Below are 144,179 nucleotides of genomic sequence, written 5' to 3'. Positions count from 1 at the left end.
GTGCTTTCTCACACTGCCGTCACCTGCTGCCAAACTCCACTGTGAAGTTGGCTGAACTCAGCACTGCTTTTCATTTCTTCCTTCAGGTTTGTCGTCGCGTTAGCGCTGACTCGGAGGAGCCCACCAATATATTAACTGCACACAAGTGATTACTTCCAACCGCAATCACCAGAATCAAACACTGGCACGCGTTCACACACAGACGCACGCACACACACGCAGTTGAACCCACAATAAGTTAGAGATCCAGTTAAAAGATCACCACAGCTGCACGCCCAGCAGCTGACAGCTGGAGCGTTGTGTGATAGAGAGTGTGTTTGTCAGTGTGTGTGTGTGTGTGCACATGATAAGCTGTGAGTGATTATCATTGTTGTTGTATCGCAGTTTATCACACAGCAGGAGAACAGTTACACTCACCTGGCCATGTTTTCCCTGGAAGCATCATCATTCTGATACGCACATGCACGCACGCACACACACACACACACACACACACACACACACACACACACACAGGCACAAAACTTAATCTAATCTGTGTGTTTTCTCTCTGCTGCAATAATACAGCGGCCTAATTGGCTCTGACAACTCGGCCAACTCAATTCCAGCCAGTCTCGTCCAGAATTCCTCTCTATGTCTCTAATTAGGTCCAATCAGCCGGAGTGATATTTATCGATTCACCTCATCCCTCTTTCTCTCTCACACACACCAACAAACACACACACACACACACACAGTCTATCTCTCCTTCACACCAGCCTCCCTTCAGTCTTCCTGCATTGCTTTCTGAAGGAGACTGAGGAGACTCTCTTTGGATAATTTTAGTATGAGTAAAATAATCATGATTGATGCAGGTGCCTTTCGCTTCCTTCAAAGCTTTAAATAGATAAACCCCCCCTCTCCCCCTCCCTCACACCCCAACACACACACACACATACACACACACAGAGAAAAGAATCAAGAAGCTAATTAGCGTGTGAGGATGAGCGAGGAGAGAGGCCTTATCGAGCCGTTATCAGTTCGCCTGCCCCATAGCTTTAACCATCATATTAGATATCTTAATCGTTCATTCTGACAGGGGCGTCAGGGACAAACTTTCTCATTTTCCCAGCCAACTGATGTGCTCTGCCCCCCCCCCCCCTTCTTCTGGTTCCTCACTTGTTTTTTTTCTCCTTTTCTCTTTTCCGATAGACACAGCCGTCAGCTACGTGTCAGGAATGCTTGATACTTTAATTCATCTAAACAACCTTTTAGCCTCGCTCCGAATGCGATGCTATGTTTGAGAATCTGAGCAAAGTCGGCGCTCGTGTCATTTTGGGCAACCTGACGTGCCAGCCTCGCTGCTGAAGACACGTCTGCAATGACATTGGAGCTGACGGTTGTTTCTCTGAGTCTGTGACGGGATGGCGGTCGGATACGGGCGACAGGAAAGTGCAGGAGAGAAAATTAACTGCACATACACTGTGTAAAAATGTGCATCACAGTCCCAGGATGTCCAGGTTGATCTGGTATGACCAGTAGATTATGGAGGCCAGGGGGAATCACACATTTTAGGCATTTTTTAACATTCATTATGGGGAGGAATGTTGAAGATATGAACCCACCAGACGAAAGGAGATCATTTCAGTAGATCTCAGTCAGGTGGAAAGTAACACAGAGCACATGAGAAAGATCAGAGGTGCTCTTGTTTGGGTTCTTTTTCTTTCTCGTGATTTACTCTGCCAGAGGGGCTAATTTCTGTTAGACGTAATATGTGGATCAGTTGATTCTCCATTTAGTATCTTATTTAATATTTATTTATCTCGTTCAGATGAAATAGAAGCTAATCAATCTTTTAAAAGTTGAACTGAGTTCTTTTGTTTTGTTGGATTGCTCAGTTATTTTCTTAAAATATAATACATAATACATTTTATTAGAAACACAACACATATCCCCAGGCAGTGATTTATTTATTGTTAAATAAATAAATTATTTATTATTGTTTTAAAGCAGCAATGAACAGTGACTCACTTTTATTAGACCTCAAATCACAAGTACATTAAGATTTATTGAAGGGCACAACCTTTTTAAAATGTTTTAATGGTAATTTCTATTCTTGTTGGAACAGACCATTGATGTAATGTTGTAATTAAGATATTATTTAGTTTATTTATTATTTTCTGCTGGCCATGCTGCAAAAACAGTTTAAAGCTGCACAAATCAATATTTTATATAATAAATGAATCAGATGTGTTAATTGTTTAACTGTGCAGTCCCCCTCAGTTTCACGGGACGTTTTAGCATCTTTCAGCTCATTGTTTTGGTTTCACAGCCCTCAGCTCCGCTGTTTTGGTTGGTTCTCACTGCTCTCTTCAACATCACTCCAAGCTCCAGCAGGCAGCTGCTTCCCACTACAAAGCTGGCTTTTATCTACAGGGAGCAGAGCACCTGAAGAGCCAGAATGTTTCCTCAGAAGTCGGTTTAATCAGAATCAAAAGAAAGACAAATATTAGACTTTAGCATTTGTCAGGTGACCAGAAACACAATTTTGATTTAGTGCTTGGCCATGTCATAACGAAATGTCTGATGTGTGTGATTTTGACTCAGAAGTCTGTCTCCAAGTAGCCACCCCCCCAAAACAACTAAAAAACATTTGCGTAGCTTCCAGCCACCAGTCATATGGTCATTTGCAGTGTGGCAGGACGAGATGAAACTTGAAAGAAAAATGACATTTACTTAATCAGACTGATGTGAAATTGATTAGGCCACCTGCAAACCTCCTTCTAATTTGGCAGTCCAACATGACAGGGACTTGAATAAGCAGAATCCAACCTTTGAGTCAGTCTGCTCACTTGCTCCTTTGTGCTGAGGTGAGTGAGAAGAAGTGCTCGCTGAGGCTTTCTGACCTCCACATAACCCCGATTTAAGACAGAGTGATGCTCTCTGATCTCTGCAGCTCTACCCAAGCCTCCTTCTCCCTATCTGTGTCAGTGTCTCCCCCCCTTCTCTCCCCCTCTTGACTGTTTTGTGCAGTGTGTGTACAGGCTGGCTGTTTGTGTACCTGCAATCTGACAGACGCTGCTTTGATCAGGTCCGAGCCCCGGGGGCAACACACCGCTGGCCCTCCTCTCTGGTTGTCTGTGCGCAGACACAAATACACACACACACAAACACACACACACGCACACACTCGTTCGTGTGCACATCACAGAGGCAGCGTGAGATGATGAGAGAGAGATATGGAGAGAAAGAGGGTGAGAGTGAAGTCTTTGATGTGCTCAACATTTTCTGTGTTCATGTTTCAAACAGGAGCCATCAGAAACGCACCAGAATGTAAGGGGAGAGGCTCAGAAAAGATTGGATGACGGCTGATTGACCCTTCAAACCTGGCCAATCTTAACAGGGGCTGATGGGAAGAAAGACAGGGGCGGGCGCGTCATTTCATTTCCTCTCGACTTCGAGACCCGGCCCCTGCTCGCCCCTCCGACTGACAGACTGGCTCTTAAAGTGAGCACCCTGCTACAGTGATTAGCAGTTTTCAGTTACCCTGCCAGTGTGTGTGTGCGTGTGTGTGTATGTGTGTGTGTGTGTGTGATGTGACAGGGAAGGGCGCTTGTGCTTGGAGAGATTTTAAAGTGCCGAAATTGGCTGCTCAGATGCCCCGGCTCTGACCCCTCTCTAGTGAGCCAACAAGCAGATGGCATTCAAGTAGTCAGACCGCGGGTGGATGGAGCGGAGGTGGAAGGCGTGGTCGGCACAATGAAGTGGCGGGTTACCTCACTTCTCCTTTCGAATCCTTTTAGGACAGGCGTGGAGGGCCGCGTTAAGTGATTTTTATTTGGGCGATTAAACTGTCTTTTCAGTGAGCCAGCTGAATTCCGCCCCCTGCTGCGCCACAGACACGATTACGGAGGTTACGGATGTCACTTTTCTCTCCACGGATCATCTCCCACCATCATCTTGAATATCCGCTCATCATCCCTTCATCATACTCTATCCATCGCATCAGCCCTGAGTTGCAGACGTGTCATTTATTCCCCCTCCCGACGCCTCACTGGTGTAAAAATGATTTTGTGTCCAGGTAAATGTTTCATGTTGGAGACACGGATCTCGTTGGGGAAATTAAGTCTCCGTGGACATTTTTTCCTGGCTGCTGAAACACTTGAAAGGTCCAATCAGAAATAATGATCCCCAGTGCTGTATTAAGCACACATGACGGTGATTGGGTGCTATCTATCTGCCGTGAGCCAATGCTTCCTCCCAGGTTGCAGGTTATTAACTGACAACATGAGGTGATGAGAAATGAAATATAGCAATAGCTTCCACACTGGATCTAGGTCAGGCTAGATCTAGACAAGGTAGAACGTTCTGGTACGAGATGGGCTGTGGTGCTGGAGGGGTTGGGGTGGGGGGGGGGCCCAGAGAATGTGAGATTTTATTTATTTAAATTTATCCTGCTCAGTAAGCCACTCGCAGCCCGAAGCCAGATGGGACTGAGCCAGTGCATTCTGCAGAGAAAAGCAGGTGTCTCTACTGTATTACTGTGCTGAAATAACACACTCAGACACTCACAATTACACCCCATTTGGTGTGCTGCTGACCATTAGAAATGTATGGAGGAGGGGTACATTAAAACAGCCAAGCTTTTCCAGCTGTAATACTACGACTGATAACATGACATTGTCTCTACTGACCTTCTGGCCACTGGTCAAATCAGCTATTGTTCTGCTGGGGTCTGTATTCACTCCCCACTCTGTCAGACAGTTAAAAACAGCCATGCAGGTTAGAGTCCCTCCCAGAGAGAAGACACATGCATCACAGCATAGCAAGGCTAAGAGGCTACACTCATGCTTAGAGGCTCTGTGATGCTGTACCATAGTGTCATCTATCTACCTATCATGTCAGTGCAAACCTGCTGATGTTTAGGAAGCATAATGCTCACCTTGCCAACTAGTTTGCATGCTAACATTTGCTAATTAGCACAGAAGATGCAATGGTGGAAGAAGTATGTCACCATCACGGCACTGCAAACCCTCCGTGAGAATTTCGGGGCCATTGTTATGATTTTAGAAATATTGAGTCCCCTGTGTCACACGTACCGTGTAAGACATTATTTGTAGCTTTTACATCTTGGGCTAAATGCTGTCTTCTGCACAATCATCTCTCACAGGACATGTCTCAGACCATCCTGGTCCTGCATGTACATGTACTTAGCTTGTATACTTTTACTTATTTGTTCTAAGGTATAAAGAAGGAAAAGGAAAGGGGACAGAGAGATGTGACCCAGGTACAGCTGGTTGTTACGATACCTGGGTTGCATCCATCTGCCACATTCAGGCCTGGTGCATCACATGAGTGAAGAGTGAGAGAGAGAAAGAAACACTCACAGTAAGTGAAGCATTACATGAAAATACATGAAGTTGCCCCAGTTAAAGATAAAATCATTTCTAAAACACTGACCAAACGTATTTGGTTGATATAATTTAAGTCATAAGTTACTGTATGCATTCTGAATCAGATTTATTTTGTAATAGACATAAGATAACTCCATGCTGCACATGCAGACACAAGCGGTTTCCTTTTGCTGATGAATTTATTAAATTCATAGTGAAAACTAAAATAAAAACAAATGCATAATTAACATCAATATACAATACAAATGAAAATAAATCAATAAACGGACATCGAAACAAAACATACCTTGTTGGCTGTGTGCAACAGGAATTAAAGCACTGACACTGGGTCCTTGTCCAAGCACAAAATAAGGTCCACAATCTTCAAAAACTTAAACTGTGTGTTTAACTTCCATCAGTCTCTTCTTCTTCATTTTCTTCTCTCTCAGTCACACAACCCAACCAAGTACAGCGCCACCCATGGTGAGTGTTATATAACAGGCAATATAACAATACATGCCATAAAAACACAGACGAACGTAAATAAGGTGCAAACACCCACTGTGGCAGTTACACATACTTTCATATCAGTTGCTTTTGTCTCCATGGAGGTCAGAGTGCATTTTCCTGATTCAACTGGAGGCATAAACAATTAGTTTTGTTTGCAAAACACGATGTTCAGAAAGACTTCTCTATAGATTTAAACCTTGTCATTGATTCATAAGAAGCAGTGGAATAGGTATAGAGAAAAGGGAGGCTGACACAACCAAAACCATAAACGTATTAATAACGTAAATTTACATTTTACCGCAAAATAGAAAATGGGTGTGACAAAAAAACAAACAACAGGGAAGAGTATTTCACATGTTGTTTGACTGTTACTGTTGAACATGATGAATTTGATATATCACAGTATGTTATTCTTAAGATAAGGTTAAGAGACCGTCGTGAAACTAAGCTCACTGAATTATTCATATCACAAATCAAAATGTAGCAGTTTCAATCATTGCTGAAAAGTTAGTACAGGCTAAATCCTGCAAACTCCCTCTTGTAAATAAACTGAATAATGAAGTTAGAATAACCAAAGTCCACCTCTCTGTTCTGCCCTCTGTCTCCTTCCTGTGCAACTTGTTTTCCTCTGTTGTTTCTCATTCTTGACTGTGAGGCACTGTGGGAACTTAAACAGACAAAGTCATCGTTGTGTTATTATTCAAATCTACCATCATAGTTCCCTAAAGATAACACAATAACCTGCGCAAATTGATGTACTCGTTTCGGTGCGTGATCCCATGGCAGCAGAGAGGCAGCTTTCCTGTATAATTAGGACAATATTTATTGATGTGCTATACAGCTCAGTCTCTGTAATCTGCTGTGATCTTGAGGTGCATATGCTCCATCACAGATTTCGACGATTACAGAGCCGGGTGATTCACGCTGCCGACTCTGTGTTGGTTGACAGCATCCCTTCAGGTGGTCCAGACTTCATTACAGACAGGGAGTCCATCTGCAAACAGCAAAAGTCCCTTCATATTGCACTCACACGTGGCATGCGTTTGCCAAGATGAGGCCGGAGACTGAAACGTTAGAAGAAATATGTGGCTGCACAAAGATTATCTCTGTCTACAAGATGCATGTAAATGTTCCAATTTTCTCTTTCTGTGATTCAGGGTTCACAGCTGAAATAGAGGCTGTTGGCCTTTTGAGCCTTTGGAAAAATATGAAACAGCTGTGAGTCTGTAACTGCCCATTGCTCTCTTGTTGCAGACCTAAATAGAGACTGCAATTAACCTAAGTGGGAAAAAAAAATGTCTTTACTTTAAATCATGTAAATGAGCAAGACCATGAAATAGAGGCTTGTAGATTTCCCTCACCACATCTGGCTGCGAGTCGCCAGCCAAGGAACGTCACGTTGCTTTTGGGGGTCAGAGGTCAAGTTATTGAAGTGGAAATCAATGGCGGATTCCCAGGTGGCCTTAAGAGGACTAGAAAGGAAAGGTACATTTCAAACAAATAAATAGCATTTTCAAGGTGCCCTCCCCACTTCACAGCTGTGCATTGATCTCGCCAGTTTAACCCAGAGGAGGAGGCAGAGTATGGGAGAAGCAAGGAGAGCCTCGCTCTGACTTGCTCTCTTTTATGTGATTGCTACTTTTTCACCTTGCTGCTGACATGCATTGGTGCCAGTGAGGCTGGGACTGGGACTGTGTCCAGATTTACAGGCGGCTAGGCAAGGATAATCGACTTCACACACAGGCTGGGAGAGTGGACACTTTCATATAGTCACGTCTAACAAGTCTTTGAACAATTATTTTTTTAAGTTCAATTAGTGGGGACAACTTTCTGATGAAAACTGAAAGGCAGCAGGGTTTTAAAATGTATCCACACAGGAGGCCTCAAAGGAAATGCATTTTTAGTCTCAGTCCCAGGACGTCAGATGCTGTTGTGTCACATCCCTCGGCATCTCGTCCAGACGCAGAAGGTACCCTTCAGCATCTGCATGAGACACGTGCTTTAAACTAGGTGCTATGCAAACCCATCACAATCAGAGCAACTGCACAACAAGACGTATGTAGTATGCAAAGTGAGAAGGTCTGCTATAATTAAAATAATTTGGAGCTTATTCAACTCAAAAATGTAAGTTCAGCTGCTGCCTTATGCTACAGTTAAGTTAGTTTGAATAATCAGACCAAAGACTTCTTTTAGGTCTTTGTATTTGTGAATGCATTTGATAAGTTCACTGAACTTGAGAAGACACGTTCAGTAATGAGTATTGAGGTGACTAACACTGACTAACTCTATTCATCCACCATTATTTCAAGTCTTCAGCACTTTGCAAGTTATAAGAACTCATATTTATAAGTTCTGAAATGGTTTTAAAATATTTTTTTTTAGGTTTAACCAAAACATAATCAAAGTGCTGTTTGTAGCAGGAAGGTTTATACGTCGCACACAAAAAGTAAAGCGTAACTTGCAATGATGTAGTGGCCTGAAGGTGCATAAAATTTGAACATGAAGTTATAATTATCAGAATGTTAAGTCAAATTCAGTTGACATCACAGATGCTCTGAATTTTGTGTTTTTGTTGTCCTTTAGATAGCCTACATTTTATACGAACTTTTTCAATTTTCGTAATGGAGATTTATGTCAGCCCAAAAAGAAGGCTAACCGCAGACCAAACCGAGTTTTGATGGGTTTATCCTTGACTACATCCCTGATTAAAAAGTGATGTGTTTGGCAGTGATCCCATGCAACACCCCTGCATCAACCCCTCCATATGCATCTGGGTGTCGCTTTCTCTCGGATTGTTTCCCGTGAGCCGATCTGTGATGTGTGGTGTTATCTCCCCAGGATACGTGCATAGATCAGTTTAATACCAGGCCGCCGACCCAGGAGACCTCTCTTTGGAGAGAGATCTCCTCTCCTGCTCGGCCTCGGACAGATAAATATCAGGGGGAACAAAGAACCTGCCTCTCATATCCTCTCTGTCTCCAATGGACGCAGCGCGTCCCAGTCCTTCCAAATTGTTTTTTTGTGGCAATCTGTGCCCTTGGCTGCAGAAAGGGGTTTTGTGTGGATTGACATGATTATGGCTATTGGTAGCCCTAAACACTGGCTCCAGCCAAGGTGAATGACAGGCCCTCCGCTTGTCCCCTGTTCACATGAAAGACACCACCCCCAGTGCCCCCAACCAACTTCAGCTATAGCAAAGAGGAGGAGGGTGCAGAGGCCCAGCAGTACGGTGAAACAGATATTGGTTTGGCAGCAGAAGGGTACAGTTTTATTCTTCTCAGGAAGTGCATGTTCAACTTTAGCAAGCAGCTAAGTCACATTTAAAGACATTTCAAATCCCTGATGAAAAATCATTCCTATCAGGGTCGAGAGCCTGGACACGATTCAACTTGCATGGCGTAAAGACTGGACAGCTATAGACAGCTATAGTCAACTCTGTAAAGAACCAGTTCCAAAAAAATACATTTTTACGTTTCATTCATCAGAAATCAGAAAAGACTTTATTGCCATGTAAGTGAAGAGGTTTCACATTACTAGGAATTTGTCTTGGTGATTGGTGCATACATAGAACGTAACAAGTAACATATAATTGAAGAATAAAATAAAAATAAAATAGAATAAGGTAACACAAAATAAAATAAGTAAAATAAATATTTTTCTGGAGGTAGTCCAAAAGTGAGGTAGTGCAGGGTGGAGTATAGTGCAAGTGGGTGAGGTAAACAATATGGACTAAAAAAGCCAATATATGCTATGTAAGTTGGACAGCTGTAGCTGGTTTTTAACTTTGGACACTTTGGCTGGCTAGCTGTCCACCAGTACAGGTTTCACACCAATTAACATTCCAGCTAAGCTAAACTGCTACACTATTACATCTCCCTTGTTAACACACATGAGACTCATTGATCTTTTGGAGTCCTTGAAACAGAGTAAATAAGTATATTCCCAACATGTTGATCTATCTCTTCAAATAGCCCAGTAATGTGCTAATCAAAGACCATTTCTGTTTTCCATCTGGAAATACCACAGCTTGAGTTTGCCTGCTTTAATGACAGCTGGTCTCAATGTCAGTTGTGGGTTACAGGTGAAATTCAGAACTTTTATTGGATTTGATTCCCTGAATTCATCTGACCCTGCAGCTGATCTTGTCCCTGCACTGTGTTTCATTACAGCAAAGGTTCAGGCCAACATATTGGAAAAATATCAGCCTGTTATTGAAACTTGGATATCATCCAGTCACATCACAGGTGTCATCTGATGGAGGTCCCCCCCACGACCACAGCTGGTCACAACCTTTTTTAGTTTTTGTAATTATGTTTCTACCAGGTGTCTGACCGCAGAAATTAATCCAGTGTGGGAAGAGTAAGGTTCTTCTTCAGTGTGCAAAACCCAGTCATCGTCACACACTCTGTAGCCAAGTCCTATTAAAGGGCCCTTTGAATTTCAGTGTGGTATGTTTTTTAATTCTTCAGAACAGTGAATTCTTATTAGCAGGATTTGTTAGTTGTTGTTTGTATGCACAACATTCAAAGGTGCAGTAAGTGATTCTGGAGAAAGATACGTCAGTTGGATAGCCAGAATCACTGACTCCCAAAAGCATCTCAAACACAGCCAAAATATAATAATATATAGAAAAAGAAAATACATGCAGACAATCACATAATTCTAAATGGTCATAAGTGATGATTCGGAGAGAAAATTCTACATACTGTACCCTTAAACACAAACTAAATTTTGGGTTTCCATCTCCAACCCTAAAAGGTGATACAAGAGTCAACTGACAGTTAAAACAGTTGATAGTTGAGAGCTGAATGTTGAACAGTGGCCTTCAAAACAAACTCTACGCAGTCAGCTCATCACATTTCCTTTATTTTAAAAAGAGTGAATGCAAGAAGATGAATGTTAAGCAGCCTTCCAGAGGTTGAACAAATAAATTAAATTTGACACTTAGAATTAAGTGAGCTCGGAAGCTCGATGCAACGACAGCAGTACTGCAGCAGTGTAGGTGTGTGACAGACACACAGTATTGGGTTATGAGTCTCTGTAGGGCTGTTAAGACAAGTGTAATGTGCCATTAGAAGAGGCCTTAGTTATACGCTACCCCAAGAGATGAAGCAACCACAAAATCAAACAAATGTGTTAAGGTATCACACCACTGTCCTGAAATAAACAAAAAGGTCATGATTTGTATTTGCAGAGCTAAAAACCAAAAAAACAAAGTTTAAGTCTGACCCCAAACCCTCTGCTTAGAAAAATTCTGGCCCTCAAATGTATTTGATGACTCCAGCTTTTTGCTGCACTCAGAAGTGCACCACTTGTGAGTTTCAGAAACTATCACAAGAGTTCAGTGAGGCCGAGCTGCACCTCCACAGAGGTCAGTCGTCCATTCTCTCACCCTCCAGCCTTTTTCTACTGGTCACGGTCCAGAAGCCCCCTGCAGTACCTACCCAAATCCCAATTCAGCCCCTGGTTCCTCCCCAGTCCTGTCTGCAATGAGGTATGGATCTCCTGGTGCTGTAATGTTATGCTACAATATGGCAGAGAGCTGGATGAACTCCCCATCAACCCCGTGTGTGTGTGCGTGTATATGTGTGTGTCTACCTTGCTGCGGTGCTTTCAGGGGTGTCTGCCTGCCTTCGCCTCATCTCCGTCCCCTCGCTCTGAGGAGACTTTGAATTAGTCTAATTATCATCGCCTGTGTCACGGAAACATGAGGAGGAAGGTGTTGTCCCCAGGAGGCCTTCTTAGATTTAACACTGTGTGTGTGTGTGTGTGTGTGTGCGTGCGTGTGTGTTTATGATAATGCGTGTGCGCCAGAGTATCTTTTATGAATTGCCACAGCTGTGTTAGACAGCTGCTGGAGGGGCTGCATTCAGCGAGGACGCCTCCCCTTTGGTTGCTGCTGAAAACATGCCCCCTCTTCCCATACACAAACAATTACAGGCGCAGTCTACTGCACACACGCAGGGCTTCTCATAATTACAGAGTTCAGCGCTTACATTTAAGAATATATGCAAATTCGTTCTGATCACCCTCGAGAACAGTTTGAGAAGATGATGGCAACCGGCGCTTGAGTGCATTCAAGTTTATGTGTACGCGTGTGTGTGTGTGTTTCGTTGCTGATATTGTGAGGAACATTTCATCTTTAGCTTTGGGACAAAGTTCTGACAGAAACCGCAGAGAGTGCAGCGGTGAAAAATCCTCCTTCCCTTGTAGCGGTTGTGTGACATTAGCTGTGGGCAACTGTGGCTGCTGCGCGTCAACACCAAAGCAGTTTATATTTTTTTCTCTCCCCGGTGTGATGGTGCAGACTCAGCAGCTTGCTCTGTCATCTCACGGCCTACGAAAAGTTCATAATGTTCACCGCTCACAGTACCCCCACTGCGCGCGCTGGACTTCGTGTGAAGGATGGAAGAGATGAGTTTCGTCCCCGTGGCGGAGTTTTGCGGCGCTCTCGGGCCTTGTGCTGGTGCTGAAGTGGCTCGGCTGGCAGATGCATCAAAGCCCCCGTTTGTGGCCTCGGGGTTCAGGAGATAACACAGTGGGTGAGGGGCTGATGACAAGGGCTTCTCATGCGTACGTGTGATCCAGCACTTTTTAATCCAAGAAAGAATGAGGTGAAGTAATTTCTGAGATGTGCAAATGCAGCATCCCAGGCGTTGTCATAACATGAAAATGTACAGTATGAAATATGTGAGTAACACTAACGTTTTCGTGAGTTTTCAGGCATCTTCCTGTTGTTCTAAAACTGGCTTTTCCATCATATGTCACATAATTACTGCGTTATTGAGAGTGTTGCGTGTTGATGTGGCCTGCAGCAACATGAAACAGCTCGTATCCACTGAGCAGGGAAATCATCAGTAACATTAACAGTGAATAAGAGAAGAAAGTTCAAGAGCAGTGAGACAGACATGAATAGTTAAAAGCTGCTTTTTGTTATTGGAGGTCAAAATTCAAACACAGGTTTCTGTCAAACTTAATTTGTACCATCCAGAAGTACTTTATGCCAAAGTTTCCTTCTAAGAATGTTTCCTTTAAGAACTGAATGTTTGAATGAACACAAAAAGCTGTAAAATACAACATGTATTAACTATCAACACATCCTGCAGGAGTGGAGCAACAATCATTTGAGGTCATGTTTCTCGGTATGTAAGTCCAGTGTTACCCCTCCTTCTATTTATACTCTCCAATTCTAAAAATATCGCACTCCTCAGGAGCTAAATGATCCAACATGTTCAGTGCAGGCAGGTGGTGCACGTGGGTTTATAAAGATTTATTTATTTGCTGAGTGAAGTTTTTTTTCAGACCAGAACCATGAGAGGCTAAAAGGCTCAGAAGAGCAAAGCTGGTGATTATCTGAGAGTTTGTCACTCTGAGTGACCTGTGTAAATATTATATAAATAATAGTGATTAGCACGGCTTTAATGACAAGACTTCACCTTATTAAACGTGGGCAGGAAGCCCGTAGTGCACGATGAGCTGGATTATGTTATTATTGAAGTCACATTTTAGGGTTTGCGTCCTTCACAAACCATAAAGACTAAAGAATTACACAAAACCTGAAAGTCCTGCCTTAATGAGACAGTTTAGACCAAACCTGTGGTGCATTCAGGTGGCCTCCGTCAAGTGAAATAATTTCACCCGGCAGCTGCCTTTAAATGCTCAACACTTGAGGGTGGGATCCAGACTCTGAACACAGCATATGTTCACATATGTTCACAACAGCTAACTCGACAAATATGTTTAAAACAGCTTTTCTGTTTTCTGTAGAGTTTTCTGACATATCATCTGTGTTCCTGCATCCATTCTAAATCCCATCAGCCTGTGATCACATTCTGTTTTCTCAGAGGATTACTGTTTTATAAGCTTCTGCCAGCCTTCTTCTACATTGTTCAACTTGTCGACTGCGTAGAATCCTTTCACTTGTTTTGACAGTTTCTGGGTGCGTTCATGATTTGTGTGGCTTCAGTTCAACCCCATTTTAACCTCAGCTTTAAACCTGGCAAGAGGATTTTTTTTATAGCAGGCTGCTATTGTACTGATTGTCATGTTATTTAAACATGTCCTGATGGGGAGGGGGTGACTTCTTCCCTGCTGCATTTCTCCACCCAAAACCCATTTTGATGCCCTAATGATTTCCTCCATTGCAATAGTGAATGCTAGAGGGGAGATGTGCACCCTGCCATGATACCAATTTCCAGGTGCTGTCATGCTGTGGTGAACTACGTGGCCGTGAAGCATACCTGTATGTTTTGGACAGAGACTTAAACTACATTTTCATTCTAAGGAAATCATCTGGCTGGCTGGATTTTGTGAACCAAAAGTGTTTTAAAGGTCCAGATATTAAAATCCAAATCTCTCTTCTGTTTCTTCTGTTGAAATTCTTCTTCTGTTGAAAGTTCACAAAAGCGCAACTTCGTTTTCTCAAATACGTGATTCAAGACACTGAAATACAGCTCTGTTTTGGCATGAAAATGTCCACATTAGTGCCACCCGCCTAAAGTCTCCAACCTTGTCATGTGACTGACTGGCTGGTCATACAATGTGGATATGGTGGTTGTTTTTAATTGGCTGGGCAGAGTGTTGTTATTCATAGTAAGAAATGGTCTCCTAAATGCAAACTGTTTAATGCAATGTTTTGTGCTTTATTTTGCATTAACATCACCAGAGTGTATCACTTTATTTTACTTCCATCTGTAAAAGTATTTCTTTCCTTTTTTTTGGTCAGAATTCAGCTGACCATTTTGGACAGGCCTGAACTCCCATAACACAGAAAATTCAGAAAAAGTCAGTAATTATTGTTTCCACATCTGTCTTAATACAAATATGTGGACATTTTGCTTAGTAGTCCAGTATTAATGTGATTTCACAAACATGGTATATAACAGACAAACAGCACATTTTTTCCTCCCTAGAGATGGAAACTCTGAAAAGAAAAAGTGATTGGTAGAAAGGTATTATTTTTCTTTGAATGATGGCTGCAAATCAGAGTTTTGCCCCCAGTGGAATGTGTTTACTTTGAACGAAGCCCGACTACCCAGCTTCATTCAGTGAGGGAAATGAATCGGCTCAGAGTTTGATAGAAGCAGACAGATTTTTTTTTTCTTAAATGCTCGTATGAGCAGCAGTTGGATTTTATCAACTTAGAGCTTTATTAGAAGCTTAGTTTGAAGCATTTCCAACACGGGTGTCCTCAGCTGGGGCTCACATCAGCTCCAAGTCATGGAATATGATTCTGTAAGAAACAACGAGCCGACTGGCACAGAGCAGCCGAAAAGCACTGTTTTAATCTCCAGTCGAGATGCTGAACTACAACCCATACAAACTGTGATATCTTTGATCAGTTACCAGTAACCTGAGGAAAGTATTACAAGGGAGACACACTGGGAATTCAAGTTAATTGCAGTGTAACAGTGAAATAATGACATGCATGATTGTTTCATCCTGGTTACAGGGGGAAAACACTAAATCTAAAGCAGACAAACTGTGACTGGTGCAGTTAGTTTGGATGTGCACTTATTAAGGGCTGTATTTAAATAAAATGTGCACCTATTAGAAGAAATTAATTCAAAAATCAAACTGCAGAAAACACTTGCTTTTCGCAGGTTAAGCAGGTCATCCTGTCCCCGATTCAGGGATCAGGCAGTTATTTTTCTTCACACGAGAAAACATTCTGCCAGTGGGGTAATTAGATAATTCTCCCTCACGTAGAGCTTTTACACTGTGAAAACAGGCATTGTGCGCACAGCTCCTATTTGCATTTATAGACACCGTGTTAATTTCACAATTTGTCAGGCCACCAGGCTTAATGATGGCAATTCAGAAGATGTCACATCAGAAATCTCAAGCTGTATGCGTGCAACATATAGTGAGCCTTATGCCGTACCACCCGACGTGCCCATATGTCTGTTCCATCACGCTGTCTGCTGGTGAGAGGAGGGAGGGGAATTGGGAAAACTCAGGCAGGAGGTGAGATGAGATCTGGAAGCTGCATGTCCACGTTGACAGTGTCCCCCCCACCCACCCCTCTCTGGTCTCACACTGTCTATTGTTTGAGTGGCAATATACTCAATTTGGTCCACTTTACTTATGTTTCACACAGACATACACACAGACGCCACTCCCACCCACGCGCCGACGCTGGCACACGCACATACAGATGAGGCCGAGTCTCCTTTGCCTGCCTGCTCTCAAAGCCCTTGGCGCTGCTTGTTTACCCTTCACTGTGACAGCTGTGCGTGTGTGTGTGTATGTGTATGTGTGTGTGTATGTCGATCTGAGGAAGGAGATATTGCGTGTCAAGTGCTCTCCAGGGCTAAACTATCATTTCTGAGTGTTATCACACCATCCTACTTCCCAGGGGCTGGCTGTCTTTCTCTCTGTCTCTCTCACTCTCACTATAATACACACTCTCACTCATTCTCTCTCTCTCTTCCACACACACACACACACACACACACACACACACACACACACACACACACAGGAGGAGCTCCAGACAGTGTTAGCCCAGTGAGGCGTGCAATCAGAGAAGAGAGAAGCGACTGGAGTAACTTGACCAGTTGGTGAGCTCTCTCTCTCTCTCTCTCTCTCTCTCTCGCTCTCACACACACAGACTCACACACACACACACATACAGACACACATGTGAACACACTTTTTTCAGACTGGCAAATCAGTCATGCAATGCTTCCATTCAGACGCACAGCGCTGCAGGACCTTTCTGACCTGCAACTCGCACACACAGTACAAGTTCAACTGTCAGACCACTGAAGCCTATGGGCCACTAATGTATAGTGTTCACAGCATACATATAACCAGGATGATGAGGGGTTTCATACTCCAGTGCATCTCGGAGAACTCGGCAACATTTTAGTTCAAGTTCTGAAGGCAGACGCTGATGCTTTTTAAAAATTTGCATCTCATTTTGCACTGTTGTGCATTTCGTCACCCTTACTAGTAAGATCAGCAACACCACGAGTGAAGACGGAAGTTTTACAGAGTTGTTTTGAAGCCTGTCCAGGAAGGAAGTTGGGTTGGATGAATGGGTTAAGAAAAATGCCTACAGAAAATTTCCAACACTGGTTTCTTTTATCCATGACCACAATCTTTTCCCTAATTTAACCAAGTGTTGACTGACTGGGTAGATCACAGCTGTGGTTCCCATGTGTAGCAAAATCTAACAAAAATAGTCCTGAAAATAATCTGTGTGTAGTCATATCAATTATACCAACATTTCACTGCAGTCTCAATGTGTGACATGAAAAAGATTCATCATCTAGAGAGTAATATTTCTCTCTCTCTCTCTCTCTCATTGTCTCTTGTTATGATCATTATCAAAAGCAAACTTCTTGTGATGCCACCGTCACGCAGCCTGCGTGGCCCAGGTGTTAACTAGACAAGGCAGATTTTCCCACAGTTCACATATTTACCTTCAATATGTAATGTTTAGTGTAGTTCTGCTGATGCTGCAGCAGTTCCAACGCAGCAGGACCTCCATCAAACAGTAGAAGTATAGTCATGATTAAATTCTTTGTTGACTGGACAAGCCTCTTTAATGGCGATTCAATAATTGTCCTGTGAGACATAATAATGATTGAAAAATGGTGTCATAACCATTGAGGCCATTTTTAATCCAGTTTGACTCTTTCATTCCTGGGCTTTTCAGTGAGGACATAAAGGAACGAGTGGCCCTCTGGACCCTCCTGGTCCCACCATGTGATTGGTTAACAGTCAACGGCAAGCATGAAGCTGATGTCAACAGACGAAGGAGAAGAAAAAGCATCGCTGATTAACATTACGTTATCAGCACAGCAGTCCGCCCATTGTTCTGTGGTAAGAAGGTCTAATCCTGCTCTTAGCAGTCTGGAGCAGAGATGGAGGCTTTTGTGTTTTTCTATCCTGCTGGGTTTCTGGGCTTGATGAGTTTGGCCTTCGCATGTCTGCAACTTTCCTTTTCACTGACAGTGACTCATCTGTGGCATGCAGGATTGGAGGGATGCAAACACACAAACACACACACACACATACACGTGCCTGGACCCAGACACCCTTATGAAATCACCGTCTCAACAGATAAAGTCATGGCGAATGTGGAGTCCCGTCTGAAAGACAGAGTAGCTCTTTGTGGAAAACAACCAGGCATTCTGCTCGGCCTCGAACTGCCGCTGAGAAGCACAGATGCCACTGTTTGTCCAGGGATTGTACATGTCTCTGTGTGTGCGTGTGTGTTTGTTTGCAAGTGCTTGGGAGTGCGGCAGATGCCTCTGTTTGAGATGTCCTTGAAATGTGTCCCTGACCGCCAATTAGCACTGCCTTCTTTGCCCGCCGCAATGCCGCCCCAATTAGCATCAAACCAATACCTGTTACGACCCGCCATGAACCGCCATGAGCCGCCGCCACACCTCTGCTCCGCCACTTAAGGCACCCAGACCCCGGGTCATCATTGTTAAATGGCTGTCACCGGGCATTTAATTATACTGCCGCTACAGCTAATGGAATGGCTGCTGCTTGTATTTGCAGGAAATAAAGTGGAATGTTTTAATTCTTTTGCTTATTTCAGGGAGGGTGGGGTGGGGGGCACTTCAGGTCTCCTTCCATTCATTTGTGAGTTTATCCCCCCAACGGCGTCACCCCACACTGCACTATGATGCATCTTCTCTAAAGACTCTCTCTGGCTGTGCCTCCAATGCTAACTGGTACTTTGAGCCATTCATTTCCAGACCAAAAAACATCCCATACTGAAAGTTAATTGTTTGCATTTGCACCAGCTTGAACACCAGCTTGAGTTGTTTGTCCTAAAGCTATAAATTAAAACATTATAAAAATCAATAGAAAAAGATGACCAAAAATTACAAAAATTGGCTTGTAATAAGACAGATGTTTCCTGTAACATATGATTAATAAACCCAGATTTCAAAGTCAGAGTTTAATGTTATTGGTCACAGCTTCTTTTTCTTTTTGTTTGTTTTTCAGCAATGAGAAGAAAGAATCGATATGAAAATCTAAAAATAAACTTTCGCTCTCTGGGTTTTTAATTAATCCTGACAATTAAAACAGTCCTCATTTGTTTTGAATTAATAACAACAAAGTGTTCCCAGTCACTCTACTGCTGTACTGCCTGGATCTGTGAGTATCTAGAGCTCATGTGAATGTGCTAACTTGTACTACACACACACGCACACACACACACACACACACACACACACACACACACACACACACGCACACACTCCACCCCCTCTGTATAAGGGAATATATTTCATTCATGAACATTCTACTCCTTTCTGCGCTGGTCAAAAGCATGCCCCAGTCACGGAATGAGTCATGCGCACGCACACACATACACACACATACACACACACACACACACACACACACACACACACACACACACACACTTACACTAGCATTTGAATGCATGCATTTTTAATTTATGAATAGATGAAAGGCTGAGGAAGTAGCAGAGAAAGTTGTCGTAGAGGAAAAGGTGTAGACGTGATCATCCATCTGTCAGGAAGGGTGTGTGTGTGTGCGCATGTGTGTGTGTTTGTGTGTGTATGTCTGAATTGTTCATTAACCCTGTGTCACCCCTGAGGCGGGCTTCCATGTCATGATGTCAGGGGCAGACAGACACACTCACACACACACACTCACACACATCTGGGATTGCGTGCAGCACTCTTTAACCCAGCATCAACCCAGATTAGACTGGTATCCATGTCGTGTCAGATGGTTGAAACTACTCACACACACGACACACAAACACACACACACACTCAAAAAGTTTTGATGCGTACGGTGACGTTTAAGCTGAAACAGACATTCAGAGGGAAGTTCAGAGTAGACGTAAAAACCAGTGAGAAATGAAAAAATATCCCAAATAAACATAAAAGTTTCCACGCAGGACGCGAGGGCTCACTGATTGGTTGATGTGATACTTGGTTTCTACATATAGTAGCTGTTTAGCTTTACTTTAATTTTTTTAATTTTAATTTTGCCTGTGAGATTTCAGTTCCCGCTAGTTTTACTTCATGGCTGTAGTTTTGATTTGATCTCCCCATTGAATCAGACAGCCAGAGCAAAGCTGGAGACGACTTCAGAAAACCACAAGCCACAGAAACACAGAAATAATTGCTCCCAGCCATCATTAGCCTAAATGAGGCTGGCACATTGATGAGCAGAGCAGCACCTGCAGCCTCAGTCCTCCATGTGCGCAGGATGAGTTCAGGCACAGTGCAGGTGAGTCACCTTCTGGCAGAACTCAGAGCCCTGAACACAACTGCTGTAGTTATGCATGCAAAAGGATGAGGAAAAAGAAAAAGCTCAAATGCTGATTCTTATAATATGAGTGAGCGAAATGCCACAGGCGGCCGTGTAGACAGCTGGATTGAATCACATCTGTCAGATGTACGACTGAAAGGCAGAGCAGAAAGGCCACCTGTAGACTCAACGTGACACCAAACTGCTCCTGACGATTTTAAGCAAAACTTCCTCCTGCTGGTGTAAACAAGGTGGACGAAAGCAGTGAGACTGAAAACACATCAGTTTGGGGCCGGAAAGATAAAAACCAAACAACACTAAAATGTGTAGAGCTGAGGGGAAAGTGCAGAAAGTCCCGTGTGGCTTCATCCCTTTTCAGCTGGTCATTTGATCCTTTGGTCACCCTTTGGCCACCTTAACATTTTCTCTATATGTCATATGCTCAGCCACCAGCAGTGGCAGTTGTGAGCAGATGTTCAAGACACAGCGCAGGCTACTAGCCACCAGCGGTCTCATTGCTAAACAGCCGGTATCGGCCTTCAAAGGCCCGCGTGGGTTGAACTCTAGTGTTCAGCTGTGTTGTTCGAGGAAGGCAGGAATCCTGCTGATGTTGGTCATTTTTATTTTGGGAGCGATTAGTCTCTCCATTTGCATATTGGTAGCGCGTGATCTCCCTGGCACTCGCTCATTCATCCATATGCAATACATCTGGAGAGGAATAATTTTCCTTCTCTGGCTTCAGGCTGTTAGAAAAAAAACCACAACACCTCAAGAATGGTGTGGCGCTTGTGTTTAATGTATGAATTATATGCATGAAGCTATTTTTTTTTTTTTACAGTTGATTTGAATTCCAAATTATCTGAAGGATATGAAAGGATTGGGTCAACAAGGTCTGTGCTTTAGAAAAGGAGAGGCTTTAATGTGTTTCTTACTGATCTCCTGGGCTTCCGTGGGGAAGAGAAGGTTAAAAAACACGCGTGATCAAACAGATCATGTGATCAACAGATGACTTGAATGCCTGCCACAGTTTATTGCCTGAAAGATGAGACAAAGTGGAGCACAAGTTTAGAAAAGTATGTGTAGAACTGTGTCTGCCTCATGCTGGCTTGACCCAGTACACTATATGGACAAAAGTATGGGGACACCTGACCATTACACCAACAGGGACTTTAATGACATCTCATTCTAAACAGCAGCTTTGCAGCTCTAACAGCTTCCACTCTTCCAGGAAGGCTTTCCATGATAATTTCCATATCATGCCTAACTTATATATTAGTTACCTTTCTCACCTGGAGGTGGAGGAGTCGGTGGTGCTGCGAGACCACTTTGACCAACCAACAAGACATTCAACATGTGTTTGCGGTGACAAAAGGCAATATTTTCAAGGGGACGTCTGTAGAGTTTTCAGTTGTGCTTGGGGGCAACAGAACCAGGTACAACGTGGTGCAACCGAGTGCTTTTGTGCCTCAAAACCAGGACACAAACATGTCAGGAATGGTTGTCTTGGCTGATGCAGAAAAGGGCTGAACCCCGATGCAGAGTCAAAAAGGGCAGGCAGGCGAGGCAGAGGTCCAAACAATGGTCTTAACTTATTTAAACAAAAAAACAAAACAGACTCACACTTACTGCGACTAGGGATCTATGATAAACTGTGGCAAAAAACCCCTGGCATGGCATGGCATGGCATGGCAAGACAAGGCAAAAACAGATCCTGGCATGAAACAAAAGACATTCAAAAGTAACGCTCAGACACATGTGACTGGGAACACGAGGACTAAATAGACAAGACAATGAGACACAGGTGACACACATTAGGAGGGAGAAAGCAATCAAGAAAACCAAAAGCAAAGCTACATGAAAACAGGGCACACAGGGGAAGAGACGCTTTCAAAATAAAACAGGACATGACATAACCCTTGAACATAAAACATGGAAACACATGACGAGACAAACATGAAACATGGCACATGGACTGAAATCAAAAGACAAAGCATAACAAAAACACCAGGCATGACTAAGCACAGTGTTGTCGCAACATTAAATCGATAACTGAAATACAGTTTTAACATGTCAAGTGTAGTTTGGGTCTTTGGGTTTAATCCCTGCTTAGCAGAAATGAACCGCACCAGCACTCAGGTTGCTCATGTCAGCTGCTAAAACCCTTCGAAATCCCCCACACTGGACCTTTCAAATGAAACAGCAGTGACTGAGTTCCTGTTTGCCTGCCTTACACTAATGATCTTTGTTTTTCATACTTCAGAATGACGGTCTGAAAATGTGTCAGCGTCAAACTGCTGAAGAGGATAAAAACAGAGGGAACAATAAGCTCTATAACTGTCAGCTTGTGTTTGAAAATGCGAGTCAATCAATGTGAGTGTGAAGCAATAACGACGTCAGTCTAATGGATCAAAAACGAACCAAAGCCACTGCTGGATAACAGTGTTTCAGTGTTCACCCCTCTAATAACTATTTACACAGAGGAGGCCATTTTCTGTTATTCCCCTCAAATCACCCGAGTCTGTACGAGTTTATTGATGTAGTGTATCGTCTCCATGCCGGTGCTCGGTGTGTGTGTGTGTGTGTGTGTGTGTACTGCTCCACTTGGCGTGTTCCCTCTCCTCTCAGACGGCAGCAGGGGTGCAGTCACACGCTGTGAACACAAACCGTTGGCAGCAGGATCTCTGGTTAAACTGGAACATTCCACACACTGCCACGCTAGACAAACATGCAAAACACACACACACACACACACACGCTACAGAGACACGCTGATGCACATTCAGACACTCGAACACCTGCAAACTTGCATGCGAGCTTGCATACGTGACACGTGTTAAATGCTGACACAGGCGCACTCCTTCACTTGGCACCAAGTCTTCTTCTTCTGTGGTTGTTTGTTAGGATAATATTTACACCATCAACCTGCCTCCATGAAGTTTACTTTGTGTTTTCTCCTTTATTTCTCTTCATGCTGAATTTGTGTGAGTGTGTGTGTGGGTATTTTTATACATGCTGCGTGTTTTCTGGTTTCAGTGCTCGCCCACAGGGAAAACCTTTATCTTTGGTGGCAGTATGTCCTGCTTTTATTCGAGCCTTTCATCGGATTCCAGCACTTTTCTGCCATCGTCTACGGTCTGTACTCAGTCAAACTTCTTCCTCTTTTGTAGATGCAGTAATTCGCATTAGGCATATCACAAATAATTTATAAAATGATCTCACATCTGTTTAATTTGATTTAATTTAAAATGTATGTGAAAAAAAAACCTCTTAAAAAAAACCTCAAATCACTTATCTTTCAAGACAAGTTTTAAGTAAAAGTAGAAGCTTAAAAGGCCAGACTAAATAGAATTTTACAGTAGAATATCTTTTTGGTAATTTTACTGTAAGAAGCCTAAAAAGGACATCTAAAAAACCCAAATACAAACTAAATTCTAATTTACATCTAAGTTCTGCCCCATCAGTTAGACAGAGTAAAATATCTGTGACATAAATGTTGTGGTATTGATATGCAACATCAGGTTTTCAGTAGTGAAATATAGCACACACTGTATAGCCAAAAGTATTGGGACACCTGACCATCACACCAACAGGGACTTTAATGACATCTCATTCTAAACACACAGACAGCTTTGCAGCTCTAACAGCTTCCACTCTTCTGTGAAGGCTTTCCACAACATGTTGGAGTGTTTCTCCATAACACAGTAGAGCATTTGTGAGGTCACACACTGATGTTGGACCAAAAGGCCTGGCTCACAATCCAGTTCATCCCAAAGGTGTTGGATGGGGTTGAGGTCAGGGCTCTGTGTGGGCCAGTCAAGTTCTTCCACACCAAACTCATCCAACCATGTCTTTATGGAGCTTTGCTTTGTGCACTGGGGCACAGTCATGCTGGAATAGAAAAGGGCCTTCAACAAACTGTTGCCACAAAGTTGGAAGCATAGCATTGTCCAAAATGTCTTGGTATGCTGAAGCATTAAGATTTCCCTTCACTGGAAGTCAGGGGCCGAGAACAAACCCTGAGAAACAGCCACCGTGCAAAAACTTTTGTCTATATAGTGTGTCCGCCACACAATGCATAGACTTCCTTGACATAAGTTCAACCCTTTTATTTCTTCACATTCTGCTGTTAATGAGAATTCACTGTAGGTAATGTTGCAGATCAAAAAGCAGGACTGCTTCATAACAATACTGGATTTTTATGTGATTTTCTGCCTTTTTGTACAGTCTATGGTTGGTACATTTTTCATTTCAGCAAAATACCAAACATAGTATCCTCTGGAGAATTCTTTGTCTTTCTGTCACGTCAGGCAGTGAATACAGAGAGTTTTCAGTTTTGTTGTAATTCATTCTTTTATTAATTCTCAGTATTATGTAGTATTAATTCCAGTAGTGACACAAGGAAATCCGTAACAGATAATCTTGTTATTTAAGCACCATACCACACCTGAATCCAGTAATAAAGAGATGTGTCCCAATACTTTTGTCTATACAGTGTGTGTCACAGTCAGGACTAAAATGTTTCAGAGAACACCAACGCTGGCAGCAGCACAATACTCCACCTGGTAAAAAAGAGCAGCAACACATGTTATTTTCCGCTGCTCGGCACATGCTGTCCGTCTGTTCCAAAACACACTCTTTTGCTGGGATGATTATGATGCACCACGTGGGTGCACTTGGATCCACTCCGGTATCAGACTCATTGATGTGGGAAGAAACACAACGGGATCCAACTGAGTCCTGATTCGTGTCTCATTTCTGAGAAACTGTGCGAACGTGTGAGGTCCAGACGACTAATCTAAAGACCACAGACAAACGACATTCTAATGCACCTTCAGTAATGTCCTCACAGTCAAGCATGTTGTGGTGAAAGATGTTTGCAGACAGAACCTCAGCAGTCGTTAAACATTACATTTTTATTTAACAGAAATATTTATATGATTGTTGTGTGTAATAAGGATAATTTCTACAGCTTTTCTAGTTTTTACATACATAACCCATTGTCTGATTGCTCTGCGAATCCTCCACACCACATAGCAAATCAGTTTGTTTTACTCCACTCCGGTGTCAAATATGAAACATGCCATTCATCACAATTCTGACCTAGAAATTCTCATAAACTCATGTTCGTATTCATTAGCTTCACGCATCCTTGCTGAGATCTTGTATTTCACATTTGCATTCATTTCTCCTTCTCTGAACTCTCGCTCTATCCTCTCCTCACATTTCCTGTTTTTCCCCCCATTGGATAGAGTTAGTTTAGTCAGGGCGACATGCCTTTGGCGCTGCTTGAAAATCAGGTTTCTCAGTAAGCCTTGAAAAGTTGAATCTGGGGGCAGAATGTGTGTGTGTGTGTGTGTGTGTGTGTGGACTTTTTATTTTGGAGGTTCTTGGCAGAGAGAACCAGTTTAATGCCAGTAGCCTCCGAATAGCCGTTTAACATGTTCCTCACGGTCAACCATGAAGTACTCACGTCAAATAGAATCAAAGGTATGTAAAATAATAAACAAGCTGTCCTTGCTGTGTTTAGCAGCTTCAAAAAAGTGAATCATCAGGAACATAATAGAGATCCCTTGAATGGGAGGATGCACAGATCTCATGCGTCATATTCATCACGCGTCATCTTTAACTGCAATAACGCTGAATCACCATCGTTTAAAAGGGAAATTCAGACAAAGTACCTCTTCATCTTCGCACAGAAGGTGCGACCATTCAGATTTCACCCTCTAGCAGTTCAAACCAATAAATGCTGTTATCAGCTCCCCCACGTGCAGCCGTTTAAATCTCTGCTGAGTTAAGATGACTGCAAGCGCTGGCAGTCGCAGATGACACATGGAGAAATGACAGACAAGAGCACGCCGTCTTCTCAGTCCATCACCCAGCTTTTCATTGCAATATTACGTCCCGGTTTATTGCATCGATTTTTGTTGCAGCTTAATCTTTCTGCCCGGTTGTGCCAACTTTTCACGTTGTTTTGAAGGCGTCCACAGCGTCTTGTGTGCTTTCTACAATCCCCAAAGCAATCCCCTGTAACCTTTCCCCAAAATGCAAAAGAAAGGTTGCATCAGTGAAACTCTCTGGGCGTTAATATTCTCTCCATCTCACCTCAGTGCCAGTATTTGCTGGATATTTTTGCTGTTCATTTAGTAAAACAACTTTGAAAGTCACCTCTTGTCTTTTTATTTTCCTCTCTTATTTTCCTTCCGTTGGCTTTGGGCATCTGAACTTCTCATCACACTAAGTGTGCTGTCAAGTTGGATTAGTCCATGAAGTTTAACTTGTGGGTATTTTTTTTATTACAGGAAAGGCACTCTAGGCTTACGTCTGACAAATAAACCTTGCTGAGTTGCAAGTTCAAAGTTTATCCATTTATTTTCTGCAGGCCGTTCACCCCCCAAACCCCCCCTCGTCCCATGATTTCTCCTGAGTCTAAAGTTTTCTGCTGCAGCTTAACGATACATGTGTGGCATCATCAATGGCAAGGCAGCAGAGAAGGAAGGGTGAGGAAAGAGTGGGGTGACTGGGAGGTCGGATCCTGCCTGTGCCTCGAAGGGGGGGATTTTTCTGGGAAGGAAAGAGAAAATGAGCAGGAAACCGAGGCAAAAAAACAGGGGACTGGTTGTTTGACAAAATTAAGGGGATTTTGTGAACTTGCCGGGTCCAAAGCATTTGAATTAAGTTCTCTTCTTTCTTTGTTTTGGCGGACAGCGAATCCAAGCTAATGCTGTGCGATTTCTGAATCTTCAGACCTTCTCCAGGCATCTCGGTTTGGACCAAAGTGGTGGACGGGCAGACCAACATTTCTCTTCCCACAGGTGATGTGCTTTACACTGTAGTTCAGTTTAAATGATATCACAATCTCACGACTACAGTGAAATCATGAGGGATTGCTGAACTGTTTGTGTCGCTGTCTCCATCAAACACCGTGAATGCTAACAGGTTGAACTCTTATCGCGTGGAAGTAAAGCTTTCTGTGTCATGCAAGAGCTTCTAGGTGTGCACCAGAGTAGACCCAGTGCTTGACAAAGAGCTCAGAAAAACACAGTACAAAAAATTTGAGCCTGGCAAACCCAGATGTCTACTTTAATGTGTGTGTTTCCTTTTTGTCAGCCCGCCCTTGTACCCAGCTTTAGTTTTCCCTCCACTTCCTGTTATCGCTTCCTAACTTTTCCTTTGCTTTCTCTTTCTCTGTGACTCGGCTCCTATCTCCTCACCTCCAACCACATTTGTCTCCTTCCTCCCCGGCTCTGATTCAACGCCGTCCCCTTGGCTGTGTCGCAGGAAGACTAGTTTATCATAATCATTATCAGCATGTTAATTCCAGAGCCTTATCTTCCTAAATAAAGTGTGTGGTTTTTGTCTCTTTATGCTGACATCCTCAGGCTGCACTTGAATGTAGCTTATTTCTATCTTGCTGCACTTAGAATTGAAATGAACTGGTTTTCGGGGACTAGCACTAGCGTAGCTTGCATCAGCTCCGTGCAAGCTAATAGGGGTATCAGCAGTTGCCTGCATCGGAGAACATCAAAGCGAGCAATTCCCTCTGAACGCAGAATCCGAGTGCACACAGCGGGCACGCGTGCAAAAACACACACTCAGGCTCGTGCACAGACGGGTGCATGCAGCGGGCATGAGGGAAAGGGTAGCTTCTTGTTTTCACGCAGCATTTCCATATATGTTAATCGCATTCTTCTTATTGTGCAGAAACAGCCGGTGGTGTGATGGAAGTGATGAGCTGTCCTGGCTGCAGGGAAGAGGACAGACTCGCTTAGAAACAGTCTGTGTACTTTTTTTTTTTTTTTTTTTGCAGGCGTTGATTTAGCTCCAAACACACACACAAACAAACTGTACACACTGAACACACATACACACAATTGATTTCCCGCCATTGTTAGGGCTGATATGAATGATGTGTTTGATGTGGAGCACGTTGAGGCGAATCATTGATGTTTCTGCTAACACCACATGATTACCTTGTGAACGGCTTCATTTGATGGCGCTTCTGAAAAACCTGCATGGGAACTGGGTCATGAAATTTCAGACGTTCAAACAATCATACTCCAAAGCCAGATGAATGGGGTTTATTTGGAACAAGCACACCTAACTGATGTACTATCACGTGTGACTGGAGCAATCTCTGCTCCTTTATCTGCACACTGCCGTGACAAACAACACACATTAGGGCTATCAAAGTGCTGTAATCGTGTTTGTGAAAGAGCCTTTTTTTTCGCCCATTTGTTGTTTAATTTGATTTGCTCGGTGAGTGGCCACGGAGTGCTGCTCATTATCATCTGAATAATTCATAATGAATTATGTTTGTTATTTCTGCTTGGTTATCAAATCTCTTTGATGTCATGAAACAAATGGATTGACCACATAGAGGTTAATGTCTTTTACACATATCATTTTCTGCTGGTAGTGACCCAGTCTCACTATCATTTCAACATAAAGAATTTAAATCAGTGTTGTAGAAACACGACTTTCGAAAAATGGGGACAAGTGCTTACAGACTGGCACACAGAAGTGATTATTTTCAAATAGGAACACTGGAGGGTTTGTTCCAACGGGAAATCAGTACGGCCAGTTGTTGGACCTTGGAATCTTGAAAGTGGATTTTGTCCTGGTTCAATAACTGTGACTATTTCCTGGATACTGGGAGTCTTCGTTTATTTTGTGGACTGACCACCATATTTGGGTACAACATTCAGCATCTGCAAAATAATAGAGAGCTGTGCATGTATCATCAGGGCCAAAACATCACGATTGTTGTGCCGGTTACCAATTTGATTTCCGCATGATGACTGATTGCATCAAATTGGACCAAATCTTAGCCAGTCTGGGCGCCGACGTTAGGGAGGTAGAATGTGATGTTGGAGAAGTTTCATGTTTTTGTCTTCTTTGTCTTCAGCCCCTGCATGGCATCATCACGAGGTTTTTAAACACGTTTGTTATTTCAGGCTGTATAATCAGGACCGCTGGCATCTTGTGTGCGAGAGGAGACGTAATGATAAAACAAAATTACAAAGTGCAGTGTGCTGTTGGTGAGAGAGAGCAGCTATTATCACATGCAGTTCAACAGATTTTGATGAAAATCTCTCTGTGCACAGCTTATAGCCTGGATGAACCTCATCTCTTCATCCACTATCTCATCCCAATTGAGCCATTTCCCTGTTTTCCCGTAATGTATTATAAATTAGTAAGTCATGTCTGAAATGTGTGAGAATCCATGTTCTTCCAGGATTTGGTGGCGGCCTATCCACACAACTCTAATTACAGCCTACAGTAGCTGCTGCTGTACCTAGCGTGGGTATTGGTGGAAATTATGTGTGGGGTGTCAGGTCTTTGCAGACTACAGTGAAGCTTAAGTGTCTTCTCAACTCAAAGCTTGCTTAGTTGCCTTAATTATATGTTGTAGGTTGTGCTGCTGTTCTAAGGAGTTGAGTTTAAAGGGGAAACCTGGGTCACCTCGAAACCCTGACTAATGAAATGGGTCACAGGTGGCTCTTTTTACAGAACTGCTACTCCAACTGAGCTGTTTGGGCATCTGATCAAGATGTCAGCCGGCTGTCTCCCTGTGAAGGTACTCCAGAGTGATTGAGAGGAGAACCCAAACAAGCTGGAGGGGTCAGACTGTGCACTCAGGCTGACCTGCAGACGCCTCAGGATCCCTCAGAAGGTGCTGGAGGCTGTGACTGTGGAGACGCTAGGACTTCACTAACTGGTGTGCTGTCACTGAAACTTGGATAAATGCTCAGTTGTACCAGGGAGCAGGCAGAAGGAGGCTGGATAAATGTTTTTAGATTACAAATGAGCAGTTTCTGAGCAGCTGAAGAATCTGGAAAAGCAACAATGACATATCATCACCTTATAAAATTCACACACCGCATGGACGCATTAGAATTCATTCGCTGAGTCATGTCTCTGGCCACCTGACAAATCGAAGACCAATATTTACTCAGCTTTTAGCTCTGGTTGTTTGGGGAAAATATTGGCTGATTGTCTGTCTGCTGCAGGTAGCGTATCAGGAGTCAATCAGAGATTTTTTGGCTGAAAACTGCTGCCTGCTGTGCTTTGAAATAACGCAGATTAGAGCCATCAGGCTGAACCATCACAGTAAAGTTTGAGCTATTATTAATTCATATTTTCTAATTAGCGCATTCCTTAATTTCGCACAAATGTTCTGCTTTTATTTGGTGAATATGTTAGCAGTGAAAGTGCCCCTCTCAAGTGTGCTAACGATCTTTTGAAGAGTGCAGATCTTCTTCCTTGTTACTGCTACATGATAAAAACCCAAACAACTCAGCAGGCTCCTCTTTTTTTTATTTTTTATTTTTAACTGATTTAAAAATTAGGCCACCCTCCCTGGGATGGTCAAGAGTTTATTCCCTGTGTTAGGGATTCTGTTTCTTCTCTTTTATTGATTATCTACATTGACTGATGTGCATCAAAGTTCAATCTAAGGCTAATACTGTTAAAGCAAAAATAAATACTGTACATAAACCAAGAGAAATAGATAGATAGATGGTGAAATAGATATACATAGATACAGAGAAATCGATAAAGAATGTGACTTGAATTTTATAATGATTGTCATTGTTTTTCTATTGCAGGCAGACAAATGTAAAAATATGAAATATGCGGTCTGCAGAATGCTAAATGTCATGTACTTATTATACTGTCATGGATGGACAGGTGCTTTTAGAGAGAATTGCTGTAAGTAAAACCATTTTCAAATTCAAACTGATATTTATCCACTTTAGCAACAGGAGTCAAACATGTCCGACATGTATGATGACAATCTTTATGTCAGTTTAATGACTTAATGATTGTTAAAAGGTGCTCGGTAATTGAGACGGTGTTTCAGCTCGAGCTCAACAACATGTGTTGTTTATGCTGTGACAGAAATACTGTCCAGCAGCGGAGTCTGATTAAAATCTTTATGTCAACATAATGACTTAATGCAATTCATTCTGAACAAACAACATGAATAATTGGACTTGGGCAGCTTTAAATCTGTTACCATGTGGCAAACATTTACACAGTGATTACTATTCATTCATCGGCACACATGAGCTATTTGGTAAACACTTATGCTGACACTTAGAGCCTTCAGACGAGCACAATGCAGGACAAAGTGAGTATTAAGTGTGAAGAAAAGCTGTCGTGGCTGTGAAGAACAGATTCAACAGATTCAACACATTCCTTTGTCTCCTTCTGTGTTGAAAAAATAAATCAATAAATAACACCATGACCTCACTGCATCCACATCACTGTGGCAGCAACAGAATCCAAAGGACTCAGCACTATGTTGATACTTAAGTATCTTCTGAATTTATGTATTTATATTTATTTTGTCGGTCTCTGTGTACCTCATGAATTATATATGGCCTATTTACAGTCATGAATATGTGCATAATATAATAATGTTTACTCAAAATGGTGCATAGAAAACTTATTTTGTCTGCTGTGACGATTACTGAGATCGTGGCATATCCTGTCATATGATGTCAAGTTAAACCAAAGAAATTACATTTAATTATTTTCTTTTCTGTGACAGTTAATTAATAACTGTATAATAATAGTAATGCATGCATTTGTACTTTCCAGTTTCTTTTATTCTCTCTGTATATTCACTTTTTTTCCATGTTTACTTTTTCCATGTTTTACTTCTACTCTTTTCTTGTCTGTTCTTTCAAATTACTGTTTATTATTGATTTTTATTTTACTTATTTATTTCAAATGAATGGAAAGGTTAATTACTGTTTTGTGCGTTCATAAATCTGCATTAAATTATCACAAAATAAAAATATAAAATGTTCTCACTCTTATTATTGTTTGAACTGCTTCATGAAAAAAAAAAATCACACCTGTCCGCCTTAAAATGAATTTTTTTGACACGGTGAGTGTATTGCTGGGTTTAATTGACCTCCACTGCTGCAGCAATGACACGTCCCCTGTTTGACGTATTTGTCAGACGCATGCTTAAAAAAACCTTATTGGAAAGCTGCTTTTACATCACAAGGAGATCTGCTTTCTCCTGGATGATTCTAGTCCTCGAATCATTTTGGTCTTAACTACTAATCAATTAAGGAATCCACATTCACAAGAAATCTGTCTGTGGTTACAGACACCAAAGTGCATGCAAACGCACTGACTGGTAATTTGACCCAGAATAAACCCCAGAATGAGGGGGAATCCCACTTTCTCTGGCTCACATCCAGAAGTCATTTATTTTCCAGAGGAGGATGCACAGAATGCACTGCGCATAATTTTATGCTTCTATGTTACTGCTTTTTCTTTCTTTTTTAAAGTCAGTGTGGCCTCACACTGAACTGTGTGAGCTTTAGGCTTATTCAACAGTTTGCTTTTGAATACTGAGCATTCCCTTCCTCCCATACAGCGTCTAAATCACATTTTGTGCAACAATGGCAGGTCAGTCCAATAAAAGCAAGCTGGTGATGATCTTGCACACCTTTTTTGCCATTCTGTCAGATAAAGTGTACTAAAATAGAAGAGCTGAAAGATATTATGTGTTTTGTTTAGGGAAAAGTCCCCTCACAGGAGTGTAAAGATTAGAAAAAACAAAACTAACGCTGTCTGTATCATCAGGCAGAGCGAACTGACAGGTAAACCCCAGTGACTGCTTCTTGATGAAATATACTGGTGGAATTACAACATGGCATGATATACACATGCATTGTTCCAAGTTTGTTCACAAAAACTTCATTATGACTGTGCAGAGATTTACACAGATTTGAAAGCTGGTTAATGATTTTGTATTGTGGCCATTATACGATAGAAACAAACTTCAAATGCTTGAGCGTTCAAATCCATCTGCATTGTCTTCCACTCCCTCATGATGTGGACCTGCTGTGAGGCGATAAGAAATGCCAGAACCACTCTTGTCGTGATCAGCTTTGTCCTAGCTGCACAGTAAGCCGTGGGACATCCGGGGGACACAAGGACACGGACACAGCCAAGGCTTGGAGGGCGTCTGATTGCACATACAAAGTGCTATCAGCTCAGTGAAGTCAATCAGGGGACAGTGTAGATGGTCGTTAGCGATGGGCGGAACTTGGCATCGTCATGGGGACAGGGCTGTGGCTGATAATTGGGCGTGGGACTCGGTGGCAACAAAGCAACACGGCCTTAGTAATGAGATTAATGATGTTGTGTTAGGTCTTGTTTCACCAAGGAGAGGATTATCTCCTAACAGCCCTCCTAAGGTGAAGGAAAGGACAATTACTCAGACACAGATTCATCAGGCCCATTCTCTATTCAGGCCGAGCTCGAAATGATGTTTCAGAGCTGGGTCAGGTCTCATTCCCACAGAAAAAAAAGCAATTTAGTCAAAAACACAGCAATGAGCATTAAGGAAGTCAAAGTCAATTGTTTTCAACCTGAGTGTTGCAGAGTGAGAGTTATGGTGCTGCAAAGTTCAGATTGACTCCTGATCAAACACCTCAGGGTGAATATAAATATGCTTCTTGTATGTTATCAACCAAACCGAGTAATGATGGTCTTCTTTGTCAGAGATGAATCCTAGATGAAATTTCTTGAGCTCTGCCCTCTCTGATCACAGGAAAAAATATTCATTACAAATGATCTTTGGACCATGTGAGGCGTTTGCTTCAGTGATGCACCACTTCTCAAGCAAATCTCTCTCTGTGGGCTGTCAGATTCATTCAGGACCACATGCTGATTTCTTTCATGTTTGTCCAGATGGATCTATAGAAAATCCCATGCACGGGCGATGAGTGCTTCAGCAGGTGAATGAAGTTTATTTTAGTAAGTGGTAAATGAATATTATTATTCACAGCTGACTTTTGGGCAGAGTTGCAGTCTCAGCTCAGAACATATCAAGTGCTAAAGCCCTGCCACTGGTTTAAGCTGGCTTCCCTTCTACATATCTAGTTCTGATTGTTGTGCAGAAGGAACCCCAATCATACAATTATCAGTGAAACCAGATGGAATCAGGTAACTAAATTTCAGACAGTTCTTGAAATCTTAAACTAAACTGTGGCTATGGAAACATAGATATGCGACTATCATTCGACTGTTAACACTCTTACTGATATTCAGTATCAACTGTGTGCAATAAAGTACTATAAACTTTATGCATCTAGATTTGCATATCAAGGAAGAGTGGGCTTGTTGGAGGTTAGTTAGTCTAGTTTGTAGCTCTCCATGTTGTGTCACCATAACACCTTTAACATTTTCATTTGCTCCATTGTGAGCATATAAAATGAAGCGGTGCAGCTTTAAACCAACATAAAACAATAATCATTCTGCTCGCATTCAACAACCATGAGGATTAGAATTTGCATACATTGAGAACCAAAAGCTAGTGGAACTGAAGTATGGTCGCACATCATCTCTGCTGTATTAGACATGGTCGGAAAATCACTGTTGCAGTCACACACAGACAAACGTTCCTTTATTGTGTATTTATGGACAGTTTGCACATTTATCATTAGCAACAAGGATGATTCATCAACTGTAATAAAACCTCTCGGAGCTGTATTATTTGGAAAACAAATGAGTAGTATGAATAAATAATGAAATGTGAATAAATCCGGTTGTTGTTTTTTGTTTTTTCTTCCTTCCAGTGACTGAACTTGCTGTATACATTATAAATCAATTCATCTAGCAAAAACATATCCTAACTTTATAAAATATGGGTTTTCAGTTCAAGTCCAGTGTGAAAAAAAACCTAGTGAAATGCCACTATGATACATATTCAAGAAATATAATGAGGTTCTTCTCTAATAAAAACTGACATCAATCATCTAGAGGAAAACCTACCGAGGTGCACAAGAAAAAGACATTCTCTTGATGGCACGGAGGGGATTATAAATTAGGGCTGATTATGTACTTTTGAGAGCATTTAGATATAAACATTCTACTTACATGTTCTTCACCTTTTCATCAACACTGAGGCAAACAGTGTAATCACATTTAATCAGAAGTAACACTTTATTTTACAGTCTGTGTAGCTTATGTGTACTATATTTCCAGCATTCACACTAAAGATGTGTTCAGATATGCACTCTGGGGTACAGAATTATTGCACTAAATGGCACTAGTGCTGATGTTGATCCCAAAACATCCACTGAATTAAACAGGCTTCTGTACCATTCGTGTTCAGAAATGCCACGACAGTGAGAGGGCTTTCAGGTGTAACACACCCCCCCAGCAAAATATTACTCAAAAGATGTTAAAAACAACCACGTGGGTATAGTTGAGTATTGACTCAATATATGTCTAATTTTGGTTGAAAGCTAAAAATATGTCTATTATACTGTATTTATATTGGCTTAATACCATAGGAATAGTTTTAATATAGGAATTTTAAGGATACTATAGAAATTGTGATAATTAATATTCAAGGGAAATTTTCAAGAAATATAAAAGTGTTGTAAAAATTTAGCATTTTGGGCTACTTTATTTTGATAAGAATTCATGGCAGCCATGTTGTAGGCCTTGGACAATCACTGTAACCAGGTGCTGTTTAGTGCTGAAACATAACTTTACAGAAATATTTAGTGCCGCCTTCTTTTACTGATGTTTTCTTCACAAAAATGTCTGACTGATATTTTTTGTTTTGATATTTAACAGCAGTTAGCTAACAAATCAAAATCTGCTCAGCTAAATGGCATGTCTCATGTTGCACGCCTAGCTTGCACACTAGATATTGTAGTAGAAGCTACAGTTAGCATCTAGTTGTCGGCTAACATTAATGGCAGCTGCTTTGCTTTCGTGAGGTAGCTGCCAGTCACTTAACTAACAAAAAGATCAAAAACCAAATGTTAACTGATGTCTGTTTAGGCCATCATAGATTTCAAATACATTTCTGATAAACAGGATCTTCCAAATGCTGAAAGTAATGAAGGAAAAGCATGTAGCCTGACATGCCTCGAAAATAAGTTGAATATATTAAAGAATACATTTGAAATAGATTTTTTTAAAGCAGTTTAAAACATATGTAAACTAGAGAGATAGAAAGGAGTCTGAGAAATGAATCTTAACTTAGGGTCCACTTTCTGGAGATTTCAACCCCAACCACATCATAATTCTTCACCAGCTCTTTAAGTTTGCTGGTTTGATTTGCCGTTAGTTACTCTAAGTGTGGAACTTAGAAAAGCACTTGTACATACTAAGTGGCAATAAGTTAACTAAATAAGTCAACCATTACAACTGTAGTTAAGATCAATTTATCAAACTACTATTGCCAAGATCAACAACAAACTTTCACACTCCAAACTAAAATTGGTTTTAACTGCATTTAAAATATATTTGCTGCACATTTAAACCTTATTTGAAATGTATTTTAAATAACCAATGCTTTTGAACTAAATTTGAAATGGGAGGTATATATATATATATATATATATATATATATATATATAAACATATACAAACATAATGAAAACGCTGTCTTTAACACAATATTTAAAACTGCCGATATTATTTTGTATGCACATGTAAACACATAGTGCATGTAGTTTACATATATTTCCTTTTCAGTTTACTGTCACAGTGACAAGAACTGGGACATTTAATGGGTGAGCTACTTATAATACTAATGAATGTTAGATTATTCTTTTTGGGATTTTACACTGTATAGTTAGTATTTATTTATGTCATATTTCCAAACAGCTAATTCTCTAACAGACCAACATTGTGGCTACAGTCCTGGCTGAGAGGAGATTTGTGACACGACTGCAAAGCCTTCCCAACACAGAGAGATTGTAGAATAAAGTGCACCAGAATCATACACATCTTCCAAGTACAGTAGTTGTGCGCCATGCAGCTTCAAACTGGACAGAGGGCTCCTGGGCTCTCCTGGGGTCATTCATCATGGTTGGACGGCGGAGAAATGTGCCTGTTGTTGGTATTAATAGCCTGGGGTGAAGTAGGTCTTCTCCGCTGTGGAGACGATCTGGCAACTCGGGTGAGCCCTATCTCATTTTACTCCTCTTTATCTGACTCGAGATTCATTCTAGGCCTCATTCTCCGCAAGCTGTTACTGCAGCGAGTGTCATCAAAACATCTGACAACACCACGCCTCTCCACCTCCACCCTCTACTTCACTCTATGTACTCTTGCTATCGCCCCGTTCATATTTCTCTGATAAATTCATGATTGATAAATTATCTTCTCTTTGTAGACAATAAAATTAAAATAATTTGTGGTAATTAAGGCAGTCTTTCCCTTTATAAACAAGACATTTAAACTCAGAAAATGTAACTGGATAGGAAATAAAAATGAAAGGTCAGACTTGTCCCAAAGAAGTCATGTTTACTTGTTCCATAGTTAAACTCTTTCACATTTTGTTCTTCAATTTCTTGAGGAAAAAGTCTTGTATAGTCTTGTCTCCCACATGTTTTCTTCTCCCTTTTATCAGATCGGAGTCCCTTTTAGACCTTAAAGAAGCCAGGGTTTCTAGATTTCAGCAGAAAGAAATCTCGATGTTGGAGTTATACGTGCACAGATGGCACACTCTTGTTCAGGACTTGTGCCCTCATCAGCTGGACGCTGGTCATGATCTTCTTCTGGTGGCCCATCAGTGTCACCCCGAGCCTCTGGATGTCCCTGCACACACAAACACAAACTGAAGTTTATTTTGGTTATAAAACAAAAAATAAAACAACAAGGTTTAGTGATGCATGATGGAACAATGATATTTGTCAGGACATAAATTACCTTCTCAGATAATGTTTAGAATTATCACTTTAGTCTGCAGCCCCCCTCGACATCGAGAACTTTATAGTGAGTTTCAGTCGACTGTTAAGCTATGTGGGCCACAACTAAACCGTTTTGGCTCACTTTTGCTGTTCTGATAGCATCATTTGCAGTCACCAGTTGCGCGCTCTGATGCGGTACATAACAAGGACGCTGAGATTGCCAAGAAAGAGTGGTCTCGGACTTGGTTTTTATGGTGGCAGATATGTGATTTTAGCAGGCTTTAGTCAAAGCCTAATTTACTATTACATCCATCTGCTAATTGCAAAATCTGTTCAAAAAGTGATTAAGTGATGTTGTAAATGGTCTGTAAAAACATGCATACAGTTGTGCAAATCATTGGATAATCATGCAACACATGCATTTCAGTGCGGGCATCTTTCTTGATTAATAGATCAGAAGTTGTTAAAACTGCTTTGCTTGTATCCTCCTCTGTGTTCTTTGTCAGTTTATTAAGATCATTAAAATGTGTGTGACAGTAATAAGCCCAAAATGAACATTGCACTGTTCCATGTCCACCTGCCAGTCATTATATGTTATGAACATGTGGTTGATTTGCACTCTATTAATACTAATGATGCTTGTAGCCAGTTCTTTTACACCTGTCATTCTGTATAACTTCATGTTTACTCTTTCATGTGGCCATTTGTAAAGACGTCAGTGTGAACAGGAACAATAATGCAATCATTTTCTCCCTTGATCTGGGCAAATTAACTGAACTACGGGTGTCAAAGCACCCTTAGTGAAGGAGAAATTCAGACTGGTGAGTATGACATTATTCTGTTGTTCAGCAGGTAAGCAGGTAATTCCACCCACAGCACATCCATTTTTTCCTTCTATCTGGCTTTTATTTCTCAGTGGCCAGCACAAATGACTACATTACTTGCTAGTATTTAAGATCCTGCCTCACAATTTGCTGCAAGAGAACGAGAATAGTTTTCACATTAGTGGAGAAGATGTGATCATGTGTGTGATAATAGTCTTGAAGGACGGATTTGAAGGCAATGGAAATAGAAATAGAAATAGAAACGATCCTGACCCCTTGCTCTTATATAAAGGCAACATGGGAGGGTTTATTGTGTTTGTGACTGGGCTCAGAAGAAGACGTCAATTAGATGGAACCGTGGATGTGGTAATTATCTAAGAAAATGAGTCCAGAAACACGACAGCCAGTCAAACTGATTTTATCTCTGTTTTCTGTTTTTACTTGGCGCAGTTCCATAGCGATCAAAGTGTGCTGAAGCTACAACTCCTCAGCTTGCAAGTTCTTTAAGCTCCCAGTGTCCATCTACTGCCAACGGCTAACAGCTCACCATCGCCTGTGAGTTATCACTCTGCATCATGGTCAGTACTTACCCTTGGTTCATGCCTATGACGTGTCCCAGAGTGTGGTACCCCCCTGCTGCAAAGTGTTCCTTGTAGCGACTCATCTTTATGGTGTCCAGCCACTCGTTTACTGAGTTACAGCTACTGAAGTCTGGGATAGCTCTCTCCATCAGCGGAGGACTGCTTAAACTGTGACCGCGAGAAAGACAGATGGCCACAGATAGACAGAGAGAGAGTGAGAGAGAGAGGAAGATGAATGGGAAGACAAAAAGATTAGTTATAGGAAGGCCAAAAAGGAGAAAAGAGTCAAAAAGTGAGTGAGAGAAGGAGCAACCGGGGGAAAGGGCGGCTTTGAAATTCGCTGGTAGCTGAGGCAGAAAATCAATAGCAGTTAAAATGATAGAGAAGCGGTGACTGCTGTGGTTGCAGGATGGCTGCTTTGGGTAGATTAATACAGGGAGCAATCCTCCGTCTCCCCTCTCTCTTCCTCCTCCTGGTACCTCTCTCGCCTCACGCACAGACGGACAGACAGTGCCATGCACCACTGACTCCGCAGGACCTGGGATCTGAACAGAGCAATTTACACGGGTCCAGCTTCAGCTCGGGTGTCCTCTCAAACTGCTCCCAGATTCACCATGGATCAATGTCAATATCACAGCCAGGCTCTTACTTAACACGCGACGCGTCTATCAGAGATGAGCTTATCGGAAAACGAACACGACCGCTTGCTTCATCTGCCAGAGAACTTTGAGGGAAACTTCAGGCTGCAACTTTATCCCACTGCGCTCATGTTTGATAGCAGCTGGATGAGATTGGATTTACGCTGCCTCCTGCACCAGAACAGTTACTTAGTAGCCTAACAGTCTGTCACTGTATATTGTCCAGCAGACCATCTTCTTAGCCCCTCACAGATGGTGTCTTGCTTTGATTTGCAGCTTAATCTGCTAATCACATGAACCAATATTTGATTAAATGTTGGCGAACTGTCATGCCAAATTAAATCAAAAGACTTCTCGGCATGGGACACAATGCACCCGGGGTTTCACTGTAAAAATGAAGCCATTCTGCGGCCCACCCACCTGCAGAGTGTGTCCATGGACTTCAGGTTCTCTGGGTTGCGGATTAGCTTGTCAAGAACGGTGACTATCTGGCAAAAGCGTGGCCTCTCGTTGCGATCCTTCTGCCAGCAGTCGAGCATGAGGGTGTGCAGAGCAGCAGGGCAGCCCATAGGAGCAGGCAGCCTGTAGCCCTCTTCCACAGATTTGATCACCTGCACATGTACCGCAAAATATGGATGAGAAACTACAGTTCCTGCTCTGGAGTTACACTGAGGGTCAGACATGGTCAACAAGTAGCACTCACATCTCTGTTGGTGAGATTCCAGTATGGTCGCTCTCCGTAAGACATCACCTCCCACATGACCACTCCGTAGCTCCACACATCACTGGAGGAGGAGAACTTCCTGTAGGCGATGGCCTCAGGGGCCGTCCAGCGGATAGGAATTTTTCCGCCCTGTCAGGAACATAAAGAAGTTTGACCGAGGTGTATCAGGCTCTCTGAGACAGGTTTAGAAGACTTGTGGTTAGAGAATCAAATTCATGATCCACAGTTTATGGTCTGACTGTATTCTATTATTTTCTTATCACTGTCAACACATCCCGTAACAAAAACAAAATCATTCAGTAGTTTTCACACACATTGCAGTTCATTTTGACTTAACACCAGATCCTGCAGATTCAAATACTCACTCGAGCGGTGAATGTTAATCCACTGTTGAAAATAGCCCCCAACAAATTACCAGTTTTCTCTCTTTTGAGAAAGGTGTGCTCAAAACTACTACTGTTCACTACAAACTGTTTTCACACCTTCAGACTGTCACAGGTCGCAAGCTTTGGCCTTTTTCTGGAATTTGTTGACAGTAAGAGAAATGCAATAAACAAAGCTGCTGGTATCGTTTCAGTCCAAGTGGGGAGGGTGAAAAAGACAACTCCTCAGACTCATCATTTACCTGGGAGGTAATCCTCAGAAAGACACTTCAACCATGACTGTTCAAATATAACTCTGGGCAGTTTTATTTTATTTTATTTCAACATGGGATCGTATGTGCGTGTCGAATGTGCGAATGCACTCTGAGGCTGTTTAATCAGTTGTGCAAGAAACATTCAGATCCTTAACTCAAAGCTACACAAACTGATATTTTTATACCAACAAGGGATTAAACAACTGTGTGGTGTGAAAGCCTTCGCTCGTAGTGTTGAACCCACAAGTTCCCCTCATCCCTACGAACCATCTTTTGTCTCATGACTTTTATGTGGTCAAATCACAAGTAAAATACAAGTAAAAGTGCAGAAGTATTGACAGCAAAATGTAGTTAAAATAACACACTGATGTTGACCAGTACCATTCATAGTCTTACTATGGACAGTATATTATTGTTCTAATGTGGTAAACAGCATGATGCAGCTGATGAGTGTGGCTAATTTTGATTTCATAGACTGTTGAGTGGATTAATCTGCAACAATGAAACTAATTAAGAGGATGTTATGCAGTAAATAGTAAATAATAAACACATGGCGTCGTGCTAAACATTAACGGTTGAAGACTTCCTGTCTTTAACTGTGACGCAGGATCGCGACACTTTCAGGTTCCTCAAAGTGACTTTGCTGTCACATTCTATAGATTAGGCAGTTTTATTCATTGCTTTCACATTTCCAGGCAGTGATGTGATCAGTATTGATTTTCATCCATTAATTCGAGATGTGTTGTAATGATGCTAAAGCATCTGTAATATCAGATATTCTCCCCTTCAGAATGTCTGAGTGGTGCTGCACGTAATCACCTTGCTGTCTGTAATCTGACTGTCGTGCTTTAATAGACTGCAACAGACAAGATGTGTCAAATGCTGATTTCCATCTGTGTGCACTGTGAGGTGATAACAACAGACTCTGGATGCAGTTGCTTTGGCCTTGCTTTTGGTTTTTCCTTTGTAATGTAGGATGTTTATTGCATGTATGTTTCTTTCTCTCTCTCTTTCATCCTCTCTGTCCTGTCTACCTCTTCTTCCCCCCCTTCACCCAGCAGACTATCAGCAGGATGGTTCTCCCATGTGAGCCGGGTCCTGCTCAAGGTTTCTTCCTGTTAGAAGGGAGTTTTTCCTTGCCACTGTCTGCTTGCTCGGGGGTTCAGGCTCTGGGTTTCTGTAAAGCACCTAGAGACAATTTTGATGGTACATATAAGGTGCTATATAAATAAAACTGAATTGAATTGAACTGAATTGGTTAAGACTTAATAAATTTGTTCCCATCAGGCTGCAGGTTTAATACTGGGCCGTACTCCACTGGAGCACTTACAGAGATGGTTTTACTTTGCTGTTGTTTTCATGTGACTTCACTTGTGTTTTTATTGCTTTCATGGAGTTCCACTTGTCTTGATGCCTGCCACTTTATTGGCAGGATTTTAGTTCAACTGTTTTCTTATTTAAAGGCTTTATAAGAATAACAAATATATTCTTACTTGCCCGTTAAATTCACAAAGTATGAAGATATGATGTGCCCGAATAGGATCTTATGACATTAATAACATTCATTTTGGAGCTTTCATCCATACAGGCAGCCCAAAGTCAGGATATGTCAGCCTCAGCTGCTTAAGGTTTTACTATTTTTATTGTCATTTGTGAGTCCCCCTATTTTTGACGTGCATTACTGAATCACTGAAGAGCCTCTTGAAGATCTAAATGGAGCCCATTGTGATCATTTTGATATAAGTTAGCTGTACATACATTACATAGACAAAGGTACTGGGACATCTGACTATTACACCACATTCTTAAACACATAGATATTAATATGGAGTTGCCCCCCTCTTTGCAGCTCTAACAGCTTCCACTCTTCTGTGAAGGCTTTCCACAACATGTGTTTCTGTGGGAATTTTCACCCATTCATGCAGTAGAACATTTGTGAGGTCAGACACTGATGTTGGACCAAAAGGCCTGGCTCACAATCTCTGTTCCAGTTCATCCCAAAGGTGTTGGATGGGGTTGAGGTCAGGGCTCTGTGTGGGCCAGTCAAGTTCTTCCACACCAAACTCATCCAACCATGTCTTTATGGAGCTTTGCTTTGTGCACTGGGGCACAGTCATGCTGGAATAGAAAAGGGCCTTCAACTTGCCACAAAGGTGGAAGCATAGCATTGTCCAAAATGTCTTGGTATGCTGAAGCGTTAAGATTTCCCTTCACTGGAAGTCAGGGGCTGAGCCCAAACCTTGAGAAACAGCCCCATAAAGAAGTGTGTCTGGATACTTTTGTCTATATAGTGTACAACATCTTTACAAGCAGAAACATTAATTCTTTTCAGGTTTGTGCATATTTTAAACTGTTTGTTGTTTCAGTCTCATTAGTCATGATTTTCCCTCACTGAGACTCTTAAAGGGCTGTACTTGTGTGTGTGTGAATGTGTGTGTGTGCGTGTGTGCTGTATCAATGCTTGCCTCAATGTGAAAACTCACACTGGTGGTGTATGCAGCGTCGGGGTCATCCTCCAGTACTCGGGACAGGCCGAAGTCAGACACCTTACACACCAGGTTGCTGTTGACCAGGATGTTGCGTGCAGCCAGGTCTCTGTGGATGTAGCCCAGGTCAGACAGGTAGGTCATACCGGCTGCAATGCCACGCAGCAACCCCACCAGCTGGATGATGGTGAACTGGCCATCGTGTCTCTACGGGAAGGCAGGGAAGAAAAGGAAAAGAAGGATCAGGAAGGAGAGAGTCAAAGAGTTTTAAGGACAGATCAAAAAAAAATGTGATGGTATAGCAGCAGAGAAGATGAAAAGACTGATAATAGACAAGATTTCAATCAAGATAGAGAAGAGAGTAAAGATAAGAGAATAAAACATGACAGGGATTTGCTTTCAAGTAATAATCCACAGTGTTTCCATATAAGCAAATACCGGAGCTGTTTGACATTGTCAGTGTAATACAATGTTTAACTTATATCTCATTAAAACTTTCACATTTGCTGTTCTAAACCGCTGGGGCCTTTCTATTGGCAGCAATACTCTGATGCACAGGAAGTGATGTCACTCTTCCGAGGAAGACATACATCACAAAATTTGGAGATCATTGCATTTTACATTCCTTCTCCATAATGTGCTGAGAAAATTATCCCACCTCAGACCTTTTGTCAAATCAAATTGAATGCATTTATCTTAAATCAAAGCTTTTTAAAAGTTGCTAGTTTTCACTGGAGATGGACGATGAACAAGAGCCGTCACGGCGTAACACAGAAGCAAAAAAAAAACCAAAACAAAAAAAAACCCGCCTCATTAGCAGACAACAGAAAAAACTCTCAACAGTGAAGAAAAAAAAATGAGGTAAAATTAAAAGCAAACAGGAACCTTTGCTGCTTAAATCCCCTTCAACCCAACGTGTGAATACCAACCCTGAGGAAGGAGTCCAGAGAGCCGTTCTCCATGTACTCTGTGATGATCATCACCGGTTTGCCTGAGGAAGCAGACAGGAAGCTTTTGAACTTTTCCTTTGTTAAACTGCAGATACACAGCATGTTTACAACTTGTGCTCAGTTACGCGCATGTTGAACCTTTTGGTGAGGTTTCCATAGCTGTGTGCCAGTTCCACGCTACATGCTAAATCTTAGCAGGGTTTCAGGTGTACTCAAAAGGTCGTTGTGGTGAGTTAAAAGCCATACAAACAAAAACACTTCTGAATGTGTTGTTGCTGCTGCCTCAGCTGCAGAACATTCAAATAAATTCTGAACAGCAGAGAGACATCTCCACATAAAACAAAAGACATTAATATTAAATCTTCAGAAAGTCATTTTTCTTTCTCTCTGTGAAGTTTAATGGACGGTGGCATTCAGTAGTCTCACATATTGTAATCATTTCTTGTGAGTATAAAACAAGTATATGAGATGACTTAACGAGGCATTCACACTCAGCTTGGCTCGGTAAAAGAGAGAAACTTGACTTCAGAAAGTGTGCAGTTGTACTTTTTTTCTGTTTAGTAAGGAAATTGGGTGTAAGAATATTAACATTTTGTGAGTTTGTTTTAAATGCTTAGAGAGTTTCTGAAACTCGCCAAACTTGATGCTTGTATAAATCTCCCAGCTGAAGCTGGTGGGGGGTGTTAGCTGGTTAGCATGCTAACTACAGCAAATATCTAATGTTGTAAACTAAACTTTGCACCAAACTGCACCTTATATGGTTAGGATAAAAATCGAGCAAAGACACATTTATACTCTAGCACAAGCTGTCAGTCATGTTTTAAAGGCAGCTGCATAATATAACTATTACCAGACTCATTTAGGTGCTTTTACTCTTTTACCCTGCCAAGTAAAAATGACTGCAGTTTAAATAAATGTCCCTTTACGAGGCAGGTGTTTGAAGAGGCATTTTCCTTTAAACTCTTCGGGCCAAGTCCACCACAGAATAACTATGAGCCAACAAAATGTGAATAGTTAGCATAAGTTAGCAGTCAACAACAACAAACAGCTGCCTGTAGCCTGCCTGGCATTACACATTACACAGCAAGTGAAGCTTATGACATGCATGTAACATAAAATTGCCTTTTCACTGTTAATTATCTTGCTCAGTAACAATCCAGATTTTCTGTCATGACTATTACTTTGCAGTCAATAATCTTAAAACAGTGAGATATATTTTTAGCATCAGCGTACTGTGGGTTACCACTCCCTCCAGGCGGATGACGTTGGGGTGGTCAAACTGGGCCATGATGGACGCCTCGGCCAGGAAGTCCCTCTTCTGTTTCTCTGTGTATCCTGCCTTCAGGGTCTTCAGGGCCACTGGGATGTCTCTCTTCCCGGGGAGTCTCATGCGTCCATAACACACCTCTCCAAACTCCCCTAAACACATACAATCCAGCAGGAGTTACATTCAACCTTGAATTTTAATGCACTGTATTCACTGGATGCGCCACCACCTCCCCTTCAGCAATGGTTATAAACGAGAATGTGTTAATTTTCTTGGTTAGATAAGAAAAACACTTATAGGTTCTACATATCACGCATGTGCAAAACTGGACGTAAGCTAATAATTACCAGCTTCTTTCTCATTAATTCTTATCTTGTGCGATTGCTGTTATTTGTCTCCCTCAGTTCTGTATTTTATATTTCTCCATGTGCGTGTGCGGTCGTCCTATCTGGCACGGCGTATTGTGGCGCTGACACAGTGTTAGTATTCCCTGTCTGTCTGAGGAGCTTTGATTGACAGCCCCACGCAACGCTCTGATTCCGCTCTGCCATCCTCCTCTCTGCTGCACACCACAGCCTTTACACTGGCCAATGATTTTAAGTTAGCTCAGCCAATGATTCTCACCCTGTGTGTGTGTGTGTGTGTGTGTCTGCTTGTGTGTGAGCAAACGCAAGTTCATGGTTTTACCTGAACCAATGATTTTCTCTATTTTGATCCTGGAAGCTTCAATTTCTCGGGCAAACTCGTGGACCGCCTGGCAGGGGTCCTCGTATGTGTGCGGGTCGATATAGAACCTCGCGTCAGGGAATGACACTAAGATAAACAACATTAGCATTTGGTCACATACCGGAGAATGAGAGCAACATCACATCTGAGCCCCTGTCACCGGTGTGTGGAGGGAAAACTTGATGAAAGGGAAGAAATGACTCGCGGAGAGAAGCAGACGGACGGAGGGAGAGAATTATTCAGCATGCAGGGAATGAGGCCCGTGTGCCCCCGTAATCACTCAGAGCGTGATGACAATTGTTTGCTCTAAGGATGAACTTTATTACACAGGGATGAAAATGCGGCCTCTTTGAGGAATGTGATCTAATCTGTTATTGGTAATAATTGAGGAATGGGCCAAACATACCGTGACCGTTCTGGTAATGCATCTTCTCCTCGTCCGAGTCCTGGAAAGCTTTGCTGTAGCCACAGTGTCTACAGCAGTACAAACACACACAAAGTACAAGCACACGCGCAGACAGTCATCCAAACACAGACACACGCACACACACACACACACATAAACATACGGCGGGATGAATACGGGACAACAGTGAAACATTTGTACTATCAAACTCTAACCACAGCTCATAATTAATAAATCAATAACTGTTCATAATGAATAATTAAAGCCATTCATCACTTAGCGATGCTCAGTTATTTATAAAGTACAACCAGTCAACCTGCTCTCCCTGGTAATTAGGTTTTCCACTGGCAACAACACAGAAAGGGGAAGAGGTCAAGGAACAGAAACGTTTCAAGGGAAAAAAGAAAAAGAAATTTTTACAGAATAATAGTAACATTTTTTGTGTATATTCTGGAAACATAAAAAATTTAACACCTTGTTCACACATACAGATTAGAAAGTGATATTATTGTGGTCTTGCAGTATGTTTATAATGTAAAATACAACAGTGGCAGATGAGTTAGCATGACTGACTGGCCTTTATGGAGGGACGTGGCATAAAAACAGCTCTGTGCTTCAGTCTCCAGTGGGTATCAAAACGAGGGCCGGTGGCCACAGACCCCCCGTCCCCCCACCCCCTCCTGTGTCTGTCTGTGCTGCTGGACACTTTTTGAGTCTTGGTGACAACACACATGTTGAGGCTCAGCTCCACAATGTCCTGTCACTTCACCAGTGTTTGAGTCTGTATATGTGAACACGGCTTCTTTAAACTGTTTGGATTTCACTCTGTACGGCCTTTGCTGTCGCCTTTCATCTCCTTAGGGAATATATCAGTCAGTGAAATAATGAAGTTCTTAGTCAGTTTCAACTTCACGTCTAAAAAGCACCTTTTTTCTTTAAAACCTGCACAGGGTGGTGAGACATCCACTCTGACAGTCCTTAAGAACGCTGTCCTTCCTACTTAATTCATTGACTCGCTCCAACTGCCAGTGATTGGCTGCCAACAACAAAGTAAAAACCAAGTGCTGCAGGTGACAGGGGTGCTGCCGCATGCAAATTTACCAGGTTTGGGCAAATTGTCTTACAAAGTGAAGAGAGTGAGACATAAAAGTCATCCACAAGTATCCAAGCTGGTGTGCATCATCACTACCACAGTATTTTATTGTCTTATATTTTATTGCATCCCACTCCTATATTTTAACCTCTGCATTATCTTATGTCTGTGTATTTTACACGTGTAACCTTCTTTTTACACACATTGTTTGGGCATTGTTGGAGGGAGCCTGAGAATTTCACTGCTGATGTGACTCGTGATGTGCCTACGATGATGAAACTTACACTGTCTCGAGTCACAGCTGGACACTAGACACAGCCAGAAATATTAAAATGTCATTTAGTCAGTACAGTAGACTCATTTGAGGTGATCGATCATTAATTAATCTTCGCTGCTATTAGACCTTTTCTATTTCTATTAGACATCATGATTCAGGTTTAAACAGGAAACTGACCCTGGTGGCTTCTGTCATAAGGACTTGTTGGCGCCTCCTCATTTGTGTAATAGTAAGTTGGCCAGGGGCCCATCTCCCCCGTTGTTAGTGTATTCCTTAAATGGGAGCCTTTTAAATACTAAAGCGCCATCAGTGAAGACATTCTTTTTCCATCGTCCATCTTAGTAGCATTAAATATAATGGACTTTGCCGTCATCACCGCATGATTTAGCCTGGATAGCATCTCTAAATCCTCCAATGATATTTTTTTTTCTCCTCAAACAGAATGGATATGAAAAACTTAATATGCACTGAACTATGAATTAATTAAGTGCAATGAAATTAATTATTCGGTGCAGCACTACAGAGATGTAAGTTGAAGACATCAAAAGGGAGGAGGGGGGGGGTGGGGGGCTGATAGGATAAGTGGGAACATTTGGCTTGCAAGCGACTGGACATGAATCAACATAATTAAATCCAGAATGAGGTGGAAATTACAAGTTAGGAAATTAGCTAAATAAGACAGCGAGAAAACAGGGAGGGTTGAAGAGATGAGAGAAGCTAAGGCATTAGCTTTCAAAACTCCTCTCTGCTCGTTGTCCTTATTACTGATAGAAAAGCATACTGATTATTTGGGCCCTGCGGCATTTTGAACATTTCAACATGACAAAGGAGATAAAAGGTATTTTAGCTTCTCAAACACAGGCTTCAATGAGATCCTTCTCCATTTCTTTATAACATTTGAGGTTTCCCTTTAGGAGAATTTCACTCCGACTACAACTTTACTGTCATTTTTACTTGCAGCTTACTTGCAGATACTACACGAGGAAAAAAAGCAGGCAGAAATACAACGCACACTGGGATTTGATCACAAGCAACATTACACAGAGAGAGGCACAGTAAGAGTAGTGTAAGAAAGTGTTCCACACACAGCAGCGATGGGTAGTGTGGTAAAGTGTAGCCTTGCCGTTTCCTGCAGATGATGATGGCCAGAAAGGTGACCAGGCAGGACAGCAGGGCCATGCAGATCCAAATGATGGTCATGGTGTTGTAGCGCAGAGGAGCTGAAAACACAAACAAACTAAGTGTGTTAGCTGCCGAAAAGATGCCACCGACTGTCTGCAGTTTACACACACACTGACAGATGCTGGCAAACACAGAAGGCAGGTACAGTGTTGTTGGTCAAACAAGATATAGAAGAATGCGGAGCTTCATTAAAGAGCTCAGCAGCTTCTAATTACCTTCTGTTTGCATTTTGGAAGTTTGTCCGTGGCATTACAGGTAGGAAATATTCAGCTACTGTGGTCATGTGTTTTGAAAGCCTGGCTGTTGACCTTTAAGTACACAGTTTTACAGACCTACATGGACATACTGTATGACACAAAACATTATAAGGCAAACAAAAGGTTATTACTTCAGGCTCAGTGTTGCTGTGTGGGACAAATTGAAATTTGACCTCACGGTGGCGCTAGATTAAAAAGTCAGGGGATCAGCACTGAGAGACCACATAATTGTTTGCAGTTGGGTGGTGGACACGACAAAAAAGGCTACTCAGTCTGTTTTTCATAAAGTTTAGGACTTATTGATTACTCAGCACGTAGGCTGGTGGAGCCTGAGCAGCCCTCTTGTTTTAAGAGACTGAAAATGCATCAGTATGAAGCGGAGGAGATTCGGGGTCCAGTGAGCAGCAGAATGAAGGGAGACTATTAGTCAATAAAACAGCACTGGGACTCCAACCAGGCAGGAGGTTCAGCTTGGCAGACCGAGTGTCTGCTCTGCACGTTATCTGCCAAATCCCCTATTAGGAAAGAAAAATGCTTGAAGAAATGTGTGTGTGTGTGTGTGTGTTGTTTTTTTTTTCTTTTAGTAATTCCTAACTTTCAGTGTTGTACTTGCCTCAGGTGGACAGACTCTTGAAGTGTTTTACCCCACCCAGCTCTGTGCACAGCTGTTTGAAGCTGGGACAGGCTGCAGTTTTGCTGACCCTCTAACAATGCACAGATCAGTGGAACAGGCGGGTGGACTGAGGCAGTTACTGGCCTCACCGACAACCTGCTTTAACCCAGGACCATACAGTCTGGCCTGGCTTTGAGAAATCCTCTGTGCCAAATCTTTTAACTCAGCAAACTGTTGGTTTATTCTTTATGCTTTTCCCACTGTGTTAAACAACATATAACTGCTAAAGGGTTCCTGTTGCTGAGGGCCGGCAGGAGGTGATGCAGCATAGCCTGTTTCTGTTTCTCTGTCTCTCTGAACGTCATGCACACACACACACACACACCTGCTTTCCCAGTCTGGATCTCCACGTTCTGGCTGAAGCGTCCGCAGCCTGCTGACGTTCTGGCTCGGACCTGAAAGATGTATTTGGTGCCCGGCTTCAGCCCTGACACTCGGGCGCTGGTATTTTTAGACTTTAGCGTGGAGTAACTGTGCTCTTCATTATCCTGTGAGAGAAAAAGTCACATTTAAATATTAGGTTTGAGGAAATTGGCATACTGGTCACCTTATGAGCTCACTGTGTCTCCCCATGCAAACATGAGCTCTGCCGCTGCATATGACAGTGGACTATAATAAAGACAGTTGAGCATACAGAAGTTACAGAGCATTCAGTGAGAGCAGCATTCACGGCTTCATCTTTCTGATCATCTAATTAACTTTCTTTTAGCCATTATTAGATGGGAAACATCTACTATCTACTAAGCAATCTGCTATCTTAATCTCTGTCTGTCTGCTGTTTGGTGCTGAGCAGGTAGTGTGCAGTGTTTTTTAAATATTAAACAATAACAGAAAACAACAGATGAGATAGGGTAGGGGTTAAGGTTAAGGTTAAGTCAGACAGTCGTGAGCTGGACTTCAAAGATCCACGAATCGAAGTGGACCTACAGATTCAGGTGTTAATTCTCTGTAGGTGCGAACACCAGAGACATTTAAAAATATTGACTGTAGCTGCTTTAAAGGAGCAATTTGTATAATATGGCCTGAATTTGGAGGTAGTTACAAAAATATGGCAAATATAAAGTGGTATTAATAGCATTGTCCAAAATGTCTTGGCACGCTGAAGCACTAAGATTTCCCCTCACTGGAAGTCAGGGGCCGAGTCCAAACCCTGAGAGACAGCCACCGTGCAAAAACTTATAGATTTATAGAGTGATATAGATAGTGTATAGATTATACACTCTATATAGTGTGCCCGCCACACAATGCATAGGCTTCCTTGACATAAGTTCAACCCTTTTATTTCTTCATATTCTGCTGTTAATGAGAATTCACTGTAGGTAATGTTGCAGATCAAAAAGCAGGACTGCTTCATAACAATACTGGATTTTTATGTGATTTTCTGCCTTTTTGTACAGTCTATGGTTGGTACATTTTTCATTTCAGCAAAATACCAAACATAGTATCCTCTGGAGAATTAAAATGTTGTCTTTGTGTCACGTCAGGCAGTGAATACAGAGAGTTTTCAGTTTTGTTGTAACTCATTCTTTTATTAATTTTCAATGTTATGCAATATTAATTCCAGTAGTGGCACAAGGAAATATTGTTATTTTATTATAAACAATTTCTTGCCACACTTCCCAGTCCACTCCTAGTCATTTTAATCTCTGGTGGCCAATTAGCTTAATAAAAAAAACAAACATTGAAAGGGATCCCTGTGCGTCTCCAAAAACAGGATTTCATTTTTGTGTTATAACTATAGGGTTGTCTTATTGTGATTTAAAATGATTTCACATTTAGATACTGATCCAAATTACTATTATTATTTTATTATTTTTTTTTATTTTGGAAGTAAAAGTAGTTAATATGCTTTTTATCCTTATTTTTGTTAACCATTAATAGGTTATTTATAATGATCCTGTCTGCCAAAATACTTTGGTGTAAAGATATTTTCAAAACCAAATTATTTCAGGGCTGAGCCATTCGTCTCAGGAAAACAGCAGCAGGTGGAAAACAGAAGATCATGGCAGATATTAAAATTATCATAAATCAAGACAACCTGGTCTGTCAGTCAAATGTAACTGGCAGGTAATTACCTCAGACATGTTTTGTCTGTCGGCCTGAATAATCACAGGTTGACTCTGAAGAAAGTTTGTCTTATTTTCATGTTTCCTTTCACATAACAGCTTCATTTAAGATACATCAGTTGTTACAATTCTCAAGCTTATTACGTCTATCTGCCAAGTTTTTTTCTGTACGTTTTTTTTTTATATCCATAGTCATTAGAAAGGGATGCCTTTATTGTTTTGAGGGAACCTTTTATTGTGGAAGGCTCGACTAATAATAAAGTTCATCTTCTTCATCGTTGCCATCCTCACCTTGTTCTCATTCGCCTGCTGCAGCATCTTTGCAAACTTAATTCAGAGCTACTTTAAAAGTGTGGAGGTAAAATAAGTTCAGGAATAATAAGAGGTGCAAGGAGCATCCAAACAGTAGAATATGTGAATCATTCATGTGTCCTCAGAAAGGATAAGAGCCTAATTATGACGAAGCGCTGGGTTCAGAAATAAGAGCCTTTTTTTGTCTTCATTACCATCCCCAGCGAGGGTGCTGCTGCTGCTGCAGCGGCCCCCACCTTCGCAGTGACTCATTGTTGTTTTTTACAGTAGTATAGGAGCCTTAAGAAAGCACATTGCTGACTTGTCCACTTGAAATCCCCCACAGGCGTCTCGCCCTGAGCGAGGCCAGATTAAGACACCAGCGCTAGAGACGAGCTAATCCTTCAGCACTCCCCACACCATCCTGCTTGTTTGGCTATGAGACTGCCTGTTCCCAGGCTGATCCCTCTGCAATTAGCTGATTCCTATCATCTCACACACACACATACATCGGCTCACCCAAACACACATGCATGTGCACGCTCACGGCAATTAGCTCGTTGTGAGGCTTATGCGCCCGCCAGCCGCTTGCTGTCACTGTCACTTTTGCTAAGTTGGAATCTACACCGTCTCATCCTCCTTCTTGCTCTTCCTCTCTCGACCCCCATTTCCTTTCAATTAGCTGAGCTGCCAGCGGGATCTTTCTCTTGGATTAAGTTATCCAGAGTCTATCTAACCACCACTCCTCTGCATTCACAATATCTTGGCTCAGCTTAGTCGCAGCCCTTTGAAGACGATGAGCTTACGCAGGTAGAGCGCAGACTGTGACATTTTTGTTCCTCTCATAGGTGCCTAAATAGTTTCATTTCGGTTGTTTTTCTTTAGAGAATAAAGAGAATATGTTGACACAACCCTGAAACAAATGACTGCAGTGTTTGGTTTATTTGCTTTTCAAGTGCAGTTCTTGAGTTGTACAGATGTAGGAGTTGTTAGCTGAGTACCTTCTCATAGTATTTGATGTCGTACTCCAGGATTACGCCATTGGGCTGGTTGGGTTCGTGCCACAGCAGAGTCACGCTGTTCTGACTGGTGTTCTCCTGGCGGATGGCTAACACTTCAGACGGGGCTGAACAGGACAGAGGAGAGGTTTTGTTAGTTCAAGATGTACTTCCTCATTGACCATCATATACAATCAGGCAATGAGACCTGCAGTAAGTCCAATTTACAACAGGAGCCGCTGGATTTCACACTCAGACAGAATGATGAAAAGAGTTATTGTACGGTAAAGCAGCCTTGGCAGCTACTTTATGAAGTCTTTGCTAACTGCAGATCATTCTGACAGATGTGACTGCATTGTGGTTTCACTCCCATCAAATCCTCAAACCTCAATCAGTGCACGGTTACAAATGATCTGTCACCACTTTTGTTAATATTTGGTTACGCTGGGGCATTAAAATTTGGTTTAGGTAAGGGACAAGTAGCAGATATGACTCAAAGTCAGTACCCCTGTCCCCTGTCCATGAGATCAGCACTTATGGTGACATAGAAATCCCCCACACGAAACTCTAAAATCAAAGGCGTTTTTATGATCTCACACATGTCTGAAAAGATAAAATGTTTCCAATGTTTCCATCTAATATTTCCAGACAGTAAACCAACTACCACCATGGCAATGGATTTAGTAGACGTTCCCACGAAGAAGGAGAACAGAGAAAAGCAGTGCATTTAAAGCTTGTTTTCAGGTTGGGAAAACATTTTATAGTCTGAACTGACAGAAGTCCTTTGTGAGATCATGATAATAAATCTGAATGCAACCAGGTAGAAAAAAATTATGTTTTGACTTTACCCCTGTGGTTTGCTTAAGGGACGCTATGTGGCCGAAATCAGGGAGCTGCAAATGAGATCACAGACAGGGCTAAGCTGGTGTTGTTCACCTGCTGTAGGATGATGACCACAATGAGGACTGGCAGCAGCAGGAACAAAAGTATTCTTTTTTTTTCAACTTTCAAAAGTTGTAAAATGTTCAACTTGAGTGGAGGTAAGACTTAATAAGTGTCAACCAATCAGTGACAGGGAACTGATTACTGAAACGCTAATCTGAGTGCGGATAAACTCTGTATCATAAAGAGTCCATATGGAGCGCGGAAGTGTTAGAGTTAATGCCACAACCTGCATCTCATTATCAGCACAAAATGTTGCTGAGAAGACACATTTCTCTCAAAGATTGTTATTTTGGCAATTTTTTAAAAGTTTGACAGTAAGAGCGAGACAGCATGATGTGAAGAAAAAGACGTGTGATGATGGGCCCAAGCTGCTTTAAAACTGCAACCAGCATGGCCTGAGGGCAAACTTTACTCTTTACTTTGTCATGTCTCTTCTTGTGGCTAATTTACAGTGAATGTTTCAAGGTCAGGTTTGAACCCAGGACATCTTTGCTACATGGCAGGAAAAGCAGTGATCACATCCTTTATTATTTAACCTTTGTCCTATCTCGTATCTGTAGGCACCAGGACATGTAACCTGGACAAGAAACTTATAAGAACCCATACTTTGCCGGGTTCAGACTGTTTGCACGACAACATATTTGTTGTATATTTTGTTCTCTATTTTGTTGAGTTGTGTTACATTTTTCCAAATGTTCAGACAGTTTAATCACTGTGTGTATTATTTGGTCACCTGGTGCTATCAGAGAGTCAGAGTCCACGAAAGTGTTTAGAAAATACATACTGTGCATTTAAAGGATAAAACTGCAGATGTTCTCCTTTTTAAGTGCTGTTCAGACGGACAACAATGCAACAAGTGGTTGCGGTAATGACTTTCTTTCATGTTTACATTTAATGACTTTTGAACATTAATATCATTAAATGAACTGAAAGGGCCACATTAGGAGGTTGACAAATTGAAGCAGTAAATGAGACCAACACCAGCCTCAGGATTTTGTTCTTCAAGAGAAAATGATTAAGTTATTGACTGGGATTCTCCAGTATTAAGTACTAATAAAATGGCTCACTACTGAGTACGTTATATGAATTTGAAAATATTACAACTACTTGTTCACTGAAACTAGCTGTCCACTGTGGCTGTGGCTGACAGCAAGGTCGTGGTCCAGACAGCTAAACGGTGAATGGAAACTCACTATGAAGCTCAGCACTGCTGAGAGGAGCTGCAGATTCAGCTGATAACTCTGTGCAGGTCTGTCACTACCGCCACAATGTCAGATTGTTTTCAAATTGTCATTTGACATATTTATAGTCACTTTAAACTAGAATGTACTCGGCATGTTCTGATTTAGAATAATGTAGAATCAGTATAAATCCAGTATGTGAAAGCACACTTACTTGCGGTGCGTAGCAACACACATTTCCTGCTCTGCCGATGCTCCCATAAACAAATTTTTGATTTCCATCTACCTGAGACTAACTGGAACAGTGCAATACAAGTTGTATTTCCAGGAACAGAATAAACAAAAGCAGAGCCCAGGACAGATACACATTAAGTCAGGGTTCCATGCTGGAGAAGGTCTGTACCAAAGCCCTCATTATGAGAAACTGCATGTCATTGCTCCGAACCCTACCTGCCTGGTTCGTTGTGATGTTGACCACAGTGTAAGGCGAGGGCTCGTTGCTCAGGTGACTCACTGCATTCGCAGCCTGGATGCGGAAGGAGTAGTTTGTATGAGCCACCAGGTTGAGCACAGTGACCCAGGGCTCCGTCAGTCCGGTTTGGCGGGGAATGAATCGAATTGCTGCAGTGCCCAAACGCTCCACCATCCCTCCTCCGCCGGCGCTGATACTTGCCCCCGCCTTCCCTCCACCAGCGCCTCCTGGGTGGGAGTCGCAGTTCTCGCAGGGCCCTCCTTCCCCTGAGCATTTCTGACACAGCACACTGTACTGCAGGTCGCTGCGACCTCCGGTATCCAGAGGGCGATCCCACTCTAAATTCACGGACGTCCCGTTGACTGAGGAGATGACATTTACTGGCGCAGATGGAGGGCCTGGAGAAAAGAAAGACGGAGGCTTGAGTTCATTGACAGGTTTGATCACCGTTTGAAAAAGTAAATTGGATTTCTGAGATACAGATAAGTTCGGCACATCATTCCTTAGCTGCTGTGTGCGAGTGTGTTCTTGCCTATGGGATCTTATGAACTGTGTGTTTGCGCTTACGGGAGCATGGAGCTGCCGGTGGGTCATCTGGTGCTCGATAGTAGTTGGAGTCGCAGGGGCAGGAGAGGGCAGCTCTGGTCTCTGAGTGGCTGTGTTGAGGACATTTACCACACAGGCCATCGCCCGCCACCGGCTTATAGAAACCCACCTCACAGGCTGCATACAGAAAGAGAGAGAGAGAGAGAGAGAGAGAGAGAGAGAATAAATAGAGTAAATAGAGAGCTTGCAGGGAAGGGCTCTGCACTCCCATAATCACTCAGACCATGATAAAATTGAGAGAGAGTGCAGCCAGAAAGGCATGAATCACACTTCTGTGGCTAGCTGTGCATATCAACGCAGCTTCAACTTTTTGAAAACTGTGTCATATCCTCCAAAGCATTCATTTTAGGACATAACACCCACCCCGCCCCCGCCTCCTCCAAATCTATGTATAATTACAGGCCTTGTAACCGTAGAGACCGCAGAGCAGGGGAGATGAAAGTCATACTTCTTTCTGCTCAGATTTGGGCTGAAAAGGCTCTGCACTGTTGATACTCCCAGTGAGACCCTCAGAATCCAGACCGTGTTTCAACCTTATTCAGCTCCTCTGATACATATTCACTTTTAACTCTGCACTGATTAATAATGGAGGGGGCTCTGATAAATATATTCTCTTTCCAAGCAGTTAATAGGCTTCTGCTATGGTAAATGGGGCAGGGGAAAACCTTGCAAACACTCAGAAAGCAGCAGCAGCAGACGCCGACGTGCTCGTACACACTCTTCATCACAGGGTAATTTATGCCCCCCCCCAACACACACACACACACACAGTATGCTGGATGTTGGTTCACAGATGCAATGTTTTTCTAACCTTTGCTTGTTAAGTTTGGAAGAGACCATTTTAGGTGCTTAGACTTCAAAGGTGCTGAAAGAAGCATGAAATTGGATAACCAACATGAGTGAAATTATAACAAAGTGGGTAGTTTGAATATATTCTGGATTAACAGCTGAGACACTTTTAGATGCATTTGAAAGGAAATAAAACCTTCCCATGCTTGTACCTGAAAAGTACACATGATGCAACGCAGAAACACACTCACAGACACGCAGCCTGTGAGTGCAATTCAGCCATGCGATTATTAGATTTTATGACATCCTTCATAACGGTGGGATGAATATGAAAGGCTGAAGATTTTGCAGCCGTTATATTTTCAGCTAATTGTTCATTAGAACACCCACTGGTTACTAACCTCACAAAGAGTGTTTTTTTTCCAGAGAAAATACGACTTTTTGAATCAAAACCTCCACTGAATGATGCACATGATCCCTCAGTGGGCTCCCCCCCACAAACACCACAAGTGTTCAGCCAGGGTGCCAGCAGTGGTGGAAAACAGTCCATATAGCCCATAAAATAAGGATTTGACAGACATATACAACAGAAATACAAATGAAAATGGAAAAGAAAAAAACCCCAATGTGCACAGATAAAAGCGCTGCATTCTTTGCCTCCAAAATTAAAATAAATAAAGCAAACATTTGAATTTCTTTCCAGGATTCAGTAGACCTATTTTTATCAGACACCATGGGGAGAAAAGAAAAGGAGAATTATCTGCTCCTCTGTGCAAACCAAAGTCAAAACAGAAAACTGTGGTTTAAAAAAAAGTGACCCTGAAATATCACATTTTTAAAGTGTACTTTGTATTTATAAAACACAAAGGTGGTATGACTTTGATGCTTTTTTTTCCTTTTGAATAGATAGGGTCAACACAGAAAAAACCGTCCAGGACGCCTGAAGATCTCTGAGCATAATGTTTAATTATTTAAGACTCTGAAGAACATTCGAAAGGTTTTGACACCTTTTTTGTATCACACCTCTCCTGACTTTTGTGTCACAGCTTTTCTTTATCATGTAACAAAACCAGAAGCCACCACGAGCTAAGAAATATAACATCACACCAGTGGATGGAAATGGACTGCGTTTAGATTGCGTAAGTTGCCATTAATTCTTAACAAGGGAGGGTTTTTTTTTTTTCTTAATAGTTCTTTTTTAACAAAAAAACACACTGTGTGCTAATATATTATTTGTTGCAGAGTGTTTTTACACCTTGTAAAATTTGTCTGGCGGGCTTCTTATAATGCTAGATTCTATCCAGTACGTCTAGTTATCTTCAGAGCCACATGCTAAAGCTTCAGTATCTACTGTTAGCAACGTGGTGTCAAATTGGTGTGAAGTCTTAATCTTTAAGCAACATTAAGGAAGTTGATTTGCATTGCATTAACAGGGACTGCAGCTGTGGCATTTAAAGCTGTGAAAATTATAACTGAGAATTAACTTTGCTTCTCAGAGTGTGCAACACATCACATAAACACACCCACACACACACCTGCACTAGCACTGATAATGTATAACACGGAGCAGATGCTCAGATATGTATACACACACACACACTACAGTATGTGTATGACTATAGATAAACAGACTGGGGGGGAGGGGCAATAGTGCTGTTTTCTTTCACTGTCAGGGCCCCTGCAGGAGTCAGAAACTATTTCCACTTGCGATATTTATCCCAGACTGTTTTCTCTTCCTCCTTTTTTTTTATCACATTAATCCCTTCATCCCTTGATGTTTTTTTGTGAAGCTCCTGAGTTGAAAAGCAGGTCACGATAAACATCGGAACAGCTCGTTCATCAAGGAGAGAAGGCGGCGAGCTCTTTGAAGTCTCTGACAGATTCACCAGGAGTTACACACACTCATGCACACACACTTGCAAAGGTTATGATAATGCAAACACGCGCACACACTCACATGGTGGTGTCTGATGCAGCCACGGTAACCGCATGCAACATGAATTTATCAACACAGGTGAATATGCGAAGGCAGAGTGGAGGCCGTCTGTGTCATGACCAGCTGTGATAACCTTTCACTGCAGATGTGCAACTCGTCTGACGCTCCGGATAGACGACCAATCACACTATTCTGTAAATGGGAAAATATTATCATTTTAATCCAAAGATTAGTGTAAGAGACAGAGATCAGAAGACTCTAGGCTGCTTCCTAACAAACCGTACAACGCACATCAAACCAGTGGTTGGATCGTTTAATGTCAATAAGTGATGTTACTATTTGAGACTTGAGGGAAAATCAATCACCATAACACTTAATTCACTCCTGCAGCGCTGTAACCTGCTCTGAATGCACATTCTTGAGTTATGCTGCTGCACAAGCATTTCAGTAGCCAGGAGTTTTAATTCACCCACACTGACAGTGAGCTTCAGTGATGCAACTCTTTGCCTGCGTATCGTCTGTACGAGCCGCTGCTACGCCTCAATATTACTTTAATATTAATGTGTTGGTTGTGAGGTTGACGGGGGGCATGTTTAGATCCTGCTCGAAGCTGATGCAACACATCAGCACTGATGTCGCTCACTGTTTTATAAAATATTACAATAAAGCAAAATGTTAAAGAAAATGGAAGGAAATAGAAAAAATAATGAAAGACGCTTTTGAGCTGCAATATGGCAAGTGTAGGACCAAAGCACTCTGCTGCTTCTCTTTTCACTCTCATTTGGCTTAAAGTGACTGCCTCTCTGTGGAGATGGTGAAGTCACTGGGCAGTTGGAGAAAGGTTTTGCGTGAGGAAATATGGCAAAAAGTTTAAAAGTAAATCCCACCCTCAAACAAAGTTTCGTTCAAAGTTTCATTTTTGTTGAACAACATGCAACAGAGCGACACAGTGAATAATTAACAATTTAAAAACTCTATGACCATCTGCAGCAAACTTTCACGGACTTTCACAACATTATTTTTTATATTTTTTGATTGAAATTTACTGTATAATAACATTAATAAAACTGATGAGCAGAAAACTGCTCAGGTGAAAGGAACCAATATGGTCCAAAATGCAGAAACTGTGATGGAAACAAAAGCAGAAGGGAGTCGTGGTCTGAGGAGACACGTACGTCTCTGCTCATTCACACTCCTTCAGGTAAACTGTTTACAAAATCAGATATGTTGGTAAATGTGTGTGTCTTTGCAAGTGTGTTTGGCTGTTTGTGTGTTGCCCGCCGTGTCAGTACCTGTCAGCGTAGCGCACTCACTACAGGAGAATTTGCATTACAATGAATCTTAATAGCCGTGTGTGGCATTGTGTGCTGACCTTGATTTATTCCCTGTATAAGTGGGTAAATAAATACATTGGAAAAAAGGGGGAGCTGGAGAAAACACATCATCGTCCCATGCGTGAGGAGACTGAGGGAGGAGCGGGAGGAACAGGGAGCGGCGGAGGGCGGCGGCGGAGTGGAACGAGGTCTTCGTTGCAGCCCGGGTTGGTTGGCTGCTGAAAACTCACATTGAGTGTTCAGCGTTGGCTCTGAGCCCGCGCTGCTGCACAGGTACATTTTAGTGAATCTAGAAAGCTACAGAATAATGAAACAATGAATGTGGTTCTTAATTAATTAATTGCCGAAAGTCCTCTAAAATAGTAAAAGACAGAAGGAGCAAAGCAGGAGGAGTAGATATCGGTTAGATTATATTAAAGATGCTTTCACTTGTACCACAACGAAGGCTCACAAGCTGAAATGCATTATCATGTCGTCGCATGATGGTTGTATGCCTGTCAACTACGCTGTTTGACTCCATTTGTTATTTCTTAATGGCTTTCCGGTGGAGGTTGTGCTTTTTGGTCCATTTTGTTTTACTTACCTTCAGGCTGACTGGGAAAACAAAATCTCAACAAGTCGCTTTGTTCATGACTCTTGCCAACCCTTAGGAAACGTCCACAATACAAGCCCATTGGCTCATATTTGACTCAGATCAGTATTTTTATGGCCGTGTGAACAACACAAATGCCATGGAATCTGACCTTTTCAACTCTTATTTGGGCCACTTTCATATGTGCCTCTAAATCAGATACTGATTCATGCCAATGTGACGACGGTGTGAACAGTCAGATCAGAATTCACGTGGGTTTTCTTCCACCGGCGGGAGGGAACAAGGCCATTTTTTTCCTTGAAAAGCAGACGGCTGTCAAAACCCCACTGTCACCACAGCAAATAATTCAAGAAACAAATGCGTCACTATTTCATTACTTATGACAATGGACTGTCGTGCCAGTGAAATTGTCTGTTCTTCTGTTTTCTGTGCTGCTGGGGTTAATGTGGGTCACATTTGAGATGAATGAGAGCAGTCAAGGCAAAAAGACCAGATCTGAAAAGCTGCAAAAAGTTTCTTGCTTTTCTTTTCGAATCTTTAGAATATTTGTTGAAGTGCATTTGGTCATGCGAGTCCCAGAAGACAACTGCCTTCAGAGATGAACCTTCTGAATTTAAAAATGTTTTAAATGTGAGAGCAACAGAAAACAATGTCAACAGGCCTAAACTTTGTATTGTTGCTAAAACTACAATTGCAAATTAGAAAATTATTTAAAATTAATTGCAAATTATTCTTTCACTTCATTTACCATCCCATGACATGTTTTTTTTTTTTTAAGACTCTCACTTTCTCTGGGCATGTCAACTACAGTACAGTTTAAGAGGGGTTAAGATGAAGTCAAATAAATAACTTGGCTCTCCTCTGAGTTAATGTTATGGTTAGCCAACTGAAAGATGGAAGATTTAAAATGTCCTCATAAAGACAAATCAAACAGAAAGGAAGATCTGTGAAGGCACACAAAAGCCTGACGTGTTGCTCGACCACCTGAGATCCAGAAATCCACAACGCCAAGGCTACGGCTTCATAAATAAAACACTACAGCACTGACCACCGACTCTGACTGCTAAGTCCTGAGGTCCAAGATGAACACAAATCCTAAACAAAACCTGTGGAACAACTGTCCATGTAATATTAAAGAATTTGTTGCCTCTCGGTGTGGAACTGGCTGTAAAGCAGGGGCTCCAGACTGATGTAAGAGCAGACAGCAACACTGAGCAGGCGAAAAAATAATAACAGATGTGTCCAAGGCCGAGACGAGCCACAACACGCACGAACCCAGGCCAAGTACAAGATAATAGAAAAATATCTCAAGACAGGACTTAAGACCAAACTTGAGATCTACAGCCCTGGCTGTCAGACACAATACGTGATGTTTCAATTTTCTCTCTCTGTTCGTGGCTGATATTGCAACTTGTGTCTTTGCGCCAATTCATTTCACCTTTTATACGCCATTCACTGCCATTTTTTACTTACTTAACGGTGGTTCATATAGAATTTTCCATCAACTGGATACAGGCTATGCTGCATCAGTCGGTAACAGTGAGAGGAAATGCAAGGTTTTATTGATAATTAAATAAACATTTAATTTTGTTTTGTTTTAAACTTTTCTGTCAACAAGACTGGATTTAAAACTTCAATGTGCGCTTGAAGAACATATCCAGTGCTCACGTCCTAGACCTCGCGCAGCACGACCTTGTAAAGAAGTGATCGCAGTCCAAAATCCAGCGACAGACTTAGCCAAAGGCTCCTTCGCTGTTTCCCTGGGGAGCACATGAAGCCGCTAACGAGCCGCTGAAGCTGTCCGAGTGATGGATGAACGTGTCGGTGAGATCAGCCGCGGAAATGGGACACTCGTCAGCCACACTGTCCTTTATCTTACATCGCCACTGCAGATACTAACTGCTGAATTGTCACTCTGCCTCAACCCACTTGTACACTTTAAATGAAGGTGTCCCCTTCCAATCTGAGGTAAGCCCGGTTTACTCAGCGTCCAGGTGAGCGGAGATTGATGACCTTGGGGACAGGTTAGGGACTCTTTAAAGAGGATAGATAGGTGGCCTCTGCTTGTTTGTGTTGGGGTCAGAGGATAGCACAGAAAGAAACTGCAATCATTATAAGGAAATAAAAAAGGTTTTCTGAACGTTTTTTTTTCTTTTGCATATAAAAGTGTTTAATGGATCTGTGGGTAAAAAGGACAAGGCCATGATCAGACTGGTATTAACATCATCACGACATGAAAGCTGAACTGTATTATCATCTTTGTGTTATGCAACCTTCTTCATATTTCACACAAAATAAAACATGTTCCTGCTCTCCTATTTAATATCATAATGGATCCAACAAGCAAATGATTTAAAATTAGTGTATTGTACGTGATCTGCAGTTTCATTCTGTACATTTCCAATCTGACAGAGAGGACGAATTGATGGAGTGAGGTGTGATGACAGCTGTAAGAATGAGACTACACAGAGATGGGACAAGAGAAGAAAAACTTAAAGGACACCCACATATATATAAATATATATTTCTAATTCCAAAACATCAGGAACATGGCCGTCTGACACGACATAATGAGAAAATCTGTGTCAACATGAGACAAACAGACTGTCGGACAGATAGACATTGCAACATGACTTAATGCCCACAAAATCACAAAAGTATTGAATAATAATAATAATAATAATAATAATAATAGTAATGAAGTCTTTCAGCCTCCCACCCTCTGAGTGGGCAGTCCGTGGAGACGTTTGACTGACAGCTGAGCAGGCAGGGTCATGGAGAAATAAAATAAGTAAGTCTGCTGCTTACAAGCCAAGGACAGACAGCATTATGTGAACAGCAGTGTTGAAAAACAGGAAAGAAGGCCATAGCCAACACTGTCTTTATTTCATTGTATGTAATAACAGAGACTGGGGATAATTAACTTCCATATGTGTCAAACATTAGATAGCCCATGTTACGTATGTCCGTGACTTCCATAATGCAGCATGAGTTCAAAAACAAAGCAACTTACATTTGGTTACACAAAGGGGCTCCTACAGGGCAGCCATTAACCCAACTGACCTGACTGACTTTTTATGTTCCTACGCTACACAGGCGTCTCCAGAAGTGACGTAAGATGACATAAGATGACGTAAGGACGGCGTCACATTTTGAAGCGACGGGCTGCTGACCATATTAAACATGTCGGCAGTGACAACGACCTGAAAGAACCAGACATTTTCCTCACGAGTTTGTATAACACACTGCTTCAATGACAGCTCTCTTCACTCCGTGTCTGCCAACGCGCCATAGCAACTCTGTAAGGTGATGTCAATGGTGTATTCGAAGAGTGGCTATTTAGAAGAGTGAATCTTTTGTTTGTATTTCATAGATGCAGAGTATTAATGGTATATAGATAGCTTGTATTTCATGGTACAGATACTCCAGTTGTCAGAATTTGTCTGCCTGTTGAAGAAACTAAGACCAATAACAAGTAGGCCGTTGATATCTTCAGTATGTATACGTTCCTGCCTCTCCTCGCCGCCCTGTTGGCCTCCCTGCTGGGTTCAAATCAATTCCATCAATGAAGCCGTCACAAAGGGAACATTACCGTTGTGTTTTCCTGTGAAAAAGGCCTGGTAATTACAAATCAAACGAGACAAATACATCCCGGTTAATGAGCGTTAAACGGATGTTAATTATCCGATTGAATGGCTGTCACCATTAAAATGTGTCTGATGGAGGGAGTGGGAGGAGGCGCTGGGGGTGAGGGGAGGAGGGGGGGAGGAGAGCGGGGAGAGGGTCGAGGGGAAGGGTAAAAAAAACACGAGCGTTTTGAAAGGCGTATTAGCAGCAGATTGAGAAGATCAGACAGTGTGAAGCGGGCGTGTCGGAAATGGAAGCGAGAGGGGAAAGGCGTGGGGCGAGGCAGCGGGGGAGGGAGGAGACAGGGCGAGGGGGGGAGGGGGGTGTGGGAGGCAAAACTTTTCTCTTTCTCCGACATTAGCAATCGCTGCGACGCATCAGAGGGGAAATTAATCAACTGTTTTTGATTATTTATATATTTGAAAAGGACAAAGTGTGTGGGAAGAGAGCTGCTGCAGAGGCAGGAGTCACACTGTGCTAATATGGTCACAGCCGGTCTGCCAGGCAGCTCCAGTCACAACATATCCGTCTCAGAAAGATCAAAAAAAAAAACAAGATAAATAAAAAAAGAAGAAGTTCAGACACTCAACATTCAAAACTAGGTACAAGGCCTCTCTGAATCAAGCAGCTCAGAAAACAAGGAGGAAGTCTACATTTGGATTAAGAAGTACACAAAGAACAACTTTGGAGGGATGAATGACAAAAACGCTGCTCAAACAATAAGCCCTCACAGGATTATACAAAAAATCAAAGCTTCTCTCAGCATGCAGATCACCCAGACAAAATAAAAAGATGAAGCGTCTAGACGCAGAGCCGAGCACATTTAGACAAATCTCAATCGAACACCTTGAATGGTCTGATTAACCTGTGATATCTGGAATTGTAGCCTGCAATTTTGCCAAATTATACACACTCTTCGTCGCTTTGTTTGTTGGGGTCAAACAGATACGTTTCATTTTGTTGCCGACGCAGGACTGTGATAAACCTCAGCGTACTTGAGGGTGACTAACACCCAACAACAAACACGGCTCATCTGCGAGCTATTGTCAAGACTTTATTAAATAATGCTGGTTAAAAACATCACCATAGCATTAATACCAAAAGGATTTTATTTTGATAAAAACCTTTTTTTTTTTGTTTTCCATCGACGCTTTTGGCCGCAAAGAGAAAACAATGCTGCACTGGTTCACGTTTTCATTTCCATTACTGGCAGAAACAGCCACAGTGTGATGTTACATGAGCTGCTGTAATCCTGCCGCAACAAGTCCTTAACACGAAACAGCACTTTGGTTGAGTTTAGGCGCAAAAACTACAAGGTTAGACTGAGGAAAAGTTCACTGACTTGTGTCTTCTTTTACGTGGGATACAAACTCTGAAGTCATGTGTGTTACCCACCAAACAACCCTGACCTTCACTCCTCTTGGGACCTTCTCACTATGTTAGGCGCATGTCGAGGGATGTGCCTGTAAGGCGATATTGGGGCCCTTAAAGAAACGCCTTCGAGTGGGTAACCCCGTTGCAATGGAGACGCAGATCCCTGACACAATTAAAACCGAGTCAAGCTGAGCCAACACGTGAACAGAAAAAACTCACAGGTGCCTTCAGCTAATTTATGGTCCCTGCTTCCCCAGGAAACTGTTGATCAAAGCCAGAGAGTTGTATGTATTGTCATCTTTAATCCTGGCAAATTTTACCTGAACATAAACAGACAAAGTGTAGCATTTCCAAGATAAAGTGTTTGACTTATTCATTGTCTCGCAAATGAGAGTCAATTAAATGTTCAACTGACATTTTACCAGACCGCATAAGAGCATCTGTTGGTTTTCAATAAGGAAATGACAGACAACTTAACAATACTTCTACAGTCTCGATTTCACTTATCAGAGCATTCAACTGACATTGATGGAAGAGTGAAATTTTGTCTCCCTACCAAGCGTGTCGCAACTGCTCCCCCACTTTTAAATGCCAGCATCATTGCAATTCACGACACACACATACACACGCATACATTCGACCATCCACATCCATACAGAGTCCGCTCCCTTCAGTGGAGGCCTGGGAGAAGGAGAAGTAAATGACAGCGCCCTGTGTGCACATCAGTTTAACTCAACAAGAAGTCAGGGCAGAAAATCATTTGGAGAAGTCCCGCAGTCCCTTCAGACGGGGGCTGCCAGCTTCTCAGTGATCTGCTATCATGTTGCCTGTCTCTTTACTGTCAGCACTAATAGCTCTCAGAAACTGGACCAGGACATGGGTGGCTACTACAGGCCAAAGGTGGCACACACTCAATCAATAATTCACCCAGCAGCTCTCTGCCTTTTGTGTGCGTCTGTTTCCATTCCTGAATTAAGCATTCATATGGGCTGCACATAAGAGGATTTGCTTGTAAGAGTGTGTCTTTGTGTGGCTGGTAACATGGGTATGCAAGCATGTGCATGTGTGTGTGTGTGTGTGTGTGTGTGTGTGTGGGCAAAGTTGCTTTGTGTATTGATGTGTAGCCCTTTGCACCTGCTGTGGAGATAGGGCTTTGGCCAATCACGACAGAGATTGGAGAGAAGTTTGAGTGACACAACAGTGCTGTGTCTGGCTGAGATATGATTCATCCTGTTATCTCTCTCTCTCTCTCTCTCTCTCTCTCACACACACACACACACAGACGGTTTAACACATGTTTAATAATACCATCTCTTCTCATCCACTGTTTCTGTATCCACAGTCTTTTCATTGCACCATTTCCTCTTCTCCTCTTTCCTTTCCTCCCCACATCCTCTCCTCTCTCCTTTCTTTCCTTACCTCTTCTTTTTCCTCCTCTCCTCTGCTTTTCCCTTCACTTTCCTCCCTTTCTTCTCAACTTTCTTCTCCTTTTGCCTCTCCTCTCCCCCCACACTGACCAATCAAAATCCTCGGTCATCCACTAACTGGGACCAACCACACACACAAAAAGACTAATTAGTTTTGGCACAGCAACAACAAATCCCTGATCACTGATGCTCACAAACTCTAACAAACAGATGTACACTGCTTACACATTTAATGAGTCCTCCACACTTTAGACACACACACACACACACACATTCACACATTTGAGCATTAACACACAAGTTCCCAACGCCTCGACTCCCAACAGGCAGCATGGGGCCGCAGCAGCTGTGATAGCTGTTGTTTTGTGCTATTGTAAAATTTTTGTTTAGCCACATCAGCATGGATGACATGGCTCAGTGGTGTGTTTGTTTGTGTGTGTGTGTGTGTGTGTGTGTGTGTGTGTACAGTATGAACATTTATTTATCAGCTTGCAGGGAAACCTTCCAGCGTTATCATGTAGTTGAATATCCTAATTTAGCTTATTGAGACATTTCAATTAGCCGCTTGCCATGCCCTGTAACTCGCCGGGCTGTATTTGTCTGAAGGATCATTTTACAAATTGGATTTTATTTGCATAGTTCCGGCTATTATTTGTATCGCTTATGATAAAATTACTGTCGACAAAATAATTGCTGAGACCTGGAAGCATGGCAACATGGCTTCAAAAAAGTCCAACAGGGTGAACTTCCATTAGCAGCAGGAGTTTTTTTTTGTTTTTGTTTTTTTATGAAAATAAAGGTAAGGCCCTTTCCTTTTCTTTAAAAGATCCACCCAGTATAAAAAACTGCAAAGTACAAGTGACATTTATTGTTAATAAGCTTTTAGCTACATTTTTCTTATAGGTTAAGTATACAACGTTCTGTACCACAGACGAATGCATTCAATAATGCTGGAAGGAAAAAAAGAATCTGCATCACACGTACAAGTCAGATCAAACTGTAAAATTAGGCAGCACTGATCACATATAAATGAATGTTGTGTTATTGCATTGCCTATTTTGCACTTAAAATGTTTTCAGAAGCGTTTTTCAGTGTAGCTTTAACAGAAGATGTTTTTTTTACCAGGCTGCCATGTTGAAAATGGATACGAGGAGGACATGCAAACAAGTAACAGAGAAGCTCAGACACACAGCGAGGAAGTGTGACGCCATCACTCCTCAGCTCTATCTTTACAGAGGAAAAAGTAGTTTGGTGCCATTTTACTATTCAGTATATCACACATTAAGCCTTTTGCTCAGATCAGTAGAGACTGGCATGTTTGGGATGACTCTGCTGCCTATAAAGCTGTTATTGGTTGTCTCCCACCAATGGACGCCTGACATGAGAAAGCATCTGAGCGGCGATTCAGAGGTCTGAAAACCCCGTCACTAGCCAGCTGTGCGGAGATCAAGAAGCTGAGACGATGATAGACTGATGTTTCCATCTACTAACGAATTGATAAGCTCAAGTTAAGAGTAGAAAATAAAATGCCTACAAAGCTAAACAGTTTACAGCCAACACTTTGGGTAGCACTTCCTTACTTTGCTCAGTCCAGAGTTATCATAACCAACAGAAATGCTGGCCAAAACTACAAAACAAGACCCAAGTTGTAGTAAAATATAATTTAATATTGACAAACCTCCGAGGACTCAGACGTGAGTTTGTGTCACTCAGAGTTTGTGTGAATGGCTGTGCCTTCACGCCGGGCAGCCTTCCCGCCCCGAGGCGATGAGCGTGGGAGTGTTTCTGGAGCCTCGGTGTCATTTGCCTCCACACAGCAACATTGTTGTTGATCAGCAGTTGTTTACAAACCGCCAGGAGGATGGAACTAATTTGATCACTTCGTATTCCCTCGTCTCTGCCTCTCTGGAGACGGTTTCAATTTCAGCTCCTCGTACGTCCTCGATAGCAGGCTGCCACAAGTTGATTCTGACAGCAATTATGAATATCGTGTTCCACTCAAGTGGTCGTGAGCCGGGGAATAATGAAGTTCTCACCGAATCATCTGTTCCCCAAATCACTTAACTGCATCTTCATTAGGAACTTTGCAGCCTTGAGGAAATCGTAGTGGTGCTCGGCCGAAAGAAGCAGCAGCTACACGCACGCTCGGTACGTCGTAAAATACTAACGTGGTTTCACCTTAAAGTCCACGAATGAAATCACACCAGTTATAAGCACAGCGGGCTGCAAAGGGTGTTTCATGATGGTCCGCAATGTTTAAGAGGATTTAAAAAAATGTTTAAACTTTGAAATCAACGTTTCCATTTTGACAGAGCATTTGACAAGTCATGGGTGGTCTTTCTCCTCATCTCACCAACCGATAGTTTGGACATCCATGTCAGCTGCTTTCACCTCACACACACGTCACCCTTCAACGTTCAGCTGAGCTTGTTGTGCTTGAATTTCGTTCACAGCTTGACTGACGGCTGCTCTCACCTCTCGCTCTTCAACCGCTCGGGTTTACGTGCAAGCAGACAATTAAACTGCTTCCTGTGCTGTGAACCTGCACCAAACATTTCAACGGCTTTCAGTTGTAGCTCTGCATATTTTAACAGTTTCAACGTTTATCCTGCAACAGCAGCATAATTAAAAATTAAAATTAAAAGACTGGATAAAATGTGCCTTGAAAATGAAAAAATAATTGGAAATTTTCCAGAAGATTTTCAGCTGTTGCCAAGAGGAAAATTACATCTTTTCAAGGGTGTACAAGATTGATTGTATCCACGATTCAATGAGAATAACGATACTGGACTGATAATCACTGATCACACCGTATTTAAAGAAGCCATTATGGGGGTCTGACCACTTTTCCACAATGTCTGGTGTTTTCCAGACCTGACGGACCGCGGGCCAATGAGGCTGCTTCACCCTGTCAGAGAGGGCCATGCGCAGCTCTGTCTCTGGAGTTTCAATGACCTGTGTGTGTGTGTGTGTGTGTGTGTGCCTTCACCTCTGTAGATGCGCTTCATGTGTGTAAAGTGGAAAATACCAAAAGTGAGAAGGAGTGACAGCAGGGAGGACGAAGGTGCTGACGGGCTGTAGGAAGGACAAAGCCCTCAGCTGCTGTGTGTGTGTGTGTGTGTGTGTGTGTGATGAAATAAATATATAATCGCAGAATATTAAATCCTCCTGGTCGCCCGCTGCTGTCTTCCTCTGATATTTCTCTACAGCGCCACATTGACAGATAATGATCACATTATGTGGCCGATGGTCACACCTTTTCTCTGCTGACGCCCGACCTCGCTCATTTTACTTTGTTTCATAATCTCTGTCTCTCTGTCTTTGTATTTTTGATTCTTTCCTCCTCACGTCTCCCTTTAAGGCTTTCTCTCTCCCACCCTTTCCTATCACACCCTCCTCCTCCTCCTCCGCCCTCTGACTGTCAGGGAGGAGAGTTTGCAAGCAGCAGAGTCAAAGAGGCTCTGAACAATCCCACAATCCCTCAGTTATCGGAGGAGCCAGTGATTGTTTTCTGGTTAAGAGGGAGAAGGAGAAAATGACATGACCTGCCACACTTTGATAACATGTCATTTTAAGGCTAACAATAAGCAACAGGAACGCCCCCCCCCACACACCCACACACACAGTGTCAGATCAGCAGATTTTGATTATGATCTAAGTATGATGGAAATATTTTAATGTGTCTTAAAGGGATGTTTACAAGAGAACTACAATTTAAATTGAAAATCAGTTGTTTGAGGTTTAGAGTTTTCCTAATGTAATCATCACAGCTCACCGCACATCATTTAGATCTTTTGTTTTTTTTTGCCTTTGTTTTTCCCTTATATTTCAGGATATCTAAATGAGAAAAATATACTTACTAATGACTTCATCTACGCCGTCCAGCAGAGCTGCCACAACTAGTCGATTAACCATCGGCTGATCTAAAAAGAATTATTGCCAGCTATTTTGAAAATTAATGAATTGTTTCAGTTGTTTTCCAGACAAGTATCTTAAATGTTTGCTGGTTACGGTGTTTTAAATGTGCTGCTTTTTTGTTGTTTGTGACAGTAAATGATGAGTCTTTGGGTTTTACACTGTTGACAAAAAAAGACACCATTCTGTGAGACAGATACTTTTTTAAACAACCAATTAAACAATTAATTATGAAAATTAATCCATAATGACAGCAACTGTCAACTCTGTGCCATTCAAAAATGTCAGATACTATATTCAAAGTATTATGAAGCGTGAGATGATCCTTCCATAATCAGCTGTCAGCAAAAATAAATGATCTCTCTTTTATTCTCTGACTGACAGAGGAATTTCTTAAATCTCAATATTTGCTCCGGTCGTGATTTTATCTGAACAAAGAAAATGTTCATATGGGAAGATTGTTCATAATAAACATGTAAGCTTATCAGAACTGTTGAACAGAACAAAAACCTGTACAACAGGTTGGACCAAACCAGTTCGGTTAAAATCAGCCTCGGAAAATGACTTGTATTCCAGAGGAAAAAATAAGCAGCGAGCAGGTTAGTTGTTATGCATGAGCAGTAGTTTCATTAGTGCCTGGCTTTTTGTTTTTGTGTCTAAAAGCGTACAGTTTTATCGTGCCATACGAGTTTGGATGTTGATGATGGAAACATTTGTGTAGTCTTGTCGGTCAGTTGGTGCATACTGGCAGCAAGCTGGTTAGCACAGATGCCTCACAGCCAGGAGGTCGTTGGTTTGACTTCTGGCCTTTCGGGGTTGAATTTGCATGCTCTCCTTGTGCTTGTTTCCTCTGATTTCCCCCATCATCAAAACATGTATATTATGTTAATTATCCTGTGAGGCCCTGATCAAGGCACTGGCTCTGGAGTCGGTCCATATGGTGGCTGCCCGCTGCCCGCTGCTCCTCAAGGGTTAAACACACAGAGGTTTCACTGGGCTGTGCAGACGTCGACGGTAGGTGAAAAATAAAGAATCTTCTTTTCATGTTTTGCAGCCAAACATTGTCTAAACCCACTGTTACTCCGTTTTAAAGGAGCTGAAAACCCATTCCTTATACTGATCAATCGTATCTTACAATTAGAGTTATCTCACGAGAGATTTTCTTTTCTTATCTTTTCTCGCTGATTTTTAAGTGGGCGGAGCTTAGCGGAAAAACCTCATGTCATGTATTTTCTTGCACTAATTACGATTCAATATGATGATGAATATAAGAGATTTGAAACCAAGCTTTCAGGGGTTTTGTGTGGAGTAGTTCTGTTTGATGGAAAGGTGCTTTTAGGCTTGAATAAATGTCTCAGTGTTAACTTGCAGCTCCAATGAAGACGTGATACTGAATAAATGTGATACTGTCACCTTAAAAGCAGCTCTGAGGGAAATAATGTTGATGTTGTTTGAGTTCCAGTGAATGTGTGAATTTCTATTGTTGTAGCTGTTTTTTCTTTTTCTTTTACTACAAACTCAAACATAAATCACACGAAGCCATCAGAGGCACAGTGCAGAGTAGGCTGTTCAGGACAGGATGTGGTCCACTGACTGAGCACAGGAGTGACCTAACCCACATGTGTGGGTATGTAGCATCCCCACCGCCCTCCTCTGTGTGCGTGTGCGCGCACGTGTGTGTGTGCGTGTGAGTCAGGCTCGGCTGGGTCGGCTGAACTAAGTAGATGTGACCAGCCTAAGTGTGTGTGTCTCATATCAGTGTGTCCTCGATCGCTCTCACTGTATGGGGCACTTTAGTCCATTCTTCACTGGCACCGGGAGGCAGACACACACACACTGAGACACACGCACACACCTGCACACATGTGCACACACAGACTCAATGTTTTGATGTAAACTCGAGTGGACGAGGGGTCCGGTCAACCACTCCCCCAGTCTTTCTCCCTCTAACCTCCTCTCTTTTTTCCTTCGTCTTTCATTGCTTCCCTCCCAGTGACACTTTTAACGGCATGTCACGCAATCCTGCACTCACACACTCACACACACACACACACACACACACACAACATGCCGTGATCGCAGCCAAAGCTCTGTGCCTTTGTCATGGGAGAACCACTTAAGCATGCTCATATACGCACACACACACACACATATTCACGCACATTCATGTCTGACTTCTTTCTCCACACACACACACACACACAAACAAGTCTTCACCACTTAAGCCATCTTCCTTTCACCATCTCGTGCCCTCCCCGCCTCTCTGTGTCTTGTCTAGTCTCGTGTGTGCGTGACTGTGGCTGGCTTTTGGCGGGGGTGAATTAGCACGACGACCCAGTTTGGTGCCAGAAGAGACAAGACGTCAGTGGAGGATATATTGAAAAGCTCTTTTTTCCTCGCATCCCTCCTCTGCAAATCCACTTTCTGCTCCGGCTGCCGTGATGTAATGGTAAATAAAATAAGTGGTAAAAACATCACCTCCAGCTGAGGATTATCATACAGAAAATTAACTCTATTTTCTGATGCTTTTATGTTCCTCCTTTAAAAGATCATATCTCCATAACCTCAGACAACTTACACCAGCGTGTTACATTCAAATCAGTCTTAAAATGTGGATAAATTCAGCTCCATAAACAAAACGTGACTCAAGGTGATTTCACCTTCCACTCTTTTCTCTGCTTACTTTAAGGACGCTGCTGGGCATTTGTGCTTATGCTAATTGCCTGCAGCTAATTACGGAAAGTATGCAAGTTGCCTTTTGATCTGGACCCTCCCCCCCCACCTCACACACACACACACACACACACACACACACACACACACTCACATATGCTCATACACATTTTGACAAGGAGCTCTCACTGTTTTGAACCAAGAGGGTGTTTGCTGCTGGCCTCAGATTGGTAAGACAAAACAGAGATATGTGTGTGTGTGTGTGTGTGTGTGTGCACATGTGTGTAAGTGAGGGAGAGGGGAGAAGGGGTGATGCAAGCGAACTGGTGTTGCGTGTCTCGTTCGGCTCGTTTAGCTGACAAACTGCTTTTAGCGTTTAATTATCCATCGCTCTGTGATTAATAGGTTTTAATTACTGTAACCCGTGGCAACCTGAAATATGCACAGGTCTCTGCATGAGCTCAGCCTATCAAAACCCCGTGAAAAAATCAAAAAGGACAAAAACAAACAGAATGTGTTTTTTCAAAAAAGGAAAAACAAGTTTGCATCTCGGCCGTCTCGCTTATTATTCATCATGACTGGCTGAATGAGAAAAGAAGCTTCAGCCCAGACAGACACACGGCTCCTTTTTCACTATTTACCTACTTGAGAAAAGTGTTAAACCTCAGATAAAGCTTTTGACCAGACCTTGAACTTCTTCTTTTTTTCCACAGCCAGAGCTTCAAACAGACTTTCTGATTCACTGAAAAGATTAGAACCTTTTCAGATTCATGTGTTGCTTCGAAGGCTTTTTACATTCGAGACATTTCTGCAGATGGTCTGAGCTTAGATGTTTCATAAATAAACGGGTAACTCTGATGCTTCCACACAAATCATAATATGCATAACGTGCATAAATTAGCAAGGAAAAAACACACCTGAATGTGCATTAATTTCCACTGGTATGAAAGAAAACATGTTATGGAAAAAATCGGCCTAAAATCTCAAGATTGAAAACATCATCATCATCATCATCATCTCGCCATCCACCAACTGGACGCTCACTCTGAAATCCCCTCACAGCATCCAGTGTTTGATTCGCTTCACTACTTCATTGACAGATCCCACGCGCCCAACTTGACATGAGCTTTTAAATTCAAGGGAAAGTCAAATGTACTGTGACTGGTCCTTCTGTTCTCACCACAAACACCAAAACTTTCTCATCTTGCTGTGCTTCTTCAATCTGCATCAGTCAGAGTGACACCACAGCCTACAGAAACCGAACCAAACCGGCAAACACAGCACAGTTTCTTTGAACGCGAATGGCGTGAAAACACCCGGAGTCAACTTACCCACACACGATTCTCTGTGCTCTTCGAATCCGGCAGAGCACACACACCTCCCGATGGGCACCAGCCACTCCCCCTCAGCACTGCAGTACATCTTGGGCGTGTCCCTCTCCTCTGCGTGATCCACACACTGACCCCTGACCTCCACCAGAGAGGACGAGTCGGCGCCCGTCACCACGTCGGTGAAGACCGCCAGGTTACGGCTCACACCCACGCAGCGTTTGTAGTACACCCGCACAGAGGTGAGGGCGATGCAGGCGCCGTTGTCCTGGAAGGCCAGGTAGAAGCCTCGTCTGCTCAGGGGGCCCACACCTCGCACCTGGAAGGAGAGGAGGAGGAGGAGGAGGGTTTAATGCTTCCATCTCACACATCATCTTGTCAACAATATGTTTCTGGCAGTGAAATATGTCAGTCTGTGTGTTCATGTTTCCCCTTGTTTTGCACTCCCTTCACTGTGGCTGGAACAGCATCAAGTTGGATGAAGCACCAGGCTGGTCAAAGACACACAGATGTGTCCCGTCACAAAGACAGGACAGACACAAACTAACCATCAGGTGGTAATTAGCTTTTTGCACTTGTTTGCTAAGATGTTGGCTCCAGCCAAATCAGTTTGCAACAAGGTGAGTGAACAATGCAGTCCAGTTTTGGTACTTGAAATTGCACTTGTGCCCAGTTGGAGGAAAATGGAAAATGGTGCCTAAATGTGGTGGTTGCCAACACACTGGGATTCCAATTTTTGTTTCTTTCTCTCTTTTCACATTGACTTCATCATGTTTCACATATTTTTATAAGAGCAGCCTGTTCTCACCCAGTGGAGTATGAGTAACACCCAATGTCATTTCACTTGTTACCACAAAGCCTATTTTGTTTCTCATGTGTCATTCAATGATGTAAAGGAGTTTAAAGAGAAAATGGGCTGGGGTGGAAGGGTCAAACTGATCATCTTGAGATGAAATGTTGTTGAATGTTGAGTAGCTCTACTGTAATGATTCACTTTAGCTATAATGATTCAGTTTGAGGTCACTCTGACTTCAAGATCTGTCCTGTTTGTAATCAGATTCCACAAGAGGCAAAATATACCCAACCTGATCTTTGGTCAGGCTTTCCTTTGTATTACTAGAATACCATTTATCATGCCTCATAGGATGGATTTTGTATCCTAAATGTGAAAGAGAAGAGCATGCTGATGTAGAGAAATCACAGATGTCGTAGGTCTTTTAGCGCTTTTGAGCCATGCACAAACAGCATTGTGGCTGCTCAATTAAGGGCTTTGTTTACAAAATGACTTGATGGATTGAATAGATTTCTCACCATCAAAAAGATCCACCATCACATCAGCTCTGTGTGCTAATTAGACAGCTAATTATGAATTTCACAGATCTTTCTGGGCTATTGTAGGGATATTTTGGTTGCAGTTTGATGACTTATTTGTTGTGTAATCACAATCCACATTTAAGTTTCCTCAGGCGTTTCTTTCCCTGCACTGTCTAATACAACTAACTTTAAACACTGTGAATGTGCAGCACAGGTCAGGAGAGGATCACATCTGACTTGAATTGAATTCAGTGTAAAGACCATTCATGGATCTGATTTACAAGAAGCACTCATATGCTCCGGTCCTTGCAGGGACCGGAGGGAAAAAAGAAAAAAATATGGTGAGATAAGGTCAAATAAAACATATATGCAAGATAAAATAAGTTAATGTCAGCCTTAAAGATATATGAAATGTCATCTACAATCATATTATTTTGAAATGAACATAGCAGGCGGGTAAAAATGCTGTATGACAATAATTTGAAGTCAAACTGAATGCAAAATTAACATCCATGTTATCCCAGCACGTAGAATTTCTATTAAAAAGCCGACCCTCCAGACGCAGGAGTTGCTACACTGTAAAGGTATGCGTGGTAGGGATGAGGTGACACAGTCTGTGTGGACACCTGCAGCTGAGACCTTCTGTTCGGTTTGTGGTTGGCTGGGATTTTCTGCACTGATTGGGTTCAGTGCAACACAGATAAACTAAAGGCTTCAAGTAGCAGCTCAAAGTCACAGACAGCCGATGCTTTAACTAACTAACTGGATTACGAGAAGTTTCTACAGATTCTCTCCAGCTTCAGCTGAACAACTGAAAAATGTGTGTGTAAGAACTTGACAGCATTTTAGGAATAAGTGCAGCATTACGTTATGTAAACACAACAATACATCACAAATTGCTTTACTTGGCGCATATTTCACAGCCTGTGTGTGTGTGTGTGAGAGAGAGAGCAAGGTATTACTTAAAAAAAAGGATGAGGTTGGAGATATTCTATATTTCTTCACTATTCTATATTTAATTACTGACAACAAATCTCATGAACAGACCAAACCCACACTGAATGTATCCTACAGGTCTGGTAAGTCAGAAACACATCAGTGGGCCACATTGTTGCACTGGGTTGATGTTCCTTCATTTGGACGAACACACACACACACACACACACACACACACCAAGGTTTTTTTCACCTCAGTCTGACTTACACTGTCCTGCTGTTTTAAACACTCACCGGTGCACCAAGTGTGTATTAATCACAGCTAAAAATGGCCCTAAAAGATGCTTTTTTCTCCTGCTTGAGGAACTCGTGCCTCTTCAAAACATGACTATTCTGTTGTAGTAATCGATTGCGCTGCAGTGCCGATGTAGTCACAGTTTCTGTTTCTGTTTTTCTGATTTACAAGAACCACTTATCCAGGCTACTTCACACTCAATACATTCTTGGGTCTTCAGCAATACACCCCCCGAAGTGTGAAGTCGATTAGATGAACGGTCGTCAAGAATATTGAAGGACACAGAAAGATTTCTTCTTTTAGAGTTAGATGTTTGCTAAAAAAACAACAACCCACAATTCCCATGTATTTTTGGAAATTACTGAGCACTTCTCAAAAATGAAGCCTTTTTAAGCAACTTTTAAAGATTTACTTGTTCAGCAGGGAACTAGTGGGCTCGGGGTTCAGTACCACAGCCAGTGTGTGGAAGTCAGAACGTACTGAGAGATTGACTTGTGTGTGGTTTTTAGTCTTTTCCTGGGATCGGTTGACAATGAAAAACAGGAAACATGCTTCATCTCCCTTCATTCCCCTTGATAGCATTAAAAACAGAGTAGATAGTATTTAAACTACAGCTGTAACAATATAGTCTGTGTGGTACTGCGGTTGTCTTGTAAATTTAGTGGTAGCATACAGTATCTTTCCAACTGTAGAGTTAAACTAAATGTTTGGTACTGCAGTTGAACCAATCAAGTACTGAAGACAGCAGCCACAGTGAAGCAGTATGTATTTGACAACTTCCTGTCACAGTATTCGCCCCTTGGCACAGCGGTAGGAACAAAACAGGAAAGGATCAAAGTAAAGAGTAAAAACCACAACATAATTTAGCTTTTTGTGCTTCCTATAGATAACTCAGGATTAATGTGTAACAAGTTTAGAGACATTGCGCAATGAACTATAGTGTGTGTCATCTGTTTGTAATGATGTAAGGTATCAATAAAAGAGTAGCTCCACCATCCAGTATCAAATTTGAAGCTGTTATCAATATCAAAGTATTTCCCATGATACTGAGCCGGGTCCTGCTGTTTGTTTCCTTTGCAGATCTGCAGAAGCGAGCACACAACAGCCTGAGTGATGAGACTGCAAGAGGCTCTCTAAGGGCTGGGATGCTTCCAACTTGTCTTGAACTCCTGTGGAGGTGTACGTGCTAAGAATCGGAATAAACCCACAATCCAAAGTGGCATATTGCTTCAGAGAGCCTGGACTGACATTTAGCTGTTATGTCAGTCAGTATTTAGGACATTGTTTCATGTTGTTGCTCATACCTCAGTGTTGAGTTTAAGTCTGCGGACTCCCAGGTCCACCCCTGTGAAGCTCTCATCTGCAGCGATGGTGTCAATCTTAATGAACTGGTTCTCCCGTATGGTCGAACCCACCGCTCTGTCAGACTCGTAGTAATACAGGTTGAAGGTTTCCTGTAGAACAAAAAAGGCAGTATGAGTACTGCATGTGTGTCCGGTGCGTCACAAAATGAGCCGTGCAATATTACCCAGTTTGCTGTCCGTATTATCGCTATTAAGAAAGTAAAGTGTAAATGCAATATAGAAACAATTCAGATCGAATGAAATCTCCTCTTGTGGTGCTTTGAGACACGTTCATGTCATACGTTAAAATGGTTTACATCCATCTGACTCTCCAAGAAACATATACTCCATAGTAAACCAATGCAAGCCATACCTGTCTCTGAACTGGTTTACAGTTAGTTGTAGGCTAGCTAGCTGAAATGGACAATGGACAAAATGTTCATACTAAACAGGTGCTGTTATTGTTTCCTCTGATGTTTTTCTTTTTAGCTTCATCTTCTCACTCAGAACTGCCATCAAGGTCAGTTACTGCTGTTTGTATTATTAATGTTTGAAACCTGTTGGCTTCATACTGAACATGAAAACCTTGATGAAAGCATCAGAGACGTGTTTCCTGCCTAAACCTGCACCATGTGCAGTACATGCTATTGTTTGGTCTGTTCATAAACTTCACAGACATATGTAACGTCGAAAGTAAGTTAAAATACATGCAAAACTCCACTTTGATATGTTTGTGTCAGCTTTAAAAACTTTTCTTTGATCAGTTTCACATCCACATTCCCCAACAGATCTGCCAGGTCTGTATTTGGACATAAATACCACCACACACTTTAACTGAGTTACATTAAGTGCATTTAAGAGCTCCATTTTACAGCTTTGTGTTGTGCTCCCACACTTTTCCTCCATCTATTCTCTGTCTGTCTGTTACCTTGCAGGTGCCCAGCACTCCAGGCATGCTGTTGCAGTCTCTCAGGGTGAACTTGACCTCGATGTAGATCCTCCTCGCTCCCTCTCGGGGGATCCAGACCGTCCTCAGCCAGTTGTTCTGGCTGGGGCTCATCACGTTACAGACCTAATTCAGAATAAGTGTTAACATCAGCAGCTCCAGCAGCAAGATATATCAGCAGCAAAAACAAACACCACAGTCCATAAAGGAGCTGTGTGTGGCTTATCTTCTCCTCATAATTATTAAAGATTTCATCCCTGTGTGGTGCTCTGTTTGTTTGGAAGAGCAGAGCAGCTGGTAGCAGCTCTTCATAATGAGTAAAATGTATTCAGATGAAGATGACCCTGCTTGCACTGTTAGGCAATTTAACATATTTTTAACTAAACTCAACTGGAAAGTGCATTGAAGGCGGTCGACTCTAACAGTCCAGTTCATTTAATGTGAAAGTTAGAATGATCCACACGCTGCTTTAGGGTTTTAGAAGTGAAGTTACATGTCCTGTCCACATGGCTGTGTCTTCACAAGGATGGCTGTGATTAGCAGCTTTCATTGGCCATACTGACTGTATCTCTTTGTTTTGAGGCTGATTCAAGTTGTTTCTTTTCTTTCTTTCTTTTTTTTTGGTTTTGTGGCTCAAACAAATGTGAACGTAACCACTAAATTATCCATGAATCAATAGTGTTAATGGGGAAAGCTTAGAAGTCACATTTATCTTCATGTTGCTGACTTCATGCTGATTAATCAACCAATTAATTGTTTGGTCTGCTAAATGTAAAATAGTAAAATGGTCATAGTTTTCCAAAGCCAAAGATGAAATCTAGTCTTCAAATCGCTTATTTTATTAAATTAGTGACCACACAAAGAAAAAGTAACATTTGAGAATGAGAGCGTGATTTACACCTGAGCCCTAAACGGCAAATGTGGTGATGCACTTTATGCCATAAAATTCAAAAGATTTGAATTTATGTTGAGGAAAAAAAGCCAATTTTACTGGGACCAAAGAGATATATTCCATTGAAGTTCTCATAATTAATTCTAAACATTGAACCTCACCACATGCTGAGAACATTACACACCTGGTACGTATGGATAGGACTGAAGTATTCATCCATCTCATTAATGGCATCCCACTGTGCGGAGGGAAAGAAAAAGAAAAGAGAGAAACATTCTTGGGTCAGTCACATGTTCACACATCTCCACGTTCTTCAGATTCATATGCAGCAAATCATCTTGCTGCCGTCTGTATTTCCCACACGTTCGTCTTGTGCCTGCGTGTCTCCCCTAACCACATCGGAAGATTATTAGCTTTGACTTCAAATGAAACATGTGACGACTCCTGTCACACAGCCGGCAGTGATGCTGGTGTGGCAGGTGTACGATACGCTATATTTGAATTTCTCCGAGGACAAACAATATGGTTTGAAAATTTCCAGATGATCGGCGGAGATTTTAGACCTCATTTATGTGTATGACTGAGTTGGAGCGAAGCACACAAACACAAACTGTGCAGAATGTGCTTTTGTGTGAGGTTAAAGATCCCCTTTCTCATTCACTCTCTGTTATTCTTCGTCTGAACGCTTCAGGATAAGATCTCAGTTAACACTGGTAAACTGGAGTAATGCTGGTTTTTAATATGCTGATGGATTCCGTTCTACTAGCAATCATGTGTTCTACCTTTCAGAAATTCCCTTAATGTAATTTCAACAGGACACATTTTCTTTTAATGAGATGCCCCTCATGTGTGATTAGATTTACATTGTTTACTGAATGCCGGCGGCGGCCAATAATAGAATTAGGCGGAAGAACATTAAGTGAAATGTGTCGGTATTTCTAAACGTGTTAATGAGTTAATGTGTTACACCTCCGTGCACCTTCTACTGTACATCCAGCACTGCGAGGAAACTCAGTCACAGGAAGCAGTCTGCTCTGTTCCTCCTCTGAGAGTAATGAGGAGATATGAGCTGTGCCCAAACACCTTTATCTACAGCAGGGTGGAAAAATAAATCCAGAAAATGCAGAAGATTTAACATAGAGGGGCAAGCAGAAAGATAACATTCAAAACTCTGATTTGTTTGAATGCATCAGTGTGTATGTAAACAGGGACGCTTTTGACTGTAAGGCGATGTGCAGATCTGAGCACAAACAAGGTATTTACACACACATGCATTTGCATTTCATCTCTCACAGACACATTTGAAACATTACACTGAGTCGTCACTTTTAAGCATCAGATATCCTGAATAAACACACAAATCTGTCGATGTGAATGTCTTTAGGTGGATTTGAGTCCTGATCAATATAAGAACAAATACATTTTGTTCACAACCCTCTTAATTCTGAAAGATGAAAACCGTTTTAGAATTTCAACAAACTGTCTCTGTGTTTGCGCATGTGTTTTTGGTCAAGCTAGCCGTGTGACGTATGGCAACATCAGGCTGTCGCTCTGTCCACCACTTTGGTCCAGACTGAACACAAAGTGGTGAACTGAACATCTCAGCAACTACTGGATGAACAGCCATGAAATCTGGACATTTGGGACACCATGAAAGCTCACCTTGTGGAGCACGAACCATGTATCAAGGCTGAATCCTTACTGACTTTGGTGATCCCCTGACTTGTCCTTTAGCACCATAAATATTTACATTTGTAGTTTTAAATAAAAAGTTTAATCGACTGTTGGATTGAGTGTTCAATCTTGCTGATATGGCTAATAGTCAAAATGGACCAAAATTATCAGAATAACAACCAGGTCAAAACAGTGTAATTTCCCTTTAAACACATGTTGAAGTTAAAAGTTGTAGCTCTAATTCTCAACAGCTAACAGAAATGCTTTACTTTTTTGAGTTATGGTTTTCAATGTGGCTGCAAATGCAGTTGCACAGTCATATGGTACATTCAAAGTAACCCTCCACAGATCCGTCACAGAGGAAAGAAGGATGTTCTGTCAACTGCTTTATTCATGACAACATGGAGACTCAATTGCAGGGTGTCACAAGTTCATGCAAAAAGCTTAACCCAAACCTCTGGGACTCAGTGGGCTTTTGAGAGCAGTTTTCCCATGATATTGCAGTGTTCGATTCTACCACACAAACTGAAGGTCAGGTGCAGCTCCGTAAGATTGGAGGCAGCAGCTGGTTGTATGTATGTGATATGAGTGATTTTTATATTCCTAAAGATGATTATTGACTCTTAACAATCTTAACGCTAAAGCGAACACAAATGTTTCCTTCTTATCCTCCCCAGTGATCCCTCACGGTGTCACATGCCACCTCACATAATCTCCACAGGAATTACATTTTATTGAAGGGACAAAAGATCTGATTTGCTCGCAGAGGACGACGGCTGAGCCTGTGAAAATAATGTGTAGCGTCTGCTTTCTTGATATTTTTTTTTTTTCCTCTGAGAAAATAATCAGATTGAGTTCTAACAGAAGCTTTGCGCGTTACAAACTGCAGGTGGTATTTGAAGATGTGGGTCTAATTAAAGATACTACTGACCTTCATCGTTGGGATCCAGTGTTTTATAGACCTTGACCCAAACTAGGCACCATAGCAGCTGAATTATGTTTTGCCCACACTAAGTGAGCCCCACCAGTGATGATTGCCCCAAAAATCACTTTTACTGAGCTTTAGAAGACCTATTTAACGATATGCAACACTTTTACAAATCATAGCAGGCTGCACCACATCAGCACACAGTCCTAAGGGAACATTATCTATATCTTGGCCATATCGTATATTCAATAAGCCTATGCCGTATGTGTCGTCTAATACCTCAGTACGACCAAGAGCGGTTGGATAATACAATTTGTAGCTAGCGTGTTGACTAATGATAGTAATAAACATTTTTAAAGATGCAGTTTTTTATTTGTGCATTATGCATTTACTTATTTTTTGATTGGCCTTCCATGTGCCTGCAAAAAGGTGGGTGATCGAGCACCAGAACACCAGACCCCAAAAACACTAAGACCGGCCCTGTGTGTTAACACAAAGCAGGCCGGTATGGGAAAAGGAGAATAGTACTCATTCTGGATTTGGAAAAAGAAAACTATAATGGAAATGAAATCTCTCAGTGGATGTAAACAGAACCACTGACTCACTCAGTGTCAGGTTAAGGTGGGTGTTGAAAACTGGTATTCATCAGATCCAAAACTGGTTCGCTCCTCACTCATCTCCCTCGCCTTCCACAATATGCTGTGCTGATTATGTTGTCTAAGTATAAGGACAGTCGGTTGGTATAAAGACATGCATGTGTGTTTAAGCCCAGCGTGACCCATGATCCTCCTGGGCTGCGGATCCTTGTGCGAGCAGCAGAGTAATTGAAAGGGAAAGTGTCAACCCCGGGAAGCTTTGGGCCGTGCCCGAGCTGAACTCGGCCCTGGATAAGGCGACTGAATGGAAGTCCTCCAACTCCCCCCTGCTCCCCCAACACCCACACTCCCCAAGGCGCCACCAGCCAAAAACCACTGGCATAATTAAGACGTAGGAAGCCTCTCCCTTCTCACCCTTCCCTCTCTTCCTCTTCTTCTCATCTTTATCAGCTAAATTGAAACCGTCCTTGAACTTGTGAGGACCTTGGCTAATTAGTGGGGTGTATAACCTCTCTATCTCCCTCATTATTCCCATCTTGCCGTCGCTGCACTCTCAACCTCTCCTTCTTTTCCTTTCCCTGGGAAATGTGCGATTCCTCCTCCTTCTGATTTTCTACAAGAGTGAAATATCACAGCGGCTGAAGGCAGATTGTCAGCAAGGCTGGGAGCTGTACGGCAAGCGGGGAGGGATGACACCGCACGAGATTGGTTGTTGTTTAAATAATGGAAATCCTTTCTACTCATCCTCAGCAGACAGTCAGGGAGGAGGAGGAGGAGGAGGAGAAGAAGAAGAAGAAGAAGAAGAGGAAGCCAGAGAGATGCAGAGGGGCATGTTTATCTTGTGAGAGCACGATAAGAGAGTTCTCTATCATGGCGACAACAGAAGCGCCGTTCTGCACAGCTCGACCCCACTGACAGTGTGTTTTGGGCGTGCGAGAACGTGCATGCATGTCAGACAGAGAGAGAGAGAGAGAGAGAGAGAGAGAGAGAGAGAGAGAGAGAGAGAAGTACAACAGGAAGAGAGAGAGACAGAGAGAGAGAGAGGGGGAAATTAATTGGCTGTAAATTGCACATCTGTTTCCTGCCTGTCAACTCATCGGATCTTTCATCAGGAGAAATCAAACGTGGCAGACAAGGAGCAAAACTGTTTCCTCACACACACACACACACACACACACACGCACACACACACACTGACAGTGCAAATAGATACTGCAGGCATGCATGAGGGTATGACAATAAAATGTCTATCAACTCTATACAGAGTAAATGTCTAAAAATACATTTTAATGGTGTTTGTCAAGCACTGTGTGTTTCAATCATGTCCAAACTCGAATCAGTCAAAACTGAGACAACAAGGCTGCAGGTGAGGCTCTTACTCCTGCACCGTCGCTGTTCAACTCAGTCATATGGCACAACTGCTCTCCAGGGTGTTTCCAGCTGTCTGATTGTTATCTGGGTGCTTATGTCTGATTTCTTTATGTGCGTTGCTACGCAGTCATGTGACTCATCACCGTAAATACAAAACAGCAACAACATTTAAATTTTAGCACAAGGTCTACATACTGGATGTTGTCTGGAGCTTTCAGTCACATCTCATTGCCTTCAGTTTGCTCAGTTTCATCAAACTTTACTTTTCACTGCAAAATATCCTGTATTGTATAATATAATATAATATAAATGTCAGTCATTTAGACTGTTATGTCATGGAGATTTTTAAGCACACTTTGTTTGTGAGCAGCAGAAGTGCTTTCTGACACAAACAGGACACAATAGATAGGACAAGTGTTGAAAATAAGTCTCACAATGTGACACTGCTATGGTGACGCTTTGGTTAAGCTTAGACACAAAAATGACTTACGAGTGGCGAATCATCTTGCTTTAAATTGTCTCTTTGCTATCGTTAGGGAAGCTTCGTCTTCGATGCCACAATAACAAACTCCTGGTTTCCAATCAGCGGCTCCCCACACAAGTGTTTCTGTTTAAAGCACAGCTCAGTTTGAAATGTGAGGTCACCAAACTGCTTGCACCAATAGGAACGACAAAAGGTGTGAGTTGTCCCGCCCTCAACAGGTGCAACAGAGTCAACAGAGTGATAGGGATGTCAGTGAGTCACACGGACCTGAGAAGAGGGTCTAACCGGGCACATGAGGTGCAGCTGTGTGGGTGCACGCCGGCCGTGTCGGGGTCGCCGCGGGGAAAAGCAACGCAGAGCGTCACGGTAAACAGAGGAGACAGACACGACAGAGTGGAGACAAACTTGGTGTTCCAGGTGCTAAATCTGAGCCTGTGATGTTGTGGCTCATCTGCACCTCAGTCCACTGATCCCCCGAGAAGGCCCCGAGCACACTGATATTGTGCTGATATCATCACTTCATTACATAAAATACAAACAAAGGACAAAAGCTGTAAATCCAGCCTGTTGATAGTTTCCCCACATGTATTGCTAATTGTGTTTCCTTCTGGGGTCAAGCAGTCCGGCGTCTGATCCACGTTCCTCGATTTCTCCGATTCTCCACGCCGCCTTTCTCTTTTTAATCTCAATCTCTTTTGTTTTATGCAGCCCATTTAGTGTTTCCACTCAGACAAAGCAGTTGCCATCAGACTTGCCTCGAGATCAGAGGAGCCGTTGTTAACCAAAGCGAAACTGTTTTTTTTTTTTTTTACATTTCATTTTTTATTTTTTGATGCAGTCGCCTCTAAAGCTCGCAGTCGAAATCTTGGGGTCTGCTCTCGCACGAGACTGAGGCCTTGTAGCATGAAATCAATTTCAGTCTATTCATAAGATATGATATGAAAGAGAGTGGATGTCAAAAAAGATGAAAGAGAGACTGAAAGATTGATTAACAAATATATGGAGAGAGCTGGATAAAAAGCGGGATGATTACGTGCCGCTGGTGTGAGGGACAATAGGAAGGGAGTCGCCTGTTCAAGGCTCTATTCATCGCTGTTGTTTCTGAGGAAGCTCAAAGCAGCTGCGGGTAAACACTCACATTTGTGAAGGGAGTCTGGTGTGCTGATGGAAAATATTTCACATCCTGCAAAACTTTTCTAAGAAGATTTGACCCTTTTCAGGCCACACGAGCAAACTGTTAAAAGACACAGTAAGTTTCAGTGAGCAGGTTGTTGTTAATGTCCTTCAGGGTCCTTACTTGTCCTCTAACACAATGGAAGCCACATATTAACATCAGAGTTGTTTACAGTTGACGCACCCGGTGCTGACTGCCTGTGCGTGCTTAATGTAACTCTGACTTCATTTACAATAATAATCATAAAAAAAGCTAAATCTGATGATGATAGAAATGATTTATGTTTCTCACACGAGTATATCTAGAAGTGTGTGGTACATGAATGTGTGAAATGGCTATTGGTGTGTGGCCTGTTATAAAGGACTGATAATATATAAGAAAGATCTGAAATATTTAGTTTGGACTGACCTCTTTACTGAAGTGATTTTTTTTTCTGAAATAACTTAAATATATATAAAAAAAACCATTTAATAAGTAAGAATAGTCAACCTTGTCTCTGAAATGATGCTCTAAGGCTACTAAATGGTCCTTGAAACCGCTGAACAGTTTTTCCTAATACATTCTGAAACTTAATGGCTTCCTAGATTACATTCACTGGCATCATTTTCTCCAAAGACAAAACAAAAGCAGGAGGGTGTGGGTGTTCAGAGTGGAGGACTTTCACATCCGGCTTTGCATCCTGCACCCCACATGTGCTGGTTAGATTTAGGCTACCAAAGTGCTCAGGTTGAGGGCAGGGACACATTGTGGTATTGGACCTTGTTGGAGCCACAAGTCAACATTGACTTTTCTGATATTTAACCAAAATAACCACCAGTGCTTTGAGTTTCCTAAACAGAAACGTGAGTGAGGAGTAAAGGTCCTTCGTTATGTTGACAGAAAACAGACTCCGTAAAGCCTCACCTCCACTTGACTGTGTTACCTGTGTTTGTCGTCTATTCAAAGTCAGCAGCGGAAATCTGATCGCTTTACATTAAACCTCTGGCCTTACAGGGAAACCTTTACAGAATTACTCCTCTGTATTTAGAAACATTTTATATTGCATGTTGTATATTCTATCCACATTTTTTTGTGGAATATATATATGCATTAAAAGACATGAGTGTGTACTGTAAGAAGTAACAATAGCAAATAAAAGATACGCGTTATTCCATTTAAGACAACAAAAACGAAATGTCAGTCATTGCTTGAGCAGATGCATCAACACTGTCACATTGTGTTGATAATATTAAAATTCAACATGTTCAGTGTTTTTAAAGATCTTACAAATTAGCCAAAAGAGATGACGTGATGATCCTTGAAGTGCTGTGGATGAAGCTGTTCCAGCGACTCGGGCAGAACAGCTTAAAGAACCGGTCATCTATATTTTCATTATTCGATTTCTTTGAAGCTGCTTTTGGAAAAACCTGAGAGAAACTTATTTATATTAAGGTCAGTGAAAGTAGACAAACATGTAACCTTCTTCAGTACCTGTAATGTGGTACCTGGCGGACTTCCACGAGTAATGATCAGGTAATCCAACTGCTCGTAATCCATTACTGCCACGCTCTCTCTGTGTTGCGTTAAAGTGCGCAGAAAGAGACGCGTCCCCCCCGAAGAGAGACAAAACGTAGCCGGAGACCGGATCTCATTTCAGATTAGTATGTTTGATGGAGGTTTCTTCAGAACTCATGGGCCGAGAGAGAATGACAGTGGAGGAGGGACAGAAAGAAGATGATGAAGATAGAGTCAGTAACACACACACACACACACACACACACACACACACAGTTCGCTGGTGGCATTTTCAGACTTAATGCTGGGCTCTATGTGAAGTAACAGGTCTGCATATTAACTCAGGCTCAGAAAATATCAGGCTCTGCCCAACACCTTTCTGCCTCTCATACTATCAGCCACACAACCAGAACAGACTTAATAACTTTGCTTCTGTGTGTGTGTGTAAGTGTGTGTGTGTGTAAGTGTGCGCGTGTCTGTGGACTCTTTGACAGCGATAACCTTTCTGGAATAGGAGTGTTAATTGCACTGGTCTGGGATCAGTGGGGGAGATGGTGTAATTGCTATCTATTCTGACATGCAATTTTTACAGCGTGTGTGTGTGTGTGTGTGTGTGTGTGTGTGTGTGTGTGCAAAAAGATGAAAACAGCCTAACAAAGAAGAATAAAAAGAATATTTTTGCTGGCATTTAAATCAAAATGTATTTTTTAAAAAGTAGGTTTTTTGTTTTTCGTTTGTGTGTGTGTGTGTGTGTGTGTGTGTGTGTGTGTGTGTGTGTGTGTGTGTGTTTCTCGGGGTTGTCACCACAGAAGCTTTTGTGCCAAATATTTACAGCAGAGCTGGAGCCTCTGCTCACCCCTCCTGGCCTACAGCTCTGCTGGCTGGGAGCATTTGAGGAAAACCCCAACTGGTTTCAAAGAATATAATTTTATTTTCATGTTATCCACCTTCTTCACCAGAAGATGAAGGAAAATATACACGCATCTAGATCTGTTCACTGAACAGTTTTGGGACCAGTTTCAAGAGCTTGGACCAACCCCTCAGCACTGATATGTTAATTTCACAGTAAACTTGTTACTTTGGTTGAGATAACAACTTTGGTGAATTACAATTTGGGTCTTAATTTCATAGTTTTGCTAAGCATGTACATAATTAGACAGATTGTTAACAGTTTAACCAGATTGTTCACATCACTGCAGGAAATACTGAGTTGAAACAGGAAGTTGGCCTGACTTTGGGTAAAAAAAACTGTACCGTCTGACCTTGTTTTCTCTTCCAAATAAGCTTGGAAAAACTGGACATTTGTGGAAGAACTTAATGTCTCATAATGCACATGTTCTTTACTTTGTGTTAGCCACGGGGATTATCGCACAAAGCTGATGGCTGAATCTACAAAAATAAGACCCGAGTTGTAAAAAACCAGAATCATCCTTTACCATGTCATATAAATGTGGCTAAAAATCATGGTGACAATGTTTTAGACAGCTGTTGTAGTGAAGAATGACATTACTTTTGGGTTACCGTGAACATTGCTATTATTCCAGGTGTTACAGTTTCCTTCCGCAGCCCTGCTGACACGCAGGTGAGGTTCACTGTCGACTCTGTCTGTCAGTGTACGTGTGAAGGTCTGAATGTGTTAGCCCTGACGCTGCTGATCTCTCACTCACTGTAAGCTTTAAAAAGCTCCAGCCTGCAGCAGTACTTGGTGGTGCAACTTGGACTCGCTTGGACCCTAAAAGCCTGTGAGAAGCTGCATCAGAGCGAGGTGACTCTGCATTTGAGGCCCATTTTAGATCATTTCGTTCCTAACAGATAATCCCTGCTGCGCCTGTTGAAGTCGACAGCAAAACAGGGCTGTCTGTCAAACCCTGTGGAGCCTAAGGTGGTCTGCCTGCCTCAAAAGTCTCATTCAGACACCTGGGCAGGTTCCCCTCAGCGGACTGCCGTGCTGAACAGGAAGCCCAAACTGGGATCGTACAGGATTCAGCTTCCTTTGGAGGAGATCTTAAATCAAGATGGCCATCTGCACGCCACCATCTACCACACACACACACACACACACACACTCCTCTGCTGCCCTTACAGATGCCACATCGGGCTCCCGCAGCACATCTTTGCCTTCCACTTATGTGTTTATTAAGTGAGAAAGTTCCAAAGAGCAGCTGCGGAGTTGTGTTCGCACCACCATCAGCCTGCTGCAGCTGTGCTGCGTTGGCCGAGCTGCTGTCTCGTGGGAGCTCGTACGGCCAATTACACCACAGCGGACGGTCATCGCGAGGGCAGCACAGGATGTTGAAGAACTAGCTGAAGGTGTGTTACGGAGGTGTGTAATCAGACCTGGAGGATGGTGTTGCTGATAACAGCAGAAACTCACCCAGAGAAAAATGTCACAAAAACAAACAACGAACAAACTGTTGGGTTTCTTGTTCAGAAAAACTTTTCAGAACCAATTTCAACATAGTGTCTTCACTTGGGTCTTAACTGGAAATAATAAATGGTTTAGGTTTTAGAATTCAGAAATTATAATTAGTGTGAGTAAGTTAAATGAAATTCTGATAATTATTATTATTATAATTATTAAATAGGTCAATTAACAGTTTGGTATGTATGGCAGGGCCTCAGTGTTTCATTGTTGTTTCATTGCTTTGTTATCAACTACCATATGACTTCAGTCTTTCTCTCCCAAAACTTTAAATTGCATCTTCTCGCCCTTAAAAAGTCTGAATTGGACAGTTTCTTTTCCTGTGTAAAGATAGAACATTTTGCCAGATAAAGTCAAATAAAGTGAAAGCATCGAGATGGCTTCATTAATAAGCTATGTAAGCTGACAGGAAAATAACTACAGTTAAAAACACATGATAAGCACATCATACACGTGTTCGGAGTGTACAAACAGGCTCAGCATGATTCGTCTTAAAATTAATTAAAGTGCTCCTACCGAGTGTATCTGAGGAATATTCGTGTGAATATATACACAGCTGGTAGTGTACAGGTGTTTTTTTAGAGCTGTTTCTCTTAACTTTCAGCCGATTGTTCAATGGACAGTTGAAACATCAGCTGAAAGTTGTTTTAAAGCTAAAGTACTGCAGAGTTGGGTAATAAGTTTCTGCAGGTTTATCACCACAAGCGACACTTTTCACAGTCATGTGATTAAACGCTAATGTTAAAATACTGCCTTTAGCAGTTTGAGAAAGCCACCTCAACTGGCTCCTTTCGATGTGGAGGAGCAGCGGCTCTACTCCGAGCTCCTTCCGGGTGACAGAGCTCCTCACCCTATCTCTAAGGGAGCGCCCCGCCACCCTGCGGAGAAAGCTCATTTCAGCCGCTTGTATCCGAGATCTCGTTCTTTCGGTCATGACCCAAAGTTCATGACCATAGGTGAGGGTAGGAACGTAGATTGACTGGTAAATTGAGAGCTTCACCAGAAACGCAGCGTATGAGGTTTAAATGTGGCAGATGCATCAGTTCCTGATTCAGCCTGTAGGGGATATTTGATAAATGTCTGTTCTTTTGAATTTAATCTGTAAAATAAAAGTTGAAAATGTTTTTCAAAAGGAGTTCATACTTGGAGGGAAACCTAAAATCATAACTTTATTGCCATCCAGCAGTTCCACACTGCAGCTCACCTGCATGAGGCCTGCGGGACCGAGATTGGCCTGTTCAGCCATCAGATAAACTCATCTTTAAGAACTTGTGGTGGAAGGCCCTGTCACAAAGTACAAATAATGTGTAAAAAAAGTGTGTGTGTGTGTGTGTGTGTGTGAGCAGGAGGAAGAGAAAGTAACAGGGAGTTCGAGAAACAGTAAAGGCAACAGACTGTGGGCTTTTGACACTTCAGCTCATCACTTGCTCATCCACATCATGACTTCCACAGCCCACGTTAATCATCACACACACACACACACACACACACACACACACACACACACACTGTACTGTCAGCTGTATCGATTGTGGGGTGGCCGGTGGATGAACCTGTCATGGCCAACATAGATCGGGCTGGAGGATAATGAAGTCTTCCTGCCCTATCTGACAAGCTCAGAGAGAAAGTGTGTGTGTGTGTGTGTGCATGCGTGTGTGTAAGGAAAGGAGTACGAGAGAGAAAAACAGAGAAAGATGCTCCTGGGACAGCCCACAGGCGTCCTAACCATTGCCTGAATAAATTGGATGGAAAGAAGCCCCGTGAGTCGAGGACGTGATCTGTCATGATGTCATCTAAACGAGACTCACATAGAGGGAGAGGTCAGGTTGCTAATAAAGACCTAACCTACATGCACACACATGCACACACACACACACGCACACACCATCGACTGAGCAGAAAGTGTAAGCTGACAATTCTCTAGCCATTTTCGTGGAAACATTTTAATCCGGCTGTAACACTGCTAAAATATTCTGCTTCCTCTTCTCTCTCTCTCTCTCTCTCTCTCTGTCTCTCCATCCTTTTCCTTCCATCCCTCCATCTTTCTAGGAGTAGAAGCTGAAGTGCACACCTCACCGCCCTCAGAAGTCAGGTGACGTGTATCAGGAGGGACGATGGATCAAACGGGGATGGGGGGTGTGTGACCCGTGGGACGCTTTGTTGATTTTATTTATTTTTAAACTTTGTGAATTTATCATTATTTTGGTGCAAGGACGTGGACACGTTTACAGAAAGGGCCAGAGCCGCCTCTATTTTCTGAGGCGACTGAGGTCCTTCAGCATCTGCAGGACGATGCTGAGGATGTTTTACGAGTCGTGGGGTCCAGTGCCGTCACAATACGCTGCTGCCTGCTGGGGCAGCAGCCTGAGGGTGAGGGACACAAACAGACTCAACAGCATCATCAAGAATAAAAAGAAATTTCCCCTCTGGGATAAATAAAGGAATTCTATTTTTGATTTATTATTATTTTAGTATTTTCACTTTTCAATTGCCCTTAGGTTAGATTAGGGAATAAAATAATAAGCCAGAGCTGACTTTTGGTTTTACATGAGATACAAAAAGTGATTATTGCCCCCAAAAAATCTGCATTTGAAGGCATGGTAAGGTTTGAGGTCTCCTGTAGAGTAAATATTCTCAGCGATTTAAACACTATGAGTGATTTATTTTACAGAAAGGAATTTGGGGAATCAATATAGTGAGGAGTGCAGCCTTAAACTTTATGTCTGGGTGAGAAGAAGTTCATTCTGACAAGAAGTACAATAATAATAAAAGAAATAGAATAACTTATGTCCATCTGTCTAAAAATGCTTCCACATTCTGGAAACTGCACGCTGACAGTTTTAATCCATCTTCCTCCAGCGTTGACTTGACACTTATTCCTCTTGTATTCCCTGTGGGCAACCTCTCTATCCAGTCCTCCTCCTCTATCCCTCGCTCACAGCGACATGTGTGTGCGTCTCCTCCCGAGCAACATTTCAGTGTAGAAATAACACTATTGAACCTGCAGTACAACAGCAGAGTCAAGTTAAATGTGTTTGTTATGTAACAGCACATTTCGCATGATGTCTGCAGAATCCAGAACTTCTCGTCCGCTTTGTGAATCTAACATAGTGTGACCGTGCATACACAAGTCACTCTCTTAAGGAGAGTGACTTGTGTATGCACAGCCATAACTTTTGTGCTACATAATCGTCAGGCGACGGAAATCTTTTCCTTCGGCTGCAGTTGTATTTTCTCAAACTAAGACCATCAAAGAGCCGCCGCCGCTGCTGCTGCTGCTGCTGCCCGGAGCAGAGGGCAGCTGAAAAACTGATGCTGCTAGCATGGCACATTCATAACACTGTAAACTGTCAGGATGGCAAAAAACGACCTTATATGAGTACTGTATGTGTGCATGTGTGTGTGTGTGTGTGTGTGTGTGTGTGAGAGAGAGAGAGAGAGAGAGAGAGAGAGAGAGGGAGGGAGAGAAACTGTCAAAACACCCATTTATCAAAAGAACCCATGAGGTCTCAGCAATGTTTTTGTCTCTCTGTCCTTGCATATCAGTCACAATGCAAACAGTGTAAAGGTGCGGCCTTGCTGGTGTGTTCTGCCCAAGTTAAAGCAGCACAAATCAATATTTTTCTTTTAAAAGTGGATCAATAAGTAAGACGCAACTTGTAGTAACAAACCGACGGAAAATCATCACCCGATCTGCAGTTCCCCTCAGCTCTGTGTGCCGTTTAAGTGTCTTTCAGCTCACTCACTAATTAGCTCCCACACTCTCAAAATCGTTTCCAGCAGCAGCAGAAAGAATGTAAACAACTTCAGTAAACCGACTACATACCCAGCAATGAATGCATACACTTTATGCATCTAGACGGGCATCTCCAGGACGCTGAAAGCGGAAGCAAAGCCCACTGCAGTGAAGAGCTGCTGCTCCTCTGATAGCTTTGCTGAAGAATCATTTTGAATGCGTCGTTATCAAGCTCAAAACATACCGAGCGTCTAAAGCGGGACTTAACTGCTCCGAGTGAATCAAACCTCCCACATGGAGCCCCTCTGGTGTGGTGGCTCGTACGAGCAGAACTCTTTCTATACAACACTTACGCATACAGAAAAATGGCTGCCAAAATACACGCTATCGCTGTCAGCTGTCACAATGTGAGCAGTCTTAATGCAGAGGACGAGCTGTGGTGTATTGTTCATCTGTAATCTGAAGACTGACTATTTGATCTCAACATGGCGGATGTACTGAATGCTGGAAATGCTTGCACACACCATTCAGAGGTGTTTCCCCTCATTTCTATATTTCACTTCATCTCACATTACAATCTTTTGTGCTCATTGGACCACAGATTTACAGTGTTTCTTGACTTTCAGAAGTATCATATAAAAATTTAACTCATGACTTTAAGTGAATTTATTGTAAGAGTTGGCACAGGATCTGCTGTACTGTAAACGTCTACAACTGTGTGATCTTCATTTTATTAAATGTCACCATTTGTGGATTTAGCCCAGACAGGATCTTACATCACGTATGACCACAGCCTGGAGATCTGCTGTTCCGCCACCTTTCACAGCGGAGGACTGAACTGTCAGATTATGAGACAAGTGACGTTTCCGTCACAGGGACATCAAAAGGAACATATTAATTTTGATCCGTATTTGGAAACTATTTGGAAGCAAATCTTTTAAATCTCTCACAGTACGTCAGTTCATATACACGATCATTTCAAAAGGAACTTTGGGATGCAAGTTTTTCTGACGTCCTTTCAGCCTGATAAGTCTCAGAGTTCAGTATTGCAGTAATGTGACAAAATGCTAATTAAAAGTTAACAAAGTCTTAGTTTAATGATGATTAAACTGAAACCCAAAAAACTGGGCGCCAATAAAGATTTGCTCATATCTTTTTTTTTCTATTGAGTGCTCTTATTAATGATTCAGCACATAAAACAAAACAGGCGAACAAATGACTTTGACTTTTTTTTTTTTTACTTTTTTAAACATATTAGTAGGAGAAATAAGCACTAAATATAATTTGTAGTTATGCCACGGCTTCATGGCCATAGTAATCCAAAACGCTTTCAGGCTTGTGAGTTTTCCTGCAGGTGATGGAAGGATTTATCACTTTAAATAAGCCGAGTGCTTAAAGGAACTGCTGATAAACCTTGGCCCCCAACACCTCAAAAGTCCACACCTGCAAGCAAAAGAACAGAAATCACAGACGGTAGACTCCACTGCAGACTTGTGTCACTTTAAAAACCATCTGACGACACCAAAAACACCATTCAGCTTCTTTTAACCCTCCTCACATCCTCGCCTTTCAGCACAAGATGCACACCTTATGTAACCCGACTGTAACGCCACAGAGCCGAGGTCCGACTCTGCATCCATCCAGTCAATCATTTCATGTGCCGGAACTCCGTGTGAAGTAAAACATCTCTCATCGAGTTAGGGCTTTAATATTTCTGGCATATTGAACCAATTAAATGAAACACCATGCGACGAGCTTATGTAATCTAGATGTTATAACAGGGGCCTGTCACGACGGAGGAGATTCACTTCTCACGCTGATTTTACACAGAAGGAGTCATCTCGCTCAAAACTCTAATCCAATTCTTCCAGCTCTTTTCTCAGGACTTGAAAGACAATCCATCTGTTCCTCCTGGCCGGCGTTCAATCACGCCGCCGCCTTCTGTTGTGTGGGCCGGAGGTGAGTTAAATGTTTCTACCACTTCAGTGACAGCCGGGGGAGTCTGGGACATGGTGGCATCTCGCTGCTATAAAGATCACGGCTGGAGTCCTAATTCATCACCCCAGGCATCATCATGTGGCATTACAATATGCTAATGTAGCGACGCCGTGCCCTCGCTGTCACCTCGTTCTCTCTCTTTCATCTTTCTCCCTCTTCCCCTCCACCTCCCGCTCGTCTCCCCCCCCTCGGGAGCCAGGCTAACCCCCTTCTGTGACTCGCACCTCTCTGACAATATGTGTCGGGGGCTGAAAGTGATGTCGCAGCCGATGTTGGAATCAGGTGAGCGTCGCGTGCGGGTGTCTGGCTGCAACGGACGAACATGTAATTAGCCTGTGTTGTCAGCGCTACAACCGCATCCCGTTTAATAATCACAGGTTCCCCCCTCAAGTGGAAAATCACTGCCTCGCATGCCTTCACATGAGATAAAAATAGAAACATTTTTGCAACAGGTTTGGCTTTGTGGTGGAAAATTGTGCAGTTTTCAGAGAGATAAGGTACAATACATATTCTGATGCCAGCAAGATTTGATTCTACAGTCTTCATCATTTTGGCATCAGGAGTTAATTTAGTTTTAAAAGAGTTTCATGCTGTGATGTGAAAACGTTGTTCACTGATAAATCCCCGAGTGGATGTGTTGTTCTTACCCCGTGTGACGGGTACGTTAGCCAGCCCCAGTCCCCCGTGATCGTCGTCGTGTCCAGTAGATTCACTGCAGAGAAACAACAGAGCAGGTAAGTGATGAACTTTAAATGATTGCTTTTCCCATCCTCCTTCATCTAAATTGTCCTTCATCACCATCTTCTGTGCGCACTGGCACCCGCACACACACACACACACACACGCATACACCTGTCTGACAGGTGTGACTGATGAGGCGGGATGGTCGTCACGGCAACTCTGAGCCGGGTGCCACAGCGTGTGGTGTCACCTTGACCTGGTTCACCCTGGTTCAGCCTGGGACCTCAGTGGTCCAGGCTCAAAATAGAACAGGAAACAAAAGGTTTACTGTTAAGTGTGCAGCATCTCAGCAGCAAGTGGCTGGAAGACACCGAAACATCCAATAAACTGCTGAATTTAAATGGAGATCACCTGCTGATCGGATTGAAACTCAGCACTGACTTACATTTCAACACATTTAAAGTCGGCTACTGCAAAACAAAGTACACAACAACAACAGTGAGTGGTGTATGCTGTCTATAAACACAACAATGGGTAAATAAGACCTGAGACAAGAGCACTGCCAAATAATGACAAACCACTGAAGCCATGTTGCTACCTTTATTCCAAATACTGAGACTTTGCTGTAACAAGTTTGTTCCTTTTTTCATTCAATTGAGGGATTGTTCTGTTGTTCTGTTCGGTCGCATGAACTCATATCCCTCAATAACCAGGCCCGATTTCAGGAAACAGACGATGCTGCTGAGTTTTTCAAATGAATTTTTTTGTCACTTTGAGCGCTACAAGCAAGTAATATCAAGTTCAGTTATTCAGTTATGTCTCGGAAAAGGCAGACAAGCCGAGATCTCCAAAACTCACATCAAAACAATCTAGATGGATAAACAGCCTCAGAAAAACCTGTGGAAAAAATCAGTATTTGTGATCAGGGGATGAACCGTCCCTTTAAGTTGAGACATGTTCAACTCATATAACAGTCTCTTCAACTCTATTTACACGGCCCAGAGCTAATTCGCGTCTGTTCGCGCCCACTCACATCTTTCTGTTACGAAATTTTGCTGCATTTAAAATTCACCCCACCTTCCGTCTGAACGCACCTTCACATCTGAGTGGCAGGATGTAGGGATGAAGAGGGATGACAGCTGAGGAGAAAGTGGATGAAAACCTTAGTGAACCGCTAATTCTACCCACTGGCAGTGTCCATATCTTCTGCTCTAGCAGGTGTACGTGTGTGTGTGTGTGTGTGTCTCCTCTTCAACACTTCCAGCTAATATGATCGCTGCCCCAGGGCTGCTTGTCAGGCAACCAAGTGCAGTTCCTCACATTAGAATGAGTTTAACAAAACACTTCACACTTGTTAGCTTTCCATCTCCCAGCCTTCATCTTTCTGTCTGACACTTGATCTGTTCCTGTCTCGTCTGCGCCTCAAAGCTGCAATATGCAACGTTTCTGCCTCGAAGCAGGAGGTGAACTGCAAGGCCTGGCCTCCCACACCTCAGCTGGCCGACTTTGTGTTTGTGTACTCTTTACTCACACTGAGTTTTCAGATTCATACATGATGAGATTGTAAAGCATCACTCTGTGGTCGCTTGGAAAACGTTGCAAACTTAAATTCAGGAAGTTTGACATGAAATAGTCTCAGTTTTGTGCTGTTTCATATTTTTTTTAGTCCACATGACAAAGAAGAAATTAAGATAATTGTGTTTTTATTTTTAGTAGCTGATAGAATTACCCTATATAGACAAAGGTGTTGGGACACACCTCTTTATTATTGAGTTCAGGTGTGGTATGGGGCTGCTTCTTAGGGTTTGGACTCGGCCCCTGACTTCCAGTGAAGGGAAATCTTAATGCTTCAGCACACCAAGACATTTTGGACAATGCTATGCTTCCAACTTTGTGGCAACAGTTTGTTGAAGGCCCTTTTCTATTCCAGCATGACTGTGCCCCAGTGCACAAAGCAAAGCTCCATAAAGACATGTTGAGTTTGGTGTGGGAGAACTTGACTGGCCCACACAGAGTCCTGACCTCAACCCCATCCAACACCTTTGGGATGAACTGGAACGGAGATTGTGAGCCAGGCCTTTTGGTCCAACATCAGTGTGTGACCTCACAAATGCTCTACTGCATGAATGGGTGAACATTCCCACAGAAACACTTCAGAAAGAAGACAGCACCACCTATACCTTCAAAAAATAAAAACAATAACAAATCACTTCAAAAAAACAAGAACCACCCACACAGTTTGAGTTACAAGCAGCTTCTCCAGTGATGAGTACTTACACAGGTGTTTTCACTTCTACCTGGTTAGACCTCCTCTCTGGACCGAATGAGCACACTGTACCTGACCGACACTGACTTTGTGGTTAACTTTGCACTCGTTAACAAACATCTACATGAGTCTTTTAAAGCTGATTTAATACTAGTGCCAATGTAATACATTACACACTACAAGTCACAGTTTGGTGACTTTACAAACTCCCAGCACGGGTCCTCCCATCTTCAGCCTTAAAAAGGACATAATTAGCCAGAAAAATTGAAAACACCTGCGTGGGCACAAATGGTGTCCAAAACAGAGGATGCAGATTGCTTTATTGAGACTACGCCTGGTGTTCTTCTTCTTGTTCTTCTTTGGTGGCATCAGACAGCAAGAGTCAACGATTCTAAAAATAATGAACTTCACCAGCGACAGCTCTTGTGACGTGTCAGTAAACTGCACACAGGATGCTCCTTTTTACCAACCTGTACAAACACACACCAAAGACATGGAGACAAACAGTGCTGGATGCTTTGGAGAAAGTTTTGTGTTTTGCAGTGAAGCGTCAATTTGTCACTTCCTGTGGGTCAAGGAGTGTCTACACCCACAACTCAGAGAGGCAAGTAGGATGAGTGTAAAGCACCATAATGGGGATAGAGGACTCTTGTCTGCCGCTGCTCCACTTCATGATTTAGGCAAATAAGACAGGAATATATTTTATTTTCATAAATATCTCGCCAAGTGGACCCTCATCATCCTCTAATTTCTCTGTGCACAGACTGTTGCTTCCCACACAAGCACAAACACACAAACACTCGTATGTTGCAATTAGCTGGTGTGTCACTCCTCCTAATTTGAGCACTGGGCCGCTGAGGAGGGCAGTGGGTCAGAACACACAGACAGATGGCAGTGCCACCATCCCTCCATCCATCCCTCCCCCATCTACCAGCCTTCTCTCTGCCTCTCCCTCCCTCAGGGCGCCGACATCCCGTCGTCTCGTATTGATGATGCTAAGGCCCCTCGCACTCTAGCCAAGGTCACAAATGGATGCCGCCAATTACACTCCTCCGAGTGCTCTTCATCGGCCCACCAAAGTGACATAATGAAAGCAGCGTACTGGAGCAAGTGGATTTAATAATTCTTCAACGCACCAAGGGAATTTTGCTCTGCTATACTGTTATTATTAAAGGACAAATATATCCCCTCCCTGAATCTGAAAAACACGAGGCGGTGCATTAGTGCCACAGCAGACAATGCAAAGATTCACGAGCCAGTCCCACCGGTATTCATTTAATTTCCACTCAAATGAGAAATCCCTGTGTCTTTGAAGGTGGTGGGAGTCATTTATCTAATTTGCTCTAGCTTTCTGAATTATGACTTGTACACAAGCGATAGGGTTTAGTGGCATGTCTGGTGCTTTGCTTTAAAGTGACAGGAGCCGTGTGAAGAAAACAGAGGACGGGCAGTAATTAGCACTTTGTTTTTTCCTCTCATCTTGTGTGCAGGAAAACAGAAGTGAAGCCCCAATTCCCTGCACCCGCATGGACAGGCGTTTGTTTACGCCGCTGACTTTTTCAACCTAATTTTCAAGTTCTGTCACAAATGAAGTCACACAAGACAGATGGATCGAGACAAGTCTTGTCTTTGCGGGTACTGGCTGACCTTCATGGCACCTGGATGAGAACCAGCTCTAGCGTCAGAGGGTCCAACGGAAAGATTCTGCAGCAGTGAAGAGGTTAAAGCCTTTCGTTTGTTTTTGGAGGCGGGTGGAGAGTCCAAGTGGTTGTCCTCGAGGACCAAGGGCTTGAAATTGAGTTTGTTCCTGTTACAAAGCACTCTGTTCATAACAGAAACACAAACCACCAATAGAAGCCCTCCACACACACATGCGCGTCCCCACATGACCACCACATCCACCAATTTCTCTCTCGCCCTCTCTACCCCGTCCTCCTCCGCATCTTGGCGAGCGCCAAATGAAAAAGCTGTCCGCTGACTTGAGAGCTTGTTTTTCCTCGCTCAGAGACACACCACATATTTCCCAGGGCAGTGGTCAACTTTCCTCCTCCATTACTTTTCCCTCCTCTCACCGCGATTCAATCTGGCCAGTAGGTTAGCGGGTGTGTGGACGCCTGCGGCCTGACATTCATGTTGCGGCTTGTATCAAATCAGCCAGGCCCGCCGCTGCTGTTGAAATGCAGCGATGCACACACAAACACACACACACACACACACACACACACACACACAACCTGTGCCTATCAGTGGTCATAACAGTCCGAAAAAGGGAGTGCATGTGTCTGAAGTCAACATGGAAGAATTATGGGCTGTCTTGGGGGAAGTGGAGTTTGCCCGCAGCGCCTGAGGTGAGTCCATACACCTGACACAAAATATACCCATAAAAATACACACACACACACACACACACAAGGGGGAACCATACAAGGAGGAAATGGCAGAACAGAAGGGATTCTCAAAACCTCATTTCCACCCCAGAAGACATGGCCATACATTTCAAAGGAAAAAGTGCAGCCATTTTTCTACACCAAGTGTCTAAACACACACAATAACACACACACACACACACACAGTAAACATACATATATACACACAGATGACAACATACAACGGCAATCAAAAATGTGCAATGCACTGTTTTGTTTTGTTTTTTTGAGAAAAGGAAGACCGACAAACACACATTCTGCACATATACACTCTGATGAACATGTAAGAACACACAACACATACAGGTTATGCACACACACACACACACACTGACGGCACAACTCTTTGGCCAGACAGGAACCATGACAGCTGTGTAATTATCTCATCAACACCTCCCTTCTCTAACAAGCTTCTCCTTGTCTTTGCTCCCTTCTTGCCGCCTGTAAAGCTCCTCATCAGCGCCGCGTCCAGAGGAGACGATAAAAGCCTTCACAGAGACAAGAGGAGCTCCACTACAACACCAAACACACTCTCTCTCCCACTCACACACACACACGCACACACACGCTCAGCCATCTTCTGTCCTGTCTAGTTTTGTTTTTGCATTTGCTTCACAGTCCTAACACCAATCCTCCACTCTCCAATTACGAGAGCAAGTCCACATAAATTACTACCTCTCAAAAAAAAGAGAAAGAAACACCCTAAGCCTTTGTTCATTCAAGGCGGCATCAAACCAATACAAAATGACTTGAAAAGCGGTTTTCATCACCTCCCCGCCCACCCAACCCCCCTCCTCACATATGCATGTTTATTTTTCAGGGTTTTTTTTTTTCCAACACTGATGCTGATGATGAGTGGTGATATGTTTAGGGGAGTGTGTGAGCTAAATTAGACATGTGACATGGAAGGTGGAACAGAATTACAGTTGGGATGTTCAATGACTCTTTTGACTTGAAAATTTTTAATTTTGTGCGTGTGAGCGAACAGAAGAGGAGGGAGCACAGAGGCAGTGGATCATGTTACTGCTGCACACAAGGACACTCAAGTACACGAGCATTTTCAGTTTTAAAACCATGAAATAATAAAGGGTGGAGCCAAAGATCTGAAAGCACAGATGTAATTGATTTTGTGGGAATTTAGTCAAAACCCACGTTGGACAAGCTAAAAGTCGATGACGATTCCAGATGAAAAGTCGGTGGATACCAAAGTCATCAGGATTTCATTATCTGAGGTCCAGTTGTCCGTATAAATAATGACAATCCAAATGTTTAGGATAAAAAATAGCAGAATCAGTCTGAAAACCTCCAAGGTTGTTACCTCCTGACATTTTATGTAACTTTTTTTTTTAATCATTAAACACAAACTGATATTTTAGAATTGATAGTTGTAGTTATACCAAGTTTCCCCAGAGACTCTAAGGCTTTATGTTTGACAAGATGCATCACTAAAAACTGTTTCCAAACCGACTTGTGGAAGGTTTAATCAGCCAGTAATCTCTTTCATTTTTCATAGTAGGGAACACAACGCGTTGTGTGGCTTTCTGGGTGACAAATGGGCTGTAAACACACCACAACACGCAGGAGCACAACTCTAAGCTGGGATCAAACCCACAACATAACGTATTTGTGTTGCTGTTACTGCTTTCTCACAATCTGACAAAAGTCATTATGCCAGCTGCTCTCTGGTTATTTGCCCTCCACTTCTTATTTACTTCTAGTACTTCTTGTTCAGTACTTCTTTGTGTAACATCTAAAACCAACAGCTACTGTGTGATACGTATCTTTTGCCGAGTTGTGCACTTTAACTCTCTCCAGTGTTTCCAGGAGCATGACTAAAAATAACGTGAATAAAACTTAAAAACAAACAAAAGTTTCTATGACCATTTTGATCAGCAATAGTGGTTGTTGAACAAGAAAAGAGTTTGTATGTTGCCTTTAAGGGCTAACTAAGGGCAGCTGGAAGAAAGTGTTCCTAGAGTTAGAGGTGGCAAAAATGACCTAAAACATGCAGCCTCATTAGATGTCATTGCTGAACTTAAAACAGAATTAAAATTCACGAGATCCAGTGAAACCTCAGTAAAGTAACACAACCAGTGCATTAAGTGTTGCTCCACCCCTTAAGTGTAAAGTTAGCTTGACTGTTGCTCTCCTCTGTCACAAATCACTACAGCTGCTTGGACGCATTTGTTTACAAAAGTCCACCTCTGTTCATCGCTAATCTCAGTACAACAACGAGACCATCGAGTCAAACTTCAGTCAAACTTCAAACAACCTTCTGCTGCTTGTCGTATGGAGGGAACAATCAGTAGGCCCAACGTTAGACAACAGACAAAAGATGGCGAGCAAAACGATTTATCAGCAACACCATGACCATCACAACAACACGTGGAGCCCGTCGTACTGACCGGTCTGTGCCCTTCCTGTGAGTTAAAATGTCAAGCCGAACGTCTAATCTTTGCAGTGGCTGTTGACACTCCTTGTTTCTTTTATTTCTTGAAGTATCCTCTTCAAGCAGTGGCCCATTTTCCCCACTGGGATCATTAAAACTTCATCTCGTTACCTCTACACCTACACTAACCTTCTTCCCTCCTCCTCCTCGTCTCATCTTTCCCCAAACTCTCCCTAAAGTTTTCCTCCCCAGAGGCTCTCTTCTCTTTTCTCGCGCCTCACTTGCGGTGTAAGCATTTTGTCCTTGGTGCAGAGACAGCAGTAGAGACAGACGGCGGGAGAAGACTGCTGGGAGACTTATTATGACACTCAACGCTCTGACAAAAAAAACACTTTGTTTTCAACTTTTCATCTTCTTCTGAACTCTCATCTGTTTGTGTGGTGAGTGCAAGCCCAAAAGTGGTAAACAAAGCTAACAACTGCAAAAAACAGTAACCAGCCTGAAGCACGCGCGCACACGGACACACGCACACACACACACAAAATTCGAATGAATGAATGAATGATCTCATGTTTATGTTGTGACCCTTTGGAGGGTCCCCACCCCAGTCTTGGGAATCACTGGTCCAAAGCATCCTACATGCACCTACATTACAACAAGTTCCACCTCCACCAACAGTAAACTGCTTTTTATGTATCAATGCATCAGTACTACAAATCTAATGCTGTCATACATAAGCACATATCGGTCACACTGGACCTACTCCTGCAGGACCAACAATTTTACTTTTCGGTGTTTTAAGTACAGTTTACTCCTAAAACTTTTATGTTTAAACACGAAATGGGAAATATATTGGCACAATGCTGAGATAATGGGAACATGACTGAACATGCTGAACCACAGATGTTCATTGTTAGGCAAAGGTGAAAATGTTCTTATTCACCAGTGGCGAAAAACACGCATCTGCTAATGAAACACATCACTCTGACTGACCTGGCAAAGTCTGAAAATGAGCAAAAAAATGCACCAGTTGCTGCTTTGTCAAAACATGATGCCTGGTGCAGCGTTTCTTTTGGATAATTTGAGAAAAAAACACGTGCCTAATACATCAAGTGTAACATGAAAATGTAAATATAAGAACACAGACAGCCTCAAGGAGTCTACAGGCAGGTGAGGCTGGCCTGGTCCAGGTCCACCCATAGGTCCATTCCCCACCATACCCAGCTCTGAGTGTAACCTCTTCATAACTTAACCATCAGGTGCAGATAGGTGGAGCTGGCCCACCCATGTGGCTCACACACCCTCCCCAGGACCAGCCCAGGGTAGTCAGCTGGGATAGCCTCCTGCCCCGTGGTGACCCTGATGGATAAGCGCTATAGAAAATAGATGGATGGATGGATCTAATTTGAACACATGAAATGTGGATGTTTAGCTCTGACTTTGTTGCACATGTTTGTTGCGCTTGCAAAATATTTGTGGATGTGCGTGCACCACTTACTGACAGCTAAACAGGCCTAAAATGGTACTTAGATTGCAACATGCTGTTTCTGTAACCTTCAAGTATTTTTACACTGGAGACACGACAGCACACATCATCATCGCTGCCATAGCAGCTAAAATTGTTATGGAAATGAAACATGAACGTGTTCACCGCACAACTTTTTCCATAATATCAGCACAAAATGCACTAGAGACAGCGCTTTTTCTCAGCCCCCCAACCCCCCCCAAAAATAAAAAAAAACCAAAACAAACCAATAAAACTTAGCATAACAAACTGTAAACACGCCCCACTTTACCTCTTTCCAAAATTACAAGATTAGGTCAGAGGAGAGGGTAGTGGAGTGGTGATGAAATGATTCAGTTTATATTGGCCAATGCACCCTGGAACAATCCCTCATATCTTATTTTAGCAGGTGCTCTAAGGCTCCAGCATGAGACCCTGGCTTTGTATATGCCTTCAAGGCATCGTGTTTGCTGCATGATGGAGGGTGGAGGAAGCTCAGGGCCAGAGAGGCTCATCCTTTCCCAGGGGAGAAGACTGAATAGCAGGCTATACTGCTGCCCAGGCCTGCCAGCTTCCCCAGGGAAGACATCCAGAGAGGTATAGACGTAGTGCAGGAGAAGCACGCAGAGCTATTTATAGAGCAGGTAAAGAGGAGAGGTGAGGAAAGAACGAGAGGGAGAAGCGAGAAAGAAGAGGAGAAGGGGGGTTGAAAACAAGAAGAGGAGAAACAGAAGAGCAGATGACAGAGTGTGATTTCTGTAGCCGATAGCGTCCACAGAGATCTGGGTTGACGCTGTCTGCAACACCTGCTGAACAGAACGGAGCTCCTGACTTTCAGCGTGGCCTGCTGGTGCAGAAGCTAACAAAGTATGCCTCAACTTATTGATTTATGGTAGGGAGAGTTCATGGGGAGGTCAGCGGCGCTCAGCTGAAAGAGAGCGGGACAGAGCAGAGAGAATATCTGAGTTGAGACAGTGATATTTTATCAGTACAGACTTGACTTGCGGCCCAGAGATCTTTGTGATGTTTCCACACAAGCCCAGTTCTGGCTCTGCCTTCCTCTTTAATAAATAAAATCACTTTTATTCTTTATTTATTTTCTCACTTTCTGGCTGTTCTGCCCCCCTTGCTGTCAGCTCGCTTCAGCCCTCGTGTAGCATGTTATGTCTCTATTTCACACTCATGCCCTTTAATCATTTTCATCATTTCAGCGAGCTGACATTTTACATAAAGAGCTCTTATCATCCTTGGCTTATGCTTAATGATGAATGCTGATAATTACTGTCAGTCAGTGCGTCCAGCGTGCCATGGTCACATCACTATGTCTGCTCTGAAGTGTGGGTACTTAAAGAGAGATGAGAGTCTACAATATCCATCGCTGGGTAACATAGCAAAGTAGGGCAAAATGGTGCGACATACGATGTGGTCACGACTTCATTTTAGGAAAAAATGCTAGTAACATTTAATGCGAGAGGTGAGCTAGTTCTGCCAAATAACGCAGCGGTTCCTAACTCTGCACGCAGACTGACGTGTGACCGAGACTCCAAGAAAGAAATTAAGAAATAAATGCAATTATATGACTTTCCAGCTTTACAGAGGCTGTTTTAGTCGGTTTCCTCAGAAAAAAAAACATGACCTGGTGCAGTCTCTCTTTCCTGTCATGTGAACTAGTGGCTTCATCATCATCCACCCCTGATGGAGGCAGCCTGACAGTGCTGTAAAACTTCTAAGCATCACCGTATCACTTTGTGTGTGTGTGTGCCTGTGTGTGTGTGTGCCTGTGTGCGTGTGTGCAGCCCAGTCAGAGTAAAGTCCTGATGCTGTCCGCCTGAATGAGCGCCGTCACGCAGCCACCAGCTGTCCACGCAGAGACACCGCAACATGACGCAGTGACTGTCGGTGTTATTAGCAACCACTACAGTACAGCAGCGTGAGGATAAAAACACCAGCAACGACAGATGAGTGTGACTCGGTGACTCGGTATATAAGCGTGAATTTAAACACCACGTGATGACATCTCGACAGAGCGACGCGTCAGAGTGTGGAAAGTTGAAGAACAGAGCAAACTGGAGCTTTTTCTCCTCCGTCATCACAACAGAGCAAACTCCCTCGGCCTCGCAGGGATACACAAGCTTTGTTGCTAATCTAGTTTGAGTGTGAGTGGATGAATGAATTTAGTTTTGTGCATTTTAAAAGGGCCAAAGACAGAAGCCGGCAGAGAACAGAGAGGGGACTAAATGAGTGTTTGGACTCCCTGCTCTGGCTCTGTTTGTGGGTTAGACGCCACTGAATCGTCCCATTAAACATCAGTGGGAGGGCTGCTGTTGTGAGGTTTTAGTCTCATCCCGAATTGCAGTTTGGATGATAATTGTTTATTCTATATTACTGGCTTTTTTTCATTTGTGAGTAATTGTCTGGCAGGATCAATCATTATATTCTTTATCTTCCTTCAAGTTTGCTGTCTGTATTTTACAGGTTTTCACATATGTATGACTGCATGATTAGTCATGTTATCCATTCATTAAAACAGAGTGAAGCAAAAGGAGAACAGATAAAGAAAGACATATTTTTACAAATAGATAAAATAAGTTACCTGCAGTTGGTAAAATGGCTTGGCAGTCTGGGAGATTGTGCTGTAAATACAAAATTACAGTTTCTCCCTCTTAAGCAGCCAACTTTTTCTAACCTTGTGTGAATTCTTCTGGCTGTAAGACTGAAGGATCTGGAAGTGCTCTCCATGGCTCTGGTAATGATGAATTTGCTGTAAAGTGGTGATGGTACACTGTAGAAGTCAGGAGGTCAAAGGTTCTCTTTAGGCTTCATTTACCACACAAACACTCCTGTCCTTCAAACAAGGGCACATTTCTTTTTCTTTTCTTTTCTTTTTTTTTTTTGTTACACTAAATGCTGCGGTTACTCCAGCAGGAGGTAACTCGCAGGCCAGGCGCTGATGCAAGACACTGAAACAGACTTTTACGAGCCTTTTGCCAAAATACCCATCATTTGATTTATTCACTTTCTCCTCCTCTCCTCCCTTTCTCTTTCACCCCTATCTGTGATTATAAGTAAGACATTATAAACGCTTCCATTCCCTTCAGACTAATGCTTCACATACTGTATAGCAGACATTAATATCATCCGCACGGAGATAAGTCGGTTAGATGGAGTGTTTGGCTGTGTGTGTGTGCGTGCGCACCAGAACATGAATGTATACGTGTGAACCTGCATGCACCTGTTTGGACTGTGTGTTCACGTGCGTCTGGAGTTTCATCAGATGAGAAACGAGTTATCTGGCCCACCACCCCCCAGCCCCTCTCCTCACCACATATTAATTACATCAGGCCGGTGATATATGGACAGATTACTGGGTGTAAAACACATTATTTCCTTCTGGAAACAGGCCATAGGAGTGATCCATCAGCCTGTATCATAGTCAGTTTGGGGATCACTACATCATACATGAGCATCCAGCTTTCCTGTCACACTGGGAGGCGCTCCTGTGCACCTTCTGTGTACAACACCGTGCTCACCAGAGAAATGCACTGAGACGCTTTCAAATGCCTAAAACAAACATTTGATTTGGGTTACCTGACAGGGACCTCGTCTGACTGCTCTGACTCAAAACAGAAGCAGAACATTTTAAGCTCTTAGTAAGGAGTTTATTGGACAAACAAACAAGTGGTGCCTCTGAGCATTAAACTCTTGATGGGTGGCACCACTCTTCTCTTCTATGACTACTGACCAGCAGAGAAAATATACAGGCTACGCCCTCTTGAAACTGCTCAAACACGTCTGGCTCCAGATGATTGGACTTTCAGTAGTGTGCTGTCTGCTTCTGGATTTCAAACCCAATCAACATGTGAAAAGCTGAAGCTTGTTGTGAAAAATCACAATGCTGGCATTGAACACATGCCCAAAAACTTGAGTGCCTGTTTAAACTCTTCAAAACGTCAAGAAATGGCTTCAAGCTATGAGAAAAGTGACTTGAAAGTTCGTGCTGTACGTTGACCACCACCCTTGACTCAGGTTTCAAATGCAGGATTTGTCAGCTGCTCTTTGTAAACACACCAGTAAAGGAATCAGCCACCAACCCAAAACGCTGCAGATACAGACAAGGCATCACAATTCAAGGTTACAACTGAGAGAGATTATTTTCATGTGAGTCGTTGTGTCTCGGGGAATATCCCGCAAAGTGTACCTTTAACTACGACCATTATCTTCCTAAACCTCAGCCATGGACCTGTAATCACCTAAACCTAACCATAGCTATGGTGGTGGCAGATCACAAAACAACCATTGATCTGCATTTAAGCAGAAACATCTTGCCAAAGGAGTCGGATCAGAAAATGCTAATGTGAGTAGCTGAGGAAAGCAATGACAAACAGCATGTCATTTAGTTTAGAGGACTTGTTGATGAATTAAGACGCTACCCTCTCAGTTTGCTGCTGTTTTTAGCCACCTTGACTTGGAGGAAACACTCTACACAAAGTGAGCTGAGCACAAACTGGGAGTTTGACCTTATTAGTTGAATGGTTCTTTGTTGCCTCAGCTATTGGAACAGGTTGGCAGGTTTTGCCAGCCTTTATCAGAGCATATTAGCCCTTCGCTGGGCTTCTATTAAACTTAATGAACATTTAAATCCTTTAATGGATTGAAGGGAATTGAGAGCCACAAATTATCAACCAGATGCTCTCTTCTGGTGTTGATAAAGACACCCGCCAATGGAAGTTGAAGAGACGCTTTTGAGACAGCAGCCTCCCCTCTTTGCCTCTCTTCATCTCACTTTGTTCTCTCACCGTGACCGTCTCGCACTCTCCCTCTTCTCTCCTCCTCTGTCTCCCTGTGAATCCCTCTGTCACACAGCCTAACACTTGCTGTGTTCCCGTGTCTGTCTGTAACAGAGGAAAGGAGGCTGTTGCTGCAGAGCCAGATCTCCGTCATTCATCAGTCCCCATGAAGGGAACATCATAGAGATCTCTCTCCGGGAGGGATGCGCCAACACAACCACAACACCAGCCCATTACAGAGCTGTCAAGCGTTGCCTACAACCTCTATCTCCCCGTCTCTCACTCTTTTACTTTATCATCAGCCATCTCAGTGAGGGATCTTCTGCCCCACATGCTAGCAGAGTGGAGAAACATAAATTACCCACCGACGCAGCTTCAGTCACAGAGCATAGCAGAGCAGGCCCAGGGGCTGCTGAACTCTGGCCAGCCCAGCATCAGGTCCTGCTAATGGGTGGAAAAAGCTCAAGAGAGGCCCCTGCTTTCTGAGGCCTCGTCTGCTTCTGGCCACAGCTCAGGAGGACTGGCAGACCCGTCTGTATTGATCTGGTAGCTCCTATATTCCTGTCGACAGCTGGCTAACAAGGCTGATGTCTCAATAAAGACCGGTGCCTTGGGGAGAAAAGGGGGAGCAGCCGGCCAGCCGACAGCAACAAGCAGACAGAGGGAGGGAAAGGTTCAGGCCCTCTCTGGTTGTTTAATGTGCTCCCACAACGCTTCACATACAGGCTTCCCCCCTCAGGATGACACGGGGAACTGTTACTATCGAGCTGGAACTGAGAACGGGTCAGGAGCCAAAGAAAAAAACAATTTAAACAACTACTGAAACTGGTGAGGAGTTAATTTTCTTTTATTGCTTTCAACGTAATCCAAGGAAATAAATTGCAATCGTTTGCTGGCACAACGCAGTCGGTAAACCTGACTTGTTAACGATGATTTTATAGGTTCAAGGTGAGTTCAAGAGCAATTAGTACAAAGCACAGAACACAACCCCTCACAGCCTTTTCCTAGGACCTACCACATCCCCTAATGCTGTGCTTTGTGTTATTGACCGGGAACTGGACAGCTCTAAGTAACTGAGCCAAACAAACAAAAGAAGTGAGTGTACGTGTGGAAGAAACACACTGACAGAAAATGAGGCTGGTGATCTATTTTTGATGCATGAGGCTTACTGATATATTTTGGCCGCTTTGTGTGGTGAGGAGGTGGAAACAGGCAACTCCACCAGTCAATAAAGGGAGCTGAAATATGAGACACCGTAGAGGAAAACATCTCTCCTTATCCGCGAGTCTGCTGAAGTGTCCTCCAGCAAGACAACAAGGACTACACACCTTAGTGAATTCAGCTCTTATTACAATAGCTTAATCTGGTGCAGAAAGGTCTCGCCTCCAGGCTATTAATTATGACAAGTTCTCGTGCATTTCTCTGTCATGTCATGTTACTAAACGTGCGGCAGGTACTCCTCTGACTGAGCTGAGATCAATACAAACAGCAGCATGTGAGCCATCCGTAGCACTGATCAAAATCAAAAGCCTTGCTGTTCTTTTTATTCCTTTCCGCAGAAAAAAATTCAGTCTTTCATTGCACAAAGAGAAAGACTACAGCTCCCTGCAGTGTGTCTCCTTTCAACTTTTCCTTCTTCATTTACTGTTTTTCCTGCGATTTTGTTGCAAATCTTAAAGTAATGGAGAGAAAAAAAAGACAAATCTTTGTTGCTATTCATCCTTCCCTGCCTTTGTTTCCCTCTCTTCCCTCTTGGTCCTCGTGCAGCAGAGGTATGTGGTAATAATCATCCACCTACAGTTTGCTCATTAGCAGCGAGTCCTGCTCTCTGCATGGGTCTTTTCATGTTCCTCAGTGCTAACAACAACCTGAAGGAACGCGCTCTATCCTCGCTGGGAATGCGACGGTGTGAAACAGCATGCAGGAGTCGAATCAGGGCTGCAGACAGGAGTGGGGCTGCTCAGGGAAACCACCACCTCCATACTGGCACATGATTCAGTGCTGAATTCACGACAAATGTGGGCACTGCTGGGTACATCAAGGTTTTGGTCTTCATTTCTTGTCCCCTATGTGTGTTTCAGAACCTGACTGGCAGGACTCCGGGGCCAATAACTTTAATGTGACCATTTTCAGTGCTTCCCCTCTGAATTGTTGCCTTGAAAATGTTATTTCTCTGCTCCTTTCCGAAGAACTTCTAGTGCTGAGGTGATGTTTAGGGTTTATAGCTTCCTCAGACAGAAAGCTTTGGTTCTAGGTTGTGTGTGTCATATTTGTTGAGTCTTTACTGTCAGCCAGAAAAATACTGCTGCCTATGGAAACCCAAACTGTTCAAGAAACAAATGTTACATCATGAAATTAACGTGATAATGTGAATGATGTATTGATGTGTGCGAATGAAGTATAATTACTAATGTTGATCCTATGGAGTAAGAAATGACTAGTTAATACATTCTGAAAAAAAAATTACATGCAGTGGAATATGCCAAATATATAAATTAGTAAATATATATAAAACCATGTGAAAAGTTGGAAAATAATCCAGAATATTTTTACAGCTCAGCTCATTATGATGAAATGTATTTCTGTTCCCAGTTTGTGTTGACTGTTGAGAGTTTGTGATGAAAAATAGTTTTATGAAATAAGGCGGTGACTTTTAAGACAAAAGCTGGGATGAATCAAAAAAACAAAAAACAAAACCTGAATAACATTTCACCGTAGGGCAACCGGAAATTTATGCCACAATTTCGTGGCTCTAATTTTTACATATTCTCTGTATTTATTCATAGTATTATTTATTTCACAAAAACTAACTTATTTATTTCATTTTGAACACAGTGAGCCTCCATATTACCAATGATAATGCTGATAAAAATTATATTACACTTAACTGACTCCACAATTTACATTTTGATGCATAAATATTGATATATTGATATTGATTGATAATTGAAACTTGGTGATTGTCATACTTTATCTCACATTAAAACAGGATTTAAAAAAAATACGTAAATATATATATGATTATTCTTATTCATTTATTCTGCATATATTTTTGTCCTTTTTTCAATAATTTACAGCAGAGATTAACAGGAAAAAGAAAATATAACCGATTTAGATAAACTAAAGGATTGAGTGTTATTGCATGGACTGAGGAAATTCTCCCAAATAATCCATTTAGAAACCTGTCGGATTACCTGAAAATGCAATGTTACAAAAACAGACCATCATACATGAGACATGAAACCTGGTTTACGCAGGACATGCCTGGTAAAGACCTTTTTCTTTTTTTCTTTAAAGTCGCTAATCTCCAACTGCAAATGAAACGTTGGTTGTTAAGCTGAGCTCCACTACATCCCTGCTGGTCTGTTCCTGCTTCCAGTCACTCTGCATAGTAAAGAAAAAAACAGCAGTCTGATTCTATAATAATTACTGTGTCTCTCAGGCACACAATGGATCCACTGCAGTATTCAATATTTCGCACCTTTTACTGAAAAAAAATACACAAACATTTGGTGAGAAGTCAAAATATTAAAGTGGCTTAATACTTTGTGGCTGTCTCATTCCGCTCTGTACACACATACACACACACACACACACACAGCACTCCAATATAAATACATAAATGACAGGATCTGAAGGACACTTGAGTTGTGACGTGGATGTGATGTGGCCCCGTGGCAGCCGAGTGTATCGTCAGTACGTTTGTATGCACCAACGCAAGCTGAATCGGGCTGCAAACAAACAACAGTGAAGGATGAACAAAAACAAAATGGCTGGCCATGGCTCCTGCTCGTATGTCTAAGACAAGTACCAAACTCAGTCGCCGTGTTTATCATGCGAGAGAGAGAGAGTGTGTGTGTGTGTGTGTGTGTGAAGTGAGCTCTGTATGGCTGTGTGAGCAGTTACCGATTCTTGCACCAATTTAATTTCCAGCTCTTCATTCATTCCAGAGGTTATCTCCTCGGTGTACGTGTAATATTTGTAACTGCCCTGGAGTCAAACCACAGCCAAACCAGAGCAGAGAAGAGAAATTGAATTTTCGGCACTATCATTTTTAAACACAATCAGATACCATTTAGATGTCAACTATTTGCTTTGGCTTAATTACAGTTTTGCTCCCTAATCAAAGACAAAGTTGAATGAAAGTTACTTTATTTATTTATTTATTTTTTTGCCAAAAATTGATTTGTTTTCCTTGTGTTCATTTAGATAAATTAGTGTGCGGGATAACAGCAAAATCTAATTTTGGGGAACGTTAGACTCACAGCCCTCTGGTGGCTTTTCTCCTGGCGTGAAAACGTCTTTCTGGGACGAACCCGTGCGAATAGAAATCGGCTGATTCATTCACCTTAATTAAAATGTTAAATAACTCAACGGGACCAACTACATTCTGAGTTTTTCAAGCTGCCCACTTTTCATCTCATGACACAAGAGATAAAAGAGTTTAGAGGAGGCCCAAAAAACGTTTTCACCATTTTGTTCGGAGCTTTAAGTTGTTTGTTTCAAACGGTCAGTCTGACAGGACTCCAGTCAGTTACAGAAAACAATTTCTGAAGACGTTCCGTCAAGGCTTGTGTTAAATGACAAAGGAGTGCGTCACATGATGGTCTAATTCCTGTCTTAAGTGAATTTCCAATTCCAGATGTTCTTAACTTCAGGATCAAAATGACCAGATTTAAAGCTGAAGTAACGTGACAGACGCATAACTGCAACGTCCCGGGTTTAACCGCAGCTGAGGATATCAAATCCCTCTCACACGTCCCGCCTTTCCTCTCAACTGACTGATGATAAAAGCGCCATAAAAAAGGGGCATCCTTAATAAACAAACAAACAACAACAAAAAAATAAACATAAGAAAATAAAACCATCTTCAGTACACAGTAGATCATTTAGGTTGCGTATAATCTATGTACAAAATCAACATTAGTTAAAACAAATAATCTGATTATATTAATTGAAAAGATTTTGCACCGGAGACACTATTTCGCTGTAGTTATTTTATTTTTAGCTTAGCGACTGACTAATAACCAGGAAAGCCTCCCGGCAGTTTAAAGCCGTGAACACACATTCAGACCTGCACACAAATGGTGGACAGCAAAACTTCTAAAAAACGTGACTTTTCGTGGGGAACTCTTGTTCAGGCTCAGGTGTACTCAGTCTTCACTGCGGAGACCAAATTTTAGACTCAGTAAGCGGTGAGGACAGGACGTAAACAAAGTGCGTATTATTAATTACACTGAAGCGTTAATCAGCAAAGGGAAACAATCATCGCAGGAGAAGCTGAATGACTTTGAAGTGCAAAGACACATAAAGATGGAAGAAGGAGGAGGACACTTGACATGGAAGTCGATATGTGAAATTACAGTCCAAACGGGAGCAGGGGGGGACAAGGAAATAAAACCCGACCCACAAATAACACAGGATGTTGAGGGTGGGTTGTAAATGTTGTGGTCACTGAGGTGACGCACACGAGGACGTCGCGTCTGGACCGAGCGTCTGTCTGGCTGCACGGCGGCCCTCGCTTCCTGCTCTGTCTGACCTGAGGCGGCCCGACTCTCCCATCCCGACTTTACACAGCTTATTACAGGATAAGTGGCTGCCCTCACCTCTCCACCGCTGAGGTGATCCCACCTGAACCAAAGCACTGATCTCCCTCTTTTCCCTCCCACTATCTCTTCTTCTTCTTCTTCTTCCTCCTCTTCCTCTTCTTCTTCTTCTGCTTTTTTCCCCTGCAGTGGTAAGCTGAATGCTGCCGTCGGGGCCAAGAGGGCCCTAACGGTCGAATCACTGCTGTCACTCAGCCTCTTGAGACCAGACCTATGTCACGGACCCTGTCTCTCTCTCTCTCTCTCTCTCTCTCTCTCTCTCTCACACACACACACACACACACACACACACACACACACACACACACACACACAAAGAAAGACACCAGGGGAGTTTTGTGGTGTGTGTGTGGCATTAGTTGAACAAGTGACAACAACGGTTTTCCGTCTCATGGTGGAAAGATGAAGGACAGGAGGATGGAAGTAAACAAACCCAAGCTGGGCTTAAGGGAGCAAAGTGTGCTGTGTGCGACAAGAACACACACACACGCACACACACACACACACACACATGCTGTTTAAGACGCTCAAAAAGAAACACACCAGTCAGATTCATGAAGATGTTCACAGCACACACACACGCATACACACACTTTCACGTCACTGCCTAAACCACACAGCAGACACATGCGCTGTTACTGCAGCTGACACGCAACCCGGCCAAATATGAGCAATGTCAAAACGAGTTCACACACACACACACACTCTCTCTCTCTCTCTCTCACACACACACACAAACACAGATGTCATTCAGATTTCATCGAGTTGTTGGGCAGAGCAAACTTTGATGTCATGCTCCAGGTTATAACACATAGCCACGTTGTGTGTGTGTGTGTGTGTGTGTGTGTATGTTCTCTTTTTGTTTGTGTGTGCGTGCATACATTTGATGCGTGTGGGTGTCGTGTGTGGGTCGCCTTGGCTCATTGTCAGGTTGTTTTACAGGAGCTCCACATGTATGAAGTTAATCCGCGCTGTGAGAGAACATGCATTATTTTAACTCTGTCTATTCAAATGAGCACTCACACACACACACACACACACACACACACACACACACACTCTTACCTTCGTTGCTGTTAGTTCCTGCGGTGCCCAGAGCCTGTAGTGATATAGTCCAAAGCAGCATCGCAGCCAGCCCCGGCTCTGAAGCCATGGTGTTCTCCCTCACACCCCGCCAGTCTCCCTCTGCCTCTCTCCCCCTCTCTCCTCTCTAACTCCCTCGCTCTCCCTCTCCCTCTCTGCCACTCGCTGCCTCTCTCTCTCTCTCTTTCTCTTTCACTCTCACTCTCTCTCTCTCCTCTCCCCTCTCCTCCTTCTTCTTTCGTGTCCCAGGGTTGAAACAAGAGCGAGAGCCGGCGCCGAGGAGAGTGTGTGTGGTGTGTGAGGAGTGTGTGTGCGAGGGCTGCGAGCTCATTGGGTTGGAGTTAGAGCCTGCCTCTGTGGCTCGCCTCAGTCTGCCGGCTCTCTCTCTCTCTCTCTCTCTCTCTCTCTCTCACACACACACACACACACACACACACACACACACACATACACACATACATACATACATACATACATACATACACTTTCAGGAGGCAGCCGGAGCTGGGGGGCGGTGGGGGTGGAGGGGGAGGGACAAGCATGTCTGTCAAAGTCTCAGCAGCCAATCAGAGCACAAGATTGTCCGGCGCTGCACACTAAACGCTCTCTCCGTTGCCACACCCTCCTGTCCCACCTGCCTGGCCAAGTCTCACTTTCTGTTTATCTCTCTGGGTCATGAGCTGGCACACTGCAGCTCCCCCCCCTCTGTTATTTATCCTCATTTGTCATTGGCTCGCTTCTCACACACACACACACACACACACACACACACACACACACACACACACACACACACACACACACACACACACGCTCACCTACCCATTGGCAAATATCTGACTGATGGGATGAACTGAAAACAGCAGCATGTCTGCAAGGCTCAAGGACAATGATCGGTTATTGATCTCCTGTATTGTGATCATAAGGCTATTATCTACAGTATGTCCAAGCACACAAGAGTGTGTCCTCACGTGTGTGTGTGTGCATGTGTGTGTGTGTGTGCGCCTGTTATTCAAGGTCTATGATCATATATTGATTCATGTGATGGTGGAAAACTCTGCACATGTGCCAGATGTGCCACATCACAGCACCTGTCCTCATCAATTGGCTTTCCGGTGTGGTCACACACACACACACACACACACACACACACACACACACACACACACACACACTGCTGCAAAGTGACCTGAGCTGTGGTGAAGTGAAATCATTAAGTAACACAACAACAGTTTATAGAGCTGATGGGAAGAGATTTGTAGTCAATGTTAATCTTACACTGATGTAAAACTAATAATTGTGTTCACAGCTGACCAAACTGTTCTGTTCTCCTGATCAAAGTCATGCGAAACGATCAAAAACTCCACAGCAGCCACTGAAGGGACCTCGAGCCGAGACCGCGTCCTCGACTGCTGTTTCCAAGGTGAACGATGAAGGGAGCTCAACAGTAATCTGCTGTACAGTTACAGTAATGTGCAGAAGAATACTTTTGTTTGCTAATAATATTATTTTGTATCACTGATACAACTACTGATATTACTACTGCTGTTGTTACTTTTGGTACTGCTACTGCTCCAATACTAGTAGTATTAATAATAGCCAAACTGATAAGATGGGATGTGTAAAATTATTTGTCATATTACTTCTACTGCTATTACTACTGCTAATACAACTCATTATTCATACAGTATTACTGTAGTAATCATGTATTTGTTTCTGCCACTATCCCAACTACAGCTACTACTACTACTAGTAATAACAAGAAGAATAAAAAATAAGAACAATACTGTTTTGTTATTAATAGTGTCATTTATATTTAGCTGGCACCATAACTTCCTCTACCTGATATTAATGTTACTACTGCTGCTACTACAACTACTGCATATTGTTATTTGAACTACTACTTCCATAAATACTATTACTTCCAAAACCAGTGGTACAAAGACAAAATATTATTACTACTGCTACTACTACTAAATAAAAATAATAACAACAATAGTAACAATAATAATAATGCATCTTTTATTAATTCTAATAATACAATACTGATCACTAAGAGGGTTATTGTACTTTGTGCAAGCTAATTTAAAAGCCTCGCCAGTATTACCAGTACTACTATTGATAATAATAATAGTAATAATAATTTATTTATTAGGTTTTGATATACCACCTACAATTGTAAAATGTGTTAAATAATTTTGTGAGTTCAGCTCAGTCACTGTCTCAAGCCGTGACTGTGGTCTAATGAGTCCATGGTGTGTCACAGCCCCGCTCAGCGGTCTGCCATGCCGGGTTTCCCAACTGAACCGTATGCCCTGTAAGCCCCGGGACATGGTGGCACAACACTGTCGCCGCTCGGCCGCCATCGAGACGAGGCCGCTGCTGCCGCTGAAGCAGCAGGCGTACAACAAGAGGACAAAGAGTTGTATCCCCCCCACACACAAAATATTTAGGACTGTAAGTAAGGGACGTCCCTGAATACTGAGTGTGAGCCTACATGCAGCTGGCCTGCTGAGTGAAGGAGATGGAGGGTTAGTTTAGATGAGCAGTCCAGGCCAAATTGAGGCAAAGCTGCGCCTGCCAAACCCCTTCCCCTCCGCCCCCACCAGGCCTGGAGACACAGGGCTTTCTGTGTGAGTTTATAATGCTTCCTCCACGGATATGTATAGGGTGAGCCTTGTGCCTACGTGCCATGTCTAGATAAAACACGGAGCGAGCAGAACACACACGCGTAAACACACAAAAGCAGGGTCACGCATCATATTCGGTCATAGTCTCTGTAGCTGTTTTGTCCCTGATCTGCAAGTGTGTGTTCATGTGTGAGGCTCCGTTGCTTTGCCACTAGGCTGCACTGTCAGTCTGCCTGTCTAATAGGCTGCACGCCTGCGAGGACAACAACAACGCTGTCATCTTCAGCCCGACGCTCCGATCTTTCAAGTGCAGGGGACAGGGGCTTTGTAAGGACAAGGCTGGCAAAAGGAGTTCAAACACAGAGAAATTAAATCTACTGTGTTTCTATAACAATGAAGAGCATTTAAAAAAAAACATTTATGTCGGAAGGACTTTCCATTAAGATGCACAGACAGGATCCTTCTCGCCATAAAAAATGGATACAAAATGTTGCTTCTCTGTTTTTACACTCAGATTTGTTCTCTTGTATTGTATTGAACCGGAAAATAGATCTGTATCCCCCCCAACTAAAATCACACTGACTGCTGTCTCAGTCACCTTTCGCATCCCTGGTAATTGATTCCCGATGCAGAGACACATCAGTGTGACATCTCAGTTTAGGCAGCTGTGGAAAGTCTTGTCTCATTTCGAGGTGGTGGAAAATCTCCACGTTCAAAATAAAACATCCAAGAGAGTGTGAGTAATACGACTCCGAGGCACAGGTATTGTAATAATATTAACGTCTCAGAATATGAACATGAATATAAATGTGGACACAAAGAAGAGTAATGCCAACACTGTAGGGTCATTTTGTCCTTTTACCATAATTGAAGCAGTGTGAGGGAGGGAAATGTGTGATAGATGTGTTATTATATACATAGAATGAACCCTCACACACACACACACACACACACACACAGAGGCAACCTCATTAAAATGGCTCCCCATAGCTCCTTGCTCTCACACACACTGATTCTTTAGGAAGCCTTGTTGTCGCATACTCATACACTATATGCATCTGCCATAATGAGAAAATTTACTAATGACTCCGACGAAGCAGCAGCAAAGAAAGGAGTCCCCTGCATGTGTGTGTGTGTGTGTGTGTGTGTGTGGGTGGGTGCGTGGGTCCGTGTTGGACCACCTCGTGACTGGAATTTAAATAAGTCCACCTGGGTTTACCTGGAGGGTCTGTGGGCAGCAGTTGGCATTAAAACATTAAGGTGTGTGTGGCTGTATACATGACTCTGTGTGTGTGTGTGTGTGTGTGTGTGTGTGTGAGCGAGCAGATGGCGGGGGTCAGTGCGTGCCTACTGTTGTGGGGCTTGTTGGTGTGTGTTGGCTAAATATAGCGCAGCGGTGACAGAGCTGCTCAGAGCACAGTCGCTGACTCTGTCGTCACTCTCGCTTTAATTCTTTGATCAGTTGGGCTCTCGTTCATTTCACCTCGCTGTAATCGAGTCGCTTCAAAGCAAGTGAATTCATTTCAGGTAAATTAATTTCAACCATAAACTAACCAGCCGCAGAACAACGTGCAAAAAATGTCATTTCACAAGTGACAAGTGTTATCATCATCAGTAAAAAATAATAATTGCATTTTATCACAAAAAGCATTTTCCTCATCACTTCGTCCTTTAACTACACAGTAAAATTTACCCGGACATGCTTCAATACATGCTTATGTAGAGGCAGGACCTTTTATTTAATTTTATTTGAAACAGGCTTAAATTAGAAACACTCCTTTATGTGAAATTTCCCCTATGTTAGTTTCTGTAATAATCTTGTTTCTGTTTTGATCCCATTTGTTGTTAAAGTTGAGCTGAAAAGAAAATTGTTTAGATCACATCCATGGTCATATTGTGGTCGTATTTTTATATCAAAATCCAATTATGTCTCCAAGTAAAATAAAATATTAAATTATCTTGCGTTAGCTTGAACCAACTAATTTCTACCAATAACATCATAGCATCCACCCATCAATCAATCTTCAACATTCAGCAGCGCGGAGCTAAGACTTCATGTACGCCGTGAGCACTTTGAGCAACTTTATGATTTATTTCACTGATGTTGATGAAACTACATCATTTTTATGGAAAAAATACTTTCTGGCTTTCCCCCTGATGCCCTGTGGCTGCTGTACCTGAACTTTCCTGATGAAGAGATGACTGTGCTTGTTGTTGAAGTCGCCGCCAACTGCTGCTAACTTCTGCTGACTGCTGCTAACTTCTGCTGGCTGCTGCTAACTGCTGCTAACTTCTGCTGACTGCTGCTAACTTCTGCTGATTGCTGCTAACTTCTGCTAACTTCTGCCAACTGCTACTAACTTCTGCTAACTTCTGCTGACTGCTGTTAACTTCTGCTGACTGTTGCTGACTGCTGTTAACTTCTGCTGGCTGCTGCTAACTTCTGCTGGCTGCTGCTAACTGCTGCTAACTTCTGCTGACTGCTGCTAACTTCTGCCAACTGCTGCTAACTGCTGCTAACTTCTGCTAACTGCTGCTAACTTCTGCCAGCTGCTGCTAACTGCTCAGGTGTCAGATAACGCGGGTGAACAGCGGCCAAACGCAGGCTCTGAGCTGAACTGAGCCTATCCCTGACTTCACAGGGCTTTTCGTTTTCTTTATGTGAAATACCTGCAAGTGGGCAGTCGTGGATCAGCGGTTAGGTTCGATTCCCCGTACCGGTGGAATGGCTGAGGTACCCCCACTGCTCCCCGGGCGCTGCACGCGGTCGCCCACTGCCCCGGGTTTGCTGTGTGTGTGTGCACGTCACTTGGGTGGGTTAAATGCAGAGCACGAATTTCGTTGGAGTGAGTTCCCTCCAATGACAAAATATGTCACTTTCATCTTTCTTTCACTTTCAAGAGTTAAGCTTCACTGGTGTAACTTAACAGTAATTAGAAGACAACAAAAGTCATTAATTGGTGAGTGAAAACAAAGATAAAATAAGACAAATTCAGAGCACAAGATGAAACCAGTGCTGCACAAAGTATATGATGCTGGTTTTACCGCCATGATAGCCTTTATTGTACAGGCTATTCAACTACTACATCCTCCACGAAAGTGACTGCTCACAAAGTCACAAAGTCAGACATCCAAATCATCTAAGACTCTCGTCTAATCTTCCTCTCATCTGGATAACTTGTTTGATCAGCACCACGACACTCTACTGCACCAGCTTTCACTCCAATATCCTGACAAATTCGACTTCTTCTGGATAATAATCTTCAACCCTCCTCCCCCTCCTCCTCCACCCGTCTCTGGCTACAGCAACGGACAAACACTCAGACCCTGAAACTATTTCTGACTGAAAAGACCTTTTTACATCTCCTCAATCTGTTTTGCTTGTCATCGCCCAATCCTCTGCTCCCCTTCCAACATGGAGGTCAGCGAACTCTTATCAGGGTGCTGCAGCTTACACAGCTGAGGGTCAGAGGTGCTGCACTTTACAGGTAGCCTCACAGAGACGGGCTTTGTGACTCACGACAGGCTGCAGAGACTAGAGGGTAAAATACACCGGAACAGGCAGGACTTCATGCAACAATATCAGACTGGCGGACAGTGGATAATAGTCATTAAACATTTTTACAGATAAAATCTTTGACGTTGCAGACTTTGCCAAAATCCAGGATAAGCATTCAAAAGCAACGTCAAGGAAAGAAGTTATAAGTCAGAGTACTACAAAAATCCACTGCACCTTTATCCATGTGTGCATCCATCTGCTGTTGGCGCCCGTTTCAGAGAATATCAAGAACTTACAGACCAATGAGTGGCGTTGGTGTTTGTTGTTTGTTTGTTTCCGGGAGCTTCTGTGGTGTCACTCCACCACACTGCTCCACCAGCCTTCAGATTCAACACAAAGCTTGCTTTCATTTCACTTTCAAATTTGACTGATTTTTAGCCACTAACAGCTAATAGATCATTTTATCTACTGACACTTTCTGCAATTACACACTGACGGTTTGTAGGCCCACAGCATGTCTGCGTCCTGGGTTTGGGTTTGTGTCAGACTTACTTCCAGATTTAGCAAGAATTCCAGTGAGTTTTTTTTCTCCAGAGTCATTTTTACTCGGCCTCAAGGTGCTTTGAATGCCGCACCCTCCTCCACACTGATTGGCAGTATATTGTTATCAGTCACTGACTATGTATAAAAACAGCATGACATGAGAGCTCCCCAAAAGTGAAAAGTCAGCAACCTACATAACGCCTTCCTTCGTGTAGTTTCTGAGAGACGTTTATGTTATGTTATGAGCCTGTGGTCACTGTGCCCAGGCTTAGGGATCTTAATTCAATTCAATTCTAATTCAACAGCAACACAAGTGTTTACTGAAACAGGAAACACCAATCCTGTAATTAAAGTGTAGTGTAGTAAAGATCTGATTTGAAAGCAAAAAAAAAGGAGTTTTTAAGCTCTGAAATTTCTCAGTGAGTGCTCCGTTACACATACAGTATACCTCCATGATGTAATGCAATTGTGTGTGTGTGTGTTACATTAAAAGTTGCCTGGAAAATCAAATCCTTGCATTGCAATATTAGTTTCCATCACTGAACACAGGACTACAAGAAACCCAATCAGTGCTGCCAACCAGCTTCAGAAAAGACCAGATGGAGAAGCTGAGCTGTCTGGTCCAACAAAGTGCCTTTTTTGTCTGTTCAGAGGACCTTTCACCAGCTTTCAGTTACATTAATGCTAATCGTGATGTTCGTTGAGGGATTTAAATCGTCTCTTTTAAGTTGCCTCCTTCAAGCAAATCTTTTCATGGGCAACCACTTCAACCTGACCGTGCAGCCCTGAGACATCTCAAAGAGCAATCAGGTCCGCAGGATTTAATGAGCCTCCATTTCAGCTCAGACTTTTGCAGTCTTCTGCTGCTAAGCTGTGATGCTCCTTGTGAATTCTGCTTTGGGGCCAAACAGAATCCAAACGTAAGCTGTCACAAGTGCCTGTCTAGCCAACCTTGACGCACAGCTAAAGTGCATTTCCACAAAGCCACGTCATCTGCGGTGAAATCAAGTTGTGTCAGACAAGACTACAAGACATCCCAAAGCCTGATTAGTATGTTATGCTTTGAGTAAGGAGTGCTGATTATTCAGTCTAATTTACCTGCATATGTTACTGATTGCTGCTTCACTGAGTTTTTTTTCCTCCTTTCTTGTCCACAAGCTCGAGACCCTGCTGCTGCTGCTGCTTGTTTCACCAAAATTATAGATCCTGCTGATTAAATATGTGACATGCTTGTGTTACTGGTGTACACAACCAAACCTACACAATATGGACTAATGTATTGGGTCACCTGATCATTACGCTAACAAGCCAGCTTTGCAGCTCTAACAGCTTTCACTCTTCTGTGAAGGCTTTCCACAACATGTTGGAGTGTTTCTGTGGGAATTTTCACCCATTCATGCAGTCGAGCATTTGTGAGGTCACACACTGATGTTGGACCAAAAGGCCTGGCTCACAATCTCCGTTCCAGTTCATCCCAAAGGTGTTGGATGGGGTTGAGGTCAGGACTCTGTGTGGGCCAGTCAAGTTCTTCCACACCAAACTCATCCAACCCTGTCTTTATGGAGCTTTGCTTTGTGCACTGGGGCACAGTCATGCTGGAATAGAAAAGAGCCTTCAACAAACTGTTGGAAGCATAGCATTGCCCAAAATGTCTTGGTATGCTGAAGCATTAAGACTTCCCTTCACTGGAAGTCAGGGGCCGAGCCCAACCCCTGAAAAACAGCCCCATCCCAATACTTTTGTCTATGCAGTGTATCAATAATTTAATCCTGTAAGATGTTTTATCATCAAATGCGGGGCTCTGCCTTTGAGGATAACACTCAGCTTTATCCTTGAGAGGTGTTGAAGGGCACCATTCTAAAGAATACGCTTGTGAAGTTATTTTATCTTCTCTCAATTTTATTTTCAGTGTCTTCACCGGGTAAGTAGCAACACAGACACTTCACCCTGAAACTTTTATAGTGCTGATGTTAATAGCGTTTTATTTCTCATTTCTTACCTCTGACACTTGAAATCCCCATAAGACAGGGTCCTTCACTGGGTTGCTGGGCTCAGGCGGGGTGAGGAGGTTGGAGTCAATGTGTCTTTTTGGGATTTTTATACTTGTAAGATGTGCTGTATTTGTTTCTCAAGCATTATGTGTTGGTAATATGTGTGACAGAAACATTTAGTTTGTTCATGGCATTTTGTATTTGTTAGTAGAGCATTTGTGTGACATGTTTTGTTTGTTTGTTAAGTGTTGGCAGGAAATTAGTTCCATATGCATCTCACAAGCCCAAATGTGGCATCTTCTGCATTTATAATCAATAAATAAACACAACCATGTAAAACCAAACAAGCAAAAAAACAAAACAATACAATGAGACTGTGCGTCCCATCTGCACAGTGCAGCATAGATCATGATGACAGAGGAAGAATCAATGGCCCCCATGGACCTGTTTTTGGTGCAAGTTTGGAAGGGACTGGAGGACCAGCAGGACACACAAACAGACAAACACACACACAAATCCTTCTTGTATCATAGTAACAATGCTTATAAAAGAGGAACAAAAAGACTTGGAGTATACGCTCGATTCAAGGACCCTGACCCCATATTTCACACCTTTAATACATCAATGAGTGAGTGGCAGTAAAACGAAAACCAGATGAAGATGGTTCATATGCACTCAGGTCCTTTTTATTTAAGTGAAACAAGCAGTTTAGAGTAAACTGGCCAATTGTTGTATAATTTATTTATTTGGTTGTTTTTTTTTTCAAGACAAGCCAAGAGCAGCAGGGACCGTGAGAGAGTCTTAATCAGGAACAACATCAATAACGAGGTCACACTTCCTGTATGTGAGTGCCTGCATGAGAAACTGTACTTTCACTCGTTTGTGTGTGCGCACGTGTGTGTATCTGTGTACTTCTGAGAAAAACAGAGAGTGTGTGTGTGCGCAACAGAAAGAGAAAGAGGAGCTTTGAGGGGTCAGTGTTGTTGTTGTGCTAATACAATTTAGTCCTAATTAGCGGCCTGCCTCTGAGCCTCGAGTGTCCTCTCACAATACACACCATTTCCTAACAATCAATTTCCATGAAAACAAGAATTAGCCCTGAGACTACAACGTGATGACCCGAAGTCTTTGTTGTTGTTGTTGTGTTTAATGGTTGTTGTTTTTTTCCTGTTTTATGTTTGTCGTGAACATGACATTTCAGAATAACATCCCAAAAGACGAATAGCCAAAAGTGATGAGTTGTCTTGTATCTTGTCTCCAAGAAAGCTTGTCTTGACTTGTTTGGAAACCCCGAGAGTTGACAGATTGACAGGGACTGCCCCACTGAGACCCTGTCAGACAGAGTGTGTGTGTGTGTGTGTGTGTGTGTGTGTCCCTCTGCATGTGTGTTAGTGAGGGTCACAGAGCGCCAGTGTGACACGTGGCTTGTTGTATCTGAAAAAGAAAAATGAGGGAGAAACTGAAGACCATAATAAAAATGCTGGTCTTGACGTTTATCCTGGTGAAAGACCTCAGTCACATTTATTAAAAGGAAGGCATGATGGGTCAAATCTGTCCGATCAGAATACAAATTGACTTTGTAAATATTGTTAGAGATTTCACATTGCAAACAAATGGACACCCCTCATCTCAACCTCACAAGCTGAAGTCCTCAAGGTTGGAGCTGGTTTGGTTTGGAACATAATTAGGAATGTTATCTTCCTGTTCTGTCAATGGATCTCCCTTCATCCCACACATTTAAAGGAATATTTAACACCAGACGTCTGTGAGTTAAGTACAGAACTCTGTGATCAGGCTTAGCATTCAGACCAAAAGCAGGGGGGCGCAGCTGGCTCGGTGCTCTCCAAACAACCTTCCAACATCTCTGAAGCTCATGAAGGTTTACAGCCTTTACAAGCACGATTGTACCAAACCTGGCAAAGAGACGCAGTTTACCCAGAGGTTTACCCCAAACCAGTACATTCAACATTTTAGTTTGTGCACAAATTAGAGATCGAGTTTTAGAAGGTTCAGGATTTAATTACTGAGCTTCAATGGTGCGTGATATCTTTTCACTTTGGACAGAGCTTCTTGTTTCTGTTTCCTCACATTTCCAGTCTTTATACTGAGCAGCACTAATCTACTGTGACTATAAGAAAACACATGCAAATTAAGAAAACATTTTCATCAGTTTGACAACAAATGCACAACATCTAGGAAAAGCTGATATCATACTGAATGTTGTCATAACCAGATGGCCATAATTACAAAATAAAACACAAGGGTTTTTTTTCCTTTTCTTTCTTTCTTTCTTTCTTTCTCCTGTATTTTTTTTGATTAACAACATCAATGACTGACCCTCCATGTTTCCTGGGGAAAGTATCATCACCTGTATTGGCTCACCTTAACAAGTAAATGTGACAAGGAGGCACAGGACTAAGTGAAACACTGTCCTGTACTACTTGTTCTTGTGCTTTCTTCTTCTTAGTTTCTGTCTTTGTGCCCTTGCTCTCTGCAAAACGCATCGTGACAAGCTTGTTAGTTTAAAGACCTCAATAAATAACACTGACCTACACGGTGCACAGACGTAAGGTCATATGGGAGGAAGAACTGGGAATGGATATTTTTTGACTGGAGATTATGCTTACAATACATGAAAATATTTGTATTTAAATGAAAATGCACTGAGCAGTCGTGGCAGCAGCAGTTGGAAAGAACCTGGAAGCTTAACACCCTTGTGGTTAGGGAGCTTGTGAGGCTTGTATAAGTCACAGGTACAATTACAGCAAAGGTCAGACTGTGGCCTGTTAACCCCAGTACGGGATCATTAACTGAGTCTGGGATCAAAACTCAGAGGCCTAAAGTGTACATTTATTTTGTTACAGGGAACAGATTATAATGAGGCCAGACATTTTTTTCCTCTTTGAAATAACTTGTGCTGCAGCAGTAGGTGCAGGGACAGCAGATGTTTGTTGTTCCATTTTCCTTTGTCTTCCTCTGTGGCTCACTTGTTTTTATTTTTATAAACACAACCAGGATGCTTCACTTATTTATTTTAAACAAAGCTGTCTTGGATTTTAAGGTGGGTTAAATGCTTCTCTGCTGGACTTCAGAACTTTAAAATAGATGCTTTAGGAAGTCTGTTGCACTTTGAAGTGAAACAATTAAAAATCTTTCAAATTGTGTACAAGGCACACTAACCAGGACTTTCTTACTGCAGTTACTGGAGCTACGGCAAACAGCAAACACATGACAACAAATGACAACAAATGCATGTCAAGTAAGGATTGAAATCCATGAAGCAGGTTGAGGAAGGATGTAAATCACACCACATGGCAGCGTCTGAGTGACGGAGGTGAGAGAGAACACACTGATTTTGTCAGTTAATAATTAGAAAACGTTTATGGGTGTGTTTGGGGTACATGCATTTACTGTTTAAAAATGGACTTTGGATGGTAAAATGCAGACAGGTGATAAAATAAAGGAAAACCTGAATAAGAGAGCGAGAGAAACATCATCCATGCAGAACCCTGAGGGCTCTCTGAATGGTTTGATAAGTATGAAAATGGGGTGAATGATATGCTGTGGCCTCCACAGTCACCGGGGGCCAAATGAATAAAAATGAATGTTGTTTTTTTGTCAGACTTTTAAAACTGTGCACATGGTTATGTTTTTATGAATCTTAATTCTAGTAAAACTGCATGAGCAACATTTCCACTCCCACGGTCAGCCATAAATGGATGTAAATTTGCATATTCACACTTCTGCCTGCTCCTCCAATCATTAGACCTGACAATGAAAAGAAGAAGTGACATTTTATTGATTGTGCCACATCAGTGAGCTTCTCCAACAAGGCCTCTCATGCGGAATAAAAGCTGCTCTACCTTCTTGAACATCTGCAGTCAGACAGTTTTCACGGCTGAAAAAGGTCTGTCGACTCCTTTCAATGTGCAGGTTAAAAATAAAAATCATTCAGCTGTTTTTAGTTACAGATAATTCTGCTAAAATAAGCCGGAACTGATTGTCAATAAAAAGGTATCAGAGTAAAACAACATTACTGTTTGGCACACCCACATTATGATTAAACACATGATAACCAACTGAATATTTTTTTCCTAGATGACATAGATTTGTATAAATGAAGAAAATAACATTAATTGTATGCATTGTTTTCTTTTGGAATACTTTCTGACTTCATCATATCCACCCAAACTGTGAAACCAAATTGAACCTTGGAATCGTTTTCTCAACTCACCTGAACTCCAATGGGAGATTTTGGAATTTACCGTGAAGCTGTTCTGGAGGCTCATGATTGAACAACACCAAACCAAGACAGGTCATGTTGGTTTTAACTTTAATTCATCACCCAGCTCTGCTTTTGGGGGTTTCTGCTCCCTGCAATCAATTCTGCACTGCTTTTCTCTTAAAGTGTAGTCCTTCTGCTTATCTCTGTTGCTGACGTTGAAGATGTAAAGAACATCACTTCAGCTGAATTTACCCTGGAAAGATACATCATATAGAGAGAAGTAATGGAACACCTGGCCATAACACCAACAGGGACTTTAATGACATCGCATTCTAAATGCATAGACATTAATATGCAGTTGGTTTCCCCCTCTGCAGCTCTAACAGCTTCCACTCTTCTGTGAAGGCTTTCCACAACATGTTGGAGTGTTTCTGTGGGAATTTGTGCCCATTCATGCAGTAGAGCATTTGTGAGGTCACACACTGATGTTGGACCAGAAGGCCTGGCTCACAATCTCTGTTCCAGTTCATCCCAAAGGTGTTGGATGGGGTTGAGGTCAGGGCTCTGTGTGGGCCAGTCAAGTTCTTCCACACCAAACTCAGAGGACCCCTGAAAAACAGCCATAGCGTATGATGTTACTGCAATTTGCAATTAAGAGAAGCAAAATAAACACTGTTTCTATGAAAATATCTCCCAATAAATAAAGAGACTTTTGTTTATTATACTACCAAGGGAATACTTGTCATTGAGGAGGAACGCGTTGGTGAGGAGAGCCTTTATAATCACAGTGACGGTAAGCCCATCTGATCTGACTGCAGGCACCTCCTCCTGTCATCTCCAAACACATCTCCTCGCTCATTTGCACTTCTAAAGAAAGCCTACCTGTCTTCAGGAGGTATGGGTGAGTATAGGCATGCCTGTGTGAGGATAATTAGAGGAAGCTATGTCTCTGCACCCTTGAGGTTCATTTTGCAAGCCGGAAACAGTGATGTCAATTCATTTGGCAGAGTTTTATGATTCTCCCAGCACCCATTTTCATTTAAGGCACAGAATCGATGTGGGATAAATTTTACAGCTGATAAACTGTGACGGCCCCGTTGCATGTGTGTGACCTATCAGCAGAGAGGCTGCGGAGAGACACACACGCACATGCACGCACACTCCAATGCTAGAATCAAGGGGGACAGAAATAGATCTTCAGGTACCGTGCAGCTCACTGCGGAGACAACAGGGTCGTCCTCTCTCAATGCTAGTGTGTGTCTGAGGATCTCTTTTTCCGTGACAGAGTCTCTCACAGGGGCGGCTTATGAAAAAATGAGCGAGGAATGGGGGGGAGGAGAGGGAGGAGGGGGAGGAGCGAGGGGAGGTAAACAACGACTGTCACCGAACGGCTCGAGAACTCTTTGTCACTTTGAAAAAGAGAGCAAACAGCTCCGGCGGAGAGAGGACGGAGGTGTGTGTTTATGTCAGCATCTCTGCATTCGGAGTGTGTTCGTATCAGCGAGCCTGAATGTATCTTTGTGTCTGTGACTGAAAAGGCTTGTATGCATTGTGGGAAGCCGTGGGAGGTTAGCAGGAGTGTTGCATCATGGGAGGTAGGGTCAAGCAGAGTTCAACACTGAGCGAGTTGACCCAGAAGCACTGTCAGAATAACACACACATGCACAGGATAACAACCGAGTCCAAAATTTAGTATCTTGGGGGCATAATGCCCATGGTGCCTTAAAGCGCTGTCTAAAACTTTCAAACACACACACACACACACACAGTTGATGAGCTTATCTCGTCCGGATGTAGGCTGTTCGTTTGCCAAGAGTGGAGACAAAGCAGAAGGACAAAGAACACCAGACTCTGTAAATCCACTTATGTGTGGGTGAAAGTCCTTGTGTGTGTGTGTGCGTGTGTGTGTGTTACTGGCTGCTGCCCATCTGCATGGTGAAGTTATCTACTGATTCAGCTGAAGCTGTTCCCCCCTGTTCAATGTCAGTCCTTGAGCTAAACGACGCACGTGAAGCTGGTGCACATTTGCATTCAGTTTGCTTCTTGCGGTGCTGATTTGGAATCGCTGAGCTGTTTTCTCTTGATCGGCTCGTTTTTTAAGCAAACTGTTTGAGGACTCTTGCTCTTGTGCGTGTAGTAAACCACGATGTCATCCACCGGGGAACAGCTCACTGCAGCTCTCAGCTAGCTTTCAATTAGGCAGGATCATAACTAAGATGACAAAACGAATGTGTAAAGCCACTGCTGCTCTTCACCTCTGCTGACCGAGCGAATACCCGATGAGACTCTTTGTTTCTGGAGATGCTGCACAGAGCTGCTGGGTGGATGAATAAATAATGAATTCCCCCAAAAAATAGCTTCAACCATGTAGCTGCCTTTAGAACAACAATACTTTGTTTTTAGACTTTAATCGTTGGAAGTCAATGTTGCTGCATTGCCACGCCAGGCTGTCGGTCTCATTGGTTTATCTGGCCAGAATAGGGACTTGATTGCCATTAAGTTTTCGACATTCATGTTCCCCAGAGGAAGAAACGTATGTGAGGTCATCACAGGATAACTAACTCAACAAGATTCACGATTCAGGATTCAAAATAAACTGAGGGCTGAGATGTCTTTAAATAGTCACCATGCAGAGATTAAAAGATTTAGTGACTCCCTCAGGACAAGCTGTAATTGTTTCATCCCGCTGGTGGTCACAGTCTCCATTTTCACCCCCTCAACAGCTGGAATATGAGCATTACAGTCTTACAGGATCACCAATGTGGCTGCATTTATCCCTTTTCTACAGGACTTAAATGGTTAGTGGACCACATGTAAACAGAACATGGCAGCTTCAGTTCAGTCAAATGATCAAATCTGAGAGATGGTTAAAGTCAGAACACCTGTGAGGAAGTCAACACACAACTTTTCACAATAGATCTGCAGTTTTGAGCAGACAGATGTGTGCTGAGCTGATTTGCTAAGTTGCATTGGTTGCATCAGTTTACACCTGTGACATCACCACCCTGATGGTTTCAAGATAAAACCGAAAGCTTGAAATTGCAAATACACCTCAGTCTTTTTCAAGAGTTGCTCTGCTCCTCTAAGGCTCCACATCCTGTTTGACATCAGGTCCTGAAGTTTACTCTTAGTCCTCAGTGTCTCGTTGTGTTTGACACTTAAATATAATACATTTCAGACATCCTGGACATATGAAGTTGGCTATATGTTTATGGGTTTTAGGTTTTAGGTTTTAGGAGTTATTTCTTGTTTGTTTTGAAGGTTTCCTACGTGATGTTTCATGTTTTGCTTTTCATTTCCTGCCTTTGTCTCTTCCCACCTCTCTGATTGCCCTGATTAGACCCACCTGTTCCATATTAGCCTCCTGAGTATTTAGTCCATGTGTCTTCACTCTTTCAGTTGCTCTCATTTTGTTTGTGTTGAGCTTCCATGTTGAGATTTAGCAGTGGCGTTCACAGAACTTATTCTGGGTAGGATTTTTTTTACATGTAGCATCTTTCACTAATCAAACTCAAGTGCCCAGCTGGAAAAGATCTTAAGACAACCTTCAAGTATAAAGAGCAGAGAGCATTTTTTAAAACATTTTCCAAATGAGGCCCCTGGTGTTTGTTTGTAAACCCTAAGTGTTGTCTCTGCAGGGTTGCAGAAAGTCAAGTTACTCAGACAGTTGTTTTTCCAACATATTTATATGTGTCAGCCAGCAGCCGCACTTGAATTATATTTAATGCATGAAGAATTGTCTTGTTAAAATGGGCTTTACTTTTATTAAGCTTTAACAGACAAATCAACAACAAGCACTGATACAGAGCATGTGGCTGCATCCACAATCAGCCCTCAAAGTGTGTGTGTGTCTTTGGAAGACAGTTTGGTGAATCGGGTGAGAAATTTCAAATTGCATATTGTCTAACACTTCAAAGGTCAAGATATGCGTAACGATGATAATGCGCACTCATAAGTAATGGCCGTGTTTCATGGTCATTATCCACAGTTTTTCACCAGTGGTTTTGGTGTGAGACTGTCTCAAATGGTAATAAGGATGGAAACACGCACGTGTAATTCAAATTATCATTACAGAATGCTGTTTACTTCAGAATCTCAGATGGAGCAGCATTTCCCAACAGTTTGCCGTTTATTTTTTTCTCAAAATCAAAACTTTAGGCTGTAACTTCACACCAAATAGACTTTTTTTTTGAGTCACAGAATCAGATGCTTTCAATTGTGGATTTGCAATTTGCAGAGGCATTGGAGGATCGTTCCAATCTTCATTACTGTGTTCAAACAGAACAGGAAGCAAAGTGTAAGCTCAGAAAGACACGAGTGGACGCTTCGCTGCTGCCCCTCGAGCACTAAACGGCCAATCATAGCGTAGCATCTGCCAGCAACTATACTTCTGTTCATTTTAATAATACTAACACAATATCTGTAGAAAATTTTCAATAAATAATAATAACAATAATGAATAATGCTAACAACAGTCAAATCATCGTTAACTTTGTGTGTTGTGTGTTTTCTCCTTTTCGGGCAAATGAATTACACTCAAAATATGAGTGTAGAGACGAGGAAAGAGAAGCTATAAGCATAACTGAACAAGTGAAAAGGCAACCATATTAACCAATAAACATGATGGCATCTGTGCTGGATTATTCACAAGATAAACATCATATGTCTATCATTAACGTGATAATAATATTTCAGTTCTAAGTATCTCAGTTAACAGCTTCAGCCCAGCACTCGCTTTTCTTCCAGAAAACACAGGCCTGAAATCTTTAGTTAAAAGTCATGTGTGGTCCTCTCCTCACTGGCCTCCCCTTGATCCAGGCTGTGACATTTTATCAAAATTTAATCACACAACCCCCGATTTGTTTTCTCCCTCGAGTTGCCTTCACGCTCAGTTGAAAGAAAGATTTAGCCAAGCAGACTCAGAACTATGGCAGCAACACAACAATTATCTTTGTGGGTTTAATCAAGGCCAATAGCATCTCCTACACGGTCCTGCATGTACATGCATCTGTGGTGTGTGTGTGTGTGTGTGTGTGTGTGTGTGTGTGTGTGTATAGTCAGGAAAAGTAATGTTCCCCAGCACACAGCTGCTAAGTGACAACAAAAGGCCTGTCACTGTGATTAATGACAAGGGAAGTGTCCCTGCACGTTTCCTGTGTGCACTACTGTAGCAGCAGCTCTGAATGGACGCCGCGTGCACTTGCAGGCAGGCAGGCGGGCGCGTGCATCTCTGATGGTCTCTTTCTGTCTCATTCCACAAGTTAATACCTTCACTTATCTCCGACCTTGCACACTCTTACCGGCTTTTCTTCCCTCCTGCAGGGCTGCAGCCCACCAACCTGATGGTTTGGGTTTTTGGCTCACGAGCGAAAAGAAGTGAAGGAAGACACGGTGCCATGACTGGATAAAAGACAAAAGATCGAGCCACAACACACGACGCTTTAAGACCACAGGGCTCTGACCTCTCAACATAAAGTTGCGAATGACGGCTGGTTGCTCTTTGCTTGTTTTTGAGATGAGAGACACAGGGGGAGTCAGAGAGGGAGAGAGGGAGAGTCTATTGATTAACGTTTCTGATTCTCCCATTGGGAAGCGAGGATCGAACCCAGCTGGGGTAAAATCACATCAGCCATGGGTGCTAAATTGACGGCTCAACTCTATGGAAAAATCCATACTTTAAGGTTTATGCCAGCGATTGCGATGCACCACACAGCAGCACCCCACATGCAGCTAAGAGGAACACAAAAGAAAAGAATCTAAGTGTCTGAACCCTGAATGACTTTAGATTGGATTTCTTTGTTTAACTTAAAATGAAAGTTTGTGTGCTCTAATTTTCAGCTGGAATAGATCAGGTTTTTATCCGTGTCTGATTTATCTTCTCTTGTATCACACAACTTATGAACTCATATTTGAATGTATTTGAATACTATTAGTCTAGACTGCCACTGGAACTCATACTGATGGGGGACATCTAGAAACAGGATACAAAATGGAGACTTACTGTAAACTCACTGCACTACACTTATTTTTAATAAGGAATCTCTAAAATGCATATGATAGGCAAGAACAAGAACAAGAACTATTTACTGGACGCTTTACTTAGGTTAAAAATAATAATAATATGTTAAAAGTCCTGCATTCACATTTTAACCTAATTAAAAATATGTGACGAAATTATCCTTCAACCAACCTGCTTGACAGAACCCATCCAATATCTCTGCTGAATGAAATAAGTGGACAATGGGACCCGTTTACATGCTGCAATCAGAAAGAGCAGCTTTTTGTCAAACTGCCATTTTCGGAGATACGTGGCTTTCACTGAAAAGTGAGATTTGTCACTTCCTGTTTTTGCTCTGGCCACACTGACAATAAGAGCCGCTGAATGTGCTGAGGACGCCTTAACCGGAGGACAAAACAACACTACCCTGCAGATAAAGAGAAACTCCTGAAGAGACACACTCAACGGTGCTCTTGAATGGAAGTCTGCACGCCGGTGGCGTCTGTCGGCAGGCATGCTAACGAGGCCGCGGCGCTGCTCGACATCCTCTGGCTCCGAGCTAGGAAAGTGTCCTCTCCCAGAATGCTGGAGACGACCACAGGGGAAGTGAACTGTCTCATATTGTCCCAGATGGACTCATTATCCGAATAATGAATCTCTCCCTCTTTTTCTCTTTCCCTCCCTCTTCCTCACTCACACTCCGTCTCTCCCTTGTCTCTCTCGTGAGCACATCAAACAAAAGACGAGTGAGAAAAAAAGTACAGTGAGGCAGACGAGACGAAAGTTTTTCCTTGACACTCTTCTGTCCTTCTGATTAAAGGTGGTGGGGATTTTCTTCACCAGGTTGATTGCAGTCTGCTCCCTTTGAACACCACAACCTTGGTCAACTTCACAGACGCACAAACCGGGCAGATCGGCTGGAAAGGCTTCCTCAGATTTAAAATTCAGCGAGAGGCCGCTTTCTCCTTCGTCATGCAAATTAGCTAAATCAAAGTGGGATTTTTTAAAAAAGATTTTTATTGAACGCTTTGCCGCCACTGGGCAGACAGTGTTTGGCCAGCATATCACCGCTGGCCACTGACTTTCACTTGGCAGAGGCGCCTTTGGACAGCTTGTTCTGAAGATTCAAAGAACACATAGTCACACACACCCTTAAACATCCTGCACACACAGACACACACACACTGTACGGGAATGAGCCATGCAGGGGGTGGCAGTGGTGTGTCTGCACATAATGGTTGCTGTTGTGGTGATTGTTGACAGCTTGGCTGCGGCCATAAATGCTGTGTGTGTGTGTGTGTGTGTTGTCAGTCATTGTGGCTTAATGTTTAAGTGTGTTATTGTGTGGAGCAGAAAAGCGTATGCTGATCAGCACAACAGTGTCTCAGTCCCTCTATTGGACCCTGCGAACACCAGGGACTCTGTGCACAATTAAAACAAGCCAGCTGCAATTATTAGCCACCTCCCCTCCTCCCCCTTCTCCCCCCTTCCTCCCCTTCTTCACTGTTCCTCCCACCTCCCTTTCCGTTCTCTTTTAAAACAGAAAGATAAAGCCAAGCCTCCAGTGACTATAGTCTTGGGCCTCATTGCTTTCCCAAATGAAAACACTGCAGATGGAAAAAAGGGAGGGATATCAAATTTGGAGCAAACCAAAATAGCGTGTGTGTGCTTCTGGAGGTTTGTGAATGATATGTTAATAAAAGTCTATGAACACCTTGTGTGTGAGAGTGCTTCAGTAAGCAGTATGCCACAATATAAAGGCATCTAAAAGGCAAAGTTTCAGTGTGATTGTGGTGACATACTCAAAGCCCAGTCAAAGACAGTCACAAATAGGGCCAAAGTGCAACGGGAATCACATTTGGGAGGCATATTGTCTGCCGAATACCAAGTGCCAAATGCCGAGTTTTGTCAGGTGAAGCATCACCATCCAGTAAAGCATGCAAAGTTCGAGCTCTCACAGTCTGAAGCACCAGCAACTGACCGCTCCCCCAAACAGCAACTGTCCAATTATAGCTTAGCGATCGTAACTCGGTGCAGCACGCCTGTCAAGATGTGGATTTCTCAACATGCTGAAGTGGCAAGCATGGGGGTGTAATAGGCAGAATACTTGGTATCTTAAGTGTTTGGAGAGTGAGAAACTGAAGAATAATCTGCTTTATCTGCTCAAATGTAAGGTGCAAACATTAGCACGAACGTGTAACTTCGACTAACAGTAACAGTAAATCTTTCACTTCCAAAGCCAAGAAACATGTCATTAGTGCTTGTATACTTTCTGAGAGTCAGTCCTGGAAGCTTCTACATCGAAGCATAAGAGGCTGGTGTTAGCAGCTCTGCGTTGCTCTTTATTGGATCTGATAGTAACCTCAGCCACACTTGTTACCTGAGACAGTGTGACATGTTAGTAGTCATCAGTAAAGCCTCCTCCTTCCCCTGTAAAAGTAAAACATAATGATGAGAATACAAATCGTGGAATTTAAACCTTTATGTTACTCATCCAGTGACCCTTTTCTGACATAAAGTGCAAATTTCAAGTGCATATGTCAGACCTTGTGAAATGATTTCCCACAGCCGACAAAATCAGTCCTCAGATAAACCATCATGAATTTAAAGTGGCCAAAGATATCACAGAAACACTACTGGTACTCAAGTAAAGTGCCTCAAAATTGTACTTTTGCACAGTACTCGAATCACTGTATTTATGTGCTTTCCACCATGGCTCTTAGATATATTCATGTGAATGTGTGTGTGCATGTGTGTGCGTGTGTGTGTGTTTGGTTTCTACAGAGTTTGCTCAGAGGGTGGGTGTTCCTCATCTTAGCAGGTTGCCTTCAGCTCTGTCAATGTCACACTGTTTAGGAGAGGCTTATCTAGGACTCCACTCCAGTGTAGATATACTACAGACACACACACACATGCACACACGCGTGCATACATACCTACACCTAGAGGTGGCCCACCATGCTCTGCAAAGACAGAAGAAGAAGAAGAAGAAGAAGAAGAAAAGACAGACAGTGGAAGGAGGGCAGGGCACTGACGCATGGACATCGCCGGGCGAAGATGTCATGAAAGAAATGAAGTGAGATTCCAGACATAAAGCTTTGAAAAAGGCAGCAAAAAGAACAGCGGGGGTGAAGTCAAACCCCCACGGAGGAGCCCTGGCTCCCTGCTCTCCCCTATTGACTCCCCCGTTCCCCTCCTTTCTCTGCCTTTTGCCCTCCTCTCGCTCTGTTCTCCTGTCTCTGACATGCTCTGTCTCTGTCCTCGCCTCACCCAGCTTAACCCTTTCTGGTCATCCAGCCATCCTCCTCCTCACTCTGGGTTCTCCTCCTTCATCTGCTCCTCGACCCATCCCTCACCCTCCCCAGTTTTTTTCTTCATACTGTCACCCTAGAAAGCAATTCAGGATGGCTTATGCTATGCTGCCTCGCTGTCTTCACTCACTAATGCAAGTGTTCAGCAGATTAAAGGGGGAATGTGTTGACTGCGCCATAAAGCATTTCCATGGCTCTTGATCACAAAGTGCAGCTGACTACAAATGGTGACAAAAAAACCCCCCAAAAAACAAAAAAACATGACAAGCTAATTACTAATTCTTCCTAATTCAAACGGTATTGATGAAATACACACCCTAAAAACACCCTGATTCTCATACTGGCTCAGGGACTGAGTCCAGTTCGTTAGTTCAGCTTACATAAGTATGCTAACGAGGCACTGATTTTATTGGCCTCATTACACCACAAGGAATTGGCCCAATAAAACAGGAGTTATGTAAGACAGGAGAGGACCACAGTTTAACATCTGCCCTTTCATGGCACTAAGCCCATCAAGAACCAATCACCAGCAGTGGGGAGTCTTTACTCTGATGTGGAGACAGAGAGTGAGACATACAGAGAGAGGGGGAGAGAGAGAGACAGATCCCTGGCCAAATCCACATTTGGCAGGCCTGTATGTGGGAGGGTGTATGAGCGTCTGCATGTGTTTGTGCGGTTTGTTTTTGTCTTCTCTCTTTGTGCCCACGTCTTTGCCAAAGCTGAAATTTCATGGCTGGGGACCATCAGAGGTGGTTCTGAGTGCAAAGCTGAATTATTTCTTTTTGTGTCTGATATAAGCACCTTGGGACATATGTGTGTGTGTGCGCGGGTGTGTGAGTGTGTGTTTCAGGGTATTTCATCTGTTTGTGCACCCTGCGGATCTCTCTCCTGAAAAATTTTGTCAGGCGTTTGTTCTCATTCCAGCCCATCAGTGAACATGAAGGAGTGCACAGAGTGAAACAGGCTATCCATTTCTTTGCATTAGGGAAGCAGAGAGTGTCTGCTCCGATCCCTCGCCTCAACCAGACGACACTAATTCACGTCTGACTGAGAGCTGCTACCTTTTGTACTGCAAAAGTGATTGTCACAAGTCCGGATGAATGCTCCATTCTGATTGGCTGCAGGATGTCAATTAATTCCTAATAATGGACGCTTACGAAGTAGCTCCAGTGAAACTTTCCATTCGCTGTTTAAAATGAACACACTGGCTGCACCTCGACATTACGATTAAAGGACGTGAAAAATTGTCTGAAAACCGACATTGGGTGCCATCCTGCAGTGCCTCATCCTCACCACTGGGTGGCGACTGTCACAGAGGAGTTTTAAGCAGCCTACACCGTGTCTCTGAACGTAATTCATAGGTTATCGCAGATATACTCCTCTCACTTTCCATTTGCTGTTGAACTCTCTACTTCAGACTGTGGCTGACAGCACGCATGGACTGTTTGTTGGTGAAAACGTAGGGAATGATTTGCAGACAACGACACAGCGGGATAGCCAGACAGTCTTATCGTTAAACATACTGTCACATTATATTTACTGTTTGTGAATCCAACACAAAGTTATTGAATAGTAATAGTTTAGTAGAAATATCTCCTGCTGGCAAGTTGTATCTAAGGTTCGTCCTTTGCACTGGTAGCATAGGGGACGGTTCCAGGTATTAGCCAAATCCATTTGTTACCAGGGAAATGGAGTCGCAGCTTTAGAAAAACTGCATGAAAAATAGAAATTAACAGTCTTAATTTTGTCTTCTGTAGGAGACCATGTTATGTGTAGGATAATGCCCACTGATTTGTTCCTAATTAGGAATTAATGCACTCTACTTCTTCCATTAATTTCATATGGACATTATCCCTTACGTTATCCCAGACCTTCTGAGTAAATCTGGTTAATGGAGAGATTCGTTAAGAGGCCAGTAAATGACTTTGACTCCAGCATGAGTCACGCTGAGTTTCTTCAGAAACTTAGCCTGCAGCTGAGAAAGTAATTATGTTCAAGGATGAAGCCATGGCACGTTTGTCTCCATATGTGATTTGCAATAAAGCTCGCCACACATATCAAGCACAGAGGTAAGCTGTGGAGCCTTACAGATCTGTATGAGGTTATTCAACAATGCAGGAGTTCACAATAATCCTCTTGCTTCAACCTGAGGACCTGAACATAATTAATATTATTGTTTCACATGTTTACCTCAGTCAGTCTCCTTTCAGCTCTGCTTTGGCCTTCATCAACCAACATTGTCTGCTGTTTGGTGTTAGCTAGCTAGCAAGCTTAGAAAAACCGTGTGATAAAAACAGTGTTTAATTCTAAAGATATTTATAATAAATGTTGACTATCTGACTTGGGGCTTGATTAGTGCTGTCGCCTTACAGTAAAGGGCTTCTGGGTTCAAATCCTGGTCTGTTTGCATGTTCTCCCTGTGCACGTTTGGGTTTTCTCTGGGTACACCAGCTTCCTCCAACAATCCACATGCACATTAGTTTAACCGGCTGCTCTGCGTTGCTTCTAGGTGTGAGTGTGTGTGATTGTCTGTCTTTTTGCCGACCAGTCCAGGGTGAACCCCGCCTCTCGCCCGTAGTCAGCTGAGATAGGCTCCAGCATCCCCACGACTCTAAGCGGGTATAGAAAATGGACGGACTGTCTGGCTTTTAGGAATATGCTAAATCAGTATTTTATGGCAACTGATTGTTAAACACACCCCAGTGCAATGCTTCTGGTAAGATTTCCACTCTGTTCCACATTTTCTAGTTGCTGCTCTCCACTCGCTTCTCTCTCGGCTCTCCACCCCCACCCCCGCCTGTCAGATGCATTATATGATATATAAGGCAAAGTTAGAGCCTGAATGAATGAATGATGGAAAGAGCTGAACATAAATGATTCACTATAGGTGGTTTAGAAAACTGTTTTAACTTCAATGAAAAATCTGCAGCTCTCCACTTCCTTGATATTCTGAGACAGGAGCAGGAAGAAGACAGCATGGAGGAAAATAAACAAATACACCACTGAAGCTGTTAGGATTTCTGTTTAAATGCCACAGACACACAGCTGGTGCACAGTGTTGCAATCTTAATAAAAAGATCTGTACAGTCAGTAGGATAATACATCCATTAGCTGTTTGGAGACAAAACTCAGAGTGCAAAAACACTGCAGCACTTCAGTTTGCACAGCCAAAGAGATGAAGATTAATTTCAATCCGACTGCAGTTTGCTTGTGGGATGAAACAATATCTTGGAGCGGACTGATCAGAGATCCTGTGACTTTCACAGAAGCTGCTCCACAGTAAAACATGCTGTTCTTCTCCTGTCTGTTTCCACAACAACTGAGAAGTCGTGTGTCTGGTTTTTAATGTTGTGTAGTTCAGTGAAGGTGAGCCTGAGAGCGAGATTGCTTGTCTCAACTAGAAGGGTAACCAGCCCATTAGCTTATTTAATTTGAGTTTAGTCATCACCGGGTGCCTACAGGTATTCTTGATGCAAATAAATAATAATAATCAAGCACTGCAACTGCATTATTGTCACAGTAAAGGAACTGTTCTTA

The 144,179-nt window shown here is 42.6% G+C and overlaps 1 protein-coding gene and 1 long non-coding RNA gene across 8 annotated transcripts in view; both read right to left on the bottom strand.

The window, feature by feature from the left end:
- LOC124057197 overlaps window positions 1-6,045 on the bottom strand; it is a 7,099-nt gene extending 1,054 nt beyond the window's left edge. Inside the window, exons 1-3 of one of the 2 annotated variants that reach the window (XR_006843074.1) lie at window positions 5,680-6,045; window positions 5,289-5,318; window positions 3,041-3,117 (exon numbers count right to left, since the gene is read on the bottom strand). This is a non-coding gene — a long non-coding RNA (uncharacterized LOC124057197). The remainder of the gene's footprint in view (window positions 1-3,040; window positions 3,118-5,288; window positions 5,319-5,679) is intronic. The other variant, XR_006843075.1, reaches the window with a different exon arrangement.
- Window positions 6,046-37,419: 31,374 nt separating this feature from the next.
- Window positions 37,420-118,540, bottom strand: epha8 (eph receptor A8). 6 transcript variants are annotated; one of them, XM_046384870.1, is made up of 20 exons: window positions 118,428-118,540; window positions 98,351-98,415; window positions 82,011-82,064; window positions 80,917-81,060; window positions 79,950-80,099; window positions 76,104-76,419; window positions 57,067-57,222; window positions 56,478-56,897; window positions 53,905-54,029; window positions 50,872-51,034; window positions 49,522-49,654; window positions 47,065-47,132; window positions 46,620-46,745; window positions 45,899-46,084; window positions 44,645-44,706; window positions 43,695-43,922; window positions 40,572-40,721; window positions 40,289-40,479; window positions 39,240-39,398; window positions 37,420-37,733 (listed from the first exon to the last, which is right to left on the bottom strand). In XM_046384870.1, the coding sequence occupies exons 1-20, from the start codon at window positions 118,513-118,515 to the stop codon at window positions 37,619-37,621; spliced, it is 3,099 nt and encodes a 1,032-aa protein (XP_046240826.1). In that variant the 5' UTR covers window positions 118,516-118,540; the 3' UTR covers window positions 37,420-37,618. The 6 variants fall into 6 exon arrangements, with proteins under 6 accessions (XP_046240826.1, XP_046240827.1, XP_046240828.1 ...); XM_046384871.1 differs by having other exon boundaries at window positions 43,713-43,922; XM_046384872.1 differs by having other exon boundaries at window positions 49,558-49,654.
- Between the last annotated feature and the right edge of the window lie 25,639 nt (window positions 118,541-144,179).

The sequence above is a fragment of the Scatophagus argus genome, chromosome 3 (assembly GCF_020382885.2).
Source record: "Scatophagus argus isolate fScaArg1 chromosome 3, fScaArg1.pri, whole genome shotgun sequence".
In the NCBI taxonomy this organism is placed as follows: Eukaryota; Metazoa; Chordata; class Actinopteri; family Scatophagidae; genus Scatophagus; species Scatophagus argus.
The sequence above is the reverse complement of the archived record's forward strand: the minus strand, read 5'-3'. Positions and strand labels throughout refer to the sequence as shown.

What these genes read in the sequence shown, in the direction of transcription:
- epha8 (XM_046384870.1), bottom strand. Translation starts at nt 118,515, where the DNA reads ATGGCTTCAGAGCCGGGGCTGGCTGCGATGCTGCTTTGGACTATATCA. An exon ending in GAGTGCTGGGCACCTGCAAG is followed by an intron (nt 80,100 to 80,916) that starts GTAACAGACAGA and finishes TTTGTTCTACAG; the next exon opens with GAAACCTTCAACCTGTATTA. An exon ending in GCATTACCAGAACGGTCACG is followed by an intron (nt 46,746 to 47,064) that starts GTATGTTTGGCC and finishes TGTTTATCTTAG; the next exon opens with TGTCATTCCCTGACGCGAGG.